Raw genomic sequence first — 144,179 nt, 5'->3', positions numbered from 1 at the left:
AAGCCCGTCGTCATGGAGGTACCGATCGTGAAGGTAAGGCGCTGCTCAAAGGCCCGGCGCAGCAGGCCTAGCACACGGTTCCCATCGGGGCTGTCAGGGAGGTAGGCCGAACGGTCTGTTCCTGGGTATCGCACACCCGGGTTTGGATGCTCTGGCTATAGGCACCAAGAGTTTACAAAATACACCGTCAGTAAGGTCTGGGCTGTGTGATGAACACACACTACTAACTGCAAGCAAGTGATGAAACAACTCTCACACTTGGGCTGGACAATTACGACAAAACCAATAATCTCAATTATTTTATTTGATATTGAAATCACCATTAAAGTTAAAAGCCACAGCTCATTTTTAAAGTACATGCATTGGCTATGAGAACATCGCCAGTAGCGAGCATGAGCTAGCTTCGTTGCAACTCGGCTCGGCAGTTAGAAACCTTTGCTGGCCAAAAAGCGTATCAGACTGGGCGGCGGTTGCTGTCAGGAATTGTATTGTTGACATCCAAGTTTGACTGATGCAGTGATATTAACAATTCAGTTTTATATATATTTTTTTTATTTCTTGAGTTTTCTTTACATATTTACTGTGCAGCAGAACGTCATGAGAATGCATCACATTAGAGTTCTTTGATGTTACGTGGGTGACAGTGTTCAGTGACTACAGTTGAAAACTGGTTAAAAATCTGAATATTACTTGAAACAATCATATATCCCTTCCATCAGTGACGTGCGGTGAGGTTCATGACTGGGAAGGCACTGACCGGGGGGCCGAACCAGGAGCAGATGGATGTAGTGTTTGTGTGAAGTAATAGAAATGACATGTAAAGGTCATTGCATAAAAGGTTTTTACTTTTAGTAGGTAGTAAAGCATGGATATTCAAAAAAAGCTTTTTGAAAACAAATGCATTTATTTACAGCATTAAAAAAATATTTCACCACAAAACTCAGTGATTCTCATTAAATACGACACTGTTATTATGAATAATAGTTTCCATCACTTCAGCGCCTGCATGTCAGATTAATGAAATATGTTTATCTACGTAATGAGGCGGAATCACATCAAACGGCAAACATTCTGACCAAATACATCATCTTGAAGAATCAGTGAAAGAATACATCTAAATAAAGTAATAAAGAAATCAATAGTATTGTTGGTCTCCCTTTTTTGCTAGTGCATCATGGTATGGAGTAAAATTTGTTGTGGTAATTCTTAGGATAGAGTCGAGGTGTCGGAAAATGACTTTATAATAAAAACAATTGAATTTGTTTTTTCCCCTTTTCATGATGGCAGGGGAGGCTTTCAAACCTGAAAGAAAATTCCATTCTGATTTGAGTATTTTGTGTAATACATCATTTTGTTTCATTCTAATTGGAACACAAGGCTCAATGTAAACCTGACTATCCTGATTATCTTTGTTTAATTCGTATTGGACGTTTGCAAACAGCTGCTTTTACTGGGGCAAAATAACTAGCCACATTCCCATCTATTTTCTGACATGTTATGAAACAAACAGCACCTGTTAGGATTGACAAATTATTTTGATCGTATGATTATGTTGGAATTCTGACTAGAATCATTAACTTTGTAAAACCTTCCACCTTTCCTTGACTTGTTGAAACTTTCCACATTCAGTTGTTGAAACCTTCCAAATGATGTGGAAACATTCTTGCTTAGTTAGTTATCTAAACTGCTCCACTAGTATCTGTTTCCATGACCTTGTAAAACAAAGAGCTATAAGACCCTCTGCACTGATTAACCAGGTTGTAGAGGTGACCCCCGAAAACCTGCTCACTCTCACCCCCACCCTGCCTTCTCTCAATAAATATTCTCTTGCAAGAAGCGAAAGTCAGACTGCTTTCAAGCACCTCTGTACCACACAGGGTACTATGGCTTTCTCCACGTGCAAGCGTAAAATGGCCAAACTGTCTCACGTGTGGTTCTTGCATAAACGGTAGAGTGGGCAAAACTCTATCAGCACCTAAATCATAATTTGTGAAAATAAACTTTATAGTTTTTAAACCTAGAAACAAAAACAGATGAATGGATTTAAGAAAATTGGTAATTGTAGATCTGAATTAGAACATTTTATATCAAAGCCACGCGATTGGTATTGTATCGGCCAATCACACTCATGGATGATCGGTATTGGTAGTGTAAAACCCGACACATCCCTAATTAAAACAAAGATCAGCCATCCAGCTTTCATACAAGTCACGTCGTCATTTTATAATCGGTGTTTGAACAAAGAAGTCATCACAGTAAAACCACTATGCATTGATGTCTATGCCAGGGCCGCCTGCCTGCATTGTACGTGTTACTTTTAAGGTAAAAATAATTTACCCTTCTCTCCATGATCCCTCACCATACACTGGCCAACGGCAGATCGCAGGGTAGTCTGACTTAACCATCGATCCGTTCCCTTAACTTATTGTTTTGGTCCCATTTTAAATCCATCCGCTCGTGTTGTATTTGCTAGTTAGCGCAAAGCTAACCTGCCAGCTCGCCCCGACGGTATCCATCAAGTGAATAAATTCCCTTTGATGGCTGACGTACCTGGGTGACAAGCTCCTCCTCACTACATTAGGAGCAGTAGGATTTCTCAGCTGACAGATGAGGAGTGCTGCTAGCAGTTGGCGTGCAAACAAAACAGCAATTCCGGTGACGTCGCACATCTCATCGAGATTGCAAAATTATAGTGATAATTGAACGAGTGACCGTTGTCCGACTCATTCAGGCACAGCACTTGATACGAGAAAGTGATAAAAGATGGTTGGAATCTTTTTTTGTCTTCCGGGTTAGAGCAACGCTGGCGTCTGTACTGTTGACTGCCGCTTCTACTCCGAACCGTGTCATCTATTTGTTTGTCCCCTGTCTGTTTTGTGTTTCCCGTTTTAAGTGTGCCCGTTTTTTTGTTTTATTTTTCTCGCCTTTTCTCCTGCCCACCGCGTATCTCTGGAGCTCTGCTCGCACCTCTCCGATCCCGTTCCCTCTGACTACGAGCTACGCTAGCCAGCTAGCCAACCCACAACCGGACCCTCCTCCTACCTCCCGGCTCTGAGCCTGTAGCTGCTTGCTCTTGGCTCGGCAAACGGCTCCAACCCAACTTGCTGGCCACTTGGCCGGCGTCCTCGGGGGGAGCACCCGCTCGCTGCGAGCTCGCCGGTCGTGGCTCGGCTGTGTGCCGCCATGACACACTGGGGCGTGCCGTTTGCACGGGTACAGTCGGGATTGACCAACACCACCACCCACTCCACCAACATCACGACTCGGTCCACTGCTGCTTCCATGCATTTCACTGCCTACCAACTTCTAGTTAACCAGCTACTAGCCGTTTTTTCTGGATTATTCCCTGCTGCTGTGACGTCGCATCTCCTGCATGAACTATCACTTCTGCTACTCCGGGCTTCCATTCCACTAACTTCTCGTCCATTTGTCTACACTGCTGCTGATCTTCATCCTTTCAACAATAATCACCGTCTCCCTGCTGCTGCTGCCTCAGCTGCCAGCAAGGCTGGGATCCTCCGCCGTCGCCGCTACATCCACCGTAGCTCCGGACTATCTTTTAAACGACATTTCCCTGATGGCTCACCCATCCCCTCTTTCTGGACTAACTCTCGCCCCCCCCGTCACCCCCACCTTCCGTACTGTCAACTTCAACAATCTCCACTCCCCCACCCCCGCTCCTTCATCCATCTCCGTCGCACTACTGAACTGTCGCTCCCTCTCCAACAAATCACTAGTTATTTTCGAACTAATATTGGACAATAATTTGGATCTGCTCCTTCTCTGTGAAACATGGCAACAGCCCCTGGACTATTTTTCTCTCAACCAAGCCACTCCGTCTAATTACAGCTACATCGCCAAACCCCGCCTCTCTGGGCGAGGAGGTGGTATTGCTGTCCTCCATAAGCGGTCCCTATACATCACTGAATTGGACCTCAACCTCCCATCTATTTCATCCTTTGAATATCTCGCTTTTTCCCTCCCCAACTCTACTACTGCTGTTCTTATCTACCGCCCCCCCCAAGTCTCATCCGTCTTTTCTCTCTGAACTCTCTGAACTTCTCACCATCGTATCCTCAGTCTCCTATCGCCTCCTACTAATCGGTGACTTCAACATCCACATCGACCAGCCAACTGCTTCACTGACGTCTGACTTCATCTCCCTTCTGGACTGCTTTCATCTCACCCAGCACATCAACTTCCCCACCCACACCAAAGGCCACACCCTGGATATAGTATGCTCCTCCTTTCCACTCACATCCAACCCCCGTCCTCTCACCTTTCCACTGTCAGATCATCTCTGCATCCTCTTCTCTGCCCCTCTACCCTCGCCTCATAAATCCACAAAACGCACCATCTCCTACCGCAACATCAAGACTGTAAACCCAATCACGCTTTGCCAGCTCTTATCCTCTGCTCTTCCTTCCGACCCCACTTCTTCCTCCCCTGACGACCTTGCCACCACGCTCAACAACATCCTTGCTGACTCCCTTGATTCCCTAGCCCCCTGGAAAACTTCCTCTGTTACATTCACTAACTCTGCCCCTTGGTACACACCGGAACTCCGCACCATGAAACAAACTGGCCGTCAACTCGAACGCCTCTACAAAAGAACCCGCCTCACCGTCCATGCTGAAACCTTTAAACAACACATCTCCTCCTATCGTGATGCTCTTCTTGCTGCCAAATCTGCTTACTTCTCATCTCTCATTAATAACACCAACCGAAACCCCCGCATACTGTTCTCCACTGTCAACAAATTGCTCCAGCCACCGGTCACCAAGCCACCCTCCTCACCCTCTGTAACTCCTTCCTTGTCAACTTTAACAACAAAATCGCCCAAATCAACAGTTCTCTGACCGACACCATCAATAACTCCTCCTCCCCCACCTCCCCTGCCCTCCTGCCCCCCTTCCCTGACCTCCCTCCCTTCCCCTCTCTCACTGCCTTCTCCCTTGTCGACTCCTCCACTATCCTAGACATTACCTCATCCAAGACAACCACCTGCTCTCTCGACCCTCTTCCAACGACCTTAACTAAGGCCTGCCTCCCTGTCCTCCTCCCCCACCTCACCACCCTTTTTAATCAGTCTTTATCCCTTGGCCACTTTCCCACTGTCTATAAACTTGCAGCCATCCTCAAAAAGCCCACCTTGGACCCACTCAACCTCTCCAACTACCGTCCCATCTCCAACCTTTCATTCCTTTCCAAAACCCTAGAACGCATTGTCTCCGCCCAACTCCACACCCATCTCCAGTCCAACAACCTCTATGAACCCTTCCAGTCCGGATTCCGCCCACTTCACAGCACTGAAACAGCTCTAGTCAAAGTCACCAACGATCTCCTCATTTCTGCAGATTCTGGTGCCCTCAACATCCTACTACTACTTGACCTTAGCGCAGCCTTTGACACTGTGAACCATTCCATCCTCCTCCAAAGGCTGCGCCAACTAGGTGTTGAGGGCACTGCACTCGACTGGCTCACCTCCTACCTCACCAACAGAAACCAGTTCATCTCTCTCTCCGGTCACACATCCATCCTCTCCCCAGTTACACAAGGGGTCCCCCAAGGCTCAGTTCTTGGCCCCCTCCTATTCATCTGTTACCTTTTTCCCCTTGGTACTGTCATCCGCAAACTCAATCTGGACTTCCACTGCTACGCTGATGACACCCAGATCTACATACGTACGACACCAACCCGTAACCCTTCCCTCACTCATTTTGAAACCTGCATCTCTACAATAAAAGCATGGCTGACCCACAACTTTCTCAAACTCAACAGTGACAAAACAGAGCTCCTCCTCATAGGCACTAAATCCTCCCTTAACAAAACTGGATCCATCACACTCACCATCGACTCCTCAAACATCACTCCCTCCCCTCTGGCACGCAATCTTGGCGTTATTTTTGACCCCACACTGTCCTTTCAACCTCATGTTAGCTCAGTTGTCAAGACCTCCTACTTCCACCTCCGACGCATCGCTAAAATCCGGCACTGCCTTTCTCTCCCTGCCGCTGAATCTCTCATCCACGCCTTCATCTCATCCCGGCTTGATTACTGCAACTCCCTTCTCACTGGAATCACTGCTCACTCACTCCATCGACTTCAACTAGTCCAAAACTCTGCTGCCCGCCTCCTTACCCACACCCGGTCCCGTGAACACATCACTCCTGTTCTTCACTCTCTTCACTGGCTCCCCATGAAGGAGCTTATCATCTTCAAGATACTCCTCCTCACCTTCAAAGCCCTTCACCACCTGGCTCCCACTTACCTATCCGACCTCCTTGTCCCCTACTGCCCCAACCGTCCCCTCCGATCCTCCAATACTTCGCGTCTGACAGTCCCAAAATCCAAACTCAAATCCTTCGGTGACAGAGCCTTTTCCTGCACATCACCCCGACTCTGGAACTCTCTCCCCCAGTCTGTCTGTGACTCACCCACACTCCCCATATTTAAGTCCCGTCTAAAAACTTACCTCTTCTCCCAAGCGCATGACCTCCCCTACCCATAACTGGTTTTCTCTTCTTAAGTTTACCCGATTGTTTCCTCCCCGTCCCCCTCCCCTCATGTATGTCTTTGCCTTGTTCCCTGTAAGCGTCTTTGGGTGTTTGAAAAGCGCTATACAAATTTAATGAATTATTATTATTATTATCTTAATAAAATCTTAGTTTTAGTCTGTTACAACGTTAAGATCACACTGTTGCCAAGCTTGTTGCCGCTGATAGGGAACTATTAAAACAAGCAGCAACCGGGGCCAAGCCAAGTCATTAGCATTAAGCTAACTTTGGACTTGTCTGGTAGGATCCACATTATGTCACCTGTGCAACTGAAGAAAGTGGTGTGTTGTCAGTCAAACAGATCACAATTAGCACCATTTACCAAGTAGTATTTTTGCCTGTTTTCAACCTCTAATAATACTGGGCGCAATGGGGTTCTTGGAAAATTGTTAGCTTTTAGCTAACTTTGGATTCACCTGCTGAATAAATTATTACATATACTGTATTGTTTATTATTATTGTTTATTGGCGGCTCGGTGGAGCACTGGGTAGCACGTCCGTCTCACAGTTAGGAGGTTGCGGGTTCGATTCCACCTCCGGCCCTCCCTGTGTGGAGTTTGCATGTTCTCCCCGGGCCCGCGTGGGTTTTCTCCGGGCACTCCGGTTTCCTCCCACATCCCAAAAACATGCTTGGTAGGCCGATTGAGCACTCCAAATTGTCCCTAGGTGTGAGTGCGAGTGCAAATAGTTGTTTGTCTCTGTGTGTGTGCCCTGCGACTGGCTGGCAACCGGTTCAGGGTGTCCCCCGCCTACTGCCCGATGATGGCTGGGATAGGCTCCAGCACACCCGCGACCCCCGTGGGGACTAAGCGGTTCAGAAAATGGATGGATGTATTGTTTATTGTGACAGTTTCTGGGTAAATATATGCCCAGGAATTTTTTTTACTGTGACAGGCCTACAAGTAAATACTGTACACCACAGGTGTCAAAGTCAAGGCCCGAGGTCCAGATACAGCCCGCCACATCATTTTATGTGGCCCGCAAAGACAAATTGTGCATCGAATATTTATGTCAATTCCATCCATCCATCCATCCATCCATCCAGCTTCTTCCGTTTATTCGGGGTCGGATCGCTAGGGCAGCAGCTTTAGGAGGGACTCCCAGACTTCCCTCTCCCCAGCCACTTCATCCAGCTCATCCCGGGGGATCCCAAGGCGTTCCCAGGCCAGCTGAGAGACATAGTCTCTCCAGCACGCCCTGGGTCGTCCACGGGGTCTCCTACCGGTGGGACATGCCTGGAACACCTCCCCAGGGAGGCTTCCAGGAGGCACCCTGATGAGATGCCCGAGCCACCTCATCTGGCTCCTCTCAATGTGGAGGAGCAGCGTCTCTACTCCAAGTCTCTCCCGGATGACCAAGCTTCTCACCTTATCTCTAAGGGAGAGCCCAGACACCCTGCGGAGGAAACTCATTTCGGCCGCTTGTATCCGGGATCTTTTTTTTTCGGTCACGACCCATAGCTCGTGACCATAGGTGAGGGTAGGAGCGTAGATCGACCGGTAAATTGAGAGCTTTGCCTTTTGGCTCAACTCTCTCTTCACCACGACGGACCGGTACAGAGTCCGCATTACTGCCGACGCTGCATCGATCTGCCTGTCGATCTCACGCTCCATCCTGCCCTCACTCATGAACAAGACCCCAAGATACTTGAACTCCTCGACTTGGGGCAGGATCTCATCCCAGATCCGGAGAGGGCATTCCACCCTTTTCCGACCGAGGAACATGGACTCAGATTTGGAGGTGCTGACCCTCATCCTGACCGCTTCACACTCGGCTGCGAACCACTCCAGTGAGAGCTGGAGATCACAGTTTGAAGAAGCCAACAGCACCACGTCGTCTGCAAAAAGCAGAGACGCAATACTGAGGTCCCCAAACCGGACACCCTCAACACCTCGGCTGCGCCTAGAAATTCTGTCCATAAAAGTTATGAACAGAATCGGTGACAAAGGGCAGCCTTGGCGGAGTCCAACCCTCACTGGGAACGAATCCGACTTACTGCCGGTAATGCGGACCAGACTCTGGCATCGTTGATACAGGGACCGAACCGGCCTTATCAGTTGGCTCGGCACCCCATACTTCCGAAGCACCCTCCACAGAACTTCCTGAGGGACACGGTCGAACGCCTTCTCCAAGTCCACAAAACACATGTGGAATTTGTTGAGCGAACTCCCATGCCCCCTCGAGGATCCTGCCGAGGGTATAGAGCTGGTCCACTGTTCCAAGGCCAGGACGAAAACCACACTGCTCCGCCTGAATCCAAGGTTCGACCTCCCGACGGACCCTCCTCTCCAGCACCCCTGAATAGACCTTACCAGGGAGGCTGAGGAGTGTGATTTCTCTCTAGTTGGAACACACCCTCCGGTCCCCCTTCTTAAAGGGGGGAACCACCGCCCCAGTCTGCCAATCCAGAGGCACTGTCCCTGATGTCCATGCAATGTTGCAGAGGCGTGTCAGCCAGGACAATCCCACAACATCCAGAGCCTTTAAGAACTCCGGGGGAATGTCATCCACCCCTGGGGCCTTGCCCCCGAGGAGTTTTTTAACTGCCTCAGTGACTTCGACCCCAGAGATTGGAGAATCCACCTCAGAGTCTCCAGGCCCTGCTTCCACAATGGAAGGCGTGTCGGTGGAATTGAGGAGGTCTTCAAAGTATTCTCCCCACCAACTCACGATGTCCCGAGTCGAGGTCAGCAGCACGCCATCTCCACTGTAAACAGTGTTGACGGTGCACTGCTTCCCCCTCCTGAGACGCCGGATGGTGGACCAGAATTTCCTCAAAGCCGTCCGGAAGTCATTCTCTATGGCCTCGCCAAACTCCTCCCACACCCGGCAGAAGCCGCTTTCCGCTTGGCCATCCGGTACCTGTCGGCTGCCTCCGGAGTCCCACAGGCCAAAACGGCCCGATAGGACTCCTTCAGCTTGACGGCATCCCTTACCACCGGTGTCCACCAGCGGGTTCGAGGATTGCCGCCACGACAGGCACCGACCACCTTACGGCTATAGCTACGGTCAGCTGCCTCAACAATGGAGGCACGGAACATGGTCCACTCGGACTCAATGGACCCCGCCTCCTCCGGGACGTGGGAAAAGCTCTGACGGAGGTGGGAGTTGAAGCTCTTCCTGACAGGGGATTCTGCCAGACGTCACAGCAGACCCTCACAGTACGTTTGGGTCTGCCAGGTCGGACCGGCATGTTTGTTGCGGCGACCTGGGAGGTGCGCACCTGTCTGTGGGTGCATGTGACCACAAGGGGTCACTGCAGGTGTACGACGTGAACGCGCAGCACGCAGTGGAGCTCCTCAGAGCGCCTCAACAGCTGAGCGCAATTTATCCTGATTGGGAGCACGCACACACCAGGGTTCATAAGCAGCAAACAACACAATCCTCTTGTCCAGTGAGCAGCAGCGAAAGCAGCAGCAAACAACACAATCCTTTTGATCAGCGAGCAACACAGCAGTAGCAGCGAACCGCACTAAGCTCCACGGAGAAAGGAAAAAACTCATGGGAAGAGGAGAGCAAAGGGACTACCGGTGAGCTCACAGTTCTCATCTGGACTCATTTAGTTAACCATTTAGAGCACTGATTGCATTACAGTTGGTCTGGAGAATGTGTTGTCTTTATGACAAGCATTAAGTTGTAGATTGACTTTTGTTTGAAAGAATACTTTTATGTTCAAGACCTTTTCTTTCTTTCTTTCTTTCTTTCAGTAAAAAGAACTGAACTTTATCTACATTGTTTATTGGTTTGTGTTAAAGTGTTAAAGAACACTAAGTTGCATTGTTTTATCTGGAAGAAAATTGTACCTTTTGTTTAAACTCATCCATTTTTTGGATGTGGTTTAAAGCAGGGCTGTGGACTCGGTTCGGACTCGGGGACTCGGACTCGGTCGGACTCGGTCATTTTTGCCGGACTCGGACTCTGTGCTGATTTTGACCGAGTCCACCGAGTCCGACAATAAAAAAAAGAGGCAAGACACAGCCAGAGAGTGTCAGGTTACAGTCAGCGCGGTAGGAGTTGGAAGAAGCAGTAAAAACTCCACCAAACTCGTCGTAATGACACGTGATATATGTTATATCCTTACTATTTTCCAGGTTCTTAGATAGCAAGAATAGGTCGGACAACGACGTGAATGATAACTGCTTTATTCCTTACTCACAGTGCGTTCACAGGGCGTACCAGAACAACACAGAATGCCCATCCCACTTCCGGGGTTTTTCTACTACGGAATTTGAGTTAGCCCAAAATACACATCTCTTCCCCTCTTACAATGAACGTGCTATATGCATGAACAACATAGTCTTATGCACCTATAACTTGACATCTTCAAGATCTATCAATAACTACCATTAAACAATTATCATATATGGTCCAGACAATTATGACAATAATATTCCCATGAAACCTTAACTTTGGGTGAGGGTGGACTACCTCGAATTATACCGAATTATAGCGAAAAACCGATGTCGTACGGCGTCAACACTATGTTGTTTTCAATAAAAACATGAAGAACTCATGTTTGCGTCAGTCAATTTTAATTTTTATAAAGGATTATTCTCATTTGATGTCTTTAAATTCATCCGCGTTCTGCCATTGAAGCGGGGTGCATTCAAAGACCAGTCGTACAGACGGAAACGTTTTGTGATCAAATCTTTCATAACGAGAATGATGAGTGAATTGATTTGATTGAATAATTGAGAAGAAATTTCAGTTCTGAAGGCTCCTTTTGTCCCAAGCAAAGTGACAGATGGTGGGGAGGGGGGATAAAAATTGTAAAATCAATTCACTCAAATCATTCTCGTTATGAAAGATTTGATCACAAAACGTGTGTGGCTTTTTCTTAAATGAACACGTTTGACATTGCTATCGTGTCAGCTTTTAATTATATTGCGCTGTCATGTTAAAGCAAATTAATAAATGCAACAATATTAATTTGCTTTGAAAATACCTGAGTAATAAAATAAAATGGATGGATGAATGATGATCACAATTAAGTATAAAGTCTCCTTTGTAATATATACTCCTTGTAGCCTGTACCCAAAAAGAGGAGTTTCTTTGCATCGAGGTTTATGCAAAGAGCTCACGTAATTATATTGTTGCGTTTTGGTGAAGTGAATGAGTGTTCCGTCTGTACGACTGGTCTTTGAATGCACCCCGCTTCAATGGCAGAACGCGGATGAATTTAAAGACATCAAATGAGAATAATCCTTTATAAAAATTAAAATTGACTGACGCAAACGTGAGTTCTTCATGTTTTTATTGAAAACAACATAGTGCTGACGCCGTACGACATGGGTTTTTCGCTTTCCAAATAAGGGGTCGTCACTAATTATTTGTGTTTAGATAAATGTCTGAGCTATAATGGTGTAATTAATGATTAAAACTTGAAAGTATCTGTTTATTGTATTCGTTTATATGTTTAATAAAGACAAAGCCATCACAAAACTGTTGTAATTATTTAGATTTTGATCTAAATTAGCCTTGAATAAAGACTAAGCAGTCACATGAATTAACAGAAAAAATGGACAGCCGGACTCGGACTCATGGTCAAGAGGCCGGACTCGGACTCGGTGCAAAAATCCGACCGAGTCCACAGCCCTGGTTTAAAGGTTTTCACCTTGATTGTTTGGCTCAATAAAAACCCGAACAAAGAGTGAAATCCCAGTCTGATCAAGTCCTTCCTTTTCAAGTGTGGAAACCCATGACGTTAAAATACACTTGCCACCCACCATCGGAGCCAACCCACCACCAGGTGGTTATCAGTTGACAGCTCCGCCCCTCTCTTCACCAAAGTGTCCAAAACATGCGGCCACAAATCCAATGACACGACTACAAAGTCGATCATCGAACTGCGGCCTAGGGTGTCCTGGTGCCAAGTGCACACATGAACACCCTTATGTTTAAACATGGTGTTCATTATTGACAATTCGTGTCGAGCACAGAAGTCCAACAATAGAACACCGCTCGGGTTCAGATCGGGGGGTGGGGGGGGGGGGGGTTCCTCCCAATTACACCCTTCCAGGTCTCACTGTCATTGCCCACGTGAACATTGGAGTCACCCAGTAGAACGATAGAGTCCCCAGAAGGAGTGCTCTCCAGCACTTCTTCTAAGGACCTCAAAAAGGGTGGGTACTCTGAGCTGCTGTTCAGTGCATAGGCACAAACAATAGTCAGGGCCCATCCCCCCCCACCCGAAGTCGGAGGGAGGCTACCCTCTCGTTCACCGGGGTGAATCCCAATGTGCAGGTGCCCAGCCGGGGGGCAATAAGTATGCCCACACCTGCTCGACGTCTCGCACCGTGGGCAACTCCAGAGTGGAAGAGAGTCCAGCCCCTCTCGAGAGGGCTAGTACCAGAGCCCAAGCTATGTATGGAGGCAAGTCCGACTATGTCTAGTCGGAACTTTTCTGCCTCACACACCAGCTCGGGCTCTTTCCCAGCTAGAGAGGTGACATTCCATGTCTCAAGAGCCAGCTTCTGCAGCCGAGGATCGGAACCGCCAAGGTCCCCGCCTTTGGCCGCCGCCCAGCTTGCTTTGCACCCGACCCCTTTGGCCCCTCCTACAGGTGGTGAGCCCGTGGGAAGGGGGACCCACGTTTTCTTTTCAGGCTGTGCCCGGCCGGGCCCCATAGGCAAAGGCCCGGCCACCAGACGCAACGCCTTCAAGCCCCTACTCCAGGCCTGGCTCCAGAGCGGGACCCGAGCGACCCACGTCCGGGCGAGGGAAAACTAGGTCCATATATTTTATTCTTCATAAAGGGTCTCCTATATGTCAATTCCAAAATTTCTAATTGTTTTCACTTCTAAAAATAGAGGTGTTAGCAATTTTTATTACCATTCATCTTTTTAAATAATTTTTATTTTTAAATATTTGATTTGATTTCAATATTTCATTGTTAAATATTTGCACAGTTTTTATTAGTCTTTTTTGCCATTTTTATTACATTCATCTTTTTAAATAATTTTTATTTTTAAATGTTTGATTTGATTTCAATATTTCATTGTTAAATATTTGAACAGTTTTTATTAGTCTCTTTTTTGAAAACCAGTTATTCATCAGTTTGTTGTGTGGCCTATACCAGTGGTCCCCAACCACCGGGCCGCGGACCGGTACCGGTCCGTGGGTCACTTGGTACCGGGCCGCCAAGCCGCACAGAAAAAAAAAAGAATTATCGACGATCAATTATTTCAGGTCAAGACACTCGTCCCGGTCACGTGACATGTTTCCCCAGTCGAGCCCGCAAAGCTAATACCGTAATTTTCGGACTATAAGTCGCACCCGAGTATAAGTCGCACCAGCCATAAAATGTCCAAAAAAGTGAAAAAAAAACATATATAAGTCGCTCCGGAGTATAAGTCGCATTTTGGGGGGCAATCTATTCGACAAAATCCAACACCAAGAACAGTCATGAACGAGCAACAACAGGCTAAACGATAGGTATGCTAACGTGACAAACACAAACTAAGAGCTGAGAACGGCCCTGACGTAAAATTCAGAGTTATTCAAAAAACTATTACATAAATAACACGTTAATAAAACCATCTGTCACTCCAATTCATTAAATCCATCAATCGTCCTTTGTCAACAATGCGTGCGCGCCGCTGACGGCTCTTGCACTTCAAAATATTCCACAGGCCCATATAACGATATATAAATTATATATCAAATAACTATTATATAAGCAATAATGTTATCAAACCATCAGTGCACTCTAAATCATTAAATCCATCGATCAAATTCCTCGTCCTTTGTCAACAACGGCGCGCGTGCGTGCGCCCTGACGTCAGCCTCGTTGTTATTCCACAGATCTACTATATAACTATATTGTAGCGTTAACAAAGTTCAAGGAAAGACGTGGGTTTGGTAAACGGCTCTTTATTTAACAAAACAAACTTCCAGGCGTGTGGCGGCGTGGACTTCCAGCCACGGAAATGGAAGAGAGCTCCATAGACGATAGGTATGCTAACGTGACATAAACACAAACTAAGAGCTGAGAACGGCCCTGACGTAAAATTCAGAGTTATTAAAAAAACTATTACATAAATAACACGTTAATAAAACCATCTGTGTCACTCCAATTCATTAAATCCATCAATCGTCCTTTGTCAACAATGCGTGCGCGCCGCTGACGGCTCTTGCACTTCAAAATATTCCACAGGCCCATATAACGATATATAAATTATATATCAAATAACTATTATATAAGCAATAATGTTATCAAACCATCTGTGCACTCTAAATCATTAAATCCATCGATCAAATTCCTCGTCCTTTGTCAACAACGCCGCGCGTGCGTGCGCCCTGACGTCAGCCTCGTCGTTATTCCACAGATCTACTATATAACTATATTGTAGCGTTAACAAAGTTCAAGGAAAGACGTGGGTTTGGTAAACGGCTCTTTATTTAACAAAACAAACTTCCAGGCGTGTGGCGGCGTGGACTTCCAGCCACGGAAATGGAAGAGAGCTCCATAGAATAGGACCGGGCGTGCGTAAAAGCCATGACCGAGCCCCATACACCGTCCCCGGACAGCCACCCGGCCGAGCGCCGGCCCTCGACTTCCATCCACGGAGGTGAAAGACAGCTCGGTAGAGTACGACCGGGCGTGCATAAAAGCATTGTCCGAGCCCCATCCACCGTCCCTGGACAGCCACCCGGCCGAGCGCCGGCCCCCGACTTCAATCCACGGAAGTGAAAGAGAGCTCCGTCGAGTCAATCTTTGTCCTTTATGTAAACAACAACACGTCGCGCTGCTGACGTCGCGCTGCTGACGTCACTTGAAATTCAAATTACAGTAATCCCTTGCTACAGTGCGGTTCGTTTATCGCGGTTTCATTTTTTTTTTTTTTTTTTTTTAAATTTTTGAAAAAAAACATATAAGTCGCTCCTGAGTATAAGTCGCCCCCCCACCCAAACTATGAAAAGAAACGCGACTTATAGTCCGAAAATTACGGTATGTGGCGACAGGCTAACTAACCAGGCAATGAAGCATTCAAAACTGCTTCAACACATGGAGACCAAGCATCCTGCAATAAAAGACAAACCTTAATCACTTCGGGTGTCATTGTCTCAGATTACGTCTAGATGGGACCGGCTCGTTTCTGAGAAACAAACTCAGTGCTCCCACTAATTCAACGTAATGGTGAGTTTTATTTTTGTCATTTGTACTTGTTTTTATGTCAGTCGTATCATTTTATTTCATCGTATTTATATATTTATTATAAATGTATTATTTATTTATTTATTTATATAAATGTATTATTTATTTATATAAATGCCGGTCCGCGAAAATATTTCTGACATGTAACCGGTCCGTGGCGCAAAAAAGGTTGGGGACCACTGGCCTATACTATATATACAAAATGAAACGTTCATACATTTATTTGGGTTGACAATTTTAATTGCCCTTTGAAGCAAACTATGACTACGATCCGGCCCACGACAAAAATAAGTTTGACACACCTGCTGTACACTGACTAAAATGAAATATCTATTATGAACCCGGTCGACCTTTCTACCACAAGGCTTAGCAAGTTTTCTGGAAGAAACCCTGATTGTTATATTTTATTTTGACTCAATCACTTGTTGCTTACATGTTTTAAACTTATGTTGTTTTTTGTTATGGTATCATTCAAAGTTTATACTTGGCTATTTTTTAAATGACAAAGATGCTTGAGAAAACAGTGTTTATACTTTGTATACACGTTACACAAGTACCGTATTGGCCCGAATAGAAGACGACCCTGATTATAAGACGACCCCCTCTTTTTCAAGACTCAAGTTTAAAAAAAGACTTTTTGGATACCAAATTTAATTTTTATACAGAAAATAATTACAGTACATCTGAAACAAATGATTATAACAATATATTCAAGAGAAAAAGCATGGTATTTTGCCTCATTCAAATCATGCAAAAACTGTCTATCACATCTGAATATCTGAACATTTAAATATGTAAACTAAAGTACAATCACATTTGTAAATGAATGGCTTCTGGTTTTTGAATTGTGAATCAACCTACTGTTTCTCCATTTTCTGTTGTCTCTTCTCTTATTTTCTTCCTGCTATTTTTTATTTTTCTTCTTCGTGCTACCGCTATTTTTATTTTTATTCTTCGTGACAGGGGTTCGCTTTGGCCTGGGGAGTTAAGTTCAGCATTCGCTTTAAAGATATCTGGCGCCAGCTAGCGTTGTGAATGGGTATAATGTCTAGACCCCGAATGTAAGACGACCCCCACAGTCTTATTTCAATGCAAAAAACAGCATCTTCTATTACGCTATATGCAGAAAATAAGTCAGTTATTTTGCTCTATTTTGTAATGTCAGCGCTTGGTTTATTTACACTGCGTTCCAAATTATTCTGCAAAACATACATTTTCTCAGATTTTCCCAAATTACTTATATGAATTGCAGTCATTATAATTTCCCAGTCATCAATTATTAGAGTACAATTTAAATGTTTTTGAACACACCACCCAATGATAACGGTATATTTTTACAACATAAAACACTCAAAATGCAATGTTCCAAATTATTATGCACGACAGTTTCCAAACACTTTTTTTATAAAGAACAAAAAACGGTCATTTGTGAAATTATGAGCATTTGCAGATTTGTAGGTTACAAACTGAACGGTAACTGAAATCAAACATGATTCAAATCAAAACTTAATTATAGGTGAAGTTACATTTGAACATAGGACCCCTTGTTCAAAAGGAGCTTCTGAACGTGCATTGAATTTGTCCGTTTTTGGACGGTATCTACCGTAATTTCACAACCAAAGGGCGCACTGTACTAAAAGGCGCAGTCTCAGTTATGTGTGCCATTAAAGTTAAAGTTAAAGTTAAAGTCCCAATGATCGTCACACACACATCTGGGTGTGGTGAAATTTGTCCTCTGCATTTAACCCATCCCCATGTGATTTTGATCCATCCCCTGGGGGAGAGGGGAGCAGTGAGCAGCAGCGGTGCCGCGCTCGGGAATCATTTTGGTGATCTAACCCCCCAATTCCAACCCTTAATGCTGAGTGCCAAGCAGGGAGGCAATGGGTCCCATTTTTATAGTCTTTGGTATGACCCGGCCAGGGTTTGAACCCACAACCTTCCAGTCTCAGGGCGGACACTCTACCACTAGGCCACTGAGCTGGTACTGTATTTACAGGGATGAGAACGGCAAATGAAAAAAAACACTGAAAAGTAGCCGGGGTCTGGGGGCCGCATGCCCCACTGGGGGGCCTGTGCCCCCCCCCACTTGCCGCAGGGGGCCATGGGCTGCAGGCACCCCCAATGGGGGCCGCAGTGGGCCAGGGGGGCCGTAGGGCCCACAGGCCCCTATTGGGGGCCACAGGGCCCACAGGCCCCCATTGGGGGCCGCAGGGGGCCAGGGGCAACACCCCGGAGGGGGCTCAGGGGGAAAAGGTCCCTGGAAATTCCTGGACTTTGTCAGTATAGCAACCCCAAAACCATTAATTTCATCACTCAATTTCAACAGTTTTGTTAAAAAAATATTCCTGCTTGGTGGGCTACCAAGGTGAATATATAATACAGTCAAGCCTCGGTTTTCGACCACAATCCGTTCCAGAAGGCGGTTCGAGAAGCGAATCGGTCGAATTCCGAATCTATTTTTCCCATTACAAATAATGGAAAAGATTTTAATCCGTTCCAAGACTTTTTTAAGCATTTTTTCATTTGCGCATTTTTGTCCGATCGCGCAACTGCAGCGCATCGCCGAACGCGCAACCGTAACGCGTCGCCGACCGCGTAACTGCACCGCGCTGATCGCATTATTGTGAGAGCCGTCGCTGAAATTTAGAAAATATTTTTCAACTCCTGATGTACTTTCCAAAATTCAAGTGGACTTAAGTGCGCAGGGAGCTTAATTTTGTCCGATTGCGCAACTGCAGCGCTCCGCCGAACGCGCAAACGTAGCGCGTCGCCGACCGCGCAACTGCACCGCGCTGATCGCATTATTGTGACAGAGCCGTCGCTGAAATTTAGAAAATATTTTTAAAGTCCTGATGTACTTTCCAAAATTTAAGTGGACCTCAGTGCGCAGGGAGCTTAATTTAGTCTGATCGCGCAACCGCAGCGCACCGGGGGCTCACTGTCGCATTGCTTTAAGAGCGTCTTTGTGTTCCGAGTTGTAAGATGACGCTGCTCTCGAGCCATGCCCATCTGAAGCAGTTCCTGATCCCGTTCGACTTGTGTATTTCCCTTGCACGATCCTCGTCTTTTTTCTCCAACACTTTCGCCATGCTGGCTAAAACTTTTGCTAATTAGGCAAATGAGTAGGCAAATGATGTGACGAAAGTAGCGCCAAAATGCTGCAGAAAATAAGGCGGCTGTTGTCGCAACACTGCTGCCAGCCGCCCCGCCGCCATATAAAATCAATTTTCTCAACGGATCTACACGATTCACGAAAATGATACTCCCGACGGAACAAAACACGGAAATCCGCGGATCCGCGTAAGATTCTCATCCCTGTATTTAACACACACATAGGGCGCACCGCATCATAGGGCGCATGCATGCCATAATTTATGGTAAACAAAAAAAAAAACGTCACGGGAGCAAGAAAGGGAGTTCGGTTGTACTTTATTCTACTGTTTAACCATGTACCGTATTTTCCGCCCTAAAAGGCGCACATAAAAACCAAAAATTTTCTCAAAAGCCGACAGTGCGCCTTATAGGCCAGTGCGCCTTATATATGGATCAACTGATGAATTTGTTGATCCATACTGGTTGTACACAGTGCTCTGCCAAAATGTTTCAGTACGTTTTAGTACGACTAGTAAATTACAAGGTCGCATCGCTTCCCAGCATTACGGCAACTGTAGTCAGGGGGCGTCACCGAATAGCTGTTGTACCCGCGAGGCTATTTCATGTCAAAATAGGCTGCTCTGTTAATGTTTCGAGTAAATCTACGGATCGATATGGAAGGGAAACATAGGTAAGTAGTACCAATGCGTTAGATCGAACTTTAGTCAGTTCCGATCATTTTATAGGAGATCGTTTGAGAAACGCGATTGTTTACACTTTGCTGAGGCTCATGGGAGATTGCGAGCTGAGGCTCGTGAGACTTTGCGGATGGCTAATGCTATTGCGATAGCTGCTATACGTACCAGGCTATTTCATGTCAAAATAGGCTGCTCTGTTAATGTTTCGAGTAAATCTACGGATCGATATGGAAGGGAAACATAGGTAAGTAGTACCAATGCGTTAGATCGAACTTTAGTCAGTTCCGATCATTTTATAGGAGATCGTTTGAGAAACGCGATTGTTTACACTTTGCTGAGGCTCATGGGAGATTGCGAGCTGAGGCTCGTGAGACTTTGCGGATGGCTAATGCTATTGCGATAGCTGCTATACGTACCAGGCTATTTCATGTCAAAATAGGCTGCTCTGTTAATGTTTCGAGTAAATCTACGGATCGATATGGAAGGGAAACATAGGTAAGTAGTACCAATGCGTTAGATCGAACTTTAGTCAGTTCTGATCATTTTATAGGAGATCGTTTGAGAAACGCGATTGTTTACAGAGGGCTCGTTGGTTATTGGCTAGTGGATGCATACCGCAACCCTAGTCAACCTCAGTTTGATGCAGTATAGCTTCTATTTTATGCGCCTTATAATCCGGTGCGCCTTATATATGGACAAAGTTTTAAAATGGGCCGTTCATTGAAGGTGCGCCTTATAACCCGGTGCGCCTTTTAGGGCGGAAAATACGGTACTCTACTGTACTCACATTATTGTTGATCGATATTCATACGAAAATTCATCCAGGGATCCGAAAGGGGCTGACAATCTCTCTCCCGAAGATTCCAACACAAAACATCACTCTACCACCTCCTTGTTGGCACCGTAGCCTTAGTTGCATGGGGTGACTGTCAATCAACCATCCACAACTCCATCCATCTGGACCGTCCAGGGTTACACGGCATTCATCAGTGAACAAAACAGTTTTCATGTATTATTTGGCTTACTGGAGCCGTTTCTGCTTGTGTGCAGATAGGGGAGGTCAAAAGGATGGCTTACGCACAGCTGCAAACCTCTGAAGGACCCTGCATCTTGTTGTTCGGGGCACGTTGGCGGCACCAACTGCTTCAAAAAAGTATCTGCTACTACGACAGGACAAGTAGTTTCCCCCTTTAATTGGACTTACCTGCCAAGCTAATTAGCAGCAGTGTCTGCAATTGGTTTCAGTGATATAAAAAGCCCTGACTGACACACATCACCATCTAGGAGTTTAACTGACAAACAAAATATTTCCTACCTTAGCACTCCTACACGCTTTATGCATAATAATTTGGAACGCAGTGTAAACTTGCTGATCAGCCCCAAAAATCTCTAAGAAAGACTGCGATTCACACACCTTGGTCCACCACAGATTTCTTTTCCATGGAAAAATATAAGTTTACTCACCGCCTGTAAGCCAGGAGGGAAGCTGTAAATGATGCAGATACACCCGTAGCCTTCATGACCTGGGAGCTGCAGGGCGGGATCCCGCTCGACAATCATGGTGCCATTGGCAGGCTGGTTACCGATCAGCTGGCCGTAAACGAGACGACACACAGGACAGGCCCTCTTCACCTTGAAAGCTTGATCCAGGCAACAGCGGCAGAAGGAGTGGCCACACTTCTCCAGGGTAGTCTTGTCTACAATGTCCCCCATGCAGATGGAGCAAGATGTATTGTCATCCGCCTCGCCGTGGGACGATGCTCCACAGTCTTTACGTTGGGCTGCCTCGTGGAGCACGGAGAAGGCCTCTTCTTCTGCAGCCTTGCGGAACTTCTGCTGCTGCTGTCTCTGAGAGCGACGGGACTGGGGCTGGGTTGGCAGTTGAAGCAGGTTCCCCTCCCCGTTTGGCTCCAGGACCCCCACACAGGGCAGCAGGGCCCTCTTCCTCTTGGGGACGCCCTCCTGCTTGCTCATCTCCTTGCGGGCAGAGCGGCACAGATCAATGAAGGCTTTGCGAGTCTCGCTGGAAACGGGAGCGTCCGCCACACCAGCGCGCCTGGCACCGGACACTGGCTGCAGCCTCACCGCACAGCAGCCCCCCCTCTCACCTCGCCGGACGATGCCAGCGGTCATGCCCTGCTTGTGCTGGAAGTCGAGAAGCCAGGGCCTGCCAGCGGCGGCCAGGTAGTCCCACACAGCCTGTGACACCAGCACCTCATCACTTCCCTGGCCGGCACGCACGCTCATCTCTTCAGATGAAACTGCACATAAAGTGGGTCCACAAATACAAATGGTGTCCAGTACACGTTGCATTCTGTCGTCTGGGCTTCACATGTCACATTTGTGCGTGGCGCCACGTAAGAAACAACTGACACGCAACACGAACTGCGATCAGCTGATCACGAACGGCAGCTGTAAACAATACATGACTCACTGGCTTAACAACGCACTCGCGTACACGCAAACATAAACTGCCGTTACCTTGTGAGCCCATAAATCCTCTCAATGGCAACGGAGGCTTCCAGCGGGCGAGAAAAGGCGAGCAAGACGCGACGATTGTACGGAGAAGTCAATGTTATCGCAGTTGCTCGGTGGTCCGCCATTCTTCGACGGAAGACTTAGCGATTTCGCAACATCGGTTCAGCCGTCAGTTTTCCTAGTGATATCCAACAATACTTTTAAGTTATTATCTGCACCTTGTCTTGTACTCGCTAGCTGAGCTCCGCTGTCATTTGTTTGTTTTGATCCTTAAGGTAGGGGCGAGCCTTGCTAGCCAGTGAAGCTAACGCCTGACAGCGAGGAGGAGAAGGCGGGGGCTGGTGGTGCGCTTTAAAAGCGCGTTGTCTTGTATTGCCACGAGTTGGCGTCCAAAATTGAACTCTTGTGCTTCTCAAAAATGGAACCGTCACTTCTGCTGATAAAGTCTTTGGACTTTTTACGATGCGACACAGAGCCCTAGACACGTAATTTTGTACATTTAAAACTTCCTTGGTTAGAACAAAAAAAATACTGCGGCCAAGCCTCGAACGCAAAAAAAAACGTACCCGGAAGTTCGTCAGTGTTGATGTGATTGGCTGGAGGGGCGGCTGGCTTTCCGTGACGATGCTGACCGTCAAATAATGGCACACTTTATAAATTTAAATTTAGGACAAATATGTACCAAATATGACGCTTACTGTTTTTATAAATAACGGACAAATTACCGATGAAACCGCGTTTCTGGGTATTTTGTTGTGTGCATGCACTTGACACGTTCACGCTCCGCTTTTTCTAAAACTGTACTTATCTGCACCAAATATGAAGCTTACTGCTTTTACAAACAACTGACAAATTACCGACGAAAACATGTTGCTGAATATTTAGTTGTGTGCATCCACTTGCAACGTTCACGGTCCACTCTTTCTAAAACTGGACTTACGCACGCACACACATCTGTAAACACGCGCGCATCTGTAAACACGCGCGCGCACACATTCACACATCATCGGTGCGTCAACTCCAAGTCCTCTCTGTACGTGGAAATGCTCCTCGCAGGTAAAGAAAAATATTTTTTTCGCCCAAAAACCTAGTCGCTGTCATGACACATACACAGCTGTTGGTTAGTTGGTGATCGCAAATGGGCCAGGTGAAACACTTTGTTTCTGTAAACCTCTGTAAATTTTTAAATTTTCAAATGATCACTTCACTGGTGAGCTATTTTTATGGTCCTTGAGAGCTTCCTAGTGCCCGTGGGTTCTCCATGGATCGCCACCTTGCCGTGGTGGAGAGCCTTGCGTGTTCCGATGAACCTAAAAGCGATGCCGTCTGGAGTCTCGGCTCCTGGTAGGTTCAACCATGGCGGTAAGGTCGAAGGGGAGGTTCCAGACAAAGTGCGATCCAAAGACCTCAACGGTGAGAGTGGCGGAGGATGACACTGTGAGTCACAACGGCACTGAAGGCGGACGAAGGCTGCAACAGAGGGTGGTCTCCAATCGTCATAGACCCATGCCATTGGATCCCGGCCCCTTTCTGCCAAGGACCGTGTGGTGGCTGCAGGCGCATCAGTCTCCCCACGCTAAAGACGTGACATGCGCAGGCGTCCTCCTGAAGGGAACGTATTCCATTTTACATCCTGGACAACAAAGTCCTGTGGCGATCAGGAAGTGGTAACGGGGGCAGGACAGTGAGGTCTGGCAGCCCCTAGCCACAACCTGGCACACAGGCGGTTGGTGTTAGATTCAGTCGTTAAGTTCTTGGACTGAGGCAGAAGAGCTTCTCGGCAGCTGCACCCATGACTGAGCAGCCCTATTTAGGATCCACTCTGCTCACCCCATTTAGGGGAGGGGGTTAGAAAAGGTACCCTAAACATAGCCTGCCTCACAAAATCCTGTCTGGAATACCGCATCCAGAGGGATCACCATCACGCGGTCAGAAACAAAAACATGTACACATTGGAGCCTGGAACGTGCGGACCCTAACGGACAACCAAGCCAGTGATCGACCTGAAAGGCGAACTGCCATCATCTCCAGAGAGCTAAGGAAGTTCTAGATCGACATCGCAGCACTCTCCGAGACCCGACTAGCAGATGAAGGGCAGCTGAAGGAGGAAAAAGGTGGATATACTTTCTTTTGGAAAGGAAAACCTGCAACTGAGCCAAGAATCCATGGTGTGGGTTTTGCTATCAAGAACCGCCTCATCAACCACCTCCATGAACTCCCTGTGGGCATTAACGAGCGCCTAATGACCATGCGCCTGATGCTTGCCAACAATCAGATGGCCACGGTCATTAGTGCCTATGCACCAACACTTGATGCACAGGACGAAGTTAAGGAGGCCTTCTACGCTGACCTAGACAAAGTCCTATCGGAAGTCCCCAAGGAGGATAAGCTAATCCTGCTTGGAGACTTCAATGCCAGAGTGGGACGAAACCACCACCTATGGAGGGGTACGCTGGGAAGAGAAGGGGTTGGAAACACAAACTCTGGTACAGGAGCCTGCGCTCCCGCACCACCAGACTCACCAACAGCTTCATACTCCAGGCTGTTAGGATCCTGAACTCTCTCCCCCCTTCTGCGTAGCGTCCTGTACTTTTGCGCTGTATTCTGACTGTCTGCTGTATGCACACTTGCTCCGTTTTGCTCCGCTTATTTATTGTGTTATTTGTTTATTTATTATTTATTCATCACTCTTATTATTCATTGTTTGTGCCTTCTTGTTTTCATTTTGTGTTGTTTGCTTGTATGTATGTCGTGTACTATGTTTTGTCACCGTGGGATAGGGGAAACGTAATTTCGATTTCTTTGTGTGTCTTGGCATGTGAAGAGATTGACAATAAAGCAGACTTTGACTTTGACTTCATACAATAATCACACACACAAGAATCACATTTCACACACCCAAAGACTCACCCATGTACACTACACACACCTGCTCTCACATCCTTATGACCAAACGTGTGCCTATACCCTTTTCCCAGTTTGCCTGTATGCCCCTATGAGCCACAGTGCCTGTTACTTTTCTGCCGATAATTCAGTAAAGCAATCAAAACTGAACCACGTCTTCCCTCCTGTGTTCTGACCGACACCCGGGGGCGAAAAGAGCATAACCATCCAAGCCAACCCCCTATACCAGGGGTGTCCAAACTACGGCCCGCGGGCCAACTGCGGCCCGCGGTCCAGTTTTTATTGGCCCGCAGCAAATTCTGAAAACATGATTGAATATGGCCCGCACAAGAAGCTTGAGCTCAACTCTGTTGCACTTCTCAGTTTCAACACTAGATGGAGCCCGCCACACAAATGAAATCAAGCGAAGAAAAACTTTTACCGCGAGTCCCCAGAAATGGCTGCGCCGAAGAAACGCAAAATAGCAAGTGAGTGCAGAATATTTCAAACACGTTGGGAAAATGAGTATTTCTTCAAAGAAATCAACAGAAAGTGTGTCTGTTTGATTTGTACTGAAGATGTTGCTGTGATGAAAGAGTATAATGTCCGCGCATTTACTCCCGGGAGCCGTGTCAGAAAGCTCGGTGCATACTCACAAGTGCGTGTGCGTACTCAGTAGTACGTAGTAATTTCATCTATCAGTGCTGAATTTCGAGTGTCGGCTGTGACGTCAATATTCTCGTAATTCGCGCGCTGAGTTTTCAGATACAGTTTTACGCTAATGCCACCCACAAACCTTCCCCTGGAATCCTTCCATTAAAATGAGTGGCCCGAAGAAAAGAAAGGTGGACACTGTGTGCCGAATGTTAAAAAAGAGTGGACAATTTGGCTCGACCTACGTGTGTGAGAAGACGTTCAGCCACATGAACGTCAACAAAGCCCGTCACAGATCTAGGTTAACGGACCGACACCTCGGCTCTATCCTAAGAATTACCACAACAAATTTTACTCCAGACTATGATGCACTAGCAAAAAAGGGAAACCAACAATACTATTGATTTCTTTATTACTTTATTTAGATGTATTCTTTCACTGATTCTTCAAGATGATGAATTTGGTCAGAATGTTTGCCGTTGGATGTGATTTCGCCTCATTAGATAAACATATTTCATAAATCTAACCTGCAGGCGCTGAAGTGATGGAAAATGCTATTCATCATAACAGTGTCGTATTTAATAAGAATCACTGATAGTAGTTTTTTGGTGAAATATTTTTTTAATGCTGTTAATAAATACATTTGTTTTCAAAAAGCTTTTTTTTAATATCCATGCTTTAGTATCTACTAAAAGTAAAAACCTTTTATGCAATGACCTTTACATGTCATTTATATTACTTCACACAAACACTACATCCATCTGCTCCTGGTTCGGCCCCCCGGTCAAAATTTAGAACCCAATTCGGCCCGCAAGTCAAACAGTTTGCCCACCCCTGCCCTATACAGTCCTCAGCCTCCCCAACAATAGCGATAGCAGTTTGCATTATTTTATTGCAATGATTTTCCTTATTCAAATTTGTTTCAAGACTACAGTTAGTTAGACTTCACTTTGATGGTTAATGCAGTTATTGCAATTTTTTTTTTTATCACAGTAGATTGGTTTATTTACATTTCAAAAACCAGAAACCATTAATTTACAAATGTGATTGCACTTTAGTTTACATATTTAAATGTTCAGATATTCCGATGTGATAGAAAATAACATGCTTTGTCTCTCGAATATATTGTTATAATCATTTGTTTCAGATGTACTGTAATTATTTTCTGTATAAAAATTAAATTTGGTATTCAAAAAGTCTTTTTTCAAACTTGAGTCTTGAAAAATATAATCTTATAATCAAGGTCGTCTTATATTCGGGCCAGTACGGTATTTATCTTTATATTATGCCTGCCCTTCCCACTGATCAGTGTCCAAGAAGTAGCTATCAGTTTCAAAACGGTTGGTGCCCCCTGCACTTGACCATAGTTTTGCTTCCAGAAACAAAACATGTTTAAGTCTCTGGGAGAATGGACCAAATTTGAATATGCAGGGAAAAAAGTGTGCAGAAGCGCACCTTTTCTGACTTAAGCAAACGGGAGAATATGCCTCTTATTGTGTTGGTAAGTGGCATGAAATCCCATTATCATCAATGAAACCGCAAATGGTTGTTTTCATCTTCATAAATGTCTTTAGAATGGCACCAAACTAAATTTCCAGAGTTATCACCTTGTCCAATGCAGATTTGTGATTAATCACTCAATATGACTTTCGTCCACAGTTTACTTTTCTTCAGCCTACTGTTTAGCCTTGTTTTTCAAATCTGTTTAGGTGTTTTTAATGTGTTTATGTGTCGAGTGTGTCATTTGGCTTTTCTGTATGTAAATTACATTTTCTTTCTGTGACTACGGTGTCAACTCATTTATTTTGCTGTGCCTTTCCTAATTTAAAGACATGTTGCTTGAAGTTTTCTATCTCGATGCTTGGAGGCCTTCCTTATTCCAACTTGGATGCTTTCCTTTTACATCATCATCCCCATTTTGTTAGTACTGCACTTGGTCTGGATTTCATACACTTCTGACTGGGAACAACTAACATCTTTTGCTACATTCTGTGATGTTTTACCTTCTTGAATAAGTGTTATAATTCTCTTCTATGTTTCAAATGACATTTCATGTTGGATCCATGATTTATGTTAATCTATTAGGTGCAACTGTCACGACTCGTCCCCAGTCGTTTTATTATGTGTCTAAGTTGTCATAGTTTCATTTTGCGTCTCTGTATACTCGCCCCCTCCTGTGTCTGCCCATCATCGGTGTGATCACCCTGACCTGCCTCTTGTTACCTGTCATGTATTTAAGTCCTGTCTGCCTCTCACTCCCCTGTCGGATTATTTCTCGTCTTTCTGTTTATGTCTCTGTCTTTCTGTTCTGTTTCTGTTAGCCAGCCCTGTCGGTCGGTCAGTCCCGTTGTTGTTTTGTTAGGAAGTCATGTTAGTTTGCCCGTTGTCCCTTCCAACTCCCTTTTCCCTCAATAAACCCTGGTCCAAGCTGCATTTGGTCGCCCTGGCTCCATTTCCATTTCATGACAGAAAATCAGATTAAAGGTACGAGCATGCTTATTTAACTGCTGACTAATAAGATTTCGTTTAGATTTTTTTTTTTATAGAATCAAATATTACAAGCGAATTCCACATCTCCCCCTTGTATTGGATCAAAAACTTTGTGACTTACTCCATTTGTGTGTGTTTCCTTGTATATGTTTCAAAGCCAAAGATGGCATTGTGAATAAAAATTGTTTTGTGTAACATCTGTGATTTCCCTTGTCCCCCAAAACTAACATTGTAATCATCATCCTCCAGGTGTATTGATTACGGAATTCTTGCTAGATGTTGTGTACATAGTTTGATATTGGTGCAGAGGCCGCTTGGTATGGTTCCAATCAAAAGTTCCACTTTGTGTATGTGATTTATTTCTACTTAAGTCCCTCGTGGAGAATTTTAAAAATATCTCCCACACTATAGTTATTTCCTGTGTCAGAATAACACCATTTCCTTTTAAATGACTAGTGCCGCATGCGATTAACTCAAATGAAACTGATTCAAGATAATACTTCACATAACCAAAAGGTACTCGTGATTGAATGTGACTCTCACCTTTTTGTATTCCTCAGGATGCAGACATCAGCAATGTTCTTAGAGCATACAAAAGGACAACACCACACCGATGCAACAGATGTGAGCACTGGCTGAGCAGCGAGAGCACTGAGCGCTGAGCAACATCAGCGGATGGCATCAGAGTATCCTTCGAAAGTGCTATGTTCTTTCAAGAGAACATCTCATAGGAGCTGAGAGAATAAGATTGGCTGCTTTTGTAAGTGCTATGATAGTGCCAGAACTTCATAGCTTTTCTTTTATGACCTCACCCAAAGTCTTAAAACCAAGTCTATGGGCTCAGACTAATGTTTTTAAGAAATTATTAAAGAATTATTTAAAAAATTAAAGAAATTATTAAAATACTTTACACAACTTTTTTTTAATCAAAGATGTTTTTTTTCTCAAAATGGTAATATTGTGATGGTATAATAAATACATATCAATGAACTGGACTATGACATTCTTTCATTCCATTCCTATACTTTTGTTGATCTGCTGGGAGGTACCACATTGCTGAAGGTTCTACTGCCTTATATGTTGTGACCGTTTTGACAAAAGTACAAGGTACCAAGCAAATATGTTAGTCATCCTATAAAAGTATTATACAATGATATATTCATGGATGGTTAGTTAAAAAAAGACAATTTTCACAGAAAGGTATACCGTAATTTTCGGACTATAAGTCGCGGTTTTTTTCATAGTTTGGGTGGGGGGGCGACTTATAATAAGGAGCGACTTATATATGTTTTTTTTTCAAATATTTTCAAAAAAAAAAAAAGTGGAACCGCGATGTAGCAAGGGATTACTGTAATTTGAATTTCAAGTGACGTCAGCAGCGCGACGCGGCGTGGCGCGGCGGTTGTTTACATAAAGGACAAAGATTGATCACGGGATGACGAAGATGACGAAGGGCCCCACGTACTACCGGCATCATTCGCGGCTTTGTTTCTAAGTGACACGGCGGACGAAGAGTTTGAAGGATTTAAGGATTTGGAGTGACACAGAAGGTTTGAAAAACTATAATGGCTTTTACCCACGCCCGGTCCTACTCTCCGGAGCTCTCTTTCACCTCCGTGGATTGAAGTCGGGGGCCGGCGCTCGGCCGGGTGGCTGTCCAGGGACGGTGGGTGGGGCTCGGACATGGCTTTTACGCACGCCCGGTCGTACTCTACCGAGCTCTCATTCACCTCCGTGGATGGAAGTCGAGGGCCGGCGCTCGGCCGGGTGGCTGTCCGGGAACGGTGCATGGGGCTCGGTCATGGCTTTTACGCACACCCGGTCCTATTCTATGGAGCTCTCTTCCACTTCCGTGGCTGGAAGTCCACGCCGCCACACGCCTGGAAGTTTGTTTTGTTAAATAAAGAGCCGTTTACCAAACCCACGTCTTTCCTTGAACTTTGTTAACACTACAATATAGTTATATAGTAGATCTGTGGAATAACGACGAGGCTGACGTCAGGGCGCACGCGCGGCGTTGTTGACGAAGGACGAGGAATTTGATCGATGGATTTAATGATTTAGAGTGCACAGATGGCTTGATAATACTATTGCTTATATAATAGTTATTTGATATCTAATTTATATATCGTTATATGGGCCTGTGGAATATTTTGAAGTGCAAGCGCCGTCAGCTGGGCGCACCCATTGTTGACAAAGGACGATCGATGGATTTAATGATTTGGAGTGACACAGATGGTTTGATAACATTATTGCTTATATAATAGTTATTTGATATATAATTTATATATCGTTATATGGGCCTGTGGAATATTTTGAAGTGCAAGCGCCGTCAGCGGCGCGCACGCATTGTTGACAAAGGACGATCGATGGATTTAATGAATTGGAGTGACACAGATGGTTTTATTAACGTGTTATTTATGTACCGTTTTTTTTCCATGTATAATGCGCAAAATTTAACTAATTTATTGTCCTAAAATCTGGGGTGCGCATTATACGTGGGTACAATTTTATTTTTTTATTTTTTTGACACGTCAGCTATATAAAGAGCGAGAGTTCAGTTCTCTACCTAAATGCGTATTACAGGTAATATTTTATTTCACAACACTTTGCCTTGTTCCTTTCTTCTCTGCTGTTCACTTCAAACACGCTCCATACGAACACAATGCTCTCGTATCAGACGCTTGCTCGATCACCTGCTCGTTTGCTGTCACAATGTACCCTACACAAATCCGAAACATTTGTTGCGGCTCCGAGTCACGACGAGGGGCAAGTTTTGGTTTCCAAGGGTGTTTTTATTCCTCTTCAACTTCTCTCCCATACAGAGCCGCCTTTTTCACATGTCCGCACGTGACTTTCCTCTCTTTTCATTTTCACCTAACTAATCGCGGTGGTGCCTTTATGGGCAGTCGGAGAAATCAACGCCAACAAAAGAAATACATCCAGCCTAGTTAAGAAATCACCAGAAAGATCACCATGACAATTGTGAATAATAAATAAATAATTATTATATATATTATATATATTATTATTATTATAATAATAAATAATTGTGATAAATAACTGGAACATAAGGGGTCGGGTGCAGTGCAAGCTGGGCGGCGGCCAAAGGCAGGGACCTTGGCGGTCTGATCCCCGGCTGCAGAAGCTGGCTCTTGGGACATGGAATGTCACCTCTCTGGCTGGAAAGGAGCCCGAGCTGGTGTGCGAGGCAGAAAAGTTCTGACTAGATATAGTCGGACTTGCCTCCACGCACAGTTTGGGTTCCGGTTCAAGCCCTCTCGAGAGGGGCTGGACTCTCTTCCACTCTGGAGTCGCCCACGGTGAAAGGCGTCGAGCAAGTGTGGGTATACTTATTGCCCCCCGGCTGGACGCCTGCACATTGGGGTTCACCCCGGTGAACGAGAGGGTAGCCTCCCTCCGCCTTCGGGTGGGGGGACGGGTCCTGACTGTTGTTTGTGTCTATGCACCAAACGGCAGCTCAGAGTACCCACCCTTCTTGGAGTCCCTGGAGGAAGTGCTGGAGAGCGCTCCTTCTGGGGACTCCATCGTTCTACTGGGTGACTTCAATGCTCACGTGGGCAATGACAGTGAGACCTGGAAGGGCGTGATTGGGAGGAACGGCCCCCCCGATCTGAACCCGAGCGGTGTTCTATTATTGGACTTCTGTGCTCGACACGGATTTTCTATAATGAACACCATGTTCAAACATAAGGGTGTCCATGTGTGCACTTGGCACCAGGACACCCTAGGCCGCAGTTCGATGATCGACTTTGTAGTCGTGTCATCGGATTTGCGGCCGCATGTTTTGGACACTCGGGCGAAGAGAGGGGCGGAGCTGTCAACTGATCACCACCTGGTGGTGGGTTGGCTCCGATGGTGGGGGAAGATGCCGGTCCGACCTGGCAGACCCAAACGCTCTGTGAGGGTCTGCCGGGAACGTCTGGCGGAATCCCCTGTCAGCAAGAGCTTCAACTCCCACCTCCGGCAGAGCTTTTCCCACGTCCTGGGGGAGGCGGGGGACATTGAGTCCGAGTGGACCTTGTTCCGTGCCTCCATTGTTGAGGCGGCCGACCGGAGCTGTGGCCGTAAGGTCATTGGTGCCTGTCGTGGCGGCAATCTCCGAACCCGCTGGTGGACACCGGCGGTAAGGGATGCCGTCAAGCTGAAGAAAGAGACCTATCGGGCCGTTTTGGCCTGCGGGACTCCGGAGGCAGCTGACAGGTACCAGATGGCCAAGCGGAACGCGGCTTCGGCGGTTGCTGAGGCAAAAACCCGGACGTGGGAGGAGTTTGGCGAGGCCATGGAGAATGACTTCCGGACGGCTTCGAGGAAATTCTGGTCCACCATCCGGCGTCTCAGGAGGGGGAAGCAGTGCAACGTCAACACTGTTTACAGTGTTGACGTTGCACTGGTGTGCTGCTGACCTCGACTCGGGACGTCGTGTGTCGGTGGGGAGAATACTTCGAAGACCTCCTCAATTCCACCGACACGCCTTCCATTGTGGAAGCAGGGCCTGGGGACGCTGAGGCGGACTCTCCAATCTCTGGGGTCGAAGTCACTGAGGTAGTTAAAAAACTCCTCGGTGGCAAGGCCCCGGGGGTGGATGAGATCCGCCCGGATTTCTTAAGGGCTCTGGATGTTGTGGGATTGTCCTGGCTGACACGCCTCTGCAACATTGCGTGGACATCAGGGACAGTGCCTCTGGATTGGCAGACTGGGGCGGTGGTTCCCCCCTTTAAGAAGGGGGACCGGAGGGTGTGTTCCAACTAGAGAGAAATCACACTCCTCAGCCTCCCTGGTAAGGTCTATTCAGGGGTGCTGGAGAGGAGGGTCCGTCGGGAGGTCGAACCTTGGATTCAGGCGGAGCAGTGTGGCTTTCGTCCTGGCCGTGGAACAGTGGACCAGCTCTTCACCCTCAGCAGGATCCTCGAGGGTGCATGGGAGTTCGCCCAACCAGTCCACATGTGTTTTGTGGACTTGGAGAAGGCGTTCGACCGTGTCCCTCGGGAGGTTCTGTGGGGGGTGCTTCGGGAGTATGGGGTACCGAGCCAACTGATAAGGGCGGTTCGGTCCCTGTATCACCGATGCCAGAGTTTGGTCCGCATTTCCGGCAGTAAGTCGGATTCGTTCCCAGTGAGGGTTGGACTCCGCCAAGGCTGCCCTTTGTCACCGATTCTGTTCATAATTTTTATGGACAGAATTTCTAGGCGCAGCCGAGGCGTTGAGGGTGTCCGGTTTGGGGACCTCAGCATCGCGTCTCTGCTTTTTGCAGACGACGTGGTGCTGTTGGCTTCTTCAGGCCGTGATCTCCAGCTCTCACTGGAGCGGTTCGCAGCCGAGTGTGAAGCGGTCGGGATGAAAAAGATTTCACCAAAAAACTACTAGCAGTGATTCTTATTAAATACGACACTGTTATGATGAATAACATTTTCCATCACTTCAGCGCCTGCAGGTCAGATTTATGAAATATGTTTATCTAATGAGGCGAAATCACATCCAACGGCAAACATTCTGACCAAATACAACATCTTGAAGAATCAGTGAAAGAATACATCTAAATAAAGTAATAAAGAAATCAATAGTATTGTTGGTTTCCCTTTTTGGCTAGTGCATCATAGTCTGGAGTAAAATTTGTTGTGGTAATTTTTAGGATAGAGTCGAGGTGTCGGTCCGTTAACCTAGATCTGTGACGGGCTTTGTTGACGTTCATGTGGCTGAACGTCTTCTCACACACGTAGGTCGAGCCAAATTGTCCACTCTTTTTTAACATTCGGCACTCACTGTCCACCTTTCTTTTCTTCGGGCCACTCATTTTAATGGAAGGATTCCAGGGGAAGGTTTGTGGGTGGCATTAGCGTAAAACTGTATCTGAAAACTCAGCGCGCGAATTACGAGAATATTGACGTCACAGCCGACACTCGAAATTCGGCACTGATAGATGAAATTACTACGTACTACTGAGTACGCACACGCACTTGTGAGTGTGCACCGAGCTTTCTGACACGGCTCCCGGGAGTAAATGCGCGGGCGGGCGCTTCCCCATCTACTGGGGAAACATAGTAATTGCAGGGAAAATGACCCCCAAAAAATTAATAATACAATTTATTCAGGTTTGGCGGGCCGGATTAAACGGCCCCGTGGGCCGGATGTGGCCCGCGGGCCGTAGTTTGCCCACCCCTGGTTTAGCCTGTTGTTGCTCGTTCATGACTGTTCTTGGTGTTGGATTTTGGTGAATAAATTGCCCCCCAAAATGCGACTTATACTCCGGAGCGACTTATATATGTTTTTTTTCACTTTTTTGGGCATTTTATGGCTGATGCGACTTGTACTCCGGAGCGACTTATAGTCCGAAAATTACGGTAGTTTTGGTTCAGCTTGAAATAATGACGGACTGACGATGACAGACGGGCGGCCAGCCACTGCCAAATGACAAATGAGCGTTTACAATGCAACCACTTTTCAGAATCGCTTCTTAAAAGTTAAAGTTAAAGTTAAAGTCCCAATGATCGTCACACACACATCTGGATGTGGTGAAATTTGTCCTCTGCATTTAACCCATCCCCGTGTGATCTTAATCCATCCCCTGGGGGAGAGGGGAGCAGTGAGCAGCAGCGGTGCCGCGCTCGGGAATCATTTGGTGATCTAACCCCCCAATTCCAACCCTTCTTGATGTGTTTGTAAATATACTGAAAAAGGCACTTGAGTGGTTTAGTATGGATGTGGTTTTTTTCCACAAACAAGGTATTTCCGATGTCTTTTTTCTCAAACTGAATTTTTTGCTGTAATGCACTTTATTTTGGAGTCAGCCTGTCCTCCATCAAGCATCTAAAGTTGGTCCAAAATGCTGCTGCTCGCCTCCTAAGTGGGGCTCGCAAGAGTGAGCTCATAACTCCTACTCTGGTGTCATTTGACTGGCTCCCTGTACGTATTTTTTAAGTTCTTTTTAAGGCTCTGTTATTTGTTTTCAAATCTTTAAATGGTCTTGTTCCTCTCTGAGCTATATCCATACACAACTGCTCAGTGCCTTAGGTCAGGGGACCAGACTCTATATAAAGGTAAATTTTTGTTTTACTGTTGTGTAAAATATGTTGTTGAATTGCCTGATCTTTGTATTGTATTGTACATTTTGTCAAAAAGACCGAACATCAAGCACGTGACAGATCTTTGCGGTGAAGAAGAATAGACAGTAACAACAGACCCAAAAGATCTTGCTGCCTTATTCATTCAAAACCTCTATCCATCCATCCATCTTCTGTACCACTTGTCCCCACGGGGGTCGCGGGCGTGCTGGAGCCTATCCCAGCAGTCATGGATCAGTAGGCGGAGGACACCCTGAACTGGTTGCCAGCCAATCGCAAGGCACACAGAAACGAACAACCATCCACACTCGCACTCACACCTAGGGGCAATTTGGAGTGCTCAATCAGCCTACCATGCATGTTTTTTGGGCTGTGTGAGGAAACCAGAGTTCCTGGACAAAACCCACGCAGGCACAGGGAGAACATGCAAACTCCACACAGAGAGGTAGAATCGAACCCGAACCCTCCGAACTGTGAGGCTGACGTGCTAATCAGTGCGCCACCGAGCCACCCTCATTCAATACCTCATTCAGAAAACAATTATTTATTATTATGGATTGATGGATGTGTACTAGAACTAGCTTGTTCTGAAATGGTTTTTTTACATTTTGAAATCAGTAAAGCTGAGAATCCCGACAAACTTGCCAAAAGAAGTTTAACAGTCTCAAGCCAAAATATAGGAGGATTGTTGGGCATGAGGCCAGCAACCCATCCCCATAAAAACATGAACCGCTACAGAAACAGCAAGAATAAATCCAAGAAATCAAACTCAGTGCAGGAATGAAGGAAACCACAGATTTATGAAGAGACTGACACAAACCAGAAATGGCCCTCAGTTCCCGATTCCTGCTCCAATTGTCTGAGCTAAAACAACAACAATTCGAACCCGGAATGTAAGAACATTATCAAACTGGAAAATTGGCCCAACTGTAGATAATTCACGATACCAGTTGACAGTCCTGGGGATCAGTGAGTTTAGAATCTAAGCCTTAGATGGACAGGAAGTGGGGAAATAAGTGCAGAAGGACAAGCACTGCTTTTCTCTGGAAATGAGGATCAGCATATACAAGGAGTGGGCATAACGCTAAGCAAAAAAGCCAGCCCAGGATTGATAAGATGGAAATCCTGTCAATGAAAGAATAGCAAGGCTACCATCCAAGCAGATAAAAGTCACAATTGTGCAAATCAATGCACCAACTGACTGAAGATTCAGATGAAGAAGACAAATTCTATGGAAAATTACAAGAAACGGTACATGAATATCAAGCCATGATCTACTCTTCCTCATTGGTGACATGAATACTCTAATTAACAAAGATAGAAGAGGTAGAGTTCACAATTCGCCCATTTGGCTCGGCAGCAAAAACCAATGACAATGGTGAGAGTAATTCAGTTTTGTGGTGCAAATGCACTCACAATTGGAAATACCTTTTTCAAGCACCAAGAAATACACAAAAAGACCTGGCGATCTCCAGATGGAAGAACTCTGTATGAAATCAACTCCATGTGCATTTCCAAGAAATGGCAGTCATCACTGCAACATGTCAAAGCCTGCAGAGGAACAGACATTTACACTGATTACTACCTGGTCTGTGTAAAACTAAAATTGAAACTGAAGAAATTGCCGAAGAAGCAACCGTCAAGACTATCAGCTTGAAAAGCTGAAGAACCCCAAGACTTCCACAGAATTCAAGATCAAATTACAAACAGATTTGAACTGCTTCGACAGAGTGAAGACATTGAAGTAATCTGGCAAACCTTCAGTGAAGCAATAAAAGAGGCTGCTGAAGCTGGCAAAAGAAGAGCAAAATTCAAAGAAAGGTGGAATACTGAAGAAACCTGGGCGATGATCAACCAAAGGAAAGCTGCAAGAGATGAAAGTGACCAAGGCATAAATATAGAACAGAGGGAAAGAACAACTGACAAATACCAAGCACTGGATAAACATGTAAAAAGAAACTGCAAGAAAGACAAGAAGCAGTGGTGTGAGCATAATGGTCATGAAGCACAGTAAGCAGCAAATAAGAATATAAGGACACTTTATAAAATTGTGAAAAGAGCTATCTGGCTCCAAGAACTCCAACACAAACAGTGCCCTGATCAAGAACAAACAGGGAAAGACATTAACATTTGAAGAAAAGCAAAATGCCAGATGGATTGAACACTTCTCAGAAACATTGAATCAGCAAGACCCACACAAGCCTTAAAAAGTGGGTCTCGGTCTGTTTCTTTAATCCGCCCCAGGATTCGTTTGCCTGTATTCACACCTGCACAAAAGGTCCAGACCAGCGTTACAATCGAACTCTGGTCCGTTTAAAGTGGACCACACAATCAGGTCTGAGTACACCCTTAGACTTCAAAATAAAACCCCGCTAAACACACTCTAAACAAGGCTTAATTAAGCAGGAGAAAATGGATTTGGCAACCCCCGCCACAAACAGTCGCACGGCTCAAGCGTCTTTAAAATGCAACGTGTTTATGGAGTCGATGTAAACTTATGTCGCGCGACGAGCATTCCCACTCGCCCCTTCTTGTCAAAGGGCAACGGTAAGGTATCATCCTATGAGAGCATTCAGAAATTTTAGGAGAAGTTGTAGTGCTCTCAATGGCGTTGGAACACGAATTACTCTTAATGAAATTGTTTTTTTAATTTATTGTTTTAGTAATTTATTTGGGCTTTGTACCCTTTGCAATTTTATGTCTCAAATTTAAACGTTTTCTGGTTCTTGGGGCAAACAAGTTAAGAAATAATACATTCACCAAAACCAAAAAGTTAGTTAAAGCAAATATAATGTTACTTTAAATGTTTTGTACATCGTTTGTACATCCTTAGATTCCTGTCTCAGTGTGGCACCTACAGCAGATTGTTTGTGTTTGCACATTCTGGACCATAGTCATGTTTTTGTTTCAATTTATTAAAGAAAACGACAATTCAAGCAATTTTCTCTTGTATTTGAGATTACAGGGTGATAGCATCACCTGGCTACAAGTTCATGTGGAAAATGAACTTTCCCAACACTGCCGTCAAGGAACATCAAAATGGATAGATGGAAGCTGATTTTATTATATCTACTAAACACAGAAATAAAACGCTGTATATTCATGAATGTTTGGCGGTTTGTGCAACAAGCACAACAGTAAAGCGGTATCATTGCTCAATGCCTTCTACAAGATGGCGGATATTCTGACGCATAATCTACCAATTGCGACATATTGCATAGATATCTATGGTGACGACCGCGAAGTAATGGGAGAAAATGGCACAAAAAGCACCTCACGCGAGAATACCAAAACTACGCGATATTTGGAACCCGTTAGCGATTTATGTCTCGCTTATCTTGTTGCTAGGCTTCACAACTAGACATCTATCGCTTTTTGTCGATACCACTGTTCGACGCGGGAGTTATATTGCAAACACAGAGAAAATGTAAGTGTTGTGTTTACTTTATAGGCGGCATTGCTTACGGCAATCAGTCTTTGTGTACATTGCGGGTCAAGTAGATAATAGGGCTAGCACATGATCAGCCGCATTTGTGTATTCATAATAAACACACGTGTCTTTCGGGACAAAAAGAAAAAGCACAAAATAGTCCATGCATAACTCAACAAATTGAACGGCGCATTTGGTATTGGTGTTTCACCGTATTCCCTCCCAAGAAAAATGTCTCAAAGTTTTGTTTCGTCGTCGATTTGTTTTAAATGTAGTGCCTTCACCTTAGCTATCAAGCTAACGTCATTCTATCAAATTTAAAGAATCGTGCTCACGAGCGGAAGTGTTAAGTGTCAGGATTGGCTCGTAACGTTAAACAACAATGTTTGACAGTAGAACGATGGTTTATTTCGCCGTGACCGGTGTTGTGCTTGATTTGGTTCCCCCGTGAGATTTTGTTCCCCCTACCGCGGGAGCGCGCACGCCTTATTTGGAAAGCGAAAAACCGATGTCGTACGGCGTCAGCACTATGTTGTTTTCAATAAAAACATGAAGAACTCACGTTTGCGTCAGTCAATTTTAATTTTTATAAAGGATTATTCTCATTTGATGTCTTTAAATTCATCCGCGTTCTGCCATTGAAGCGGGGTGCATTCAAAGACCAGTCGTACAGACGGAACACTCAGTCACTTCACCAAAAAGCAACAATATAATTACGTGAGCTCTTTGCATAAACCTCGATGCAAAGAAACTCCTCTTTTTGGGTACAGGCTACAAGGAGTATATATTACAAAGGAGACTTTCTACTTAATTGTGATCATCGTTCATCCATCCATCCATCCATTTTATTACTCGGGTATTTTCAAAGCAAATTAATATTGTTGCATTTATTAATTTGCTTTAACATGACAGCGCAATATAATTAAAAGCTGACACTATAGCAATGTCAAACGTGTTCATTTAAGAAAAAGCCACACACGTTTTGTGATCAAATCTTTCATAACGAGAATGATTTGAGTGAATTGATTTGAATGAATAATTGAGAAGAAATTTCAGTTCTGAAGGCTCCTTTTGTCCCAAGCAAAGTGACAGATGGTGGGGAGGGGGGATAAAAATTGTAACAAGAACTCTATAAAAAATGTCAAGCCGTGAGGATATGTTCCCCCCCCCTTATTTTGAGAACGGTGAGTGCTGGACTCCAGCTGTTTTTTTTCTGTCTTCCTGGGGGTCTGTTCAGGTTGTGTGGCAAATTTGAACAGGTTCCCTCATTCCTAGGCCAAATTACAGGGGGGAAACAAATCCTCACAGCTGCCCCGTGAGGATATGTTCCCCCCCCTTATTTTGAAAACGGTGAGTGCTGGACTCCAGCTGTTTTTTTTTATTTTTATTTTTATTTTTTTATAGCATAGACGTCTAATAGATTAGATTTCTATGTTAAAGTTTTTTAGACGTCTATAAGTGAATGTTTTTTAGACGTCTACGGGATAGACGTCTATTAGACATATATATGTGAAAGTTTTTTAGACGTTTATTGCGTAGACGTTCGAATGATAACTAATAGCTATTAGCGCGATTAGCGCTAATCGTGCTAATAGCTAGTGATCATTTGAACATCTAGACGTCTATTCAACATAGAGGTTCTCTTCAATACATTTAACCTGTGATCCTTACCTTTGTGTAGTTCCAGGATGTTGTGAAAATGCATTTGATTAGTGATGGTCCAGGGTGTGAAAATTTTTAAATATAAAATTAGGTTTCAGTAACAGTTATGTTATGTTAGCTGCAGATATAAGTACACCTTTTGATGTTAAAATTAACCAAAACGATAACTGAACCTAAATAAAAACTTTTTTTCAAACATTATCCAACCATCACAAATATAAATGTGCAATGTTTTTAAATCATGTTTAAAAATGTAAAAATATACATACAATTCTTAAAAATGGGGGCTATTTTAATAGAACAAAACTACTGTATTTTCCGGACTATAAGGCGCACCTAAAAACCTCAAATTTTCTCAAAAGCCGACAGTGCGCCTTATAGTCCGGTCCGGTAAGACAAAAACCTGCCTTTTCACGTGCCACTCCTTGAGCTAAATCTGGAGTCACAAATCACAACATGGGTAAAAAGGGAAATATCTTTGCCATGCCAGCAGAAAATCTCAAATATGTGATCTATACTTACTGTTTGATCTTGTTTTTGTTTTATAATAGCCATCGTGATTTTTGAAAGCGAGCTGCTGATGTCTGCAAAAGCAATGCCATTATTTACATTAGTTTTGAATTCACATATGAATTGTAAATGCATACGGCATAACCTCTTGTCAAAAATAACATTTCCATTTTAAATGTAGGCAGTTATATGCCTTATACGTGCAGTTATAAACTTTCAAAAAGATTTTATTCACTTGATATTTTATTTACTTAAGAAAACCACTACATACACTATGCATCGACATGAAACAAACTTTTTGGAATTTGAAGCAAATTCACTTAAGCTACCATCAACGTTTAGCGACCATTAACGTTTGTGTCAGCTCTTCTCTTCACAAAGCAACTAGTCATGTAGCGAAAACGAAGGACTAGCAGGCAAGCTGCAATTTAAGTCCAAGCTTGAAATCGATTGATAATGAAATGGACAAACTTTGCAGGACAAAACAACAGGACTTACTGAAAAACCTCGAAGACTCACCTGCTGGCAGGCTTCCTTTGTATCTTTTTTTGATTTTGCCTGTAGAAGCAACAGGCTCAAACTCATAGGCCACTTTACTTGCGCTGCACACTTCTTCTTCTTCTTGTTTTTTTTACGGTGGCACACAATTTATGCACGTGTCTGCCCCTAGCGTTTCGAACGAAGCAATACAACATTGTTCATAAATATTACAGCTGGTTCAGGGTTCAATATTTCATATTTGATGGATTTAATTTTGGCATCTATGGAATAATCTAATATAGACTTCTATGTCAGGTTACAGAAATAACTACACTTCACTGGGATCATTGGTTGTTAAAGGGTTAAAACAAAGCAAGACAACTTATGTACATTATTTATACAACTTATAGCTGGTTTAGGGTTTAATATTTCATATTTGATGGTGGGGACAAGCGGTATAGAAAATGGATGGATGGATGCATGGATTTAATTTTGGCCTCAGGTTAACCACACTTCACACGGATCAATGGTTTTTTAAAACAAAGCAATACAACTTCTGTAGATTATTTATGCAATTTACAGCAGGTTTAAGGTTTAATATTTCGTATTTGATGGATTTAATTTTTCGTCTGTGTGCCCTGCAATTGGCTGGCAACCTGTTCAGGGTGTCCCCCGCCTACTGCCCGATGACCGCTGGGATAGGCTCCAGCCCGCCCGCGACCCCCGTGGGGACAAGCAGTAGAGAAAATGGATAGATGGATGGATGGATTTAATTTTGCCGTCTATTTTAGGTTATTCCATAGCCCTAATATCAGGTTACAGAAATAACCACACTTCACACGGATAAATGGTTGTTTAAAACAAAGCATCACAACTTCTGTAGATTATTTATACAATTTACAGAATGGTTTTGGGTTTAATATTTTATATTTGATGGATTTAATTTTGTCGTGTATTTTAGGTTATTCCATAGCCCCAATGACACTTTACACGGATCAATGGTTGTTTAAAACATGGTTGTTTTGGGTTTAATATGATCATATTTGATGGATTTAATTTTGTCATCTATTTTAGGTTATTCTATAGACCTAAAATCAGGTCATAGAAATAACCACACTTCACACGGATCAATGGTTGTTTAAAACAAAGCAACACGACTTCTGTACATTACGTATACAACTTACAGAATGGTTTTGGGTTTAACATTTCATATTTGATGATTTATTTTTGTCGTCTATTTTAGGTCTATGTGTAGACCTAAAATAGATGTCTATTTCAGGTTATTCTATAGACCTAAAATTGACGTCTAAATTAGGTCTATGTGTAGACCTAAAATAGACGTCTAAATTAGGTCTACACATAGACCTAATATAGACGTCGATCAGGTTACAGAAATAACCACACTTCATCCGGATCAATGGTCGTTTAAAACAAAGCAATGTAACCTCTATTCATTTTTTATACAACCTCCAGCTGTTCTGTGGTTTAATATTTCATATTTAATGGATTTAAATTTGTCGTGTATTTTAGGTCTTTATATAGACCTAATTTAGACGTCTATTTTAGGTCTATATATAGACCTAATTTAGACGTCTATTTTAGGTCTATAAAATAACCTAAAATAGACGTCTATATCAGGTTACAGAAATAACCAATTCGCATGTACGGATCAATATGCTTGTTAAACACAAATCCAAACAACTTCTGTACATTATTTATACAACTTACAGCTGGTTCAGACTTTAAAATTTTGAAATATGATCATATTTGTTTTTAATTTAGACGTCTATTTTAGGTCTATACCGAGACCAATTTTAGACGTCTAAATTAGGTCTATACATAGACCAGACGTCTAATAGACGTCTATGGCTGACAGGGATATATGTATATACAGGACTGTCTCAGAAAATTTGAATATTGTGATAAAGTTCTTATCTGTAATGCAATTAAAATAACAAAATTGTCATACATTCTGGATTCATTACAAATCAACTGAAATATTGCAAGCCTTTTATTATTTTAATATTGCTGATTATTGCTTACAGCTTAAGAAAACTCAAAAATCCTATCTCAAAAAATTAGAATATTTCCTCAGACCAAGTAAAAAAAATAAATAAAAAGATTTATAACAGCAAAAGAAAATCAAACATTTGAAAATGTCCATTAATGCACTCAGTACTTGGTTGGGAATCCTTTTGCACGGATTATTGCATCAATGCGGCGTGGCATGGAGGCAATCAGCCCGTGGCATTGCTGAGGTGTTATGGATGCCCAGGATGCTTCAATAGCAGCCTTTAGCTCATTTGCATTGTTGGGTCTGGTGTCTTTCAGCTTCTTCTTCACAATACCCCAACAAATTCTCTAATGGGGTTCAGGTCAGGGGAATTAGCAGGCCAATCGAGGACAGTAATGCCATGGTCAGTACACCATTTACTGGTGGTTTTGGCACTGTGGGCAGGTGCCAGATCATGCTGGAAAATGAAATCATCATCTCCATAGAGCTTTTCAGCAGACGGAACACCCAGCATGTAGTGCTCTAAAATCTGCATTTACTCTGGACTTGATGAAACACAGTGGACCAACACCAGCAGCTGACATGGCTCCCCAAACCATCGCTGACTGTGGGAACTTCACACTGGATTTCAAGCAACTCGGATTTTGCTCCTCTCCAGCCTTTCTCCAGACTCTGGCGCCTTGACTTCTAAATGAAATACAAAACTTGCTTTCGTCTGAAAAGAGGACTTTGGACCACTCTGCAACTGTCTAGTGCTTCTTTTTCCATAGCCCAAGTCAGACGCTTCAGAAGTGGCTTGGCCATGGGAATACGGCTATTGTAGCCCATTTCCCGGACACGTCTGTGAACAGTGGCTTTTGATACCTGGACTCCAGCTTCAGTCTTCTGTCTTTGAAGCTCCCCCAAATTCTGGAAGCGACTCTTCTTCACCATGCTGTTAAGGCTGCGGTCATCTCTCTTGGTTGTGCAGTGTTTCCTGCCACATTTCCCCCTTCCAATTGCCTTTTTGTGGATGTGCTTTGAAACTGCACTCTGTGAACAGCTTGCTCTTTGAGAAATTTCTTTTTGTGTCTTACCCTCCTGATGGAGGGTGTCAATGATGGTCCTCTGGACAGCAGTCAAATCAGCAGTCTTCCCCATACTTGTCATTTAGTTTACTGAACCAAGCTGAGTGTTTTTCAAGGCTCAGGAAACCCTTGCAGGTGTTTCGAGTTAATTAGACGATTCAAGTGATTAGTTGAATACCCTACTAGTATACTTTTTCATCATATTCTAATATTTTGAGATAGGATATTTGCGTTTTCTTAAGCTGTATGCCGTAATCAGCAATATTAAAATAATAAAAGGCTTGCAATATTTCAGTTGATTTGTAATGAATCCAGAATGTATGACATTTTTGTTTTTTTAATTGTATTACAGAAAATAAAGAACTTTATCACAATATTCAAATCTTCTGAGACAGTCCTGTGTGTGTGTGTGTGTGTGTGTGTGCGCGCGCGCGTGCGCATATATATATATATATTTATTTATATTATTTAGTTATTTACATTATATATATATATATATATTTATTCATATATATATTTATATATCCATATATATATATATATATATATATATATATATATATATATATATACATACACACACACACACACACAGTTTTTTTTTTCACACAGTGTTCTTGCAACCAGTCGGGAGGTGTAAAGTAAACAAGGTGTTTTGCTTGACGTGTTATTGAACAACTGAACAGTTTAGGAGTTAAACAAGTTCCAGTCTGGCTGCAGCCCCCCCCCTCCTATCTGCATACACAGATATCTGCATACAGTTTTTTCTCCCATCATGATGGCACTTGGTGGGGGGGCACACACATGGTAATGTCCAGACGGACAAATTTGGGACAAAATCATTTAATCACTTTTCTATGCTGATTTACTGATGTAACAGCTCTTTTTAGTGAAACATTTGATGAGCAAACAACCGAGACAAGTTTTTTTTTCCAGCCAACGATGAATTCACTACTCTAAAAACAAACAAAACAAAACCTCTCCCCCATCAAATAGTTGTATTCTATTTTTTTCTGTACAGTATGAATTTGTTAGTGATGTTCATCTGTTGAATAGGTCCACTTGTAGCGCAAAATTCATAACCTACTTTTGTTTTTGCCATATTCACTAATAATATTGCAAGATCAAAAAAAGAGGAAGTGCTTTGGTCATAGTGCTTTAGACACTGGCATTGGTAAATGTATATTATTGTCACAATTGATCATAGCAAGAGAAATACTTGTATGTGATTAAATTAGTTTGGTTAGTTGTGCTTGATACTAAAATGCAATGCACATGCAATGACTTATTAATGTTTGTGTGTGTGGCTGGGGGGGCGGATAATACAGGCAGCCTGCAACAGCCAAATGGTACGACCGACGGGACTCTGTCTTTATAGAGTTCTGCGTGGAAGACAGTAAAGACGTGCATGTGCGTTTTAACAAGACTATACTTGATTTCAGGTGAGTCTTTTCTACTTTTTGCCAAGTGTTGATTTTATTTTATTATAGTAATTTATTGTCATTCTAACGCAGCTGTGCCAGTGGAACAAATAACATCAAACATCAGAATACTGTGGAACTTTTTGGGGAGATTGAGCCAAAAGTGAGCGTGTCACATTTATGTAGTGTGCGGATCTTGGGCCATGTACTAAATGTGTTGCAGAATTCCAAGCTTGTGTCTTTGTCATTATACAGGACTCTAAACACAGACGCACTGACCGGTCTGTGATGTGTTGTTTACGAAAAGCTGAGACGGGCAAGGCCTGGCCTCGACTGACCAAAGATAAGACAAGGGTAATGCTGGGAAACTTTAAGTTGTTCTCTAAGTCAGTTCAACCTCTGGAGTCCGATGCAATTTGCTCTCACTGCTTCCAATCAGAGTCTGATTCTGGTTGAAGGTATTTTGACTATTCTTCTTTACAAAACATCTCCAGTTCAGGGTATTTAAGGTGGCCAGTTGCAAGTTGTTCTCCTCCTTGCATCTTCTCTGAAGAGTGGTAACATGGGAGCCTCAAAACAACTGACAAATGACCTGAAAACAAAGATTGTTCAATGTCATGGTTTAGGGGAAGGATACAAAAAGCTAGCTCAGAGATTTCAGCTATCAGTTTGCACTGTGAGGAACATAGTGAGGAAATGGAAGACCACAGGCACAGTTCTAGTTCAGGCCCAGAGTGGCAGGCCAAGAAAAATCTTAGAAAAGCAGAGGCGAAGGATGGTGAGAACAGTCAAAGTCAACGCACAGAGCAGCTCCAAAGCCCAACAGCACGATCTTAGTGCAGATGGTGACACTGTGCATCGTTTCAGCGCACTTTGCACAAGGAGATGCTGTATGGGAGAGTAATGCGGCAGAGGCCTTTTCTGTGCACATGCCACAAACAGAGTCGCTTGAAGTATGCCGAAGCACATTAGGACAAGCCAGTTTCATTTTGGAATAAGGTGGACTAATGAAACTAAAATAGAGTTGTTTGGACATAACAAGGGGCGTTATGGATGGCGGAAGAAGAACACCGCATTCCAGGACAAACACTTGGTACCCACAGTCAAATTTGGTGGTGGTTCCATCATGCTGTGGGGCTCTGTGGCCAGTGCAGGTACTGGCAATCTTGTTAAAATTGAAGGTCTCATGGATTCCAGTCAGTATCAGCAGATTCTTGCGAACAATGTTCAGGAATCAGTGACAAAGTTGAAGTTGCGCAGGGGCTGGATACTTCAACAAGACAACGACCCCAAACATTGCTCAACTTCTACTGAGGCATTCATGCAAAGGAACAAGTACAACGTTCTGGAAGGGCCATCTCAGTCCCCAGACCTGAATATTATTGAAAATCTGTGGTGTGATTTAAAGGGGGCCAGTGGAATTATTGTCCATGCTCGGAAACTATCAAACTTGACTGAACTGGATATGTTTTGTCAACTAGAATGGTCAAAAATACCTTCAACCAAAATCCTGACTCTCATTGGAAGCTATAGGAAGTGTTTAGAGCAGGGGTCACCAACCTTTTTGAAGTTGGGAGCTACTTCAAGGGCACCGAATAATGCAAAGGGCGACCACTTTGATAATACACTTCTGAAATAACAAAGTTACACAGTGTACCTTTAATTTTATATTTTTATTAATGATATTCTATGTGAAGACACTGAACATTAATGTTAGTGGGAAGCCTGGCATTGCATGCTCTTCACCAGTGTACTGTAAACTATTTTTAGAACTGGCCTATGGCCGACTGATGTGGTCGCTGCGGGCGACTGATGTGGTCACCGCGGGCGACCTGGTGCCCGCGGGCACCGGGTTGGTGACCCCTGGTTTAGAGGCTGTTATTTTTGCAAAAGATGGATCTACTAAATATTAATGTCATTTTTCTGTTGGGGTACCCAAATTTATGCACCTGCCTACTTTTGTTTAAGTAATGATTGCACACTTTCTGCAAATCTTATAAACTTCATTTCACTTCTCAAATATCACTGTGTTTGTCTGCTATATGATATATTTAACTGAAATTGCTGATTCGAACAACCAATGATTTATAGAGAAAAATCTTGAAAATGGTCAGGGGTGCCCAAACCTTTGCATACGACTGTATATCATATACGTGTGTGTGTGTGTATATGTGTGTGTATGTATGTGTGTATGTATGTGTGTATGTATGTGTATGTACAGTGCCTTGCGAAAGTATTCGGCCCCCTTGAACCTTTCAACATTTCGCGACATTTCAGGCTTCAAACATAAAGATATAAAAGTTGAATTTTTTGTCAAGAATCAACAATAAGTGGGACACAATTGTGAAGTGGAACAAAATTTATTGGATAATTTAAACTTTTTTAACAAATAAAAAACTGAAAAGTGGGGCGTGCAATATTATTTGGCCCCCTTGCGCTAATACTTTGTAGCACAACCTTTTGCTGCAATTACAGCTGCAAGTCGCTTGGGGTATGTCTCTATCAGTTTTGCACATCGAGAGACTGGAATTCTTGCCCATTCTTCCTTGCAAAACAGCTCGAGCTCAGTGAGGTTGGATGGAGAGCGTTTGTGAACAGCAGTCTTCAGCTCTTTCCACAGATTCTCGATTGGATTCAGGTCTGGACTTTGACTTGGCCATTCTAACACCTGGATACGTCTATTTGTGAACCATTCCATTGTAGATTTGGCTTTATGTTTTGGATCATTGTCCTGTTGGAAGATAAATCTCCGTCCCAGTCTCAGGTCTTTTGCAGACTCCAACAGGTCTTCTTCCAGAATGGTCCTGTATTTGGCTCCATCCATCTTCCCATCAATTTTAGCCATCTTCCCTGTCCCTGCTGAAGAAAAGCAGCCCCAAACCATGATGCTGCCACCACCATGTTTGACAGTGGGGATGGTGTGTTCAGGGTGATGAGCTGTGTTGCTTTTACGCCAAACATATCGTTTTGCATTGTGGCTAAAAAGTTTGATTTTGGTTTCATCTGACCAGAGCACCTTCTTCCACATGTTTGGTGTGTCTCCCAGGTGGCTTGTGGCAAACTTTAAACGAGACTTTTCATGGATATCTTTGAGAAATGGCTTTCTTCTTGCCACTCTTCCATAAAGGCCAGATTTGTGCAGTGCACGACTGATTGTTGTCCTATGGACAGACTCTCCCACCTCAGCTGTAGTTATCTGCAGTTCATCCAGAGTGATCATGGGCCTCTTGGCTGCATCTCTGATCAGTCTTCTCCTTGTTTGAGATGAAAGTTTGGAGGGACGGCCGGGTCTTGGTAGATTTGCAGTGGTCTGATACTCCTTCCATTTCAATATAATTGCTTGCACAGTGCTCCTTGAGATGTTTAAAGCTTGGGAAATCTTTTTGTATCCAAATCCGGCTTTAAACTTCTCCACAACAGTATCTCGGACCTGCCTGGTGTGTTCCTTTGTCTTCATGGTTCTCTCTGCGCTTTAAACAGAACCCTGAGACTATCAAAGAGCAGGTGCATTTATACGGAGACTTGATTACACACAGGGGCATTCTATTTATCATCATCAGTCATTTAGGACAACATTGGATCAGTCAAAGGTCCTCACTGAACTTCTGGAGTGAGTTTGCTGCACTGAAAGTAAAGGGGCCGAATAATATTGCACGCCCCACTTTTCAGTTTTTTATTTGTTAAAAAAGTTTAAATTATCCAATAAATTTCGTTCCACTTCACGATTGTGTCCCACTTGTTGTTGATTCTTGACAAAAAATGTACATTTTATATCTTTATGTTTGAAGCCTGAAATGTGGTGAAATGTTGAAAGGTTCAAGGGGGCCGAATACTTTCGCAAGGCACTGTGTGTGTGTGTGTGTGCGTGTGCGTGTGCGTGTGCGTGTGCGTGTGCGTGTGCGTGTGCGTGTGCGTGTGTGCGTGTGTGCGTGTGTGCGTGTGTGCGTGTGTGCGTGTGTGCGTGTGTGCGTGTGTGCGTGTGTGCGTGTGTGCGTGTGTGCGTGTGCGCGTGTGCGCGTGTGCGCGCGTGTGCGCGCATATACATACACACACACACATACATAAACACACACACACATACACAGTGGAGCCTCGGTTTTCGAACGTCCCGGTTCTCGAACAAATCTGTATTCGAACAAAATATTCGAGATTTTTTTTGCTTCAGATGTCGGACGAAATTCGGTTGTCGAACCTCGCGAGATGAGCCGAGAGGACCCGCATGTCAACTGACTCCGTTCGTTATTGCATTCTCGTTACTCTGAGGATTGCATCAACTCGAATCATGCCTCCAAAGGAAACAAGTGGAAGCAGTAAAGCCATCCTAAAACACAAAGACGCTCCTAAAGCAATGCGACAGTGAGCGCCCGGCGTGCTGCGGTTGCGCGATCGGACCGAATTAAGCTCCCTGCGCACTGAGGTCCACTTAAATTTTGGAAAGTACATCAGGACTTTAAAAATATTTTCTAAATTTTAGCGATGGCTCTGTCACAATAATGCGACCAGCGCGGTGCAGTTGCGCGGTCGGCAACGCCCTACGGTTGCACGATCGGACAAAAATGCACAAATGAAAAAAATGCTTAAAAAAGGCTTTTTTGTTGTTGCTTGGAACGGATTACATTTTTTTCTATTATTTGTAATGGGAAAACATGATTCGGAATTCGAACGATTCACTTAAACAGCCTTCTGGAACGGATTGTGGTCGAAAACCGAGGCTCCACTGTGTGTGTGTGTGTGTGTGTGTGTGTGTGTGTGTGTGTGTGTGTGTGTGTGTGTGTGTGTGTGTGTGTGTGTGTGTGTGTGTGTGTGTGTATCAGTGACGTGCGGTGAGGGTTGCTGTTGGTGAGGCACTGACAGAGTCAGATTTACAAACGTACTGTATGACGCTAAGGCACTGACTCACAAGTCAGATTTACATGCATACATGGTTGTTATCCCATTCTTGATTAAATGTAATAACATTTTAAACACACCACTGTACATTTAAACACACCACTGCAGTATTCTTACCTTTGCTTGTAAATGAAGTCCATTCTCCTGTCCTTCTGGACGAAGATCTCGATGACAGGGAAAGCAATAAAGTCGATTTTTGGCAGCACAACCACAAAGCCAGTCTTTTTTAGAGTACCAATCCTTTTGAAACGAACGTGTTGTAGTCCGTCCCGGGAGGCCCGTAGTTTGAATTAATCCTCGCAAATCTGGCGTTGGTCTTCCCTTACTTATGGTTTCTTGCTTTGACTGAAAGTCAAGTTTTAAAAAAAGTCGTATTTTCGAGATTATATCCTCCATTGTCAGGGAAAACAAAGCCAAATAGCAACGCGTTAGCACCGAATGTTGTTGGTTGTTTTTCTTTTCTTTTTCTTCTTCTTAATTTACTCTCGCATTTACTCGTGTCGTGAACTATTAGCCGGAGGCTCACTATCGCCCCATCTTCGCGGCAAAGGTACTGGCTGCCTCAAGGCTCGTATTTTCACCCGCTGACTGCAAATAAGCACGCGCTGTTTGCGCGCGCTCAGTACAGTGTGTGAGTGGTGCACACTCTCACACGCACGCCCTGAGCGGCACAACCTGTCACTGCCGCAGCCTCCATGATTCTCGTCTCCCGTTGTTATTTGAACAAGAAATACAGCTATTTTGACTATGAAAATGATCCAAATGTATAGGAAACACACCAAAATTGCATTAAAAGCATAGACCACAGGACAGATATTATATTATGTTTTATTATAGTATTCATTTTTTAACAACTTATGGTGACAGCTGAGGAAACCATGTTGAGCCCTTTACTGCCCCTGGTGGCAAGGTGAGGCACTGCCTCACCTGCCTCCTATGAGTGCACGTCCCTGGTATGTATATATATGTACAGACATATACCGTCTTTTTCCGTGCATAATGCGCCCCCGTGCATAATACGCACCCTAAAAATGGCATGTCGATGCTGGAAAAAAGCCTGTACCCATGTATAATACGCACCCAAATTTTGACTCTTAAGTCCGTAAACGTAAAATTATTTCAGAAAAAAGATCATCTTTGGGAACAACCGGATGTTATTCTGACGGTCAGTATCACTGCGCATGCGGTAGCAAACTCGATAGCGAAGAAATGTTTCGGATTTGTGTAGGGTGCATTGTGACAGCAAACGAGCAGGTGATCGAGCAAGCGTCTGATACGAGAGCATTGTGTTCGTATTCAGCTGCCCTATTGCCTAATTTTTCTGCCACTTCAATGACTTTCTTTTGAAATGCTATACTATAACTTGCTCTCTTAACCATCTTGATGAAACTGCTAATTAAACTGTGAATTGAAACTAATAGGTAGAGAACTGAACTCTCGCTCTTTATATAGCTGACGTGTCTTGCGCATCCGTTCTGCGCATCGGATCCATAGTGCGCATGCGCAGTGATACTGCCTCCATATGATATCCGGTCTGCGATGGAGATTAAAAAACAAACAATATTTGACAATAACACACCATCAAGGATTGCACCATCGCATCAAACGATGTGTCGTCAATTATGAATTTTACTGACTAAGTGTGTTGGGCAGGATGGCTGAATGTGATGCGCGATTGACAACAAACAAGAAGAAAGGTGTGATTTCAAGTTTTATTTCGAGGGAGATTTTCTTCAAAGATTGTTGTACCCATGCATAATGCGCACCCCAGATTTTAGGACAATAAATTAATTAAATTTTGCGCATTATGCACGGAAAAAGACGGTACATATACGTACATACATATATATATCTGTATATGGTCTACATTTGTCTCTGTCAGTGCAATTGCCTCAGCGTGGACTTCAATAACTGGAAAGATTGGGAAGAAGACTCCGAAGAAGACTTCAACAGTTTTGACAAGTTCTCAGAGGTAACAGCCTATAGATGACACACGCGCACATGCACACAGTAATAAAAATGGAATTATCTTATTTCTAGATGATGAACACCATGGGAAGCGATGATCTACCTGACCTAGACTGTGCTGATGATGAGGTGGGTCTCTTTTTTTAGTTTATACAGACGCTTGTATTATTATGATCGCACTAATTCTTCCGTAACGAATTTCCATTCTGTTATTTTGCACCAGAATTCTTCAATACGGGCCTGCACAGAGAGCCAGAGTTTCCTGTAACTGATGCTAAGCTCCTTTATTGACAGCAATGTTTAATGTTTGCAATTTTCCTTCTCTAAAACAATATTTTATACAATTCAATCAGTGTTTAAAGAGAGGCAGGGTAAAGAGAGCCCAACATTGGCACTTATGTTATAGAACTGTATTAAAAAATGTTGTCAGTGCTATAATTCCCCCCTGAAAAAAACTCAGATGAGATTTAACGGTATTTATGAACACAAGGGTAGTACACTTACTGATACCCTTTTTTTGGGTGTAGTCTGCTTGATTTGACACATCAGCCTGACGACGTCACGAAAGGAAGAGATCCCAATTTCTCCATTTCAATCATTGTAAAGACTATCACTTAAAACGTACATAAACAGCTATCAATTGGTACCAAAATGTACATGGACCTCTCTACTTATGACTATTTCAACATATTAAAAGTATTAATGTTTCTGTGGCTGATTTAAGAGAAATGAGCAGCCTGTCAGCAGCTGAAATTCCCTGCCACATCTATTTCCTTTCACCAGTCACCAACATTCGCAAACACGACATGGTCCGAGAGGCTGTATGTAAGCTGAATCGTTCATACGTCGTTTTGTAGTCAATTGAAATTTGTAAGGGTTCATGCAACTTACATTTCCCATGAAGTCCTTGTATGGGGTACCGCATATCCCAAAAGGATGCTCTTTAAACGCCACATTCAGCTGAAGGGTTGGCCTCCTCGCTGGAAGTACAGTGCTGCCAATCTTTCCAACAAGCCGACCTCCGGGCGTTGTGACGCGGTCTATGGCGAGTCTCCTGGCTGAGTCGGGACCTGGCTGACACATTTGTGTTTGCAAATTTCCATTTTTAGTCTCTGGGATTCTTTTTTTTATCCACTTCTTGTTGGCATTCTGCAGTCGACCTGGAGTGCCACTGACACATCAGAAAACTCAATCCATGCACCAAAAAGCAATGACGAGTACGTGAGCGCATTGCAAGGATTACGTGGAAGCAAAAAAAAAAAAGACAATGCAAAATAATTAAATGTCGAAAATAAGGCAATGTGAAAAGTGTTCATTGAAAAAAAAAAAAGTCGCACACTTTTGCATTTGTTGCATCAGCAAAATTTTGTGATGAAATCATTAATAAGTGAGTTTTCGGACTGTGTGAGTGGTCATTGAACGCACCCCGGGTCGACTGCAGAACGCAAACGAGGAGAAGAAAAGTAAAGAAACCTAGTGACTAAAAATGGAAAAGCAGACCGCAGCAAAACATGTGAAGTCTTTAAGGGATATTGTGAGAAGGAAAGCCTTGTCCATTTTGTTGGGCAGGGAGCATATGTAGATTTGTGAGATAAAACGATTGGAGCAAAGTCTGAAGGCCTCAATACGGAAGCTTAACCAGCGCACCACTGCAACCAGCGCACCACTGCTCCTCTGATGAGTATCTATGAAAAACTTGGATTTGTTAAAGTTAGTGTGAAAAAAGGTTTTCAGTTGACTCTCAAATGCTAAAAAGATGATTTAAAAAAACAGGCAAAGCTGATCAAAAACAGGCAATAGTAGAGCGCGTGTAAGCACCATCTTGATATTGTAAACTTATGAGCACAACAAACTCTGCTTCCTCCTAGTCCTTTTCGAGCATTCTTTGTTTTTTTTCCTGTTTTTTGTTTGTTTTGTTTCTGTGACTTAAATATAACACTTTAAAGTGTTATTTTCTTTTATTTTTTCCTCTTTTAATGTTTTAAATATGTTCGAAATAAAGGTCAATCAATCAATTAATCAATCAATCAAAACAACTGCACATATTAATTTTTTATTGTATTTTAGGATTGCTCCACAAAACCCATCAAAAAGCACACAATATCCTCCCTGGAAAGTTTGAGAAAATACATTTTTATCAATCGGCCATGAAAAAGGGCTTGCAAGGCCCCATTCATCATTGCTTGCATCTTGAAGTAATATCAGAATAAGAATGGATACTGCCATTGTGCAGTGTACGGTACAGTGAAATTGGGATCATTGCTCACGTTCTGTTAAATTTGATTGTCTCTTACAGCACGATACTGCAGACAGCGACAACGAACGTATGTATTGTATTTAATTTCTTCATGCATCTGACACAATTTGACTTTTCTCCATCTGAAGTTTTGTTCAAGGCATTTTCTGTACTTATTTATTGTGCAGCCCTGATTGAAACTATTGATGTTTTTGTTTCCCCTCCCCAAGAAATGCCTGACCTTGAATAGTGTAAAAGATGGTTGAAGATGGCAATAGAGAGAGAAGACCAAAGAAGGTCCTAAATCGGACTGAAACCACCACAACACAGGAGGTGTGTTTCACTTCTCTTTTTTTGCTGGACTCTCATTGTTGTGTTACATTCTTCTCCATTCACTTACATGAGTGCACGGGAAAGGATTTCGTACCCCCACCTTTTAACATTTCAGTCAAAATGCTCCTTTTCCAGTGGATGTTTTTTTTTTTAAAGATCACATTTCTCTTTTAATGTTTTGTCGTGCAAATTGCACTTAATATATTATGAGAATGCTCTACCTTATTTGTATGGCAACATATACAAATATTTAACATAATTCATTTCAGCCAATGCAATAAATAAGTTCTTGTGCAAATGGCATTCTGTGTTGTGAGTGGTTTTGGCAAACTTTATTTCACATTGGTGCACTTTGAAATAAATACATAAACAACCAATGCTTCCATTTGACTGAATATTTGGGGTTGTGGAAGTTTAATTGAGATGTGTTCATTTGAAACACTATGACAGTGCATTGGAGCCTTGTATGTGCCTGATTTCTTGTGGTTTGTACTGCTGGATTCACTCAGTTTATCATAAGCTTAACTCACTCATGTCAAACAAAGTCTCGCTGACTAAAACAGTGTTTCCCAACCACTGGTGTGCCGTGAGAGATGTTCAGCTGTGCCGTGGGAAATTGTCCAACATTAATTACGGAGCGCATTGTAAACAGGATAGACAAACCACTGGTCAGTTAGCGCAAGGCCTGGTCAGCCACTTGCTAATTGTGCACGTGTAGCAAATCGGAGAATCTTGAGATTTCATGTTGTGGCATCGGCACATACTCAGTTTATGTGTGTGTTGCTGTGTGCTTTTACTAACAGTGACACTATCAAAGTCAAAGTTAAAGTCAAAGTCAGCTTTATTGTCAATCCCTTCATACGTCAAGACACACAAAGAAACCGAAATTCCGTTTCCTCCATCCCACGGTGACGAGACATACAAGTAGGCGACACAAAACAAAAACAAGAAGGCACAAACCATAAATAATAAATAATAATAATAAATAAAATGAGCGATGAATAAATAATAAACCAATAACCCAATAAATAAGAGGGGCAAAACCGAGCCAGTGTGCAGACAGCAAGAACAGGACGCTACGCTGAAAGGGGGAGCGAGTTCAGGATCCTAACAGCCTGGAGTACGAAGCTGTTGGAGAGTCTGGTGGTGCGGGAGCGCAGGCTCCTGTACCGCCTCCCAGAGGGCAGAAGATCAAACAAAGAGTGAGCGGGGTGACTCACATCACTCACAATCTTGGTCGCCTTGCGGGTGAGATGGGAGGTGTAAATGTCCTTCAAGGAGGGGAGAGAAGCACCAATAGTCTTACTAGCCGTTTTCACTATGCGCTGCAGGGCCTTCAAGTCGTAGTCAGTGCAGCTGCCACCCCAAACATGACGTCTGTGGTGCGTTTTCGGTCCGATGGAAATCAGAGCATGTAGTTCAATGGGAAAACCTGGATTGTTCATTTTTCACCAACATAAAATACACAGTCAAGTCGAGACACCTCGACTGTGATAGCACTCAGCCGCTGTCAGAACAGCAGAGCGTCTTTAAAAGTGACTTTCTTCTTATTGTTGCAATATTTATAGAGCTAGTCTAAAGCAGTAAACAAAGTCGTATTGATTCTTTTGGATTTTGATCACAATCACTTTCAATAGTTTATTCCTTACACTTTCTAAAACCTTTTTTCAAAAACTCACTTTTATTTACAAAAGAAATACAATTTAAAGAATATTTAGTATTTATTTTTGTTCAATTATTCGACTCTCCATACATATATATATAGGAATAGAATTTTGCGTCTTTTGTTGTAATTTAACTGATTTTAATATAGAAGCTGGTGTAACACTTAACAGACTTTTGTTGGTGGTGTGCCTCGAGATTTTTTCCAATGAAAAGGTGTGCCGTGAACGAAAAAAGGTTGGGAAACACTGGACTAAAATACATTCTCATATCATTTGTCCAACCACGACAGGGACAGACATGGGTTTTTCACGGCCAAACCACTTCAGTTCACAGCTTTTTTTATTGAAGTATAGTTTGCCCATAATAGTGTATTGATCTGAAATAGCTGTGGTTTTGATCCAGTTTTGATATTCATATTGTATTCATAATTTATTATTTTACATAATCAAAACTCAAAATGATCTTAGCGATAACGATCAGTGCTGATTTGAACAACTATCCATCCATCCATCCATTATCAGCACCACATATCCTCACGAGGTTCCGAGCCGACTTTCTGCAGCTATTAGACCACAAAGTTCTAGTTTTGATTAGAACTGCTACCTCAGTAGAAACATTTAAGACACGTTTAAAGACACATTTCTATGATATGGCCTTTAATTAACCTGTAGTGGCCGATTCGGCTGGAGTTTGTTTTCTTCGCGCTTCACCTGTTGTGGCTTGACTATTTTGCGGGCTTTTATAAGGCATTCATGGGGAAAATAATTTTGGTTCTTTTATTTACTGTAAAGGTAGAATACATGCACAGAACAGTGTGGGAATGGTTAAGGGAATGGGAAAGGTTTCTGTCACATAAAAGTACACCTAAATCTTCATTTTATGCGCTTTGGGGTCCAGAATTTGTGAATCGCGTTAACCCCGAAAACGTGTTGTATAGAAAGTCTTGTTTTTTTAGAAAGGCATGATTTTAGGCAGCCGAAGGTCTTCTTTTTTTTGTTAATTTAGGTCAGGCAAGCACTTGCACTTCTACATATATTATTGTGATATTGCACAGCACTGCTGTGGCCCTTCAGAATAAGCACGTTTAACTTTTGTGGCGTTAGAACGTCGAGGTACAGCGTACCATAATTCTTCGGACTAAAGGTTGCTCCGGGATATACGTCGCATCAGCCATATAATGCACAATAAAGTGAAAAAATACCCATATATAAGTCGCTCCGGAGTATTAGTCACATTTTGGGGGAATTTATTCGACAAAATCCAACACCAAGAACAGACATGAACGAGCAACAAGCTAAACGATACAGTATGCTAACGTGACATAAACACAAACGAGAAGCTGAGAACGGGCCTGATGTAACAATAACAGTTATTCAAATAACTATAACATAAATAACACCTTTAGCAAACCATCTTGTGTCACTCCAAATCATTAAAGCCATCGATCGAGTTGGTCTTCCTTATGTAAACAAGTCCGACGTCAGCGGCGCGTTGCAGTTAAAATTTTTCTACAGGCCCATATAACAATATATAGGGTGTTTCATAAAGTACGCAGTTTTTTAATTGCGCGGGATTTTTTTGTTTGAAGATTGTCAGCACTGTTCCTATAATTTTCGTTATCTATTATCACTCCGATTAGAAGACCATTTGTCGTTTTTCCATTTTGTAGCCATGGAGCGGTTCAGTATCGAGCAACGCATTCTTATTGTGAAAACTCATTACAAAAACGGGGAGTGCTACGCAGAGACTGTCCGTAAACTTCGCGCGATCTTTGGACGTGACAATGCCCCGACCGCAACAACAGTTTCGAGGTTGGTACAGAAATTCGAAGAATCTGGGTCAGTTGCAACCAGAAAATCGCCCGGTCGAAACCGTAATTCCCTGAGCGTCTGATCTCACTTCGCGGCGGCGACCAAGAATGGCCTCCGAGGTCATGTGACCTCACACCTTGTGACTTCTTTTTATGGGGATATGTGAAGTCACAAGTTTACGTGAACAAACCTCAAACGATTACCGAACTGAAGATGGAAATTCAACGGGTAATCGGCGAAATCGACAGGGACGTCTGCAAAAGAGTTATCGTTAATTTCAACGATCGGATGACTGCCTGCAGAGAAAGTGGAGGTGGACATATGCTCGATATCATTTTTCATGATTAAATTGAAGTATATGTTGAATGAAATTAAATAAAAATTTTGAATTTTGCATCGATTTTGGCTGATTTATTGCATTTTTAAAAACTGCGTACTTTATGAAACACCCTATATAAACTATGTATGAAATAACAATAATAAAAACAACAATTTTATTGAACCATCCGTGTCCAAATCAATAAATCCATCCGAATCTTCGTCTTCCGTGTCACTTGAAAAAAAAAAAAAACCCACAGCTGTTGACGCCGGAAAGACTACGTGCGCCGCGGACGTCAGACTAGATATATCAAATAAATGTAATATAAACAACAATTTTAACGAACCATCCGTGTCACTCCAAATCATTAAATCCACCGGAATATTCATCCTCTGTGTAAAAACAATAACAACAACAACAAAAAACAGCTGTCGATTCCGGACCTACGTGTGCCGCTGACGTCAGCCTCGTTGTCAGCCTCGTTGTCAGTTGGTGGCTCCAATTATTCCACAGATCTACGTATATACCGTTTTTTTCCGTGTATAATGCGCAAAATTTAACTAATTTATTGTCCTAAAATCTGGGGTGCGCATTATACATGGGTACAAATTTTTTTAAATTTTTTTTTTTTAAATTTTTTTTTTTTTTTTTTTTTTTTTTTTAAGAAAATCATGGTACAACAAAACCAACAACAGGACTGACCGACAATAGTGTGTTTGTACTGTGCTCTGGTCATTTCGTCAAAGAAGGGATAATAGTCCTCTTCTCTTCTTGACTGACAATGAATGTGATAGTTTAATACAATCAGCAAATAACAAAATGCGTATTACAGGTAATATTTTATTTCACAACACTTTGCCATGTTCCTTTCGTCTCTGCTGTTCACTTCAAACACGCTCCATACGAACGCAATGCTCTCGTATCAGACGCTTGCTCGATCACCTGCTCGTTTGCTGTCACAATGTACCCTACACAAATCCGAAACATTTGTTGCGGCTCCGAGTCACGACGAGGGGCAAGTTTTGGTTTCCAAGGGTGTTTTTATTCCTCTTCAACGTCTCTCCCATACAGAGCCGCCTTTTTCACATGTCCGCACGTCACTTTCCTCTCTTTTCATCTGATTGCGGTGGTGCCTTTACGGGCAGTCGGAGAAATCAACGCCAACAAAAAAAAATACATCCAGCCTAGTTAAGACCATACCAAAGACTATAAAAATGGGACCCATTGCCTCCCTGCGTGTGTGACGATCATTGGGACTTAAAAAAAAAAAAAAAAAAAAAAAAAAAAAAAAAAAAAAAATTGGGTGCGTATTATACATGGGTACAGGCTTTTTTCCAGCATCCACATGCCATTTTTAGGGTGCGTATTATACATGGGGGCGCATTATACACGGAAAAAAACGGTAACTATATTGTAGTGTTACCAAAGTACCAGGCAAGACGTGGGTTTGGTAACCGGCTCTTTATTTCACAAATCAAGAGCTCAACATGTGAGCCAACACACGCAAGCGCCCTGGATCGCTCTTTCCGCCCCCCCCCCCTGCTGCCTTCACTGCATCCCTAGAAAATCGGAAACACTGAAGTCTAACAACATACACATTGCTACTCTAAATAAACTATATATCAAATAACTATAACATAAATAACAAGTTTATCGAACCATCTGTGTCACTCCAAATCATTAGATGTCCGGAAGTCAGTGAATGGAACTCAGTCAGTGAGGCTCCAATTATTCCACAGCCATAGTGCGCCCTCATGCGGTTTAAAGTGAAAATAACGTGAAGTGATCAACTATACTAGTAAGTAAAGTGTTAATGATCAAGTAAAAATTTGTGAAAAAATTCACATATAAGTCGCTCCTGAGTATAAGTCGCCCCCCACCCAAATTTTGAAAAAAAAAAAACCGCGACTTATAGTCCGAAAAATACGGTACTCAAGCAGCAGGAACGCGCCTTTTTACCTCCACTGTTCTGTATATTTGATTTCTTTTCCCATCCTATTATTATAAAACAGGCATTGAGTCTCTGGGTGTCCAATATTTGTTGTAGACTGAAGGGCACGAAACTGGCTAAAACAACAAATGCAAGTTAAACATGGGGAAACTAGTAGAAAGTGTAGCTGCCAGCAAGCATTTTTGTAAGCAAGACAAAAGTGTCAGTGAGGTCAGCACAATTCTTTCAAACCCGCCAGCATCCACACTTGTCAGCAGCATGCTCAATGCCTGTGCCCGCTGTCACCGTTCCGTCCCTGACTGTGGATTTTCCAGTGCTTTATGCGACCTGAGCTGCACAATGCAAACTTCTGCCTAATCACTTCTGCTGCCACGTGGGCCGTTTACGAGTATCTACATCAATAAATGACCAAATAGAACATCGACACCAAGTCAATACGCTCTTAAATCGTTAATTTTGACATTTATGTATTTATTTTACATCTTGGTATTCGTTGTTTGTTTAATACTACATGTGTCAGCGTGACCCGCTGCATTTTTAAATATATAAAAACATATGTAAAATATTATATGTACAGTACATACACACGCGCATGTGTACACCACACACACACGCACGCACGCACGCACACACACACACACACGCGCGCACACACAAATACATACATGTATATACAGTAATCCCTCATTTATCGCGGATAATTGGTTCCAAAAACCACCCGCGATAAGTGAAATCTGCAAAGTACGGTCACCCTCTTATCTGTACTTTTTTTTTTATCTGTTCATTTTGTGTGTGTCAATAAATGTATATAAAACCATTTAAGTGCATATTTCATTATTAGAACATTAAATAATTATTTCAAACATGTAAATAATACATTAATAGTATAAATAACATACAAAAAAATTGTACAAATATTGTAAATATAAATGTTATACGTGTGTGCGTGTAACATGTTAACAAGAAGTACTGGGCAGGCTAACGAGTTAGCGGAAAGATGCTAATTCGCGATCGTGCTAACACGCGAAAACGGACCTCTAAAGGAATTTAAATGAACATTTGGAGCAATACTACATTGTCCTAAAGGTTAGACACATGTGATCGTTCATTTCTCTTGTTAGGAAACCCACTTACATCGTCAATGACTCCTGTAACACTGTAACCGACATATGTACACGAACGTAAAACAGGAAGTGGTACCGCCTGAAAACAGCCTTCAAAATAAATCACCCTACCTCAAATCAAAGCACGGCTGAATAACATAAATAACATAGAGAATTCTTAACACATACTGTAAATATGTTTTTAGAACAACTTTTATTATTATGATTTTTTTTTATAACAAGGTACAAGTGTACATACTGTAAATGTTTTTAGAACTCATTATTATAAAACAATGTTGATAAAAAGGTACAAGTGTACGCACTGCAATTGTGGGGGCACTACTTACCTTCTGCTGGCGTGTGGGCATGTTTTGTGCCATAATTCCTCAATTTAGAAGTTTTATTTTGACTTTTAAATTTTTTTTTAATTTTGAAAAACAAATCCGTAGTAAAACCGCGACAAACGAACCGCGATGTAGCGAGCCATTACTGTATCTATCTACATATACGGTATTGGCCCGAATATAAGACAGTGTTTTTTGCATTGAAATAAGACTGAAAAAGTGGGGGTCGTCTTACATTCGGGGCCTAGACATTATACCCATTCACAACGCTAGATGGCACCAGATATCTTTAAAGCGAATGCTGAATTTAACTCCCCAGGCCAAATTGAACCCCTGTCACAAAGAATAAAAATAAAAATAGCTGTTAGAAAGGTTGCTATGTTGATGTTTAAATGTTGGAAAGTTACGTCACCGCGCCTTAAGTCTCGCGTGAGTTACCTCAGCTTATCACGATTGTTGGAGCTTGTGCGCAGCGGTAAGTTAAAGGTTGCTGGTATCAACTAAGTATGTTGCTGTGATCGTGTGCGTCTTTGACACAAAGTGAGTATATACGTTTCATTGTTACTACTGTCTACTGTTGTGCCGTTTGTCTGATCGCGCTTTGTTTCGTGTGTGCGCCGTTTGATTGATAGCTTCAGCGCGCTCCTTTAAGTTTGCCTCGCATCGTACGAGTAGCCGTATCGCAGCGGCACGGCAACTAACGGTCGCCAGCAAATGTATTTTGTGGTTTCGATGACTTATGTTTGGTGTGTGACCGAGAGTATTTCATTTATGGTTCATTAGTATAGCGGAACCGTTACACGCAGTTAGTTATGTAATGTGTGTCGTCTACTAGAGTTGTGTGACGTCAGAAGTTGAGCGTTGACAGACATATTTCTGTCTGTTGCAGAACCACACACACACCACACACACCACACACACACACACACACACACACGCACACCTCAAACACGCTTCATACAATAACACACACACAAGAATCACATTCACACACTCAAAGACTCACCCATGTACACTACACACACCTGCTTTCAGATCCTTACGACCAAACGTGTGCCTATACCCTTTTGCCAGTTTGCCTGTATGCCCCTATGAGCCACAGTGCCTGTTACTTTTTTGCCAATAATTCAGTAAAGCAATCAAAACTGAACCACGTCTTCCCTCCTGTGTTCTGACCGACACCTGTGGGCGAAAAGTGCATAACCATCCGCGCCAACTTACTATACAGTCCTCAGGCTCCCCAACAATAGCGGTAGCAGTTTGCATTATCTCATTGCAATGTTTTCCTTATTAAGATTTGTTTCAAGACTACAGTTACAGTTAGACTTCACTTTGATGGTTAATGCTTGTTTGTTACTGTTTGTTGTTTTATCACAGTAGATTGGTTCATTTACATTTCAAAAACCAGAAGCCATTCATTTACAAATGTTATTGCACTTTAGTTTACATATTTAAATGTTCAGATATTAATATGTGATAGACCGTTTTTGCATGATTTGAATTAGGCAAAATAACATGCTTTTTCTCTCGAATATATTGTTATAATCATTTGTTTCAGATGTACTGTAATTATTTTCTGTATAAAAATTAAATTTGGTGTTCAAAAAGTCTTTTTTCAAACTTGAGTCTTGAAAAAGAGGGGGGTCGTCTTAGAATCAGGGTCGTTTTATATTCGGGCCAATACGGTATATCTATATCGATTGATAGATAGTGTACAGAAAAACAGACATACAGACAGACGGACAGACAGAAACCTTGAGGAGGATAATTCTCAACATGAATTGTGATTGTATGCGTGTATGTACGTATGTATATATATATATGTGTATATATACATATCATATATATACATACATATATACATATATATATACATATATCATACATATATATATACACATATATATATACATATACACATTATATAAAATTCAAATATTTGAGAGTAATCAACATCGGCTGGTGCAGGCATGGCAAGGGTTAAGGATGCTGTTTCAAATGACACCAGTGTGTACTGACCACACCCCTGGGTTTAGTGAGGTTCTTATAAAAAGGCCCCTGAGTTACCGCCGACCTGGAAAAAACGTCTGAATGTGTGTAGCATCCTCCTGCTGTATGTGTCTTTGTGTTTTGATAACTACGTTGGCGTTGGCCCCTTGATGCAAGCAGACTCGTACGGCGCTCCATTCAGGAGTTCTCCAAGACCGACATTCCCAAAGTATCCCAAGTTTGGCTTGAGTCAGACTTTCCTGTTGAAAGGGAAATTTGAACTGAGAGCTACTGTGCAGGGAGGGGTACGTCTCTGTTTAGTAGACTGATATTTTGTGGATAGTCCACTTTCAGGTCACCATGTGGGAATTCCGCTCTGTGTCCTTCTGGCGGGCGGTGTTCGCAGAGTTCTATGGCACCATGTTATTTGTCTTCTTTGGCTTGGGGGCTGCTCTCCGCTGGACCACAGGGCCCCACAACGTCCTGCACGTTGCCTTCTGCTTTGGCCTGGCGGCCGCTACATTTATCCAGTCCATTGGCCATATCAGCGGCGGACACATCAACCCTGCGGTGACCTTTGCATTCTTGATTGGCTCCCAAATGTCACTGTTTCGCGCTGTCTTCTACATAGTTGCCCAATGTCTAGGAGCCCTGGCTGGCGCCGCTGTGCTCTATGGGGTCACACCCATCAACATGAGGGGCAACTTGGTCCTGAACACGGTAAGACCACCTGGGACCCACTTTGTTAAGCATTTGGTTCTGTCCTATGGAAAGAATGCATCTCGCTCTGTCTTTTCTTCAACATGAAAACACTGCAAATTGTTTTTTCAATAAAAATAAATAAAATTCAATCCACTTACTTGGTGCAATAATAAGTTGTACATGTGTGAAGCTTGTGCCTTGAGGGTGAGAAACAGATGCGGTGGTAATTTCCCTCCCTTAATTCCCAGCTGCAGCCAGGCATCAGTCTGGGCATGGCCACCACCATGGAGGTCTTCCTTACCTTGCAGCTGGTGGTTTGCATCTTTGCTGTGACGGACGAGCGTCGCAACGGACGCTTGGGATCGGCTGCCCTGGCTATTGGGTTCTCTGTGCTGATGGGACATCTTCTCGGGGTGAGACTAAAGACCCTCATGTGCCCACGTTCAAGAATTTGAATATTCCATGTTTTTCCACTTAGATTTACTACACCGGAGCAGGGATGAACCCAGCAAGGTCCTTCGCTCCAGCTGTCCTGGTCAGGAATTTTGTCAATCATTGGGTAAGAAGCTCACATGATACACTTTACAACATTTACTTCATTACACAATACAGCACAGATGTAGGCATATTATAGCCAGGGTGGTCCACTTTTTCGATTGGCCCAGGGCCTGGCCCGCCCTGAGAAAGCCTGCATGATTTTTATCACTTTTTTTTTTTATTAGTGATATTTTTTTTTACACTCATTAAAAATATGCTTAACATCGACCATCAAACCAAAATATATACAAATGTATTGAAAAAATGTTTTATTCTTAGTCAACGAAACTAACTTTAGCAATGATTTTCTGGCAAACACTGACATGTGCACGCTGTGCCGCTGGTGATTTATTTAATTTTTCCACGCGAGTTACGGACACCCAAATGAACTCATTTGTATATAGCCAATCAGTGCGTGGTATTTTTTTACCCACATTTTTTGGATCTTAACGTGTAACGTTGTTTGCACGCATTCATTAAACGCACTTACTGCCGTTGTTTAACTCTTCAGAACAAAGGTGAAGAGAATTACGTAGAATAGAACAGCAGAATGCGAATAGAGCAGTAGAGTAGAATGGAACAGCAGGACATGAGCCGCGCAGAAGAGAACAGAATAGAATAGAGAGTATTATGACATTATAGCAGAGCATAAGAGAATGGAGCTAAGAAAACGGCAGGTCAAACAGCAGAATTCAATAGAGCAGCGATTATCAACCGGTGGTCCGCGGCCCTCTAGTGGTTTATAGCGGTATTGCAGGTGGTCCGCGAAATTGTAAATGGAAAATAATTTTAACACTTTTAAAAATAAAATTGATTTATTATTTAGACTTGATTTATTTTCCAGCTAATTCTGTGAACCATTTACCCATCCAAATTGTATTAAATGTAGCTGAGATTCCCAAAATAGACATACAGATGCAAATAAATAGCCTGTATAGGTCTATCCTCTTTCGGTGCAAAATAAAATATTCCGCCAAAGCAGTGGTCCCGCAGTTGCTTCTTGGTTATTATGGTGGTCCCTTGGACAAAACCAGTTGAAAACCCCAGCAACAGAGCAATGTAGAATATAGCACAACTAAAGAATCGAATCAAACACAAAGAAGGGAAAAAAACGAAACAGAAAATGAAGACAGCAGAATAAAAAGCGCTGATTCAAACATGACGGCAGCACGCTGCTCTGCCCTGATTTTTTGTTTTTCACAAAGCCAGTTTCCCTTTGCAACATGATATTTAGTAGTCATGTCTGTCATGGGTAGACCCACAAAAGTATCCAAAAGCCATTTTGCAAAATGATGCAGGGTGTCTCAGTGTTTTAGGTTCATTTCCCAGTGTCCAACCTAAGACTTAGATCGATTGCAAGCAAATTTAATTGACCATTTTCATTGACTTTGTTGATGTTATATATATTTTTTTTTACTATTAATTTGTTACAGCTGCAGCTGTTGTGGAAATTGCACGATTAATAAAGTTTCGGGGGACACCCTGAACTGGTTGCCAGGCAATCGCAGGGCACACAGAGACAAACAGAAATTCACACTTGCACTCACCTTTTTTTTTGGAGTGCTCAATCTGCCTCCCAAGCATGTTTTTTTTGGGGATGTGGGAGGAAATTGACATTCCCGGGGAAAACCCACGCAGGCACGGGGAGAACATGCAAACTCCACACAGGGAGGGCCGGCGGTGGAATCGAACCCACACCCTTCAAACTGTGAGGCAGTGTGCCGCCACCTTAAAAACCGATCTATGAAAATATTGTCTGACAATAATCCGGTTTGTGGCGCTGGAAAGGTTGGGGACCGCTGCACAGACCCTACCTCAAAGCTCGCCCCAATTTATTTTACCATCAGAGCAAGTCTATGCAATATTATGTAAACAGTCTCAGTGAAGGTCCAAATAGCCGATGTGCTTTAAAGCATAACATGCCATCATTTTTATGTTCCCGACAGGTTTACTGGGTGGGGCCTATGATCGGCGGCACTATTGGTGCTCTGCTCTATGACTTTATGCTCTTCCCGCGAATGCACAGCCTCTCCGAGAGGCTCGCCACACTGAAGGGCACTCGGCCCCCTGAGGCCGAGGGCCCGCAGGAAACCAGAGGAGAGCCTGTGGAGCTGAAGACGCAGGCCCTATAAAGCTGTAGGAGAACGATGCTCATCAAACACCAGTTTCCATTTCAATCCTTGTTATGACAGCAGAACTGGGTCTCTTTCCTTTTGGACTACAGGACAAGGATGAAGGCTTTTGACTGGCACCTTTTTCCAATTTCTTGTTTTTTGTTGTTGTTGTTAGGAATGAAGCTACAGTAGAGACTTCAGCATGCTCTTCGATTTTCAACTGCCAAATTTTGCCCTTTGCTATGTTTTCCTTAATTTTATGAACCCATTATACTTCACCGGAATTTCATTTTTTTAAAAATGTGTCAGCATGATTTTTGTCAGTCTATGTGTATAGGCTTGTTTTACATTTCTTTCATTTTGTTCAAATGCACATACTTAGTCATTTTAAATCATTCAAACTTATTTTCAGCAAGGTTGATGACATATACAAATAATTACTGCCCAAGGTCAATTAATCAAACTATTTGTAGAGTGCTTTTTATACATATAAAAACACATAAAAGCACGTCATAATTTCTATCTATTTTTTTTTTAAATTCAATATGTGGAAATACATGCTTTTTATTGGACAGATTTAAAGCCAAAAATGAATTAAGAAATTTACCTTGAGCAATATTTGAAGCCTTATCATTTTGTCGTTTTGGAACATAACGTGCATACAGTACGCTGGCATTGTGGATGTCCAATGAAAAGCATGGCTCTCCAAATGTTTCTCTTTCTAGCCAAAAGCAAAATTTGTTTTTGTTGGTTATCACACTCAAAAACTATGATTGGACAGGTACATAAAATGCAGTCAGCACCTTTGTCATAATTGGAGCCTTTTGAAAAAGAACCTCTATTAATGCAGTTTTTTTTCTGTTGAAAATAATTTAAAAGAAATGTGGAGATGCATGCTGTTTAATGGACGTGGACAGTAGTGACTCTTCAGTGAAGCTAGAGATCATTGTGAGGGAAAAGGGAAAACCACATCATGAACTGGGACAAACCCAGAGTCATCCGCACCGAAGAAAACCGACACCACCGCTGGATTATGGAGGCTATAGAAATCAGAAAACATGGACAATCCACAATGAACAGAGATGAGGGAGCATTCATGCTCTCACACACCAGGACCAGCATTTTGGAGCGGCGAGAGGACAGCAAGGGGCGTGACCCACCTGTCAAATCTGACAGGTGGGTCATGCCCTCATAGTAACAACAGCTGAAAAAGACGTGTCACACACCATCATGTGACACTCCCTGACGAAGGCGGAAGTTGCCGCCGAAACTGTCTGAAAAAGGTTTTAAGGTAAGACCTACATAATTTGTCTAAACAAAAGAAAACAAACAAAGGCTAATCACATTATTGTTATCAGCTCATTGACCAGACATGGAACCAGCTTCTGCTGTTTCCTTTCCTGCGTGGCTGGTGGAGCAGATTTCAGTGATGCAATAACAGGCTTTAACTTTTTTTATAATGTACAGTGTAAAGTTGCCTTCTTTTTTTTTTTTTCTTTTTAAATAACAAGGTTTGAGGATTGTTGATGGTAATAATACCGTAATCATGTACACCTGTGATGTAATTGTGTTCTCTTTGGCTGACGGAAGCAATGCAAAGCAGCAGTTGACACAGCAACATGGTCTCATTTATTATCACAGTACAGGCAAGTCTGCCCAATTGGAGAGCACGGATTTCACTTTGCCAAATTTATCCTAAAACTCTTGTCTGCCATTCTTTGTTTATTGACAGTTGAAAAGAGCACAACAATTTGATAGCCTTATCATGACAGAAATATTTTCAATGTTTTTTTCCCAGTTATTTTCATTTCTTTTACTGAGAGCTGTTCCCATCTGTTTTTCTGCTTTATCAAGGTTGTCTGGTTTTCTTTGAGCTTGTATTTCCATTCATGTGCTCTACCTGAACATGAACTGTAGTTCAGTAAATCATTAGCAGTTCTCCAAATAAGAGGTACAATGTTTTTGCTTATCGCTGTTTATTTGTCATGAATGTTCATTTAAAGTACAATTTTCAACTCGGCATCAGTGCCATTATCAATGTCATATAATTAGCAACTACTGACCGACGATTATAAAAAAAAAAAATGCATGTGAATGTCTCAGAATATATTTTTTGGGGAATATTATTGAAATTAAAAGAGTTTTTTTTTTAAAATGAATGAAAAACTACACACCCTTACGTTTGGGACTACTTGTGTGTGCTTATAAATCAAAGTTCAGATTTCTTAATTTATTTAGTCAGTGCATCTTATGTATATGTATTTGTTTGAATATCTATTTTTATGGTACAATTTGCTGCTAAATTAGACAACATGGTGCCATGTTGTTCAGTGCCCAAGATATATTGGCATCATGTTTGTTTAAAGTCCGGTCCTCCGGTCCCCTGTTGAGCCTTTTTTTTTCCCAGGTGTATACCTACTCTAATACACCTAAATCTCGATTTTACTCGCTTCGATTTTCGATTCTGTCTAACACGGTTTGGTCATGGACCCCATTTTTTTTTTTGGTCATAAATACATTTCCAAGTGGTAATCTAAATGGATGATATAACGACCATACGAAGCTAAGAGACTAGCGCGTAAACATTAGCGCTAGTGATTTTATGAATTTCTGCGACCAATTTAAAAGGATTTAATTAGAAGAAATCGTGCGATTTGATCTTTATGACTGCTTTATTACAGTGTTAGGGATAGCTAGGATTGTTTTTGATTCGGAAAGGGGGAAGTTCCCGGAAGCACCTCATCCACACACTCACTCACAATTCAAAAGAGCGTGGCCAGACACAGTAGAATAAGTGGCTGCTTTATTCTCTCTTCCAAACAATTCACATCATCAAAATGATTTAGTCAATCCGCCTGATATTGTCATTTGTGTCTTGCGTCTCATAAAATGTCAACAGACTTCGATGTGTGTGGAGACGGACAACAAACGGACCTTTTTGGCTGTTCACCAACATACCTGATGTAAATTAACGTGAAAAAGGACCCCTTCAGGTTCCTAAAAACATGCCTTTCTAAAAAAAAAAAAAAAAAAAAAAACTTTCTATACAACGCGCTTTGGGGCTTAACGTGATTCCCAAATTCTGGACCCCAAAGTTCGCGTAAAATCGAGATTTAAGTGTACAACCGATTCAAATGATTAGCACATCAGCAAGCGTTTGCAAATGCCTGATAACAAACTTGCTTCCATTAATTTTCGAGCGCAGCCAGAAATTGGCACATTTCCCTATTCGGAGCGTCTAGTCACTAGACCAGGGGTCACCAACTCCGGTCCTCAAGGGCGCCAATCCAGCCTGTTTTAGGTGCAGCCCTACAACAACACACCTGATTCAAATGATCAGCTCATCAGCAAGCTCTATTAAGGCTGATAGCGATCCTGATTATTTGAATCAGGTGTGTTGCAGGGGGGATACATCTAAAACAGGCTGGATTGGCGCCCTTGAGGACCGGAGTTGGTGACCCCTGCACTAGACTGTACTCGGTTTTTGGTGCACTGCCAATAACCAAACAGCAAATTTGAACAACGCAGAACAACAAGTTTCCCAATGTTTGGCGTGAGCCAGTGCTAACTCCGAGTGTATTTCCGAATGCGTTCAAAGATGTCAGCTAACGTACACAGGCGCTGACACGAGGACATTGCTTACATTGGAACTGAAAAATAAGTGCTTGTTGATATTTGAGGGTTTCACACGACTATACGGAGGACCACATACTAAAAATATATCCAAAACATTACGTTTAATGTGATCGGCCAGTCTGCATTCCAAACAGTGTCTGAGCTAAAGTTAACGTGCGTTAATATTTGGCATTGTGTGCGAGTCAAAGTTGACTTACTTAATAAATTCACAAAAGCAATATTGATCATTAATCATTTTAAAAGACTAATATACGCAGTCACCACAGAAGATGGACTAATAATACATCCAAATGTAAATGCTGAAGTTACTATTGTTTTTGCCTTAAACATCTTAAAATACATTTCATTACCATGATATTTCTTTAAGGGAGAAAATTTGTGTACAGTAATACTTGTGTCGCGAAAGTGAAGACGTGAAGTCGTCAAAATCAACAAACCACCAAGGAAATGTTCTGAAGAAGGATGCAGCCTCAGTACTTTTGTTCTTATCACATTCTGAATGTCACTCAAAGGGAAGACGAGGCAGTCGGAAGTCCTTGGAGTAGCTCTTCAGGAAAAGCTCAGAAAACTGTCCAAGATGAGGTCCATGTCTCCTGGGGGCCTGGTAGACAGACAGATGTGTGTCACATCATCATCAGCAGCAGCAGCAGCAGCAGCTTAAAGGATCAAACCTACACGTCACTGAAGTCATCAGAGTTTGAATTAAAGTCTACTGCGGGTGAATCTGAGGTTTCCATTTGCTCTCCATTTTGCTCTCGTGGGATGCCCTCTTGAGGTGCAAACTGCTGGAATGGAGGCCTGGAAAAAAGAAGGAAAACATCACACTTAGAGAAGTATGAATATTCAAGTTCCAATGCCCCAAAAGTTGGGACGGTTTGCGGTTCCACCACAATGTTCATGGAAAATCTGAAAAAGTTCAAACTGGTTTTGGAGTTCGAAATACGTCACCTCAGATAACATCAAATCCCAATATGACGATTTGTTACTGGGTGTGACACCTATTTACACACACACACACACACACACACACACACACACACACACACACACACACACACACACACACACACACACACACACACACACACACACACACACACACACACACACACACACACACACACACACACACGCACACACATTTACATCCACACAGTAATCCCTCGTTTATCGTGGATAATTGGTTTCAAGACCACCCGTGATAGGTGAAAATCCGCGAAGTAGTGTCACCCTCTCATTTTTAACTTACATACATTTTTTGTCTTTCAATAAATGTATATTAAACCATATAGGTGCATACGTTATCATTAGAACATTAAATAATAGTTTCAAACATGTCAATACTATATTAATAGTATAACTGACATACAGAAAATAATGTATGAATAATAAAAATATAATATGATACGTGTGTGTAACATATGTAGATGTAGCTAAAGTATACATACTGTAAATATGTTTTTAGAACTCTTATTATAACAACTTTTTTATAACAAGGTACAAGTGTACATACTGTTAATATGCTTTATGCTCTTTTGTTATTACAACAAAAATGTTTTTATAACAAGGTATAATACTGTAAATATGATTTTAGAACTCTTATTATTATAAAAACTTTTTTTATAATGAGGTACAAGTGTACGTACTGCAATTGTGTCGGCACTCCATGCCTTCTGCTGGCGTGCGGGCAACTTTTGTGCCATAATTCCTCAATTTAGAATTTTTAGTTTGAATTAATGATTTTTTTGGGAAGGGGGGTAAATCCTCGATGTACTGAAGCTGCGCTAAATGAACCGCGATGTAGCGAAGGATTACTGTATATATACTATATGTACACATACACACGCATGCACGTACACACACCAACAAAATGCCAACAAGTGACCAGGACTTACGGAGGGTATCCAACAGAATTGTGGGGGCTTTCAACATGATGCGTCAAATTAGGGACGCATGGTGCAACTGAGCCAGCATCCCTGTACAACACATAAAGCATGACGTCATTACCCCAAAGTTGGGCAAAGACAATGTTACCGTGGAATTGCAGAGTGCACATCAAATGCATTTTACCATTTACAGGTGAACTTAATTTGACCTGTTAAAACTTTTGAATGCACATGGCCAACTTCCTTGTTGCACTTCCTTTTACCCCAATTACTGTTCTCTAACAAGGAGTTTGCTCAGTGGACTAATTCTCAACAGATGTTTTATAAAAAAAAATCAACCACACATTTCTTGATTCCGTTAGAAGGGGTATTTAAGCAGTGATGTCGTTCATATTTTGACATCATTAAGACTTAAAATCTAATCAACAATTCAGCTCCTTGTTCCAGATCGACTTATACTGAAATATTTCACTTGCAATGTTTTAGTGTGTCTTTTTGATTTATTCTGAAATTTCACCACAAATATTCCTCACTTTTTTGTGGGTAGTGCATGTTAATTTTGATACCAGGACTCAGCTTTTTCGGGGGCGCATGTGTAATACATACTGTATGGATTAAACTTGACCTACACTTGATAACTGGTAGCATTGTGGAGGCTTTCAGTGTGATGTGCCACACTGGTTGGATTAGCTGTAACAGAAACAGTCTCCCTACAAAAAAAAAAGAAAGAAAGCAAGAGACAAACAAACACAAAGATAATATCTTAAAATCACATCAACCAATAGTGGCGTGAGCATTTAGGCTAAGCACTTGCTTACATTCCCACTTTAGTCTGGAGTGTTGTAGGGATGTAGCCATCGTTGGTGGAAGTTTGGGGCCCTAAAAGACAAAGTCAAATTAAAATAAAGACACTCTAATGATTTGTCAGTGTTTGCAAGATTAGAAAAAATAGATTACCTGAATAGAACTTTTTAAAAACATCATGTTTTGGAAAGTCAGGGTAGAGGAATGTGATTTCATTGATGTCTCTGATTCGGTCGCCAAGGCTCCGGATGTCCAGATCTTTCTTGGTGAAGGGCTTGATGTTCTTGATGATCTGTTTGTGTTCACCCACTAGGGAAGCAAAATCAAATGATCTCAACAATAATAACTTTGAGTTGCCATTAAAAAAATCTGGACCCTTTCGAATGACCTGGATTTATGCGTAAATTGGTAATAAGATGTGATCTAATCTTCATTCATATCATAGCAAAAAAAATACTTAAGACTCTTAAACCAATGAAACAATTCCACATTGTGGAAACGACATCAGACCTGTCAACCTATAGAACAATAACAATAATATTCCACATATTGCATATAGGCGGAACGGTGTGGCACTGGTTAGCACGACCGCCTCAAGGTTTGGAGGGTGCGGGTTCGATTCCACTTCCGGCCCTCCCTGTGTGGAGTTTGCATGATTACTCAGGTTTTCTCCCACTTCCCAAAAACATGCACGGTCGGCCGATTGAGCACTCCAAATTGCCCATAGGTGTGAGTGCGAGTGGAAATGACGATTCCTCTTTCTGTGCCCTGCGATTGGCAGGCAACCAGTTCAGAGTGTCCCCCGCTTACTGCCCGATGGCAGCTGTGATAGGCTGTAGCACGCCCGCGGGGACAAGCAGTACAGGTGATGGATGGATTTGCATTTATTTTTCATTGCTTCCATGGTCACGGATGGGATGGAGCCAGGGCGACCAAATGCAGCTTGGACCAGGGTTTATTGAAGGAAAAGGGGAGTTGGAGTGGAGGATGAAGGGGAACAGACGGACAAACTAACATAACGACCTAACAAAACAACAACGTGACCGACCGACAGACTGGCTAACAGAAACAGAACTGACAAAGACAAGAAACAAGAACGATCCGACAGGCGAGTACACAGAGACACTAACAGAAACCATGACAACATACACATAATAAAATAACCGGGGACGAGTCGTGACATTGATAAGTAAAAAATATTAAGCTTGTGGCATTTTTGCTCTCTGAGTTTAATTAGTTTGCTAAATAAAAAACATAAAATAGTAGTCACTCAAAGAAGAAGAAGAAAAGAAGAAAATGAAACATGTTTAACGTTAATAATTAAAAATATCTAAACATTGTGAGCTTTCAAACAATATACCTATAAAAGCTGACATATACAGGGTTCGGCAAAATGATCTGACACATTTAAGGGTTTAATAAAATGCAAACAAATTAAAGAAACAAAATACTTTTTTTATTTTCGAAAAGTACATATAATGCCGTTTTGTTTTGTTTCGTTCCATTTCATTTTCGTTTCATTTTTGAATAATGTTATTTTGTTTGGCTTCAGTTGCTAACATGAATTGGACTGGTGAGCATCGCGCTTTCATTGTGGGCAGGGTGGGGGTGAGAGTGGACAGGATGGGGTTGAAACCCCTGGCCTCTGGTCAAATCAAAGCAGGGGGTGTTTTACGATGTGTAAACAGAACAACTTTGATTGCTTCCTCTGCAGCTGGTCCATCAGTTCAAAGGATCTTAGCACTTTGTTCTACTACTTTGTTAAGACATGACAAGTTTGGTTAATTATTACAGGTTACATTCCAACATAATCATAGGATCAAACAAATCTATCAACCCTAACATGCAACACAACGAGCGTTCCGTTTGCGCTTCAGACTTGGTAGACATGATACCTGGTTGAAACACGATCTCACTGCAGTGTAGCAACTGAAGCTATCCAACAAGTTAAACTCTGATGCAATAACCAGGAGTCTGTGTCGTAGTTAACATTTTACTGTCGTCTACTGAAGATTCCTGTTTACATGGCAGAGTGAAAACTGCAACAAAACAAGGTTTGACTGTTTTTAGCACATAGCGTTAGCATAGCATATACCGTTAGCATTTTAGCAAATAGCATGTAAATACATGTAAATAAAATTAATTTATTACTAATTAATTAATAACTATTAATTACCTTCTCTTTCAACATTAAACCCAACTTAATCTAACAACCCCTCCGTAAGTCGTCACCTTATCGTGGTGGAGGGGTTTGCGTGCCCCTATGATCCTAGGAGCCATGTTGTCTGGGGCTTCATGCCCTTGGTAGGGTCACCCATGGCAAACGGGTCCTAGGTGAGGGGCCAGACAAAGCACGGCTCACACAAGCCCCTTATGAAGAAAAACATGAATGGATTTCGTTTTCCCTCGCCCGGACACGGCTCACCGGGGCCCCCCTCTGGAGCCAGGCCTGGAGGCGGGGCTTGAAGGCGAGCGTCTGGTGGCCGGGCCTTCGGGCACAGCTCGAAAAGGAAACGTGGGTCCCCCTTCCCATGGGCTCACCACCTGTGGGAGGGGCCAAAGGGGTTGGGTGCAGTGTAAGCTAGGCGGCGGCGAAAGGCAGGGACCTTGGCGGTCCGATCCCCGGCTGCAGAAGCTGGCTCTTGGGACATGGAATGTCACCTCTCTGGCTGGAAAGGAGCCCGAGCTGGTGTGCGAGGCAGAAAAGTTCCGACTAGACATAGTCGGACTTGCCTCCACACACAGTTTGGGTTCCGGTACAAGCCCTCTCGAGAGGGGCTGGACTCTCTTCCACTCTGGAGTTGCCCACGGTGAGAGGCGTCGAGCAGGTGTGGGTACGTATACTTATTGCCCCCCGGCTGGGCGCCTGCACATTGGGGTTCACCCCGGTGAACGAGAGGGTAGCCTCCCTCCGCCTTCGGGTGGGGGGACGGGTCCTGACTGTTGTTTGTGTCTATGCACCAAACGGCAGCTCAGAGTACCCACCCTTCTTGGAGTCCCTGGAGGAAGTGCTGGAGAGCGCTCCTTCTGGGGAGTCCATCGTTCTCCTGGGTGACTTCAATGCTCACGTGGGCAATGGCAGTGAGACCTGGAAGGGCGTGATTGGGAGGAACGGCCCCCCCGATCTGAACCCGAGCGGTGTTTTATTATTGGACTTCTGTGCTCGACACGGATTTTCTATAATGAACACCATGTTCAAATATAAGGGTGTCCATGTGTGCACTTGGCACCAGGACACCCTAGGCCGCAGTTCGATGATCGACTTTGTAGTCGTGTCATCGGATTTGCGGCCGCATGTTTTGGACACTCGGGCGAAGAGAGGGGCGGAGCTGTCAACTGATCACGATCTGGTGGTGGGTTGGCTCTGATGGTGGAGGAAGATGCCGGTCCGACCTGGCAGACCCAACGCTCTGTGAGGGTCTGCTGGGTACGTCTGGCAGAATCTCCTGTCAGGAAGAGCTTCAACTCCCACCTCCGGCAGAGCTTTTCCCACATCCCGGGGGAGGCAGGGGACATTGAGTCCGAGTGGACCATGTTCCGCGCCTCCATTGTTGAGGTGGCCGACCGGAGCTGTGGCCGTAAGGTCGTTGATGCCTGTCGTGGCGGCAATCCCGAACCCGCTGGTGGACACCGGCGGTAAGGGATGCCGTCAAGCTGAAGAAGGAGTCCTATCGGGCCGTTTTGGCCTGTGGGACTCCGGACGCAGCTGACAGGTACCAGATGGCCAAGCAGAACGCGGCTTTGGCGGTTGCTGAGGGAAAAAACCCGGGCGTGGGAGGAGTTTGGCGAGGCCATGGAGAATGACTTCCGGACGGCTTTGAGGAAATTCTGGTCCACCATCCGGCGTCTCAGGAGGGGGAAGCAGTGCACCGTCAACACTGTTTACAGTGGAGATGGCGTGCTGCTGACCTCGACTCGGGACGTCGTGAGTCGGTGGGGAGAATACTTCGAAGACCTCCTCAATTCCACCTACACGCCTTCCATTGTGGAAGCAGGGCCTGGAGACTGTGAGGCGGACTCTCCAATCTCTGGGGTCGAAGTCACTGAGGCAGTTAAAAAACTCCTCGGGGGCAAGGCCCCAGGGGTGGATGAGATTCACCCGGAGTTCTTAAAGGCTCTGGATGTTGTGGGATTGTCCTGGCTGACACGCCTCTGCAACATTGCGTGGACATCAGGGACAGTGCCTCTGGATTGGCAGACTGGGGTGGTGGTTCCCCCCTTTAAGAAGGGGGACCGGAGGGTGTGTTCCAACTAGAGAGAAATCACACTCCTCAGCCTCCCTGGTAAGGTCTATTCAGGGGTGCTGGAGAGGAGGGTCGTCGGGAGGTCGAACCTCGGATTCAGGAGGAGCAGTGTGGCTTTCGTCCTGGCCGTGGAACAGTGGACCAGCTCTACACCCTCGGCAGAATCCTCGAGGGTGCATGGGAGTTCGCCCAACCAGTCCACATGTGTTTTGTGGACTTGGAGAAGGCGTTTGACCGTGTCCCTTGGGAGGTTCTGTGCAGGGTTGGACTCCGCCAAGGCTGCCCTTTGTCACCGATTCTGTTCATAATTTTTATGGACAGAATTTCTAGGTGCAGCCGAGGCGAGGCGTTGAGGGGGTCCGGTTTGGGGACCTCAGCATCGCGTCTCTGCTTTTTGCAGACGACGTGGTGCTGTTGGCTTCTTCAGGCCGTGATCTCCAGCTCTCACTGGAGCGGTTCGCAGCCGTGTGTGAAGCGGTCGGGATGAGGGTCAGCACCTCCAAATCCGAGTCCATGGTCCTCGGTCGGAAAAGGGTGGAATGCCCTCTCCGGATCGGGGATGAGATCCTGCCCCAAGTGGAGGAGTTCAAGTATCTTGGGGTCTTGTTCACGAGTGAGGGGAGGATGGAGCGCGAGATCGACAGGCAGTACGGTGCAGCGTCGGCAGTAATGCGGACTCTGTACCGGTCCGTCGTGGTGAAGAGAGAGCTGAGCCAAAAGGCAAAGCTCTCAATTTACCAGTCGATTTACGCTCCTACCCTCACCTATGTTCTTTCGGTCACGACCCATAGCTCATGACCGAAAGAACGAGATCCCGGATACAAGCGGCCGAAATGAGTTTCCTCCGGAGGGTGTCCGGGCTCTCCCTTAGAGATAGGGTGAGAAGCCCGGTCATCCGGGAGAGACTCGGAATAGAGTCGCTACTCCTCCACGTTGAGAGGAGCCAGATGAGGTGGCTCGGGCATCTCATCAGGATGCCTCCTGGACGCCTCCCTGGGGAGGTGTTCCGGGCATGTCCCACCGGTAGGAGACCCCGGGGACGACCCAGGACGCGCTGGAGAGACTATGTCTTTCAGCTGGCCTGGGAACGCCTTGGGATCCCCCGGGATGAGTTGGATGAAGTGGCTGGGGAGAGGGGAGTCCCTCCTAAAGCTGCTGCCCCCGCGACCCGACCCCGGATAAGCGGAAGAAGATGGATGGATGGATTATTCTAACAATTATTCAACTTGAGAATAAACTTTAAAGTTAAAGTTAAATTAAAGTCCCAATGATCGTCACACACACATCTGGGTGTGGTGAAATTTGTCCTCTGCATTTAACCCATCCCCGTGTGATTTTGATCCATCCCGGGGGAGAGGGGATCAGTGAGCAGCAGCAGTGCCGTGCTCGGGAATCATTTGGTGATCCAACCCCCAATTCCAACCCTTAATGCTGAGTGCCATACAGGGAAGCAATGGGTCCCATTTTTATAGTCTTTGGTATGACCCGGCCGGGGTTTGAACCCACAACCTTCCAGTCTCAGGGCGGACACTCTACCACTAGGCCACTGAGCCTTACTCACGACTTTGCTTCTAGTATCCCTCACGGTCAGAAATTAGTTTGTTTAAACTTTTTGAACAGATAGAAAACAGGCAGGACGTAACTGACAACAAAGCAGGAAGCGGTAGGTAAGTTACAGGAAATGATACCAAAATTAAAGCATTTACATACTGCCTTTATGATAGGAAAGGATATCAAAAGAAAAGCATCTACATACTGTCTTTATGGCGCACACTCCTGACCACTGTAAGGTCACTACACTGACATGACATTAAACTCAACTGAGAACTACGAGCTCCACCATCGTTCCAGTGGCCAAGAAGCCCGCCATCACAGGTTTGAATGACTATAGACCCGTCGCACTGACATCTGTGGTCATGAAATCTTTCGAGAGGTTAGTGCTGAACCACCTGAAGGAGGTCACGGGCCCCCTGCTTGACCCCCTCCAGTTTGCCTACCGGGCAAACAGGTCAGTGGATGATGCGGTCAACATGGGACTGCACTACATCCTGCACCACCTGGACACCCCAGGAACGTACGCCAGGATCCTGTTCGTGGACTTCAGCTCGGCGTTCAACACCATCGCTCCTGACATCCTCCAACAGAAGCTCATCCAGCTTGCGGTGCCTGCCCCCACCTGTCAGTAGATCACCAGCTTCCTGACCAACAGGAGACAGCGTGTGAGGCTGGGGGGCATCACATCTGACACCCGGACCACCAATACTGGAGCCCCTCAGGGGTGCGTCCTCTCCCCACTGCTCTTCTCTCTCTACACCAATGATTTCTCCTCAGATGACTCTCCTGTGAAGCTCCTGAAGTATGCAGACGACACCACTCTCATCGGACTGATCCAGGACGGTGATGAGACTGCGTACAGACAGGAGGTGGAGCGGCTGGTCCACTGGTGCAACCAAAACCATCTGGAGCTGAACCCGCTCAAGACCGTGGAGATGACAGTGGATTTCAGGCGAGACCCTTCACCACTTTTACCCCTCACTATCCGCAGTAATACTATTCTCTCCACAGACACCTTCAAGTTCCTGGGAACCACAATCTCTCGGGACCTGAAATGGACCGGCCACATAGACTCTGTCCGGAAGAAGGCCCAGCAGAGGCTGTACTTCCTGAGACAGCTCAAGAAGTTCAACCTGCCGCGAGAGCTTCTGAAGACCTTCTGCACTGCCATCATCCAGTCTGTCCTCTGCACCTCCATCACTGTCTGGTTTGGATCAGCCTCCAAACAAGACAAGCACAGACTGCAACGGACAATCAGGACTGCAGAAAAGATCATTGGAATCAACCTCCCATCTATCCAAGACTTGTACCTGTCCAGGACCAGGAAACGTGCAAGGAACATCTCTACAGACCCTTCTCACCCAGGTTGCAGTCTGTTTGAACTACTCCCCTCCGGACGGCGTTATAGAGCTCGGTACGCCAAAACCAGCAGACACCGAGACAGCTTCTTCCCCCAGGCTGTTGCTCTGATGAACTCACACCACTCATAGAGTCTCAGAGGCATTACTGTGCAATAACATCCTGCTCTTCACACCTTTTTGAATTTGTCTACACTGTTTTTGCCATTATTCACATGTCCTGAGTGTTGTTAGTCACCTATATGTTGAACAGAGGGTGTGTTTTACCGAAGTCAAATTCCTTGTTTGGCACGCTCAAACATGGCGAATAAAAACTCTTGAATCTTGATTGAAACATCAGTCCTTACGAAGGAGTAAAACAGTTCCGGTCACTGGAACAATTTCAAATATGAAATTGCAATGTTTCACTTTTAAGATGATTGGCAGAGTCCCAAATATGCTCCCAGAGACAGGGTAAGTCTTTGCTCGTCCTTGGTTTGCTGTCTTTAATTCCACTTTACGGACTCGTCCATCTGTTCCTGGAATAGCCTTTGTGACCACCGCCAAAGGCCAGTTGTTGCGGGCAGCTTGGTTGTCTTTGAGGAGGATGATGTCGCCGTCTTGCAGGTTGTGGTAGGACTCTGTCCATTTCTTGCGGCTTTGTAATGTTGACAGGTACACTTGTCTCCAACGGTTCCAGAACAAGTTGGATAAGGCTTGTACTTGTCTCCACTGCCTTGTGAGAAGGTCTCTGTCTGTGAAGTCTCCTGGAGGTGGTGGGACGCCGACTTTCTGTGTTAACAGCATCGATGGTGTGAGGATGAATGGATTGTCTGGATCACTTGATACTCGAAGTAGTGGTCTTACATTCAGAATTGCTGTCACTTCTGCCATTAGTGTACACACAACTTCATGAGTTAGGCGAGTGCTGTGATCACGGAGCATTGAATCAAGGATTCGTCGGACTACCCCAATGAGTCGCTTCCATGGGCCCCCCATGTGTGAGACATGAGGCGGGTTAAACACCCAGGAGCATCCTTGTTGGTGCAGGTACCGCTGCACCGTGCTGTTTGGTTGATGTGCACTCAGCCCAAGTTCTTTGCAGGCTCCAATGAAATTTGTGCTGCAGTCTTACCTCAGTTGTTTGGCTGGTCCTCTAATGGCAAAGAAACGCCTCAACGCGTTTATGCAACTTGTGGTGTCCAGTGAGGTAATCACCTTGATGTGAACTGCTCTGGAGTGCATGCAGCAGAATAGTATGGCCCAGCACTTGCTCTTAGGTTGCGTCTCTCTGGTGCGTCTGGTGGAGACGTGCCAAGGTCCGAAGACATCCAGGCCCACATACGTGAGGGCACGTATGTGAAGGGAGGGCAGGTTGTAAGGTGCTCTGCAGGCAAATCTGCCATTTGTCCTCTAAGTCTGCGACAGATGACGCACTTGTGGATAGTTGAGTTAACGAGTCGCTTGCCTCCCAGGATCCAGAGCCCAGCAGCTCGTATCGCACCTTCTGTTAGATGACGGCCCTGATGCTTTACTTGGGCATGATGGTATCTGGTGAGAAGCAAGGACACGTGGTGTTGCTTTGGGAGAATGACAGGGTTCTTTTGTTCAATGGCCACATCCGCATTCTTCAGTCTGCCTCCAAGGCAGAGGAGGTCATCCTGTAAGACTGGGTTGAGAGAGCATAGGCAGCTGTATAACGGAACTTGCTTTCCTCTCTCCAGAGCTTCAAATTCCTTCACAAAGGTATTCCTCTGAACAGCTTTGATGATGACTTTTCTTGTTTGGGAAAGCTCATCGACTGCGAGGTAAGTCACGGTGATGCCATCCCTTACACTTACTTGCCTGTCGGAGTCTTGAATGATCTTGCTATATGAATCAGGAGTGCGATGGCTCGTTGGAGCGTGTCGAATGTGGAGAACCTTTCAAAGCGCCCTGTGCTGAGAACTTTCCCTTGTAGATCGGTGATGTAGCTCTTCACAACTGGACGGACCTCTGCATCTGACTCCGGTGGAACTAAGCTGAATAACAGAGCTGGGTCTGGCTGAGTAGAGGGCTTGCGCAGGAAGGTTGTTCTGTTCAACCACAGTCTGTGTGAGTCTTGCTGCTGGAACCGACCGTGACGCCAGGTCAGCCAGATTGTCTTCGGTGTTCACGTAGTGCCATTGTTCAGGGATGGTAGACTGGCGTATATGCTGGACCCGATTATGGACGTACACATAGAACCGTCTGGACTGGTTGTAAATATATCCAAGGACAACTTTGCTATCAGTGTAAAACTTAGTGGCATCCAGTTTAAGATCCAGTTCGTCCTGTATCAGCTCACCCATTTCCACTGCTAAGACTGCTGCACACAGCTCAAGTCTGGGAATGGTCGGGTCTGATTGAGGGGCTAGTTTGACCTTTGCCATGGCAAATCCGAAGTCTACTGTGTCTTCTTAGATGGCTTTCAAGTAGGCTACGGCACCAATGGCCTTCACAGATGCATCGCTAAACACGTGGAGTTCTACTCGTTCAGCCTTGGTTAAGCAGATGTCTGTGTACATCCTAGGTATATGAAAGTGCCTCAATTCTACAAGCGAGTTTCTCCAAGTTTCCCACTTGCCTAACTTATCTTCAGGCAATGGGGTGTCTTACTCCGATGTCTCAGAATTCAATTCTCTGAGAAGGTTCCTGCCTTGGATGGTAATTGGGGCCAAAAACCCTAAAGGGTCAAAGACACTGTTCACTGAATGGTTTGGTGTCGGTTGACACGGAGAAGGTGAAGGTGTCACTTGCTGTTTCCCACAGGAGCCCCAAGCTGCATTTATCTCTGCTGAGGTCTACGTCCTTTATGGCTTGTACGCAGTCCTCACTTGGGAAGGCTTCCAAGACAGTCTGACTGTTTGAGGCAAATTTGTGAAGCCTCAAGTTAGACTCAGCGAGTGAGGCTTGAGTCCTATGGATCAGCCCAATAGCCTCTGCATCAGTTGGGACAGAACAGAGGCCATCGTCAACATAAAAGTGTCGTTCGACGAGGTTGACTGCGTCTGTTCCTTATTTCTCTGCGCCATCTCTGATGGCTCTTCTGAGCCCGTAGATTGCCACTGCAGGAGATGGCCTATTTCCAAACACATGAACTTTCATTCTGTAGTCAATGACCTTGTTTGCTATGTCGGTGTCCTTGAACTATAAGAATCGCAGGTAGTTTCTGTGCTTTTTGTCCACAAAGAAGCAATAGAACATTTGTTGAATATCCGCCATCACAGCGACCTTGTCCTTTCGGAAATGCACGAGCATTCCTAGAAGGGTGTTGTTCAGATCTGGTCCGGTCAAGACCACATTATTCAAGGAGATCCCAGACTGTTGGGCACTTGAATCAAACACTACCCTGATTTGATCGGGTTTCTGTGGGTGATACACTGCAAAGCTTGGTAAATACCAGCACTCTTCTTCTCTTAGCTCTGGTGCCACCTCAGCAGGGTTGTTTTTCAGCAGTTTGCCCATAAATTCCATGTATTGCTGTTGCATTTCTGGCTTTCTTCTGAATTGACGCTGTAGTGATTCAAATCGCTTGAGTGCCTGCTCGCGGTTGTTGGGAAGATGTTGCCTAGGTTGTCTGAACGGCAATGGAGCAACCCAGCTGTGTGAATCGTTTTTGCAAACTTCTTTGTCCATCATTTCAATGAAAGTTTCATCTTCGATTGAAGGTGCTAGCTTATTGTCCCGTTCCGTGCAGTCACACATTTTGACCCAGACTGTCTTCCTTAGCTCTGGATGGTAAGGCACTGTTTCTAGGCAGTCTGTTGTGAAGTTTCTCTTTAATGTGCAAAAGGCTCGTGCATGGCTGGATAAGTGAGGGCCGATGACAGTCGACCATGGTCATCCGGAAGGAACTGACGTTCGGCTTGTGTGTGTTCCCTAGACAGACTTCTCCGACCAGCACCCAGCCTAGGTCAAGGCGTTGTGCGAAGGGTGCATTGGCGGGTCCATTTATTTGTTCCCGTACTCTGTGTGCTCTGATTGCGTCTCTCCCTAGCAGCAGGAGGATTTCAGCTCTGGGATATGTTCTGCTACCTTTGACAGGTGGGGCTGATGAAGGGCAGCATTTGGTGTGGGAATTTCGGACCGATTATCAGGTAAGTCATGACACTCAGTGAGTGGTGGTAAGGGAATTGTAACTTTTCCATTGAGGGATGCCACAATAAAATCTGAGGCCCATCTGCCGAAGGTTTCCCTGATACCAGAACATGTTTTCAGTTGGTAAGGATATGGCTTAGTGTGAATGTCAAACTTATCAAAGAAACAGGACTTGGCCAACGATCGGTTGCTTTGGTCGTCTAGCACGATGTAGGCCTTGATGGCTTCATCTGGGTGGTCTTTCTGGTACACTCTGGCCAGGCATATCTTGGAGCATGACCGTCTGATTTGTCCTGTACCGCATACTGCTGTCCAGTTTAAGTTAATCTCACTGGTGTTGTTTACCTCTTCTCCCTGCCCGCCATGCTGTGGCGAGGTCAGAGGAGTCGTGGGTCGCAGTGCTGGTCCCGGGTGCATAGCTGAGACATGTTGGGTGCTGTCACACTCAAAACACTTCAAAATTGTAGTACAATCCTTTGCCATATGATTGGCACTTAAAGCAAATTCCGTTTTCTTTCAGAAAAATCTTTCTGTCGTCGAGAGTTCCGGCTCTAAAGGCTTTGCACTTCTTCAGTGGGTGGGGTTTTGCATGTATTGGGATCTTACTCGGATCGTTGGAGACATTTGACTCTGCGTGAGTGACATTGATCTTGTGAACTGCAATGGGCTTCTTGATGGTTTTAGGAAGGGCACTCCCAGCTCTGACAGATGATGTTGTGGTGGTATTTAAAAAGGCAAAGCTGGGGTCATTTCTTTTCTTGGCCTCATAACATATACATTTTGTGAAGTAATTGAACGGTGGAAACCGTCCTCCATTTGCTTCTTTATAGTTAGAACTAGCTGAGATCCATTTTTCCTGGAGTCCATAAGGCAGCTTGGTAACTATAGGTTCAATTCCACGCGTCGTGTCCAGGTAGGACAGCCCTGGTAAGTAGTCATCTTCCTTAGCACACTGCACTTCCACAAGCAGGTCAGACAGCTTTCGTAGCTTCAGATGTTCCTTGGCTGAGACTCTAGGAAATGCATCCAGTCGGGTAAAGAGGGCATTTTTAATCACCTCTGGGGCTACATAACACTCTCGAAGACGTTCCCAGGCTTTCACGAGTGCTATTTGTGGTCTTGCTATGTGCACTGCACGGAGACGTTTCATGTGGTTGCTAGATTATTTTCCAAGCTATCGCGTCATCAAGTCCAATTCCTCAGTAGCTGTAAGTTCAAGTCCTTGAGTGGCATTTTTGTATGACGACAGGCAAGCACGATAATTTTCAGGTTTATCATCAAACTCATACAAACTTGTATTCACTAGGTCATGCCGAGCTAAATATTGTGCTGTGTTCAGTTGCAGACATACTTTGAGTAATTGTCGGCTGGGGGTTAAAGGATGGAGCCTCAATATTCAAGTCACTGAGCTGCGACGTTAGAGTCTTCGAAATAACTCGGGGCCTTTCTCTGGTAAATGTATTCTAGCTGACTGACTCTTTTGCTACTGGCGGTGTATAGTCTAAGTCAGGGGTCACCAACACGGTGCCCGCGGGCACCAGGTCGCCCGTGAGGACCGCATGAGTCGCCCGCAGGACTGTTCTAAAATTAGCTCAAATAGCGGCACTTGTCAGTGAGCTGCATCTATTTATTTTACAGTCAAACCTTGGTTTTCGAACGTCCCGGTTCTCGAACAAATCGGAATTCGAACAAAAAATTCGAGATTTTATGGCTTCGGTTGTCGAACAAAATTCGGAGGTTGAACCTCGCGAGAGGAGCCGGAAGGATCCGAGAAAAGGATTGTATTAACCCCAAATCATGCCTCCAAAGAAAGCAAGTGAGAGCAGTAAAGCCATCCTAAAACACAAAGCCGCTCTTAAAGCAATGCGACAGTGAGCGCCCGGCGCGCTGCGGTTGCGCGATCGGACAAAATTAAGCTCCCTGCGCACTTAGGTCCACTTAAATTTTGGAAAGTACATCAGGACTTCAAAGATATTTTCTAAATTTCAGCGACGGCTCTGTCACAATAATGCGACCAGCGCGGTGCAGTTGCGCGGTGGGCGAGGCGCTACGGTTGCGCGTTCGGCGGTGCGCTGCAGTTGCGCGATCGGACAAATATGCGCAAATGAAATATTGCTTGCTGAGGAAGGACGGCCTTCACCCTAACCGTGAAGGCGCCTTCACTCTTTCTAGGAATATAGATTACTGTTTGAGCCACTCATGACAGGTCACTTTAGAGCAGGCCGGGGCACAGGTGATTAGACCACCTGTCAGGATGGGTTTGGAGTCTGTTAAGCTAAAGTTAACTAGCGCTAGGCTAGACTTCCAGCATGCACATAGCTCCTCGTGTAGACTAGAGCGTGACAGTTTGAATAGTGCTACAGTACACATAAACACACTTTCTACTGGGGTAGTAGACAAATCCAATCACTCCACCCCGACTGGTTTTGCTGATGAAACGGTGCCTGTTTCAGATAATTTTACATGTGTAACAAATATTTACTATCAAATTCCCACGGTCGTATCGTCCCACCGCGCTAACAAACATTTGAGAGGTGATGTCAGGCCTAGAGAACACAATCTTACTCGCATCTCGTTTAAAAATCCTTCGATAGATACGCACCCTGATCGACCGATTACACTTAAACTCGGTTTTATGAATATTAGATCGCTTCATACGAAAGCAGTTCTCGTTAATGACCTCATCACGGATCATAATCTAAACGTTTTTGGTCTTTGCGAGACCTGGTTAAAACCTAACGAACTGCTGCCGCTTAACGAGGCCTCGCCTCTAAATTTTGTGAGCTCGCATGTGGCGCGTCCTCGAAAAAAGGGTGGGGGTGTCGCCCTCATCTCAAATTCCGAGCTTAGATTTAGGCCTCGTTCGATCAACGTATTTAAAACATTTGAAGTTCTCACGGTCCGATCCACCGCTTTACCGTCATTTTATCTTGCTGTTATTTACCGTCCACCCGGGGCTTACTCTGGCTTCCTGGAAACGTGCGAACGAACCCCCCACCACGCCGTGGAGCTAGCCGGGTTCAGGCTAACGCGAGCAGATCGCAGCGCGGACCTCTCCGGAAAATCAAAGGGAGGTGGTCTCTGTTTCTACATTAATGAACGTTGGTGTACTGATGTCACGGTGTTGAAAGAGTTTTGCAGCCCTCTCCTAGAAACACTTTTCATAAACTGCCGGCCGTTCTATTCACCACGGGAGTTCTCCTCGATCGTCATGGCGGCTGTTTACATCCCACCACACGCATGTGCGAGTGAAGCCACGCAGATGCTGGCTGACCAGGTAACAGACATGGAGAAACTTCTACCAAACTCACTAATCATTGTTCTGGGTGATCTTAACAGGGCGAACCTCGCACACGAACTCCCCAGATACAGACAGCACGTAACGTGTCCCACCAGAGGGGCACAGACTCTGGACCACTGCTACACCGTGATCAAGGATGCATACCACTCTGCGGCTCGTGCAGCTTTAGGACTCTCGGAACACTGTCTAGTTCATCTGATCCCGGCCTACAGGCAGAAACTAAAAACTTCTAAGCCTGTGGTGAGGACTGTGAGGAAGTGGACAGCCTGCTTTGACTGCACCGATTGGGGAGCTTTCGAAGCTGCAACTTCAGACTTGCATGAACTCACTGACACTGTCACATCATACATCAGTTTTTGTGAGGATCTGTGTGTGCAGACTAAGACCTTCTGCACGTACAACAACGACAAACCTTGGTTTACACCGAACCTCAGGAGGCTGCGCAAAGTCAAGGAGGAGGCCTACAGGAGCGGCGACCGCGACCTGTTCAGGCAGACCAGAAACACACTGAACCGAGAGGTCAGGAAAGCCAGGAGGTGTTACGGGGAGAACCTGAAGAGACACCTCTCTGCCAATCCTGATCCCTCAACAGTGTGGAAAGGTCTGCAGAGCATCACGGGCTACAAGAAACGAACCCCCCGTCCTGTGGAGAGCCCAAGGCTTGCTAACCAGCTAAACAGGTTCTACTGCAGGTTTGATCGGTCCTCCCACACAATGGGACTTCCTGCAGCACAATCTACATACTCACCTCTCCCCACAACTGCTCTGTCCACACCTCTATCATCGTTGTCACCCACTCTCTCTCTTGCAGAGGCCGCGCCCGCACTCCAGGTCCGCGAGGAGGAAGTGCGCCAGATGTTCCGGAGACAAAAGACCAGGAAGGCACCGGGCCCGGACGGCGTGTCACCTTCCTGCTTGAAAGTCTGCGCTGAGCAGCTGGCGCCCACCTTTGCACGGATCTTCAACCGTTCTCTGGAGCTGTGTGAGGTGCCCTCGTGCTTCAAGAGCTCCACCATCGTTCCAGTGGCCAAGATGCCCGCCATCACAGGTTTGAATGACTATAGACCCGTCGCACTGACATCTGTGGTCATGAAATCTTTCGAGAGGTTAGTGCTGAACCACCTGAAGGAGGTCACGGGCCCCCTGCTTGACCCCCTCCAGTTTGCCTACCGGGCAAACAGGTCAGTGGATGATGCGGTCAACATGGGACTGCACTACATCCTGCACCACCTGGACACCCCAGGAACGTACGCCAGGATCCTGTTCGTGGACTTCAGCTCGGCGTCCAACACCATCGCTCCTGACATCCTCCAACAGAAGCTCATCCAGCTTGCGGTGCCTGCCTCCACCTGTCAGTGGATCACCAGCTTCCTGACCAACAGGAGGCAGCGTGTGAGGCTGGGGGGCATCACATCTGACACCCGGACCACCAATACTGGAGCCCCTCAGGGGTGCGTCCTCTCCCCACTGCTCTTCTCTCTCTACACCAATGATTTCTCCTCAGGTGACTCTCCTGTGAAGCTCCTGAAGTATGCAGACGACACCACTCTCATCGGACTGATCCAGGACGGTGATGAGACTGCGTACAGACAGGAGGTGGAGCGGCTGGTCCACTGGTGCAGCCAAAACCATCTGGAGCTGAACCCGCTCAAGACCGTGGAGATGACAGTGGATTTCAGGCGAGACCCTTCACCACTTTTACCCCTCACTATCCGCAGTAATACTATTCTCTCCACAGACACCTTCAAGTTCCTGGGAACCACAATCTCTCGGGACCTGAAATGGACCGGCCACATAGACTCTGTCCGGAAGAAGGCCCAACAGAGGCTGTACTTCCTGAGACAGCTCAAGAAGTTCAACCTGCCGCAAGAGCTTCTGAAGACCTTCTACACTGCCATCATCCAGTCTGTCCTCTGCACCTCCATCACTGTCTGGTTTGGATCAGCCTCCAAACAAGACAAGCACAGACTGCAACGGACAATCAGGACTGCAGAAAAGATCATTGGAATCAACCTCCCATCTATCCAAGACTTGTACCTGTCCAGGACCAGGAAACGTGCAAGGAACATCTCTACAGACCCTTCTCACCCAGGTTGCAGTCTGTTTGAACTACTCCCCTCCGGACGGCGTTATAGAGCTCGGTACGCCAAAACCAGCAGACACGGAGACAGCTTCTTCCCCCAGGCTGTTGCTCTGATGAACTCACACCACTCATAGAGTCTCAGAGTCATTACTGTGCAATAACATCCTGCTCTTCACACCTTTTTTGAATTTGTCTACACTGTTTTTGCCATTATTCACATGTCCTGAGTGTTGTTAGTCACCTAAATGTTGAACAGAGGGTGTGTTTTACCGAAGTCAAATTCCTTGTTTGGCACGCTCAAACATGGCGAATAAAAACTCTTGAATCTTGAATAACTCTCTCAAATTTTAAAAGCGTGTCCCTTGAAAGGCTTACACAATTGGTTAGTGCGGCTAAACAAACAACATGTTTACTCAACCCTCTTCCAGCCAAACTACTTAAAGAATTATTTCAAATTTTAGGACCGTCTGTCTTAAATATAATCAATCTGTCTGTCTCCTCTGGTATAGTGCCAACAGCCTTTAAAACCGCTATCATTAAACCGTTACTTAAGCAACCAAATCTTGACCCGGACTGTCTCAGTAATTATAGGCCAGTTTCAAACCTCCCATTCATAGCAAAACTTCTTGAAAAAGTAGTAGCGCAGCAGCTTATTGATTACATGGTCGCCAATAATCGATATGAATCTTTTCAGTCTGGTTTTAGAGCTAATCATTCCACTGAGACAGCACTTGCTAAAGTGACTAACGATCTCCTCATAGCTATGGATTCAAACACTTCATCTGTATTGTTACTACTCGATCTTAGTGCTGCCTTCGACACTGTAGACTTCGATATTTTATTAGGGCGTCTTAAAAGTTGTGTTGGTATTTCAGGGTCAGCACTAGGCTGGTTCCATTCCTATCTATCAGACAGGACGCACCGAGTGGTCCATGGCAATACGTCCTCTGAGCTCTATAATGTTACGTGTGGTGTCCCACAGGGATCGGTACTCGGACCAATTCTATTCAATATTTATGATTCCGCTTGGGGACATAATACGTAAATATAATATTAGTTTTCAATGCTACGCGGATGACACCCAATTATATATGCCGTTATCGATGACAGATCCGCGGGATTGTTGTAATCTTGAGGCGTGCCTTGCGGAGATCAAGCAATGGATGTCTCTCAACTTCCTTCGTCTTAACCCAGATAAAGTCAAAGTCAAAGTCTGCTTTATTGTCAATCTCTTCACATGCCAAGACACACAAAGAAATCGAAATGACGTTTCCACTATCCCACGGTGACAAGACATAGTACACGACGTACATACAAGCAAACAACACAAAATAAAAACAAGAAGGCACAAACAATGAATAATAAGAGTGATGAATAAATAATAAATAAACAAATAACACAATAAATAAGAGGAGCAAAACGGAGCAAGTGTGCATACAGCAGACAGTCAGAATATAGCGCAAAAGTACAGGACGCTACGCAGAAGGGGGGAGAGAGTTCAGGATCCTAACAGCCTGGAGTATGAAGCTGTTGGTGAGTCTGGTGGTGCGGGAGCGCAGGCTCCTGTACCTCTTCCCAGAGGGCAGAAGATCGAACAAAGAGTGAGCGGGGTGACTCACATCACTCACAATCGTGGTCGCCTTGCGGGTGAGATGGGAGGTGTAAATGTCCTTCAAGGAGGGGAGTGAAGCACCAATAATCTTACCATCTTTTTCAAGATGGCGGCGCGTGCACACGCAGCGACCTCTCTCTGTCCCGCCCGTACGGTGTTTTGTTCGTTTAATGAGTGTTTGTCCGAAAGTTTTGTGTGTTCGTCTCGTCGTACTGAGTCGTGCTACAAGTACAGCAGGCAGGTTCTGCTCGACATCGGCGAAAGCGAGTTTTGTGGCGTTCTGGACTTTGAAGCGGGGACATTAAAGGAGCTAGGACTGCTCCGTCCTGAAATGTCGCCGGACTCGCCTGCTATTCCTCCCCCGGTTAGGGAGCGTCGGAAGCGGTGTGCGAGGAGGCCGAAGAGGGGCAAGCGCGGAGGCGTCCGGGCCAGGCTGGCGGCCAACCCAGCTCGCCCGGCCGTGCCTTCCATTCTTCTGGCGAATGTTCGATCGCTGGACAACAAAATGGATTACGTTCGCCTGCTGAGATCTACGAACCGGACAGTGCGTAACTGCTGTGTGCTCGTGTTCACTGAGACTTGGTTGACTGTCAACATTCCGGACTCTGCTGTACATCTGGAGCGGCTAGCGTGCTATCGGGCGGACCGGGCCATTGTAATAGGGGGAAAATCGCGAGGAGGTGGAATATGCGTCTACATCCGTGACGAATGGTGCCGGGACTCTGTAGTATAATCATCCATCCACTTTCTGAACCAGTTATCCTTACAAGAGTCGTGGGCATGTTGGAGCCTATCCCAGCTGAGTTAAGGAAGTAGGAGGGGGATACCCTGAACTAATCGCCAGTCAATCCCACGGCACACATAGACAATCACTCACAATCACACCTACGGACAATTTGGAGTGGGCAATCGGCCTATCAAGCATGTTTTTGGAATGTGGGAGGAACCCGAAGAAGAACATGCAGACTCCACACAGTATAATCAAATCAACAGAATATTTTCTGCTGAGAAGCTGAAATTCTGACGATTTAGATTATTTTAAATAAAAAAAAGTTATCTAAACAGTTAATTGATTACAGAAATGCAAATAGTTTGATCATCGTTTAGTTGTCAATGCAGGGTTTATATACTTTTTATTGCAATCAGATGACCGTTATAGGTGGATTCTGGCCTTTCTCTACTGACCCAGAGCTGATTTGAGCATTCTAACTTATGCTTAAAACTGAATCTTGAGTAGGCCAAGTCCTGCCAACATATTAGATAAGCCTCGAAGGAGGATGCAGTGCAGTTACACATAACAATAATGAATCATAGTAATAAAGGAATAGCTCTCCAACAGCATCAATCAAACACACACATTATTGTCTTTGCAAAGGTTTTGAAACAGCATCATAGCCTGTACTTACTCTCCGCTGCAGCGACGTAAGCGATGGTGATGCCTCCAATCTCAGAGTCGCTGAAGCGTAGCAAAAAAGTTCCATTGGGCCTTTGTTTGAGAATCAGGTGTAGATGCTGCTTGCCAATGAAACCAAATATGAGCCTTGGAGAGAAAAGCAGAGTTTGTTATTGATTACGAACAGCACGTTGCTAATATTTACTGCAAAAACAAGTAGAGTCTTTGCACCCATCACTCCAGTATGTCCTCAGATGTTTTTTGGTCAGGTCCATCACTCCCTCAAACCACTGCCAGAACGTAAACTGTCGACCTGGGAGCACTTCCTGCAAGATTGTCAGAGTCACTCTGAAAAATATCTGTGGTACCTATCATTGTGTGTGAGCCCAAAGTCAAGAAGCGGAAGGGATAGTACAAAATTTTGCACATGCAAAAACAAGCACAATGTTGATTGCACAAACACAAACAGATACTATAAAAGCTGATGTACTAAACTGGTGTGCCCAGGATTGCATTGCAACAAATTGTCTATTCAACGCAATGCAATTTTGGAGCTTCTGACGAGCTGACTTGTAACCAGTCACAAAATGGAGTCACGCCATATCACCTGACAAATCTTCTTACAACTTTGCATTTCTTTGTATTGGGGTCTTTAGAATTTGATATCCGTATATTCATAGCTCAAATGCAGGGCTGTGTAGGCATATGAAGAGTTTTAGAAGTAGAGGTATGTGATTTACAGCTGACATTAGAACATTAGACATTAAAAACGTGGTTTCAATAAATCCTGTATGCCAACAGTGTTTCAGAGGGAAAAGAATGGCCTGATTTGTCATAATTTTTAATACTGATTTTACAACCCTCCCCAGAAATATCTCAACCCCGTGTAAATGATGACGTCAGCTAGGATAGGCTCCAGCACACCCGCAACCCTCATGAGGATAAAGCAGTTTACATTATGGATGAATGGACTCATTTTGGAAACATTTTGATGCTGACAGCCTGTCACCTGACAGCCTGGTTGCCGTTCCTACTGATACTTTTTTAACAAACCAGGCTTAATAAAATGTGTTTAATGCGGGGTTTGTTTGTTTGTTTGTTTGTTTGTTTGTTTGTTTGTGTTATCATCAGTTGAATGTGTGTCTTAATACATTTGTTTGATTTATGTTTAGTGTTGTTTTGAGTGGCCTGTTTTAGTATCGTCTTTGTTACTATTAATTTTAGTCATGTTTTAGTCGAGTCAAGTTTTAGTCGACTAAAAGCGTGAGCATTTTATTCTTATTTTTATTTTGATCAGAATTGTCCATGAGTTGTCCAGTTTTAGTCAAACATACGTAACTGATGACATTTTAGTCTAGTCTTAGTCAAAAATAAGCGATGACTTCTTAGCAGAGGTGGCAAATTCAGGTCCTAAAAGTAAACGCTGCCACACTTGGGCTTTAACCACAGGTACTTCTAGTCAACCAGCAGTTAAATGACCTCATTCAACTGCTGGTCGAGTTTAAGCATCTGTGGCTAAAGCCAAACTGAGTCAGAGTTTTACTTTCTGAACCTGGATTTGCCACCTCTGCAATTTAGGCTAGTTGAGTTTTAGCCGATGAAAACTGATGGCATTTTAGTCTAGTTTTACAAAAAAAGTAGTTTTAGTATTAGTAAAGTAGTAGTATTTTTTGACTCTTCAGTAATGCAATTCTATTTTAGCCAAATCCATTTGGAATTCTGCACTCAGGAATCATTTGGTGATCTAACCCCCAATTCCAACTTCATGCTGAGAGCCAAGCAGGGAGGCAATGGGTCCCATTTTTATAGTCTTTGGTATGACCCGGCCGGGGTTTGAACCCACAACCTTCCAGTCTCAGGGCGGACACTCTACCACTAAGTCACTGAGTTGGTATACCAACAATGTTGGAAGTACACACGTCCATTTAAATAAGATAGCATCAAAATGGCCCCACCCACCCCATCGCTAGTTTGTGTTTAGCTAGTTTGCTAGTTTTTGGCGTGTGATGGCAGCACCCCCCCGCCCCCCCCCATTGAACTATTATCTTTCACTGTGACACAGCCGTCGTAAGCTACTCCCTACATCACCTGCCCGTTGAGGAATACCAAACAGTGCCTAACCCTAACCCTCCCCCTACCTCTCCCCCGAGCGAATACTTTTTTTTCTGGTCCATGTACTAACGTGATCGGAATTTAAGAAAATCAACTTCAGATATGACCATGACATTTTGTGATATTTGTCATCTCATTTTAGTAGCTGAAACATTTTATATTGTTTTTATTTTGTGAACCACACTTAATTTTGTTTTATTTATCAAAAATTTGGCATTTCAGATTTAGTAAGTGTTGTTGTCATGTGACCAGCATTTTGGTTCCTCTCATGTGATAAAGTCTCACTGACAACGATATTTTGTTTTGTAATTTTTGTTGACGACAGCAACACTATATATGTTGCACTATATCTTTATTTTATTACATGTTTTGTTTCAAACAAACTGACTTTAGGTTGTGTTTAAAATGGAGACATCCAGGCCAATTCCTGGCACAACTTGCATTGCTCACCTATGCAATAAACATTGTGTATAAAATCAAGATTTACTTTGTTTTGAATGACACATCCATAGAATGACTTTGTCATCAAATCAAATTTTGTATATTTAGGGACAGGAGCTTCTGGTATAGAATTCTATGTAAAAAATGATGAGGCGTATGTGTGTGACGTACCTTATTGAACTGAGGCCAGGAAACCATCATGTTGCTGAAGTCATCGGTGAATTCTGGTTTGTCAAATATCTTCTGGGCCAGGAAGTGTTGGTTATAGTGGTCAAGGTTGTGCTGCGTCTGGACCTCTGAGGTGAATTTACTGTTGAGAGTGCTGCACATGAGCTTCCAGGGTACCCGCTCCGGCACCACAAACGGCACTCTGTCCTGACATCAACAGAGGCATCTGTGAATGGCAACTATCTACATTTTCGTGGAGATGAGCAATTAATAAAAGGTAACTTTTCCACAACATTCAAACATGTTTGGTGTTCATCATATATGATGTCATCAGTGCACTTCATTTGACCTCATTTCAGCCAGTAGTCATGAGCACAAGTTTGGTTTTCACCAACAAGTTTGGTACTCACCAACCAAAGTACTGTTAGGAGTTTGATCTATGATTGGTGTGGTGTATTTTATTTAGATTCAGAAAACTTAATTCAGCCCCGCTGGTGAAATAAGGCAGCAGAGAGTGGCACAATGAGAAACAAGTTTATGGCATATCAATAAACAAATTGACAAAAAATGTGGAATATTGAGATCACAGTTGTGAGTTCAAGAGGAGAATCTGAGAGCTTCTGGTTACGTTGTTTGTTTGACAAGAGTGTGCTCTGAGTAAAGATTTTTCATTTGATTTCTGCGTTAGCGTTTTGCAATAGCTGCTTGGCTAGCTGCCATGTGTATCACTTGTGTACAAAAGTTAGTGTGTTTCATATGTGTGATAGGACATTAGTGGTTAACCTTATTCAATAATATTGCATCAGATTTATATAGTGCTTTTATCGACACTCAAAGATGCTTTACAATGCATACATATTTCATGTGCTCAAACATTCACACTCTGGACTAAAAGTCGCTCCGGAATACATGTCGCATCAGCGATAAAATGCACAATATGAAGGAAAAAAACATATATAAGACGCACCAGAGTATAAGTCGCATTTTGGGGGAAATTTATTCGACAAAATCCAACACCAAAAATAGACATGAACCAGCAACAACAGGCTAACGATACGGTATGCTAACGTGACATACGTAAACACAAACGAGAAGCTGATAACGGGCCTGATGTAACATTAACACTTATTCAAATAACTATAACATAAATAACACCTTTATCAAACCATCTGTGTCACTCCAAATCATTAAAGCCATCGATCGAGTTCGTCCTCCTTTATGTAAACAAGTCTGACGTCAGCGGCGTGTTGCAGTTCAAAATTTTCTAGAGGCCCATATAACAATATATAAACTATGTATGAAATAACAATATAAACAACAATTTTATCAAACCACTCCAAATCTTTAAATCCAACGGAATCTTCATCTTGTGTCACTTAAAAAAAAAAAACACACGCGCACACACACACACACGCACGGCTGTTGACGCCGGAAAGACTGTGCGCTGCTAACGTCAAACTGGATATATCAGATAAATGTAATATAAAGAGCAATTTTAACAAACCATCTGTGACACTCTAAATCATTAAATCCATCGGAATATTTATCCTCTGTGTAAAAAAAAAAAGAAAAATACACAGCTGTTGACGTCGGACTACGTGGGCTGCTGATGTCAGACTAGATAAATCAAATAAATGTAATATAAGCAAGAATTTTAACGAACCATCCGTGTCACTCCAAATCATTAAATCCACCGGAATATTCATTCTGTGTCAAAAAAAAAAAAACCTACGTGCGCCGCTGACGTCAGCCTCGTCATCAGCCTCGTCATCAGCCTCGTCATCAGCTGCGGCCCCAATTATTCCACAGATCTAGTCTATAACTATATTGTAGCTTTACCAAAGTACCAGGCAAGACGTGGGTTTGGTAACCGGCTCTTTATTTCACAAATCAAGAGCTCAACATATGAGCCAACACGCGCAAGCGCCCTGGATCGCTCAATCAATCAATCAATCAATCAATCAATCAATCAATCAATCAATCAATCAATCAATCAATCAATGACAAGACATAGTACACGACATACATACAAGCAAACAACACAAAATAAAAACAAGAAGGCACAAACAATGAATAATAAGAGTGATGAATAAATAATAAATAAACAAATAACACAATAAATAAATCAGGACTCGGACTCAGACTCGGGGACTCGGACTCGGGCATTTTTGCCGGACTCGGACTCGGTGCTGATTTTGGCCGAGTCCACCGAGTCCGACAATAAAAAAAATACATTCAATTTTATTTTCATCATGCTGCTGAGAATGCGCGTAGGAATACTGTACACAGCCCTGCTTGCTTGTTATGAAGACAAATTTAGTTGTTGCGTGCGCGCCCGCGCCTGCCTGCGTGCGTGCACGTACAAGACCCAAAATGCCCCGCGCGCAGCCAAGATGGAAGAACCCGGGAGCAGTGAGAGAACAATGTTTTGCCTCTAGATTTGGGGGGGAAACGGAGCGTAAGTTACGATCAATGCGGCCACGTTGAGTTGCACTTAGGCTAATGTTTACATTATGTACCAATGTCAAGGACGATTATGTCACCCAGCTTATATCATTGATGTGTTTCGATAGTTGTGGGGTCGTCACTAATTATTTGTGTTTAGATAAATGTCTGAGCTATAATGGTGTAATTAATGATTAAAACTTGAAAGTATCTGTTTATTGTATTCGTTTATATGTTTAATAAAGACAAAGCCATCACAAAACTGTTGTAATTATTTAGATTTTGATCTAAATTAGCCTTGAATAAAGACTAAGCAGTCACATGAATTAACAGAAAAAATGGACAGCCGGACTTGGACTCGGACTCGTGGTCAAGAGGCCGGACTCGGACTCGGTGCAAAAATCCGACCGAGTCCACAGCCCTGAAATAAATAAATAAGAGGAGCAAAACGGAGCAAGTGTGCATACAGCAGACAGTCAGAATATAGCGCAAAAGTACAGGACGCTACGCAGAAGGGGGGAGAGAGTTCAGGATCCTAACAGCCTGGAGTACGAAGCTGTTGGTGAGTCTGGTGGTGCGGGAGCGCAGGCTCCTGTACCTCTTCCCAGAGGGCAGAAGATCGAACAAAGAGTGAGCGGGGTGACTCACATCACTCACAATCGTGGTCGCCTTGCGGGTGAGATGGGAGGTGTAAATGTCCTTCAAGGAGGGGAGTGAAGCACCAATAATCTTACCAGCCGTGTTCACTATGCGCTGGAGGGCCTTCATGTTGTAGTCAGAGCAGCTACCACCCCAAACAGCAATACAACTGGAGAGGACGCTCTCAATGGTGCCACGGTAAAATGTAGTCATGACGGCCGGAGGAGCACACGCTCGCCTGAGTTTCCGCAGGAAGTACAGGCGGCGCTGGGCCTTCTTCGCCAGTGATGCGGTGTTGGTGGACCAGGAGAGATCCTCACTGATGTGCACCCCCAGGAACCTGGTGCTGCTCACTCTCTCCACCACAGCACCGTCGATGGTCAGCGGCAGGTGTCGGGTGTGACCCTTCCGGAAGTCAACAACAATCTCCTTGGTCTTGTTGACGTTCAGCAGGAGGTTGTTGTCCTTGCACCACGTGGTCAGAAGGTCAACCTCCAACCTGTATTGAGTCTCGTCGCCCTCGGTGATGAGACCCACCAGAGTCGTGTCGTCAGCAAATTTCACCATGCGGTTGGCGCTGTAGGTTGCAGCGCAGTCATGCGTCAGCAGGGTGAAGAGCAGCGGACTGAGCACACAGCCTTGGGGGGCCCCCGTGCTCAGCGTGATGCTGGCGGAGATCTTGTCGCCAACACGTACCACCTGAGGTCTCTGACTGAGGAAGTCTAGTAGCCAGTTGCAGAGGTCGGTACTGAGGCCCAGCTTGGCGAGTTTGCAGATGAGTCGTTGTGGTACAATGGTGTTGAAGGCAGAACTGAAGTCCACAAACAGCAATCTCACATACGAGTCCCTACTCTCCAGGTGGGTGAGGGCCGAGTGGAGGGCCGAGCAGATGGCATCCTCAGAGGACCGTTTGGCTCGGTACGCAAACTGGAAGGGGTCTATGGTGGGGGATAGAATGGATCTGATGTGCTCCATGACAAGCCGCTCAAAGCACTTCATGATGATGGGCGTCAATCAATCAATCAATACGCACACAGCACAGAGCAGGCGATAAAAAGTGCAGTGGGACACCATGGAAAAATATTGAACAGGATTGAAAAGAACGGCAGAGAGAGACGGAGATAAGAGAATTGAGAGTCACACGAAAGCTAAGACAAGGAAATATGACGAAGCGTATGTAGCGCTCGGCTTCAGTGCGACTACGATGGGAGACGAGGAAAGACCGGTGTGTTTACTGTGCCTTACAATGTTGGCAGCGGACAGTACGAAGCCAAATAAATTAAGGTGGCACTTCTAAAGTCATTGCACCCCAATCATGCTGATAAGATGCTTGAGGTTTTTCAGCGAAAACGGGCTGAATATTGCCAACAATCATCCCACTTTGTGAATGCTACTTCAGTCAATCAGCAAGCACTGTAAGCATCATATAAAACAGCGTACCAAATTGCTCAGTGCAAGAAAAAACCACACCATTGCAGAACAGCTGATACTACCTGCAGTCGTGGATATGGGTCTCCGTTATGCTGCCTCATTTTGAGCACAAATTGTCTTATTCATTTTTTGTTTTGGAGGTTAAAATATTTTATATATTGTGCTCCTGAGTTGATGTTGCTGATTACTTTGAATTGAATATCATTTATTGCTGTTATTTAATTTCATATTATGTATGTTTATTATTATTTTATTGTATTTTTTCCAGCATAAAATGGCAGTTGGTCAAGAATGTTTATAGTTTAAATAATTATAATTTATTTTTAATTTCAGGCAAAGTGATGCACATTGAATCTGTTCCGTTACAAACTAAAAAACGACGTTATTAATAGTTATTCTTTATTGTAAGTTGATCTTTTTTTATTTATTTATATTTTGTTTTCTTTAATGTTAATAACATGGGGGGGCGAAATGTTTTCTTCTCCCTAGGGGGGGCATCACAGAAAATTATTGAGAAGCACTGGTATAGAGAAAGATTCGCCGAAAGACTTCGTTTCGTTGATGGTTCGGTTCCTTCAATCCATGGAAACGACAGACACAGTAAAGTGGTAAGCTTGAGATGACACAAAAGTAATAAACTGTATTTCACTTTAATAATATTGCGTGTCTATGCACTCGTTTTCATAGCATTAGCGTTTAGTCCTTCTGCTGATTTTAGAGCTGTGTGCTCTATGTTTTCACTTCTTGTGGGTGTATTTTGAGTAGTTGTATCATATGAATTGCATCGAAGGTGCTGTATTTTGTTTTTTAACTGTATTTTGGTTTTTAATAAACGTGAGTTCGCTGACTGATGCCTCGGTAATCTATGGATGATGATACAACATGTTAGCGTACCAGAACAGGACATTGTGTGTGGCGTTCCATCAGATGCACATGGTAGCCTTTGTATGTTAACCACAGCTAGCTTCGAGACACGACTGACACGACAGATATGATATCAGGCATTGTTCACAACGTGCTTCTTTTTTTTTTAGGCATTATCCACAACGTGCCATAAAAGGGAGGTTTGCATTTAGGTATTTTGGGTGAAATGTGCACAGACTGTCAGACTGCTAACACGGGTTAGCTATGTCACTCAAGTATGAAAAATACTTCTGTTTATATTACGGGCTCTGATTACCAGTCAGTACTGAGCATGTGCGTCACAGACAAGGCATTAGTGGGAGAAGAGCCATTTTCGAGAGAAAAGTACAGCAGCAAGTAAAACATTTATAAATAAACAATTCATTGACTGCTCCAATTAATTGTCGACGATTTTGATCGTTGGCATCGCCGTGATTGGTCAACTAATCTTGGCATCCCCGATTTGAGTTGTACCAATAGAAATTTAAAGGATGATCCCATATTTTATTTCCTTTTGCTTGGTCTAAAATGTAATTGTTACTGACTACCACATTTTAGTATTTCTTAAAGCCAGAAAGTTTTACTACAAATTTAAAAACCTGAAAGAACATCCCTGAGACTGGTGATTCTACAATTTTTGCCAGGGGTGATAATTGTCACATGACCATCTTAAAATGTTCCTGAAAAACTTGCAAGTTTAGGAAATAAATATTTTACAATAATGACAGTTAGAATTTTGGAATGAATATAATTGATGTCAAAGGAAAATGTAAGTTTTAAACTTAAGTTTGGCCATCAGTAAAAAATGGGTTGTGGTCCAACTTTTAAGTACCACTGCACGGAGAAAAGGTTTCACTTACTGGTTCAGAAAAAGCACAATCCCAAATGATGGTAGCCAGCGCATTGTTGTCTTGGCTGCCATGGACAATGACGACGAGTGGTAAAGAGATCATCTGGAATGACATATATTCATCGTGTGATATTTACACTAGTCCTTGGTTGATTGAGGTTTACTTTGGTATACACATTTCACAGTAATAGCCAATTGAGTTGAATCTATTGAGATGATGTAAAGCACATTTAAAAACAAACCTGGATTTTATAGGGAGTGTCACAGCCTGTGATGGTGATCTCTGTTGAAAAGAGGAGGGCAAACTTTTCCTCTGTCACAGACTCAGACCCCTTTCGGTCTGCTCTCTTGATCTTTTTGATGGACTGTCGCATACAAGTTCAAATTTTAACTTGTTACCAGAGTGCAGTCATTTCAAAACTGCAAGATGAAAAGTGATGTGTAACATACCATATTCCTGAAGGTGGCACATGTGCTCTTGGTAGCCGTGTTATGTTCCAGGACCGCTGTGTTATTGATCACTGACTGAACATCCTCACTGCAAATAATAACATGCCATGTCTTAATTGGCCTGAAAAGCCCTTGAATGCATAAACTAACACCTGTGATGTCATTATTATTTTGTTCTTTAATTTGATAAAATGACAATTTTAATTAAGCAGGTACAGCATGAAAGAAAGTGGTTGGCCCCAAAAATCTGGAATTCCTTCTTAAAATCTGGAGCTCTGTCTTAAAGAAATGACAAACGCAATGGAAAAGGCTAGATACAGGAAGTGACTGTGCTCTTAAAGGCAAGGAGCCAAACAATCAATGAACTAATGTTTTGTACCGTAACGAGCATCCCTATCCAACACCCAAAATACAATGTTAATTATTGAAGGGCTCTTCTTTTTTTTTTCATCTACACCAACAAATTCAATTTTTTTACTTGATTGCTCAGGGAATCAAAGGAGTAGTAGCAAAAAAATGGATGAGTGAACTATTTTCATTTATTCAGAGGATTACAGAATGGTTTTATTTAAAGCATATACGTATGCCCACACACAGGCCGAATTCACGAAGCAGAGAGGCAAGCCATTCTCCAAGAGTTTGCTCAATGTGAGTACAACCCAGATGTATTTCATTAGTTGCCAGACTCCAGAAGAAGCATAGACTACGCTGAAAGCCATTCTGACAAAGATACCTTGGCAATTTAACTGTTTCTATAGAAAACATGTTTCCAATGCGTGTTTCTAATGATTGCATTGGGAAATTCTAAGCATTGGAAAATCAAATTCAATACTTGGTGGATACACGGCAGATACCCGGATAAAGACATAATGTTATGTTACATTCTTGGTTTGGTGTCTTCAAATTTATCATGAGTTACTCACCTGGGTGTGATGTTCAGGTTTCTGGCCTGGAGCTCATTAATGATTTGTGCTTTTAGAACCACAGGCTTTCCAGGTGCAATTTTCTCACCCAGCAGGTAGCGCACAGTTGTGGAGAACTTGGACTGCGTCTTGATAACTTGAGGGGGCTGCTTGTCCACAACAAGAGAACTTAGAGAAGAGAACAAGAAAATTAAACAAGAGAATTAAACCAGATAATTAAACACAAAGTGAAGTCAAAACATTTTAGTATGCACAGAAGTGTTCATTATGACAGTTGTTGCAGCTTTGTAGCGCTATAGCGCATCATACTGAGCAAGCTGTAACTCATTTTTGACCTTGTCATCATACTTGCCAACTTTCCCGATTTAGGCGGGAGATTCCCGATTTTTAACGCTGTCTACTGCCTGTCCCCCGAGCTGTCATTTCTCCCACGAATCTCCTGCTTTTACAGTGAAGTAAACAGTTTAAATTGTGGGCAATGTGACACAACACGGCTCCTCCTTGCTGCGTAGCCAACTGAAGTGTTTCCCTCGGTGCGATCTGCTCTACACGAAGGCTCCGCTCCCCGGCTCGCAAGCAGGTGGGCTCCACCCAAACGGCTGATGTTGGTCAACATCAATTACAGTACTCTAAAAATATCATTGCAATGAAAAGCGGCTGGTTGGGGATCCCCTACTTCCGGGTGTCGATAAATACGTCAATGGAAACAAGACTGTATTGAAGCAAACTTAAAAACACACAGGAGAATGAAGAAAAGAACCAGATGATGGTTGTGAGTGTTTAATGTTATATAAAAGTTCTGCTGTCCCATGTTTTCTGCACATCACGAGCTAAAATTAAAAAGCACATCAGCAGAGAGACAGTTGTTTTGCCTCATCTGTTTACAGACAGATGTTATGTTCCATTATTAGCAACAAGATGATAGTTTCTCCTCTCAGCAGAATAATGCAATTGCTGTCAAATGCTGCAATTGACGCCAAACTCGATTTTTATGTCAGCTTGGTGTGTTCAAACTATCTGTGATTTTTTAAAGAATTTTTCTACAGCCTGTTACTAAGTGGTCTACAGACTGATGCCGGGCCTCGGACTGGTTGTTGCAGACCGCTATGGTAGGGTCCGAAACCCTGATGGGAAAAAAAAAAATCTACTTTTCACAATACAAAGTTGGCATGTATATATCACATAAGGCAAGAAACCGGTTGACGCATAACACCCCGCCCCTTTGCCCGTGCGGCCAAAGAAATCGTGGGCTGATACGCCGATCAAAATAAATCTCCCTATTTTTTCATGCCTATGAAAAAGAAATCCTATTTTTCACAACCCAAAGTTGGCAAGTATGTGTAATGTATCTAAATGAGAACCTACCTTTGAACCAGAAGCTGCAGAAGTTGTCTTAGCCTTTCCTGCAACTCTGGGATTGGTTCCACGATCAGCATTAATTCCTGTCTCAGCTTCCCATTCACCCCAAGAAGCTGCTCACACCTGACACATGATCACATGAGGCACATTGATCTTAACAAACTTAATGATATTGCTTCTGTTATAAGAGGATGATAAGTGACTCCCCTTATAACTGTGAAGTGATGGGCCTATTGTTTCACAGAAAAGAGGCCAGAGACTTTCCAAGCGGAAGGAAGATGCTGTAGCACTCCTTGATTTGTTTCATCAGGACTTAGGACATCAAAGAACTCATAACTACAGTGGACCCCGGAAGTCGACCGCGTCGGTCGTTGACATTTTTGTTTTTCGACGCAAAATGTGGGGAAATCTTTCCCTCGGACAAATATTCGGAAACTGACGTTATAGTTGGCATTGTTGTTTAGTTGGATTTCTCCCAAAAGAATTGAGGCAATGCATACTAGCTGACTCCACAGTTCCTCAAATCCTCCATATTGTGGCTGATATGCTGATATCAGCTGAGTTACTGTCCGTTCTTTTTTATGCCATTTTGTTCGTTTGTTTGCGCGCATCATGCCAAATCACTCGTCATAAGTAGGAGGGCACTGTATTCTTATTGGTCAATGCCCAAGAACCACTCGAAGGATGACATAGGTTCTGTCACACTTTGTGGCAAAACGAACAAAAATGCTGACATGCCAGACTTTCGTCGTAGTGGTCGTGATCTGTCCCATTCGCCAGCCATCCAATCGTTGATTATGTACGCAACACAGGCTACAACACGTCAAGGCAATTCAAAATATGCCACGACACACTACGTTTGTCTTTGACAAATCTATCGGCTCATCATTGGGCTACATTCGTGTACTCTGACGTCGGACTAGAGACTACACGTAAGAAGTGATGCCAGTAAGGCATTACAGTGGAGCCTCGGTTTTCGAACGTCCCAGTTCTCGAACAAATCGGTGTTCGAACAAAAAATTCGAGATTTTTTTGCTTCGTATGTCGGACGAAATTTCGGTTGTCGAACCTCGCGAGATGAGCTGAGAGGACCCGCATGCCAACTGACTCCGTTCGTTATTACATTCTCGTTACTCTGAGGATTGCATCAACTCTGATCATGCCTCCAAAGAAAGCAAGTGGGAGCAGTAAATTTGATCATGGCGAAAAGAGGAAAGTAGTGCGCAAAACGGTTGAATTTAAAAAAGAATTAGTCGCAAAATATGAGTCCGGTGTGCGTGTGTCAGAGTTGGTGCAGGAGTTTTGCATGGCAAAATCGACAATAAGCTCGATCCACATGAACTTTGATACAGTACGTATATTGTATGTCATCTTTCATTAGAATTTCTGCAGTTTTTTTTGTTTTTGTTTTTTGAAATTAAGAAAGAAAATGTTTTTGCTGTTTTTGCTGCACACGAACTTTGATGCAGTATGTATACTGTATATTATCTTTCATTAGAATTTTTGCAGTTTTTTTTGTTTTTGTTTTTTGAAATTAAAAAAACGTTTTTGCTGTTTTCTTTCACAAGATCTTTGAAATGTTGTCTTGTTTTGATGTGCTTTCTTTCCCCTCACAATTTAAAAAGATATCTTTTACTATTAGAATGAAACACACAAGCGAGTTGCTACAGATACGGCAATACATTCCCCAGCCTAGCCTACTCTATTAATTCAGTTTATTATTTATATTACCGTTTTTTTCCATGTATAATGCGCCCCCATGTATAATACGCACCCTAAAAATGGCATGTCAATGCTGGAAAAAAGCCTGTACCCATGTATAATACGCACCCAATTTTTTTTTTTTTAAGTCCTAATGATCATCACACACGCATCTGGGTGTGGTGAAATTTGTCCTCTGCATTTGACCCATCCCCGTGTGATTTTGATCCATCCCCTGGGGGAGAGGGGAGCAGTGAGCAGCAGCGGCGCCGCGCTCGGGAATCATTTGGTGATCTAACCCCCCAATTCCAACTCTTAATGCTGAGTGCCAAGCAGGGAGGCAATGGGTCCCATTTTTATAGTCTTTGGTATGGTCTTAACTAGGCTGGATGTATTTTTTTTGTTGGCGTTGATTTCTCCGACTGCCCATAAAGGCACCACCGCGATCAGTTAGGTTAAAATGAAAAGAGAGGAAAGTGACGTGCGGACATGTGAAAAAGGCGGCTCTGTATGGGAGAGAAGTTGAAGAGGAATAAAAACACCCTTGGAAACCAAAACTTGCCCCTCGTCGTGACTCGGAGCCGCAACAAATGTTTCGGATTTGTGTAGGGTACATTGTGACAGCAAACGAGCAGGTGATCGAGCAAGCGTCTGATACGAGAGCATTGCGTTCGTATGGAGCGTGTTTGAAGTGAACAGCAGAGACAAAAGGAACAAGGCAAAGTGTTGTGAAATAAAATATTACCTGTAATACGTATTTTGTTATTTGCTGATTGTATGTATTAAACTATCACATTCATTGTCAGTCAAGAAGAGAAGAGGACTATTCGCATCGGATCCATAGTGCGCATGCGCAGTGATACTGCCTCCGTATGACGTCCAGTCCGCGATGGAGATTAAAAAACAAACAATATTTGACAATAACACAGGTTTCTGTTCCTGTCTTTGGTAATGTCACCCTGTCTTTTTGTTCCACGTCTTTGTCGGTCAGTCCTGTTGTTGGTTTTGTTAGAGAGTTATGTTAGTTTACCAAAGTCTGTGTTTTGAGTTCCTCCAATGAACCCTGGTCCAAGCTGCACTTGGTCGCCCTCTTCCTTTCCACACTCCATCCGTGACAAGATTTTCTTCAAAAATTGTTGTACCATGATTTTCTTCAAAAAAAAAAAAAATAAAAAACAAATAAAAAAAAAAAGAAAATTGTTTTTTTTAAATTGTACCCATGTATAATGCGCACCCCGGATTTTAGGACAATAAATTAGTTAAATTTTGCGCATTATACATGGGAAAAAACGGTATTTATTTATACAAGTGTTTCCCAACCTTTTTTCATTCACGGCACACCTTTTCATTGGAAAAAATCTCGAGGCACACCACCAACAAAAATCTGTGTTACACCAGCTTCTATATTAAAATCAGTTATATTACAACAAAAGACGTAAAGTTCTATTCCTATATATGTATGGAGAGTCGAATAGTTGAATAAAAATAAATACTAAATATTCTTTAAATTGTATTTCTTTTGTAAATAAAAGTGACAGTTTCTGAAAAAAGGTTTTAGATAGTGAAAGGATAAACTATTGAAAGTGATTGTGATTAAAATCCAAAAGAATCAATATGACTTTGTTTACTGTTTTAGACTAGCTCAGGGGTGGGCAAACTACGGCCCGCGGGCCACATCCGGCCCACGGGACCGTTTAATCCGGCCCGCCAACCCTGAATTAATTGTATTATTAAACTTTTTTTTGTTGTCATTTTGCCTGCAATGACTGCGTTTCCCCAGTAGATGGGGAACCGCTCGCCTGCGCATTTACTACCGGAAGCCGTGTCAGAAAGCTCGGTGCACACTCACAAGTGCGTGTACGTACGTACTCAGTAGTACGGACATGGCGCACTCGCGCTCTATTTGTATCAGTCCCGAATTTAGAGCGTGGGCTGTGACGACAGCATTCTTGTAATTCGCTCGCTGAGCTTTCAGATACAGTTTGACGCTAAAGCCACCCACAAACCTTCCCCTGGAATCCTTCCATTAAAATGAGTGGCCCGAAGAAAAGAAGTGAGTGCCGAATGTTAAAAGAGTGGCCAATTTGGCTCGACGTACGCGACGTGACGTTCAGCCACATCAACCCGTCACAGATCGAGGTAAACGGATCTCTCCTAAGAGTTTGATGTGATCTCATAAGATAAACATTTTTCATTAATCTGACCTGCAGGCACTGAAGTGATGGAGACTGTTATTCATAATAATAGTGTCGTATTTTATGAGAATCACTGATAGCAGTTTTTTAGTGATTTTTTTTTTTTAATGCTGTTAATAAATGCATTTGTTTTCAAAAAACCTGTTTGGAATATCCATGCTTTACTACCTACTAAAGGCCAAAATCTTTTATGCAATGACCTTTACAGGTCGCTTATATTACTTCACACAAACACTACGTCCATCTGCTCCTGGTTCGGCCCTCCGGTCCAAATTTAGAACCCAGTTCGGCCCGCGAGTCAAAAAGTTTGCCCACCCCTGGACTAGCTCTATAAATATTGCGACAATAAGAACAAAGTCACTTTTAAAGACGCTCTGCTGTTCTGACAGCGGCTGAGTGGTTATCACAGTCGAGGTGTCTCGACTTAACTGTGTATTTTATGTTGGTGAAAAATGAACAATCCAGGTTCTCCCGTTGAACTACATGCTCTGATTTCCATCGGACCGAAAACGCACCACAGCCGTCATAGTATCACTGTTAGTAAAAGCACACAGCAACACACACATTAACTGAGTATGTGCCGATGCCACAACATGAAATCTCAAGATTCTCCGATTTGCCACGCATGCACGATTAGCAAGTGGCTGACCAGGCCTTTCGCTAACTGACCAGTGGTTTGGCGATCCTGTTTACAATACGCTCCGTAATTAATGTTGGACAATTTCCCACGGCACAGCTGAACATCAGCTGAGCACACTGGTTGGGAAACACTGATTTATACATTACCTACTCACTTATTTGTGCAGTTTATGGTGTAAAATAATGAAAAAATGCTTTAAAAAAGCGTTTTTTTTTTTGGCTTGGAATGGATTACATTTTCTTCCATTATTTGTAATGGGAAAACATGATTCGGAATTCGAACGATTCACTTCTCGAACAGCCTTCTGGAACGGATTGTGGTCGAAAACCGAGGCTCCACTGTACTTTGTGTTTAATCTATGGTTTCACAATGAATTATTTAATCAAAGATGATAATCGCAATAATATATTGTAGGTCTTTACAGTGAGCCTAGTCAGGCAATTAGCCATAAGGTATAGGTAATCATAAGACATATTCATAACATACTCCTTTCATGAGAGACAATGGCAGACGTTTGCCACCAGACTGAAACAATGAGTAAACAAGCTGGCGCATTGGTCAGAACACTGATTTGATTGTTAGATCAATTGATTTGAAAATGTAAACATAACATAAAATACAAAAACAAAATTAAAAATATATCTATACATATCTGTTGAGTGCAGTATATATGTTCAATGGGAGTAGAAAGAAAACGATCGCTATCCCTTGTTTCTCTCTAAATGATTAGAAATCATATAGTATTCCACATTTTGTTTTTATTCTGGGTTTTATTCATGGTATTCACTACTCCACCATGGTGGCAAATGTCTGCCACTGTTTCTCATGTTCTGAAAGAAACATAGTGGGAATTAGGCCTCACGACTCATATATGACTCATAAAAATAATTACCGTATTTTCCGCACTATTAGGCGCACCGGATTATAAGGCGCACCTTCAATGAACGGCCCATTTTAAAACTTTGTCCATATATAAGGCGCACCGGATTATAAGGCGCATAAAATAGAAGCTATACTGCAACAAACTGAGGTTGACTAGGGTTGCGGTATGCATCCACTAGCCAATAACCAACGAGCCCTCTGTAAACAATCGCGTTTCTCAAACGATCTCCTATAAAATGATCGGAACTGACTAAAGTTCGATCTAACGCATTGGTACTACTTACCTATGTTTCCCTTCCATATCGATCCGTAGATTTACTCGAAACATTAACGGAGCAGCCTATTTTGACATGAAATAGCCTGGTGCGTATAGCAGCTATCGTTATAGCATTAGCCATCCGCAAATTCCCATGAGCCTCAGCTCGCAATCTCCCATGAGCCTCAGCAAAGTGTAAACAATCGCGTTTCTCAAACGATCTCCTATAAATGATCGGAACTGACTAAAGTTCGATCTAACGCATTGGTACTACTTACCTATGTTTCCCTTCCATATCGATCCGTAGATTTACTCGAAACATTAACAGAGCAGCCTATTTTGACATGAAATAGCCTGGTGCGTATAGCAGCTATCGTTACAGCATTAGCCATCCGCAAATTCCCATGAGCCTCAGCTCGCAATCTCCCATGAGCCTCAGCAAAGTGTAAACAATCGCGTTTCTCAAACGATCTCCTATAAAATGATCGGAACTGACTAAAGTTCGATCTAACACATTGGTACTGCTTACCTATGTTTCCCTTCCATATCAATCCGTAAATTTACTCGAAACATTAACGGAGCAGCCTATTTTGAAATGAAATAGCCTCGCGGGTACAACAGCTATTCGGTGACGCCCCCTGACTACAGTTGCCGTAATGTTGGGAAGCGATGCGACCTTGTAATTTACTAGTCGTACTAAAACGTACTGAAACATTTTGGCAGAGCACTGTGTACAACCAGTATGGATCAACAAATTCATCAATTGATCCATATACAAGGCGCTCTGCATTATAAGGCGCAGTGTTTTTTTTAGTAAAATGTAAGTTTTTAGGTGCGCCTAATAGTGCGGAAAATACGGTATTACAGTTATTATTTTAGAGTACGTTTTTTTTTACTATTTTTTTGCTAGCTTTAAGACACAAAATAACACAGTAAGTTTTTGAATACTAAATACAGTCGTTATCATTTCAGAAAAAGTAATGCATTAGTGGTTACTCAAAATGGCCACTACTATAGAGTAACACATTACAAAGTAACTCACCAAGTTAGGGTTAGATCCTTACCAAAGGATGGAGCCAGCCTCCCATTTTTTTCTGCTGCAAAATAAAGCGCTACCGGCCTCACTGTCGGTAAAATAATGGTACGCTGTTTCAGCCCGTAAACCAAAATGCAAAACGACATGCTACTAATACTGACCTAGTCATTAATAAGCCAATATGGCTGGTCCAGGTTGTAACGTTTGTATACTGTAAGCCTGTTGCTTCAGATTGATTGCAATAGTACGCAATAATAAACTGATATCTTACCACATCTGCAGTACATTGAGGTTGTCATGAAAAGGATGTCCAATGGTTGCCTTGTATTGCTCCCACCTCCAGGCCTTCAACCTGTTGAGGAGTTGGGCCTGACACTGGTCCAGACAGTCCACACACTCACTGAGCAGCTGAAAACGCTTCTGCAACAATCAAATGTTACAATGACACGTGGTTTGGATATTTACACTTGAATTGAAATCAGGTGATTGAGTTTGTCAGTCTGAGACCTTTCACTTCTCCTCCATGATAAAGTCTGTTGAGCTGGCAGTGTGTTGTGGGTCATTGTCTTGTTGCATGATGATGGTGCACCCAATTAGTTTGGATGCATTTATGCATTTTTTCTGTAAATTGACGGACAAAATAGTATTTTAGACTTCAGAATTCATCCTGCTGCTACCATCGCGAGTTATATCATCAATGTCTGGCAACTTATAGAAAATTGCACCAAAAATGAATTAGGAGATGCTTCATCATGCAGCAAGACAATGGCCCAAAACACACTGCCTACCATTGTTGAGAAAGTTCATTTTCAACATAAACTACCATATTGTCCCGAATATAAGACGACGCTGATTATAAGACGACCCCCTCTTTTTCAAGACTCAAGTTTGAAAAAAGACTTTTTGAACACCACATTTAATTTTTATAATTACAGTTCATCTGAAACAAATGATTATAACAATATATTCGAGAGAAAAAGCATGTTATTTTGCCTCATTCAAATCATGCAAAAACTATCTATCACATCTTAATATCTGAACATTAAATATGTACCGTAATTTTCGGACTATAAGTCGCGTTTTTTTTCATAGTTTGGGTGGGGGGGCGACTTATAATAAGGAGCGACTTGTGTTTTTTTTCAAAAATCTTTGAAAAAAAGAAAAAAAAAAGTGAAACCGCGATAAACGAACCGCGATCTAGCAAGGGATTACTGTTTTTGAATTTCGAGTGACGTCAGCAGCGCGACGCGGAGTGGCGCGGCGGTTGTTTACATAAAGGGCAAAGACTGATCACGGGATGACGAAGATGCCCCACGTACTACCGGCATCATCAGCGGCTTTGTTTCTAAGTGACACGGTGGACGAAGAGTTTGAAGGATTTAAGGATTTGGAGTGACACAGAAGGTTTGAAAAACTATTATGGCTTTTACCCACGCCCGGTCCTACTCTAAGGAGCTCTCTTTCACCTCCGTGGATTGAAGTCGGGGGCCGGCGCTCGGCCGGGTGGCTGTCCAGGGACGGTGGATGGGGCTCGGACATGGCTTTTACGCACGCCCGGTCCTACTCTCCGGAGCTCTCTTTCACCTCCGTGGATAGAAGTCGAGGGCCGGCGCTCGGCCGGGTGGCTGTCCGGGGACGGTGGATGGGGCTCGGTAATGGCTTTTACGCACGCCGGTCCTATTCTATGGATCTCTCTTCCACCTTCGTGGCTGGAAGTCCACGCCGCCACACGCCTGGAAGTTTGTTTTGTTAAATAAAGAGCCGTTTACCAAACCCACGTCTTTCCTTGTACTTTGTTAGGGCTACAATATAGTTATATACTAAATCTGTGGAATAACGACGAGGCTGACGTCAGGGCTCACGCGTGGCGTTGTTGACAAAGGACGAGGAATTTGATCGATGGATTTAATGATTTAGAGTGCACAGATGGTTTGATAATAGTATTGCTTATATAATAGTTTTTTGATTTCTAATTTATATATCGTTATATGGGCCTGTGGAATATTTTGAAGTGCAAGCGCCGTCAGCTGCGCGCACCCATTGTTGACAAAGGACGATCGATGGATTTAATGATTTGGAGTGACACAGATGGTTTGATAACATTATTACTTATATAATAGTTACTTGATATATAATTTATATATCGTTATATGGGCCTGTGGAATATTTTGAAGTGCAAGCGCCGTCAGCGGCGCGCACGCATTGTTGACAAAGGACGATCGGTGGATTTAATGAATTGGAGTGACACAGATGGTTTTATAAACGTGTTATTTATGTAATCGTTTTTTTTTAATAACTGAATGTTACGTCAGGGCCGTTCTCAGCTCTTTGTTTGTGTTTATGTCACGTTAGCATACCTCCCGTTTAGCCTGTTGTTGCTCGTTCATGACTGTTCTTGGTGTTGGATTTTGTCGAATAAATTGCCCCCCAAATGTGACTTATACTCCGGAGCGACTTATATATGTTTTTTTTCACTTTTTTGGGCATTTTATGGCTGATGCGACTTGTACTCCGGAGCGACTTATAGTCCGAAAATTACGGTAAACTAAAGTGCAATCCCGTTTGTAAATGAATGGCTCCTGGTTTTTGAAATGTAAATAAACCAATCCACTGTGATAAAACAACAAAATTGCAATAACTGCATTAACCATCAAAGTGAAGTCTAACTGTAACTGTAGTCTTGAAACAAATCTGAATAAGGAAAAACATTGCAATAAAATAATGCAAACTGCTACTGCTATTGTTGGGGTGCCTGAGGACTGTATAGGGGGTTGGCTCGGATGGTTATGCTCTTTTCGCCCCCGGGTGTCGGTCAGAACACAGGAGGGAAGACGTGGTTTAGTTTTGATTGCTTGACTGAATTATTGGCAAAAAAGTAACAGGGACTATGACTCATAGGGGCATACAGGCAAACTGGCAAAAGGATATAGGCACATGTTTGGTCGTAAGAATGTGAGAGCAGGTGTGTGTAGTGTACATGGGCGATTCTTTGGGTGTGTGAATATGATTCTTGTGTGTGTGATTATTGTATGAATCGTGTGAAGGGTGTGTGGGGTGTGTGTGTGTATGTGTGTGTGCGTGTGTGTGTGCGTGGGTGTATGATGTGTGTTGTGCGATGTGTGTTTGTGTGTGTGAGTGTGGTTCTGCAACAGACAGAAATACAGCACGTAAGTCAACGCTCAACTTCTGACGTCACACAACATTAGTAGACGGCGCACATTACATAACTAACTGCGTGTAATGGTTCTGCTATACTAAATAACCATAAATGAAATACTCTCGGCAACACACCAAACATAAGTCATCGATCGAGACAACAAAATACATTTGCTGGCGACCGTTAGTCGCCGTGCCGCTGCGTAACGGCTACTCGTACGATGCGAGGCAAACTAAAAGGAGCGCGCCGGAGCTGTCAATCAAACGGCGCGCACATGAAGCAAACCGCGATCGGACAAACGGCACAACAGTGGACAATAGTAACAATGAAATGTACATACTCACTTTGTGTCAAAGACGCACACGATCAGAGCAACATACTCAGTCGATACCAGCTACCTTTAACTTACCGCTGCGCACAAGTGAAAATATAATGTCTAGACCCCAAATGTAAGACAACCCCCACTTTTTCATTCTTATTTCAATGCAAAAGTCTTATATTCGGGCCAATACGGTAGTTCAAAGTTCAGTTCACAAATTTTAAAAAGAACTTGTTCATTTCAACGTTCATAATTGAAATTTTATGAACTATCAACCCTAAGGATTTTTTTTTTTAAAGAATACATTGTATGCATAAGCAACAATAAAAACTTGGTTATTCTGCTTAACATTATATTTCTGGAATAAGAGTTAGACATAATAATTCATTGGACATTTACGTCCCGTTGTCGACCGAAAAATGTCACTAATGCCTTTCACGTTCTTTCTGATACATACGGAACGTCATGTGACCAAACCAGGAAACCAATGTTGCGTTCAATACGCTTAGAGAACGCACTGGTTCACCCTGGCCGTTCAGAATTTCAATACTTTGCCTAAATTTTACAATGCTGGTGCGCGATTGACGACACAGCTATGCCAGTGCAGTGCTGACTGCGCTCATAAAGTATACCTTTGACTTTTCTCCATTTTATTTCTGCTTAAAAAGATCAAGTTGTCCAAGATGATCAGTTCACGACAAAGATAAAGCTTTTACTGCGGTGTATTGAGGGAATTCAGTACAAAAAAAATTCTCTAAATTGTTCTCTTTCTGAGAAAAAGTGTAAACAATTAGATTATACTCCAGATTCTAGATTAAAAAAGCCACGTGCATGAAAAAATACAGGAGCAAAAATGAAACGGTATTGATCTCGCACTAGAATCGATCCGATATTGATATTGACGATATCGATAATAGTGCTATTTGGATCGATTCACCTACCACTCCTGAGTTGTGCATGGGTGTCACAGGGAATTTCCAAATGTTAGCGGTCGTTCACAGATTACTGGCTGCGATGCACAGATACGCGCACGCACATTATACGTAGTAGTCTATGCACGCACATTATAGTATATACAGTACAGTACTTACACCTACACACACATTATATATACAGTACATATACCTAAAAAAGTGTGTGTACTTTTGAGCCCCTCCTAGGAGGTTCATGAAGCAGAAATATTTATGCTCACCGTTGCCATTGTGCTGACATTGTACTCCAGCTGCTGGATGTGTTTTTGCAGTCTGCTGACTTCTGACACCATGGGATCCATGGACCCTGTGCCACCAGCAAATAACACGTTCAATCCCCAAATGCACCCAATTATGCACATTACCCTTAAAGGTTGTTGTCAATCATCTTGAAAAAGTAATACAATACAATATACATGTAGTCCTCAATTTAAGAATGTTCAGCTTAGGAACGTTCATAGATATGAACAATGCACTGGCGGCGCTAGAAGGAAGGGGTGCGGGGGCACTGCCCCTCCCTGACTATACTTGGACACACCCAGATGTCAGGGCAGATATTTTATACTTTGGGATTTATTGTCCGATTTTTCTGGGAATTGGGAATTCTCCACATTTCCTCTATCTGCCATTGAAAAAAAAAAATGTTTTGCAGACACCCTCCATGACTGTACTATGTAGGAATGTTTTTATTAATGTATATTAACAGTGTAGGTGTAGTACCGTAATTTTCGGACTATAAGTCGCGGTTGTTTTCATAGTTTGGGTGGGGGGGGGCGACTTATACTCAGGAGCGACTTATATGTGTTTTTTTTTTTTTCAAAAAATTTCAAAAAACAAAAACAAAAAATGAAACCGCGATAAACGAACCGCAATGTAGCAAGGGATTACTGTAATTTGAATTTCAAGTGACGACAGCAGCGCGGAACCATCTGCGTCACTCCAATTCATTAAATCCATCAATCGTCCTTTGTCAACAATGCGTGCGCGCCGCTGACGGCTCTTGCACTTAAAAATATTCCACAGGCCCATATAACGATATATAAATTATATATCAAATAACTATTATATAAGCAATAATGTTATCAAACCATCTGTGCACTCTAAATCATTAAATCCATCGATCAAATTCCTCGTCCTTTGTCAACATCGCCGCGCTTGCGCCCTGACGTCAGCCTCGTCGTTATTCCACAGATCTACTATATAACTATATTGTAGCGTTAACAAAGTTCAAGGAAAGACGTGGGTTTGGTAAACGGCTCTTTATTTAACAAAACAAACTTACAGGCGTGTGGCGGCGTGGACTTCCAGCCACGGAAATGGAAGAGAGCTCCTTAGACGATAGGTATGATAACGTGACATAAACACAAACTAAGAGCTGAGAACAGCCCTGATGTAAAATTCAGAGTCGATCTTTGTCCTTTATGTAAACAACCGTTGCGCTGACTCGTCCAGCTTTCTTTCACTTTCGTGGATTGAAGTCGGGCGCCGGCGCTCGGCCGGGTGGCTGTCCAGGGACGGTGGATGGGGCTCGGACAATGCTTTTACGCACGCCCGGTCCTACTCTACCGAGCTGTCTTTCAGCTCCGTGGATGGAAGTCGAGGGCCGGCGCTCAGCCGGGTGGCTGTCCGAGGACGGTGGATGGGGCTCGGTCATGGCTTTTACGCACGCCCGGTCCTATCGTATGGAGCTCTCTTCCCCTTCCGTGGCTGGAAGTCCACGCCGCCACACGCCTGTAAGTTTGTTTTGTTAAATAAAGAGCCGTTTACCAAACCCACGTCTTTCCTTGAACTTTGTTAACGCTACAATATAGTTATATAGTAGATCTGTGGAATAACGACGAGGCTGACGTCAGGGCGCACGCGCGGCGATGTTGACAAAGGACGAGGAATTTGATCGATGGATTTAATGATTTAGAGTGCACAGATGGTTTGATAACATTATTGCTTATATAATAGTTATTTGATATATAATTTATTAGGGGTGTAAATCGCGGGTTTTGTCACGATACGATATCATATCGATACAAAGAACCACGATACGATATTTGCCGATATCTTAAAGCCTGCTGTGATTCATTCACGATACATCACGATATAGTGCTCCACGATCGATATTTTTATTTTATTTTTTTTAAATAAAAAATATAGAACAATATCCTGATTTATAACAATTCATACGCAAAATCAACAAGGTACTGCAAACTCTTTATTTAGGAAATTACAAGAGTATTGTAGTATACAAAGTGCTTATTTTAACACTGAACTTTATCAAATTCCTATATTTTTTCTCATATAAGTAAAGAAAAATGAATATTCTTTCTTTTTTTGTAATACCATTAACTTTAAAGTGCATTACTGAACTATTTATTTACAATAATTTTAATTGTCCGTTGAGCCATCTTTTCTTTGGAATCCAAAGTGCTTCCAAACGAATGACTTGAAGCCCAAAGGGGAGCGAATTTCCTCGTCTTCTTGGACACTAGCCATAGCACCAGCCCAGGAGCCGCGTAGTTGTCGGCTCCCCTTTCACGTGCCTGCTCTGCTCACAACACACAACACGCCGCGTACTGCTCCCGGAAAGAGGAAGCAAGCAACAATGAACTGGATTTCAAAATAAAGTCGCGTCTAATGTCCGAGGTCAAACACGGCGATATAAATCAATGTTTACGTTTAGCATCGATGCCAATAAATCGTAGGGCATTATATCGATTAATCGATGTGTATCGATGAATCGTTACACCCCTATAATTTATATATCGTTATATGGGCCTGTGGAATATTTTTAAGCGCAAGAGCCGTCAGCGGCGCGCACGCATTGTTGACAAAGGACGATTGATGGATTTAATGAATTGGAGTGACGCAGATGGTTTTATTAACGTGTTATTTATGTAATAGTTTTTTGAATAACTCTGAATTTTACGTCAGGGCCGTTCTCAGCTCTTAGTTTGTGTTTATGTCACGTTAGCATAGCTATCGTTTAGCCTGTTGTTGCTCGTTCATGACTGTTCTTGGTGTTGGATTTTGTTGAATAAATTGCCCCCCAAAATGCGACTTATACTCCGGAGCGACTTATATATGTTTTTTTTCACTTTTTTGGGCATTTTATGGCTGGTGCGACTTATACTCCGGTGCGACTTATAGTCCGAAAATTACGGTATATGCCGTACAGCAGGGGTGGGCAATTCCGGTCCTCGAGGGCCGGTGTCTTGCATGTTTTCTATGTCACCCTGTTACAACACACCTGATTCAAATGGTCAGATAATTAGCAAGGTCTGCAGAAGCTGGATAACAATCTTGATCATTTGAATCAGGTGTGTTGCAGCAGGGAGACCTATAAAACATGCAGGAAATCGGCCCTCGAGGACCGGAATTGCCCACCCCTGCCGCACAGTATATAATTTAGTTTATTTAATATGTTTACTGCCCAAGCAGGTCTCTATTGTATAGTATTGTTCCTGAGATATAAGGATGTAAGGTGGCCATGCCCCTTTTGGCAGACAGCATTCAAATTTGGCAGGACATACCACTTCTTTGATTGACCTAAATTGTGCCATCACTATTAGTGGTTCCCAACCACTGTGCTGGTGTATACCATGGTATGTTGTCCAATATTAATTGCAGAGCGTATTATAAACAGGATCCCCAAACCATTGGTTAGTTAGCGCCAGGACTGGTCAGCCACTTGCGAATCGTGTGTAGCTAATCAAAGAATCTTGACAAATACACAATCTGATCTTTTTGGTGTGATTTGGCATGAAATAACCCCACACTCTCCTTGAGCTTTGACAACAGACGCAGTTTGTTTAGCATGCTTGCCGTTTACCAGCAATTAGTTACCATTTCCAATGTAACACATCTTAATATGATAGCTAGTGTACAAACACCATACGGTAATTTGGATATAGCAATGCTGGGGTAAATACGTTCTAACTAGATTACTGTCTTTCACAAAGATAACCAATTCCACCGCCTGTGTTAAAATAAGTGTGAAGCATCAGGATGAGTCGTCAAAACTACTTCGAAGACTGACATGACGTGCTTCGCTGTAAAAAGTCAATGACTGCAATGTCAACTTTCCACTAAAAAGTATGCCAATACACTCTGAAAATGGTGATGAATGGTTTAGCAAGTGTACAACAGACTGTAAACCAGAATGTGGACTGTAAATGTTTGAGTGGCTGGCGTAACAATGAAGGCCGGAAATGTCTCGGCAAAAAGAAAAAAATGGATGAAGTTGAAGTTGAGTTTTTTTCCCCCCCCAGCCGTATTGTATGGTCTGACTGTGTTATGTGAACATTAGAAACTTGCACACATGCAACCAGATGATGACAACAGATACCGGAAAATCAGGGTACCCGATTATACATGAATACACAGAAAGAAGATACTTTTTAAGGTTGATTTTGTGGGGACGTATTATACACGGGGTAATTGGAATTTTTTAAACCCATATTTGCGACACCGGGAAACAATGTGTGTTTACTGCATGGACATTAGTTGTTGATCTGACAGCACCGAATGTCCGACTTCCATATTTCAACTTCCAAGACTCAAAAATGAAATACCTTGATACAATAGAATAATCAATTCTTTAAAAACAAAAAGTTGGTGACAGCCCTAACATATACACAACTGTAATTTTTGTTTTTTTAATTACCTTGCAATGACTCATAGTTCTGCCTTTCCCAATTGAGCTCTTCCTGCACCTGGTGTATTTTCTGTCTCAAGTCCTGGACATCCCGCACTTTGAGGACCAGGTGGTCCACATCTGTGCTGGGTAATGCTGATTCGCTGGTGACATATGGTTGATGCTGTGGAGTTTTGTTTACCTGTGGCATCTGTACACAAGTGACACCACCAAAATCAGATACAAACCCACCATGAGGTTCCATATGTCAAATCTGAAAACTATCTAAAAACATGATCATCATTATCAATCAAAATGAGCATAATAAGTACTTTAAATTTGAATTTTTTGATCAACTATAATGATTTGAAATATAAAGTCCTTTTAACATAGAGTAGTAGTACCTTGACGTTTAGGAAATATAGCTTTCAAAGTTTTGTTTTTCTAACCCGGTGCTTCTCAATTTTTCCCCTCCCCCCAAGGAAGAAAATATTCCCCCCCAACTCTCCTCAGTGACCATAAATAGTATCATTTGTCTATGAAAGTTTAACAAATACACCTCAGCATAATATTGTATCCTATAAATTATGCTCCCTCAGGTCCCCCCTCGAATCGCACTGCTTTACTATGATGAGGGGCGACGACAACAGTGCATGCAACTGTGCGCACATGACATTTTCCATAACGTAACAACTATGTCGAGTTCTCAATGACTTGCTTCTTCGTCCCGAGCCGTCAATGCAGCTCACTCGACCTCACTTCAGCCCACATGATACACATATGCTAGTATGTAGAAAATGAATAACACAGACTTTGGGCATGAGAAATAAAGTTAAAGAAGAAGCGTAAGAAATAGCCTTACAGCCTCAAGCAGGGCCCTCTCTTTGCGCAGCGTGTCCCTCACCATCACTGCAAACTGCAGCGGCTGATGCTGAAATATATTCTGGAAGACATCACAGGTATTACTTTGTACAGTTCATTCTTGTTTTGCATTCATCTCAAAAGTCTGGTTGGACAATACTGGGTTAACTTTTTGTTTGGTGGTATACAACCCATGTTTACCGTGGAAAATGTTTATTGTATTTTTTTCAACAAGTTAAAAATTTCAAGTCAAATTTCCCTCTGCAATACTTTGACAGGATTATTACCATCTGTGACATGAAAGTTTATTTGTATTTTATCATGAGTATTATATTTCAAATGCATTTGGCCGCGTAAAAAAAAGAATAAAAAAATTGATGGCTCAAAACTATTTTTGCATTGAACGTAATGCAACCATATCAACAATTTACAATTGACTGTGTAGCAGGGGCCACCAACACACCGTCCAATATGCTATTTATTACGCGTTGCTCTAAATAGACAGAGTGATCAAAACATTAAAGATGTATTTACACCAAAATTTATAATCAACTTTTATTGGTTGCTTTGGCCACTTAAATAAATAATTTCAACAGTGGACCCTCAGCAGGGTCCTTGAGGTTACCCAACCAGTCTACATGTGTTTTGTGGACTTGGAGAAGGCCATGTCCCTCTGGGAATTCTGTGGGAGGCACTTTGGGTACTGAACCTGCTCATATGTGCTCTTTGGTCCCTATATCACCAATGTAAGAGTTTGGTTCACATTGCCGGCAGTAAGTCAAACTCGTGAAGGTTTAACTCTGCCAAGTCACCCCTTTGTCACCAATTCTGTTCCTAATTTTTATGGACAGAATTTCTATGTTCTGCCAAGGTGTTGAGGGGGTCCAGTTTGATGATGTTTGATGACTGGGGACAACCCAGTACGTGTTAGAGAGACTATGTCTGCCGGCTGTGTTCGGAATGCCTTGAGATCCTCTGGAATGAACTAGAAGAAGTGGTTGAAAAGAGGGAAGTTCCCTGCTAAAGCTGCTGCGGCTCGCGTCATGTACAGGTGCGTGCGGAATCTGAGGGTGTAACCAAATTTCTGTCATTAATAAATCCAACAGTATTGAAGTTAGTGATTTTGTGCTAGTTGTTATTTCAGATCACCCGTTTTGTGTGTGATGGCTCTGTGATGGTAATACAGCTCTGGGGAAAAAACTGCAAAGGTATTTGTGAACTGTCTTTTTTTCCTAAGCTCTCTCGGTCCCCTCCTTCCCCCATGTGTAACTGCTCGCCATGAAGGAAGGGAGAAAAAAAGCTACTGGTGCTGAATTAACTTCAAAGAGGTGACAGAAGAAATATTGACTTTTTAAAACCCCCGTAAACCGTCAAACCGGAAATTGTATATTCAAATTAAATGTCAAATACAGTGGAGCCTCGGTTTTCGAACACAATCCGTTCCAGAAGGCTGTTCGAGAAGTGCATCGTTCGAATTCAGAATCATATTTTCCCATTACAAATAATGGGAAAAAAAAAAAATCTGTTCCAAGCCCAAAAAAAAAACAACGCCTTTTTTAAGCATTTTTTCATTTGCGCATTTTTGTCCAAGTGCATTGTTCGAATTCCGAATCATATTCCAAATCATATTTTCCCATTACAAATAATGGGAAAAAAAAGAATCTGTTCCAAGCCCAAAAAAAACCCAACGCCTTTTTTAAGCATTTTTTCATTTGCGCATTTTTGTCCAATCGCGCAACTGCAGCGCACCGCCAAACGCGCAACCGTAGTGCGTCGCCAACCGCGCAACTGCACTGCGCTGGTCGCATTATTGTGACAGAGCCGTCGCTGAAATTTAGAAAATATTTTTAAAGTCCTGTTGTACTTTCCAAAATTTAAGTGGACATCAGTGCGCAGGGAGCTTAATTTTGTCCGATCGCGCAACTGCTGCGCGCCGCCCACCGTGCAACTGCACCGCGCTGGTCGCATTATTGTGACAGAGCGGTTGCTAAATTTTAGAAAATATCTTTAAAGTCCTAATGTACTTTCCAAAATTTAAATGGACCTCAGTGCGCAGGGAGCTTAATTTGGTCCGATCGCGCAACCGCAGCGCGCCGGGCGCTCAATGTCGCATTGCTTTAGGAGCGTCTTTGTGTTTTAAGATGGCTTTACTCAGTGACGTGCACTCATAGGAGGCAGGTGAGGCAGTGCCTCACCTTGCCACCAGGGGCAGTAAAGGGCTCAACATGGTTTCCTCAGCTGTCACCATAAGTTGTTAAAAAATGAATAATATAATAAAACATAATATAATATCTGTCCTATGGTCTATGCTTTTAATGCAATTTTGGTGTGTTTCCTATACATTTGGATCATTTTCACAGTCAAAATAGCTGTATTTCTTGTTCAAATAACAACGGGAGACGAGAATCATGGAGGCTGCGGCAGTGACAGGTTGTGCCGCTCAGGGCGTGCGTGTGAGAGTGTGCACCACTCACACACTGTACTGAGCGCGTGCAAACGGCGCGTGCTTGCTTGCAGTCAGCGGGTGAAAATACGAGCCTTGAGGCAGCCAGTACCTTTGCCGCGAAGATGGGGCGATAGTGAGCCTCCGGCTAATAGTTCACGACACGAGTAAATGCGAGAGTAAATTAAGAAGAAAAACAACCAACAACATTCGGTGCTAACGCGTTGCTATTTGGCTTTGTTTTCCCTGACAATGGAGGATATAATCTCGAAAATAAGAAATTTTTCAAAACTTGACTTTCAGTCAAAGCAAGAAACCATAAGTAAGGGAAGACCAACGCCAGATTTGCGAGGATTAATTCAAACTACGGGCATCCCGGGACGGACTACAACATGTTCGTTTCAAAAGGATTGGTACTCTAAAAAAGACTGGCTTTGTGGTTGTGCTGCCAAAAATCGACTTTATTGCTTTCCCTGTCATCGAGATCTTCGTCCAGAAGGACAGGAGAATGGACTTCATTTACAAGTAAAGGTAAGAATACTGCAGTGGTGTGTTTAAATGTACAGTGGTGTGTTTAAAATGTTGTTACATTTAATCAAGAATGGGATAACAACCATGTATGCATGTAAATCTGACTTGTGAGTCAGTGCCTTAGCGTCATACAGTACGTTTGTAAATCTGACTCTGTCAGTGCCTCACCAACCCCAACCCTCACCGCACGTCACTGGCTTTACTGCTCCCACTTGCTTCCTTTGGAGGCATGATTAGAGTTGATGCAATCATCAGAGTAACGAGAACGTAATAATGAACGGAGTCAGTTGGTATGCGGGTCCTCTCGGCTCATCTCGCGAGGTTCGACAACCGAATTTCGTCCGACATCCGAAGCAAAAAAATCTCGAATTTTTTGTTTGAATACCGATTTGTTCGAGATCCGGGACGTTCGAAAACCGAGGCTCCACTGTACTTAAACCAATCAACAAATTCCCCAATATCAGCCGAGTTGTTGAGGATTTTGCTAGACTCCTTACCATGTTCCTGCTAATCTGCATAAGCTTCATTTTATCCACTACATTAGCATTATGCTGAGAAAACGACTGCAGCAGCATGATGATCTCGTCCAATAGAGCGCGGGCGTTATCTTCTTGCTCCACTTTCTCCAGAGCAAATTCCTCCCTGAGAAAACACACATTGACAACTCAAGTATGTAATAAGTAACTTAAGTATGACATGTTTCTATTGTGTACAATAAGCATAGCGTACTGTGTGTGACAGTGTGTGTGTCATGTCTGGGCCTTACCATCTTTGGTTTTCAATCCATTCAGACAAAAAGTGCCGCACTTCAATAGCAAATGTAGCGGAGGGGTAGAAGTCGCAGATGGTCTGGTCAGGCAGGTACTGTATCAGCTGGCTGATGCGACTCCACTGGGCCATGGTCAAGATGTGCTGCATTGTACATTGAGAAAATCAAAAGAACAATCCGAATAGAAAGCGGTTGTTGACTCGCAGGAAAGTTCGACATTACCAGCGGGCTGAAGGCCAGTGGCCGCTGTGCTGCGCTGGCTGGCAATCACTCACCTGCAATGCTCGTGGGAGTCCAAATTTTTGAGCTACTGCTACAGACAATGGCCCTAAAGTGCATTTTTATATTTTTCAGGCTTAAATACTTTACTTTGATATATTTTTATCACAAAAACTAGAGCTGTTTGAGACCACTTTTTCTCAATTCTTCGAGTAATCACCGATACCAATACCAAGTACCGTTACCGCTCATACTTTTGATACATAAAATTTCCCCTTAAAAATAATGACAGATAATAAAAACTATTGTGGAAACTGTACTTGCATTAATAAAAACTATTGTGGAAACTGTACTTGCATTTACATGAAATTTATGTGAATTTTCTATTCTTCTAATTACAAATATGAAACAACCCCGCCGAAACACGACGTGATGATGAAGAAAATGTTTGCAGGGCAGTTCATTTTCGTTTGAGTGCCAGGTTTTCTCTTCTTAGACTTCAAAATAAAACCCCACTAAACACACAGTAAACAAGGCTTAGACGGGGAAAACCGATTTGACAATCCCGGCCACAAACAGTCGCACAGCACGTATATCATCAAAATGCAACGTGTGCTTGGAGGAGCGAAGAATGCGCAATTACGTTTTAGTTGATATTGACTCAGTCGCGCGACGAGCAGCCCCACTCGCCGTTTCTTGTCAACCGGCAACAATAAGGTATCATCCTATGAGAGCATTCAGGAATTGTAGGAGAAGTTGTAGTGCTCTTAATGAACCACAAATTACTCTTCATGAGAATGTTTTTTGTTGATGTTTAAGTAATTTATTTGGGCTTTGCACCTTTACCTACTTTTATGTCCCAAATTCTAAACATTGTCTGATTCTTTGGGAAAACAAGTTAAGAAATAATGAACTATATAATCAATATTTAAAGGAAAGAACTGAAATGTCACTTATGAAATATAAGGCTTACAGAAATAAGGTAAATAACCAACTGAGAGTTGAAAGAAAATATTTCATGACCAACTATTGCGAACAAGCACACAATTCACAAAGAATCTATGGGCTGTTATCAACGTGATAACAGGCCGCGGAAAAAGACATCCTGACTTCCCCACTTACTTCAATTTACAAAACAAGCAGATAGAGAGCAAGCAAATGATAGCTGTAAGCTTCAATGAATTCTTCGTCACAATGGGAGAAAATCTTGCAAAGACATTCCCAAAACAACAGCTACACTGAACCACTTTGAAAAAAACAGACATTTCCAAAAACACATTTGTGCTTGAACCAGTTACAGAAGAAGAAATACTATGCTCAATCCTAACAAAGTGTACGAGCAAAACCTCTATTGACGCCAATGAGTCAGACATGAAACTGATAAAAGCCATAGAAAAGACAACAACCTACAACAATCTAGCTTTTGAAAGTTGGGTATTTCCTGAAAAACTGAAAATAACAAAAATCCTCCCCATTTATAAACAAGGAAATAAGCATGATCTAAATAACTATCACCCTATTTCAATTCTACTCCAGTATTCTAGAATTATAGAGAAACTGTTTATTCAAACGGTGGAGAAAATGATAGAAGACAACAATATATTGTGTGATAACCAATATGGCATTCGCAAAAAGAAATCAACTGCTCATGCACTCACCGACTTCACCAAAAACATAAAAGTGGCCCTGGACAACGGACTAGATAGTATTGGAATATTTTTGGACCTAAGAAAAGCCTTTGACACCATAAATCACAACATCCTATTTGAAAGGCTGAATAGGTATATGGACTACAGGGTAAATCACTAAAATGGATCAAAAGCTATCTAAATAATAGACAACAGTTTGTACAAAAAAGTACCGTATGTTTCGGAGAATAAATCACAGTTTATTTCATAGTTTGCGACTTATATGTGAAATTATTAACACATTATTACTTGATCATTGACACATTACTTACTTACTAGTATATCACTTCACATGTTATTTTCACACTAAACCGCATGAGGGTGCTCTAGGCCTGTGGAATAATTGGAACTGCAACTGACGATGAGCCTAACGTCAGCGCCGCATATACTTTCGGAGTCAGCGGAGTTGTTCATAAGTGACACAGAGGACGAAGATTTCGATGGATTTAATGATTTGGAGTGACACGGATGTTTTGATAAACTTGTTATTTATGTTATAGTTATTTGAATAACTGTTAATATTTACGTCAGGCACGCTCTCAGTTACTCGTTTGTGTTTATGTAACGTTAGCATACCGTATCGTTTAGCCTGTAGTTGCCTATTCATGTCTGTTCTTGGTGGTGTATTTTGTCAAATAAAGTTCCCCCAAAAATGCGGCTTATACTTCGGTGCGACTTATATATGTTTTTTCTTCTTTATTATGCATTTTTGGCTGGTGCGACTTGTACTCCGGAGCGACTTATAGTCCAGAAAATACGGTAATATTAGGTCAACTTGTCTGAGTATCGCTTGTGTTGATTTGGGGGCCTAAAGTGTTTATACTTGTATAAATGACATAATCAATGTATGTGATCAACTTAAATTACTAATGTTTGTGGATTACACCAGTATAAATTGTTCTGGATAAATGATTCACCCATCAAAAATGTTAATGAAAATAATATGCTGGGCATCACAATTGATAACCTCTTGGGATGGAAACCATATTTTAAATACATACCTCCAAAACAAACTAGCAAAAAGCATATCTGTACTATGCAGGTTACAAAACAAAGTGAACCAGTCAACTCTAAGAATAGTATATTCGGCGATGGTAGAACCACACTTGTTCTATGGCGCCAAGGTTTGGGGCCACATCTACCTTATTTCACTAGAACCTCTCAATAAACTTAAAAAATGAGCAATACGGACCATTCACTCCAAATCTTACACTTCCCACACAAATTAATTGTGTCTTACAGATGAAATACTCAAGCTGCGAAATATTATAATATAGACTTCATTAGCTAGCATGTATAAAGTCTCTAGATTTGACATACCTTTTTCAAAAGACAAAAGAAACTATTCAGACTGAGACAAAATAACCTGGGGCTCATAAGACTGTAGATATTTGAGCACCTGCAAATAAACACAACATTAAGAAGCCACACCCTATCAGTGGCATGAGTTAAATATTGGAATAAATTAAACGCAGAAATCAAGATACCTAAAGACCTTAATAAAAAACAAGAGTTTACTGATCCAAAAATACAATGCGTCATATGAGACGTATTCCATATGAAATCTAGTGTGACTTGTGCTTTGAAATCTTACGTGTACAATACAGGCTGTGTTGTTGATGTGTGCAAATATTGATATCAAAACTTATCAACACTGTTGTTTAATTTTGACATTGAAACTCATAAACAATGTTGTGAAATGTTGAATGTTGATCTTGAAACACATGTAGTTGCAAACTTGAGGGCATACCGGGGGCAGGTTTTCAGGCGACAGAAACAGGCACTTCACTCACTGCATCATATGCAATGGATCTCCTAAGCTGAGCCTTCAGCGCAAACCATCGACCTGACCATCGCCGCTCGACGTCCAGAAACTAGGGAAACTGGCCCCCACTGTACCTCTCTTGCAGGATACACAATGGACAGCTGGAGCAAGTGTCACGTCATGTCGCATACGGAAGATGGGGAAGATGTGTACATTTTGATCATCATCGGCTGGCTCTCTCTGACCCTCATGGTGCTGCATTTGTGCCAAAAGCTGAAGGAAATTAAGTCTGGCGCCCTTGGAAATGAGGGACTTCCAGCTTTGGAAAACAGCCTGAGGGCTGAGAGACCAGAGAGATGAAGACAAGGCTCTATCACGAGATGTCTGAACTTAATGGGAAAATGGTCAAGCTGCAGGAGGCCAGCATGGGAGATGACTGCTTGTGATCGATCGGTGCAGGTGCCGCCTGGTGCTGGGGGTGGTGCCCAGGTTGCCGCCAAGATTGTGACTCCAACTCTCTCTAAATTGATTGTTTTATTCAAATCAAATTCTCATAATCTGCTGGGATAGGCTCCAGCACACCCGCGACCCCCTTGTTATCTTGTGTAATTTTTCTGATTCTTTGTTTCTTCCTTTTTTGTTGTTGTTATGGTGGTACTTAGGTAATACTGTGGCGATGTAGACTGTGTCTGGCAGTGTAAACCCTTGGTTGAAATCGAGGCAGGACTAGATAAGCAGAATTTCTTCAACCCGCCTCCCTTTTCAACAAGTCATGTACAACATAATCCATCCATCCATCCAATTTCTGTACCGCTTTGTCCCCACGGGGGTCGCGGGCGTGCTGGAGCCTATCCCAGCGGTCATCGGGCAGTAGGTGGGGGACACCCTGAACCGGTTGCCAGCCAATCGTAGGGCACACAGAGACGAACAACCATCCACACTTGCACTCTCACCCAGGGGCAATTTGGAGTGCTCAATCGGCCTACCAAGCATGTTTTTGGGATGTTGGAGGAAACCGGAGTGCCCGGAGAAAACCCACGCAGGCACGGGGAGAACATGCAAACTCCACACAGGGAAGGTCGGAGGTGGAATCGAACCCGCACCCTCCTAACTGTGAGGTGGACGTGCTAACCAGTGCTCCACCGAGCCGCCTGTACAACATAATGTAAAATGAAATTGTAGTGAATGTTGATTATGTATTTGCCGAAATAAACAAATCAAATCAAATAGCTATGAAACACAGTCGTTAAAACCCTCGCAGCAGACAGCAGTGGAATCATTCATTTCAAAAGATGACATGGGTATTTTTTCCCTCGACGTCACGTCTACTCTTCGCTGATTGGTTCATTCGAACTGCTTGTTTACATTTGCCCCTTCTCAGAAATGCGCATCGATGCGAACTCCCCACCAGACCAATCACTGTAGCATTGGTCTGGTCTGCCAGGCTAGGTGTGATATGCCTCGATTTACATCTGAGTCAACTCATCGCGACTACTGTTGGTGATACATATACAGGGTCCGGCAAAATGATCGGACACATTTGTAGGCTTGATAAAATGCAAATAAATTAAAGAAACAAAAAAGTTTTTTTTATTTTCGAAAAGTACATATAACGCCATTTTATTTTGTTTTGTTTCGTTTCGTTTTCGAATAATGTTATTTTGTTTCGTTTCAGTTGCTAACATGAATTCGGTATATGAGGTCTGTACTTCTTCGAAGAAGACAACGTCACAGTGACTGTGAACTCTGATCGATCCTGGAAGATGCTAGAGACTTTTCTCAGACCCAAATTGAATACGCTCCACGATATAGAAAATGTTTGGTTTCAATAGGATGGGGCAACACCCCACACTTCTCGACGTGCGATGGGGAGTTTGAGGGAGATGCTTCCTGGTCATTTAATCTCATTGCGTGGTGACATTGGTTGGCCCGCTCGATCACCTGATTTAAATCCTTGTGATTTTTTTTCTCTGGGGATACCTCAAGTCAAATGTATACATTAATCGCCCTCGATCTATTGAACAACTTAAAGATGCCATTCATCAAAAAATTCCTGCCATTCCCCATGAAATGATCCGCCGCGTTATGAACAACTTTCATGAACGCCTTCGACAGTGTGTGGACAATAACGGCTCCCATTTGACTGATTTGATTTTTAAAACCAAATGAAACAAAATGGCATTACATGTACTTTTCAAAAAAAAATTTTTTGTATATTTCTTTACTTTATTTGTGTGTTTTTTTTAACCCAAAAATGTGTCAGATCATTTTGCCAGACCATGTGTGAAGTGAAGTAAACAAATGCAAGATCTGTGGTAAGAGTACAAAATTTAACTGTGTTTTTGAAGTGAGAGGAGCCATGGAGAAGTGCTCTATGATGGTTTTCACTACTAAGTAGATGGGAGGAAGCCCATCAGTGAGCTATTAGGCACAGGAAATGACAGAATCCAACTCCCTGCCTCATATGTGAGCTGTGGTTCCAATACTTATTTATTCCTAAGAGCATTGTAAAACAAAATAAAGTAGAACTGATCACCCTTCAAAGACATAATAATGAAGAAATAATGAAGAAAGAGTTTGTCAGCATGCTCCTGTACTCAGTTCCATGTAATAAGCCACTACGCTTTAAGCTACATGAAAACTAAGTAAGCTGTTTGATAAGATTACTGTGTGTATGTGTATGTAGTGATGTCACAAGAAAGCCAAAGTAAAATAACACAGTTGTGGAGCAAATTCTTTAGTTTGAATTGACACTCTGAGGGTCAAGTGACACATTTGCCATACTTGTGCTTTGAAAGTGTCAGAATTATATTACAGTGTAAAGACAGAGCTAATAACCAAGGTCACCAGACAGCATCAGATCAGAATCAGGCCTCTTTCAAATGCAGATCAAAATGTGGTATCAGATATCTTCCAATCCACACGCAGCAAAAACACCCAGAGAGATATTGCATTGCTGCCATAGTCATCTTGACATCATTTAAATATACCAATTGCTGACAAATACAATCCTGCATTTTCCCAGAGAACACAAACATTTTTTTTTTTTTTTACAAACAACTGCAACAGAAAAAGCACAAGTAATTCAATAAGATTTAAATATGATACATTATGAAAAATAATTAAAGACTGCAGCAAGGTTGCTCTAATTTCAATTAATGGTGGGAAGAGCCAGCCCGGGTCAAATGAACATTATATGATGTTTAATATGTATTATGTAATATTGCCCCATCCACACTGTTATTGCTCAGTATCATCCATCCATTAGTCCGTCCGTCCGGCCACTGAGTCTCACAAGCTTCGCTGATGCCTGGAATGCTGATTGTTTGAATTCCAGGTTTTGTTTGACGTTCGGAGTATATTTCTTTCCAAAACCATTTGGATCCAACACTTTAAGAGTCTTTTTCCTCTACACCAGGGGTGTCAAACTTATTTTTGTCACTGGCCGCATCATAGTCATGGTTTCCTTCGAAAGGCCATTGAAATTGCCAACCCAAATAAATGTCTGAATGTCTCAAATTATATATAGTGTACGGTACAAACTAGTGAATGACTAGATGAATAACTAGTTTTCAAAACAGAGACTAAGAAAAACTGTTAACATGTTTTTAAAATATGAATGGTAATAAAAATTGCTAGCAATAGATCTATTTTTTTCAAGTGAAAACAATTAGTAATTTTAATATTGACATATGAATTTGATGCACAATTTGTCTTCGCGGGCCACATAAAATGATGTGGCGGGCCACATAAAATGATGTGGCGGGCCGTATCTGCCCCCCGGGCCTCATGTGCTCTACACAATCAACTACGCGGCATACCTTGACATGCACTAGATTGGTTTTATAGCATTTTTTACAGACAAAGCGAGCTGACAGCAACGCAAAGGGGGTAATGCCCATGTATAGGGATGGGAGGGACGAACTTGAAATATATTATCTTTATCTCTCGTCAAGACTTACATTTTTAGTGAATGTCAAACAATACCACGGCATTGCTGCTCGTGCTCACGTAAAACAGAAACTGAAAGTACGCATGACAAGTATGAGAATATAGTTAAAAGGTAAACACTAATAATTATGTCGTCATATTGACCAAGACCATTCAGGCAACTACTGTCGAGCGACATTTTCGCTTACCGTTCTAAGTTCGTTTGAGAATTTTCAGTTTCTTTCGTCTCCTCGCAGGCTGCTGCGTGAAAAGCTACCCAACATGTCCGCTTTGTTTATTATTCAACTTCTTTGTCTTCATGCACGTTAATAGGAGACGATCGTAGTTTCTTTCGACTTCCCTGTTGAACCAACTCGCTTCCTGCAGTCCCGTAACAGACGGTAGCGTGCTTGTCGGCCAACGTTACTTCAAGTATTGTTGGACTCTGCTCACTTCGTGACGTCGCTCCCCCTCCCTCCCCAAAGAGGAAAGGTTCGAGTTTGTCAGGGTGGACTTGTCTGAGTGGACAATGTATTCCGCCACCGTGGGTGTACTGAGTCAACTTCCAGAGAAATAGAAAAAAGGGCGGTGCATTGATAAGGCGCGTACATTTCCAGGAAAGGCTTTCTTAACATAGATGTATCCATTTATTATTAAAAATTGAAAAACGAATCGTTATTTGATTTTGTTTGAAAACAGAAAAACGGATTTTCTTGTTGGTTATGTGAATGGAGTAATGGAAAGTCTAACAGGTTGATTTACAATTTTTATTTGTAAAACGAAAATGGGATATAACGCGCACTCACGCGAACACAAACACGCTTCTGCGCGTGCGCATAACGGCTGATATTTATTTTGGATTCCCGGAAGTTGCCACTAAGAGCATTTCTCATACTGACCGGAAGATGGCGACAGCGCGGCGTCTTAAGACAACGCAGTGTTCTGTAATGATGATCCATCAGCAATCAACATTCTACGTTCGATTTCTGTAACTCTCAGTAAAACTTGAGCAGCTTTGAGCAGGTATTTTGTCCCAGGATTGAAGGCTGCTTTCTCCAAATGTCATGTTCCAGCTCTTTCAGCAGATGAGAAGATTTAGATCAGGGCTCATCCAAAGCGACTGTAATACCACGGTATCACATTGTCACACTTTCAAGAGCACTATTCTGAATATGGGTCAATATTTCTGTAGCGTTCCATAGCCTATGATGCAACCAACAGCCGCTTTGCTGAGGTTTGGTGATGCTTATTATTATCTTGTATAGAAATGCATGTTTTCATCACTCAGTGCACTGCGTCTTACTCTCCTCGCAGAACAAAAGATTGCAACATCGCAGCTTTATCTTCCGTGCTCAGAGAAAAAAGATGACAACATCTGGAACTAATACAGCTGTGCTGGATCTCAGTGGGACTAGGGGGCTAGGAGGCTGCAAGCTGGGGGTGGTGAAGAGCTTAGGCCCTGGGGGCCCTGTGTCCCTGACTCGAAAATGGACCTGATTGCAAACATCTGGCAGTCCTGACTCACCCTGTGTCTGATGTCAAACTTGTCAGTATCACGGCCCGAACAAGCGAAAAGGCCAGCACTTATGGTCAGGTAGGGGACATAGAGCAGACCACGTTCAGGGTGTATATTTACTTTCACATATCTGTTGGGATAAAATCAGGTTATTTTATCAACAGAGGGCCGCATCTACCCGCAATAAGCAAAATCCGCAAAGTAGAGGTTGACATTTTCCCGGGGGATTTACGCCTCTATTACTATGTTACGGGCCCCCTGCAGCTTCCAAACAGTTCCTTTCCCTCTAAATATTTGTTACGCTTAATAAATTCAACTTTTAAATTGTAAAACGAAGAAGGGAAACGAGCTGCGAGAGCTGTGAGAGGAGCGTGTTCTGTCCCCAGCAGTGTACGAGTATGATGTAATGTAACATTACATTCAAGCTATAGTTTTATGCTAAAATGGTGTACCTTAACTAGAATCCCGCGGTGCATTTCAGCCAAATCCTGGTAGATTCATGCAATTTCAAACACTTGTTGTTGTGCAAAACAAAGGTTGAGCATCTACCCATGAAGGTATCTTGCGCCTACTTCAATTTTTTTTTCAGTGCAGTCGTCTTCTCTCTTCCTCGAGAAACAGAACTCGCAGAATTTTATTTTCACTTTGAACAATAAGCTCAACAAAGGGAACTTTAAACCACTGGAAATGAAGCCGCATTACAGGTAAGCTGTTTTAAGATAAACTTTAAAGAGACACAAAAACCATGATCCATTTTTTTTCATAAACAAGCTCAGTTTGTGTATTTATTGATAGGGAAATGATTAAAGTGATCATTTTCTATTTCATCCATTTAATTTTGGAGGGAAAACGAAACACCCAATGCCCTCAGAAATGGCCACTTTTAATGAGGAATATGGCCACACCACCTCCCCTCCCTACATGTCTTGCTGGGAGTCACTATATTTTCACATACAGTGGAGCCTCGGTTTTCGAACGTCCCGGATCTCGAACAAATCGGTATTCGAACAAAAAATTCGAGATTTTTTTGCTTCGGATATCGGACGAAATTCGGTTGTCGAACCTCGCGAGATGAGCCGAGAGGACCCGCATGCCAACTGACTCCGTTCGTTATTACATTCTCGTTACTCTGAGGATTGCAGCAACTCTAATCACTCCTCCAAAGGAAGCAAGGGGGAGCAGTAAAGCCATCCTAAAAAACAAAGACGCTCTTATACCATGCGACAGTGAGCGCCCGGCGCGCTGCAGTTGCGCGATCGGACCAAATTAAGCTCCTTGCGCACTGAAGTCCACTTAAATTTTGGAAAGTACACCAGGACATTAAAAATATTTTCTAGATTTCAGCGACGGCTTTGTCACAATAATGCGACCAGCGCGGTGTAGTTGCGCGGTCGGCGACGCGCTACGGTTGCGCGTTCGGCGGTGCGCTGCAGTTGCGCGATCGGACAAAATTGCGCAAATGAAAAAATGCTTAAGAAAGGCGTTTTCTTCGTCTTCTTTTTTTGCTTTGAAAGGATTAAAATATTTTCCATATTTCTGGAACGGATTGTGGTCGAAAACCGAGGCTCCACTGTACACGTATATATATTTCGACATTGCAATAGTTAGTAAACTTTAAGTTACAGTCAGATAAATAAACTGATTTACATATAGACCTTCTGGTGCCTAGCTAAGGAGAGAAAACAAAGGGTTGTATCCCCTGGCTTGGAGGTGTTATAAGTTCCTGGCCACTTTGGAGGGCCACCAGGACAGACCCACACCTTAAATCATTATACAGCTGTCGCTAATAATATCAATATATATAATATATAATATCAAATGTTTGTAGGCATCTCAATTTAGGCCATTTTAACTTCTTAAAACTTCAAAACATTTTGCCTTTCCACGGCTGGCCGACTTAAAAGAGCAAAAAATGAGCAGCCTCCCTGCAGCAAAATGCCTTTTTTTGGTCACATCTGTCTGTGTGTGTGTTTTTTTTTTTTTATCTCCATAAGTCACCAATATACGAAAAAGACAATGCGGTCCAGAGAGGCTTTTTGGAAGTTGAATTGTTCATACGTTGTTACATATTCAACTGAAATCTGACTTAGATTTCCTCTGAAGTCCACATATGGATATACCCTCTGAGTCGCTTATCCGAAAAGTAGGCGCCTTAAGTGGCCACCTTCAGCTGAAAGGTCGGACTCCTTGCTAGTAGTTAGGTGATCCGAATCTTTGCAACAAGCCAACCTCCAGGGGTTGACTTGCAGTTATTTATCTGAAATTGACACGCACAGGCCGGCAAACGCGGCCTGCGGTCAGCAGAGAGCCTCATTGCCGGGCGGCAGGCCAGCCGACACGGGCCTCCTCGCTGGAATGAAGGACCTGCGGAACCTCTCCTTCTTACACCGTGGGTGTAACAGTCTGCTGCTGAAGGAGCTTCTCAGGGACCCCATAATGTCATGGAGGGGTAGAGATGTGTTGTCCAGGATGGATGTCAACTTAACTAACATCCTCCTCTCACCCACAACCTCTATGGCAGGGGTCACCAACCTTTCTTAAACCGAGAGCTACTTCCTGGGTACTGATTAAGGCAAAGGGCTACCAGTTTGACACACACTTCTGAAATAGCCAATTTGCTCAATTTAGCTTTCACTATGTGTTATTATTGTCATTTCAAGTTCACATGTAAGTGTGATTTTAACAAGAATAGCAAAAATACAGTCAAACCTCGGTTTTCGACCAGAATCCATTCGAGAAGCGAATCGGTCGAATTCCGAATCTATTTTTCCCATTACAAATAATAGAACAATTTTTAGTCCGTTCCAAGACTAAAAAAACGCCTTTTTTTAAGCATTTTTTTATTTGCGCATTTTTGTCCGATTGCGCAACTGCAGCGCACCACCGAACGCGCAACCGCAGCGCGTCGCCCACTGCGCAACTGCACCGCGCTGGTCGCATTATGTGTTTTTTGAATGTAGGAGGAAACTGGAATACCGAGAGGAAAGCAAAGGAGGCACAGGGAGAACTAGAAAAAATAGGAAGAACATGCAAACTCCACACAGAAAGGCCGGAGACGGAATCAAATCCCGCACCTCTGAACTGTGATGCGACGTGCAAACCAGTGCTCCACCGTGAAATATTTATCTCACTGAATTAATTTTCAAATCATCATTGCGACGTGGAGAACAGGGGGCGCGATCTCTGTTATCACGACTGGATCTGGACTCCGGGCGATATGAACTATGCTAGCCAGGATCGCGTTTTGAGGTTCACCAGACAATATTTTTCACTGAAGGACTGCGTTTCAACAGAAATAGGACATGGTTGATAATTATGAGAAAAGTATGAATATATTGAAAAGCAAAGAATGGACAGACAAATGTGAGGTCCTCGCGCATCGTTAAAACAAGCTCCACCATTGGTAACTGTGAAATTATGAATATGGTCACCTAATGTTCCAATACATGAGTACCATATATCAGTGATCCCCAACCTTTTTTGCGCCACGGACCGGTTACGTGTCAGAAATATTTTCGCGGTCCGGCCTTTATATAAATAAATAATACATTTATATAACTAAAATACATTTATATAAATAAATAATACATTTATAATAAATACATGAATACGATGAAACAAAATGATACGACTGGCATAAAAACAAGTATAAACGACATTAAAATAAAACTCACCATTACATTGAATTAGTGGGAGCACTGAGCTTGTTTCTCAGAAACGAGCCGGTCCCATCTAGGCGTAATCGGAGACAATGACACCCGAAGTGGTTAAGGTTTGTCTTTTAATGCAGGATGCTTGGTCTCCATGTGCCGAAGCAGTTTTGAGGGCTTCATTGCCTCGTTAGCTAGCCTGTCGCCACATATTATGCAGAGTGGGCTTGGCGCGTCATAGTCTTTTAAATGCAGCTTTCCTTTTCTTAGAAGTCGTAGCCTCTTCTTCTTCCGTCTCCTCATTGGGCTTTTTTCCCTTTCCGAAGAAGCTTTCCAAACATCTCTGTTTCTTGCTCATTTATGCTTGCTTCGCGGGCTCAACTGAGGTGACATGTCACGTGACCGAGACGAGCGTCTTGACCTGAACCGACGGATGTAATTGGGAGAGAATCGCCAATTTTTTTATATTTTTCAAAATAAATACCGTATTTTCCGCCCTAAAAGGCACACCGGATTATAAGGCGCACCTTCAATGAACGGCCCATTTTAAAACTTTGTCCATATATAAGGCGCACCGGATTATAAGGCGCATAAAATAGAAGCTATACTGCAACAAACTGAGGTTGACTAGGGTTGCGGTATGCATCCACTAGCCAATAACCAACGAGCCCTCTGTAAACAATCGCGTTTCTCAAACGATCTCCTATAAAATGATCGGAACTGACTAAAGTTCGATCTAACGCATTGGTACTACTTACCTATGTTTCCCTTCCATATCGATCCGTAGATTTACTCGAAACATTAACAGAGCAGCCTATTTTGACATGAAATAGCCTGGTACGTATAGCAGCTATCGTTATAGCATTAGCCATCCGCAAAGTCCCACTAGCCTCAGCTCGCAATCTCCCTCGAGCCTCAGCAAAGTGTAAACAATCGCGTTTCTCAAACGATCTCCTATAAAATGATCGGAACTGACTAAAGTTCGATCTAACGCATTGGTACTACTTACCGTTTTTTCCATGTATAATGCGCAAAATTTAACTAATTTATTGTCCTAAAATCCGGGGTGCGCATTATACATGGGTACAATTTTTTTTTAATTTTTTAATTTTTTTAATTTTAATTTTTTATTTTTTTTGGAAGAAAATCATGGTACAACAATTTTTGAAGAAAATCTTGTCACGGATGGAGTGTGGAAAGGAAGAGGGCGACCAAGTGCAGCTTGAACCAGGGTTCATTGGAGGAACTCAAAACACAGACTTGGTAAACTAACATAACTCTCTAACAAAACCAATAACAGGACTGACCGACAAAGACGTGGAACAAAAAGACAGGGGGACATTACCAAAGACAGGAACAGAAACCTGTGTTATTGTCAAATATTGTTTGTTTTTTAATCTCCATCGCAGACTGGACGTCATACGGAGGCAGTATCACTGCGCATGCGCACTATGGATCCGATGCGAATAGTCCTCTTCTCTTCTTGACTGACAATGAATGTGATAGTTTAATACATACAATCAGCAAATAACAAAATACGTATTACAGGTAATATTTTATTTCACAACACTTTGCCTTGTTCCTTTCGTCTCTGCTGTTCACTTCAAACACGCTCCATACGAACGCAATGCTCTCGTATCAGACGCTTGCTCGATCACCTGCTCGTTTGCTGTCACAATGTACCCTACACAAATCCGAAACATTTGTAGCGGCTCCGAGTCACGATGAGGGACAAGTTTTGGTTTCCAAGGGTGTTTTTATTCCTCTTCAACTTCTCTCCCATACAGAGCCGCCTTTTTCACATGTCCGCACGTCACTTTCCTCTCTTTTCATTTTAAGATAAGATAAGATAAGATAATCCTTTATTATTCCCTCAATGGGGAAACTCCTATGTTAACCTTTAACCTAACTGATCGCGGTGGTGCCTTTATGGGCAGTCGGAGAAATCAACGCCAACAAAAAAAATACATCCAGCCTAGTTAAGACCATACCAAAGACTATAAAAATGGGACCCATTGCCTCCCTGCTTGGCACTCAGCATTAAGGGTTGGAATTGGGGGGTTAGATCACCAAATGATTCCCGAGCGCGGCGCCGCTGCTGCTCACTGCTCCCCTCTCCCCCAGGGGATGGATCAAAATCACACGGGGATGGGTCAAATGTAGAGGACAAATTTCACCACACCCAGATGCGTGTGTGACGATCATTGGGACTTAAAAAAAAAAAAAAAAAAAAAAGTCAAAATTTGGGTGCGTATTATACATGGGTACAGGCTTTTTTCCAGCATTGACATGCCATTTTTAGGGTGCGTATTATACATGGGGGCGCATTATACATGGAAAAAAACGGTACCTATGTTTCCCTTCCATATCGATCCGTAGATTTACTCGAAACATTAACAGAGCAGCCTATTTTGACATGAAATAGCCTGGTACGTATAGCAGCTATCGTTATAGCATTAGCCATCCGCAAAGTCCCACGAGCCTCAGCTCGCAATCTCCCATGAGCCTCAGCAAAGTGTAAACAATCGCGTTTCTCAAACGATCTCCTATAAAATGATCGGAACTGATTAAAGTTCGATCTAACGCATTGGTACTACTTACCTATGTTTCCCTTCCATATCGATCCGTAGATTTACTCGAAACATTAACAGAGCAGCCTATTTTGACATGAAATAGCCTGGTACGTATAGCAGCTATCGTTATAGCATTAGCCATCCGCAAAGTCCCATGAGCCTCAGCTCGCAATCTCCCATGAGCCTCAGCAAAGTGTAAACAATCGCGTTTCTCAAACGATCTCCTATAAAATGATCGGAACTGACTAAAGTTCGATCTAACACATTGGTACTGCTTACCTATGTTTCCATTCCATATCAATCCGTAAATTTACTCGAAACATTAACGGAGCAGCCTATTTTTAAATGAAATAGCCTCGCGGGTACAACAGCTATTCGGTGACGCCCCCTGACTACAGTTGCCGTAATGTTGGGAAGCGATGCGACCTTGTAATTTACTAGTTGTACTAAAACGTACTGAAACATTTTGGCAGAGCACTGTGTACAACCAGTATGGATCAACAAATTCATCAATTGATCCATATATAAGGCGCACTGGACTATAAGGCACACTGTCGGCTTTTGAGAAAATCTTAGGTTTTTAGGTGCGCCTTATAGTCCGGAAAATACGGTACTTGCTCATTTTTGCTAGCTTTGCGGGCTCGACTGGGGAAACATGTCACGTGACCGGGACGAGCGTCTTGACCTGAATTAATTGATTGTCGATTAAAACTTTTTTTTTTTTTTTCTGTGTGGCTTGGCGGCCCGGTACCAAGTGACCCACGGACCGGTACCGGTCCGCGGCCCGGTGGTTGGGGACCACTGCCATATATAACAGTACTGTTGCTAACACGGAAGCGGATTTCTTCTGTGATGATTGCTGATGAGTTGCTTTAGCCTGTCGATCAACACCAAAGAAGGAATGTACAGTAGTTGCTTGGACTAAAGGTAGTATGGTCACGTGACTGATATCATCCTAATTCCCATGTTAACATCCTGAACGTTTATATCTCAATTTCAATACAATAACGATATATTGCCAAGCCCTATACCAGGGGTGGCCAACCAGTCAGAGACTAAGAGCCACATTTTTTTACTGTGTACCGCAAAGAGCCCCCCCCCCCCCCCAATGGGTTTGCCCCTCCTCCTTTGCGGGATTTCACCTCATGCGCATGCGCGTTTGACGAAAATACCATATTGAACTCAAGCGAAGCGAACACGCAGCGTTTGACGAAAATACAATATTGAACTCAAGCGAAGCGAACACGCACAAAAACAAACAAACAAACAAATAAACCCACAAATGTTGATATGAACGTAAAGGAGCCGCATGAAACCCGGCAAGGAGCCGCATGCGGCTCGCGAGCCGAACGTAAAGGAGCCGCATGAAACCCGGCAAAGAGCCGCATGCGGCTCGCGAGCCGCGGGTTGGTCACCCCTGCCCTATACCATAAAATATGTCAATATAGAGGTGGATGTTTCAACTTTTATGCATTTTTCCAAGATAAACTTATTAATATGTAACTACCAATCAAGTCTCACATGTAAAATTAAAGATAGCAGTCAAGACTCCCCTTAACAGTATTTTTCTCTTATTGGATGATCTATGTATTTCATGCATGTGTTCTAAATGCATCCACTCATACTCCAAAGTCACATTCTACACGAATGGGTGGTAAAATTGAATTGGTGACAGCAAAAGACAGAAACTTAATTTTGACTAGCTGCATATAGACCATTACCCTTCATTATAGGATGAAGGGCAGCCCATGCTCATAACACAACGATGCATCATTATTAGAGAATTAATTAATATGTCATCAACAGCCCACAGTGGTACTGATCTGCTGGGACGCCATCACAGGTGTTATGAACACAGCTTGCACCCACAACTCAGAATGTTGTCAGGTATCTAGGACAAAGCTATGATGTCAGCTTTATGGGTGCTCCACTCAAAATTAAGCAACACATGACATTTAAATTCGTAAATATTAATAATTTCCCGGGCCGGCTCTACGCAGGGGCAAGAGGGGCAACGCCCCCTCAAACAGATGTCCTGCCCCCTCGAATCAAACTTTTAGAAGTGAAAAATCCACTGATAGAAACACACGTTAATCAGCCCCCTCTCTTCTCTCATGTCGGTGCAGTGTGTCCTCACACAGCCTGCTGTCAGGACTCCGCGCCCCTCCGTAAACATCCAATCACTGTGAGTATGCAAATGAGGCAAGACGCAGCCAGAGAGTGTCAAGTTACAGTCAGCGCGGTAGGAGTTGGAAGAAGCAGTAAAAACTCCACCAAACTCATCGTAATGACCCGTGATATAACTAATGATTAACGACAACTCAAATAATAGTTAATATAACATTCATATTATATGTTCCCCCCCCTGAGAGATTGCCACCTTATTGTGGTCACGGGGTTTGCGTGCCTCAGTGACCCTAAGAGCAATACCAGCAGAAGCTTTAATCTTCAGGTGGGACACCCAAGCTGGACAGGTCTTAGTGTAGAGGCCTGACAGAGTGCAATCCACTTCTCCAGGTTGAGATCTGGACACACAGCTAACAACTGCCGTGAAGAAAACACTAACAGTGTTAAAAATGTGTAAAAAAAAAAAAAAAAAAAGAACATGCCCCCTTCACATTTCTGACTGCCCCCTCTTATGTGCATTCCTAGAACCGGCCCTGATTTCCTGTATAATAAAGTCATAGTTTTACATACATACAAATTAGTCTGAAACCACAAAGACCTATTTTTAAGAAAATAAATATTTATAAATAAATAAAAATAAGTAGATAGCACTAGTGCTTGGCAGTGTTGTACCTGAACGCGTTCAATGAATTAAACCCGTTCATATTTAAACGAACATGAACTGAACGGAACGCATTTTTGCTTCGTGAAACGTATGTGAACGCGCTCATTCTGGGGCCAATGAACAGTTTTGAAGAGCAGTTCATTTTCATTTAAAGGTGCCAGGTTTTCTTATCTTAGACTTCAAAATAAAACCCCACTAAACACACGGTAAACGAGGTTTAGACGGAGAAAAACGACCCCGGCCACAAAGAGTCGCACGGCGCGCGCATCATCAAAATGTGATGGGTGCTTGGATGAGCGAAGAAAGTTGATGTCGCACGACGAGCAGC

The 144,179-nt window shown here is 43.2% G+C and overlaps 4 protein-coding genes across 8 annotated transcripts in view; 2 read left to right on the top strand and 2 right to left on the bottom strand.

Moving 5' to 3' along the window:
* The window catches only part of dtx3 (deltex E3 ubiquitin ligase 3), a 37,327-nt gene extending 14,770 nt beyond the window's left edge, over positions 1 to 22,557 (bottom strand). For 2 of the 4 annotated variants that reach the window (XM_037245924.1, XM_037245925.1), the window contains exons 1-3: positions 21,990 to 22,557; positions 20,973 to 21,769; positions 1 to 155 (exon numbers count right to left, since the gene is read on the bottom strand). The exon at positions 1 to 155 is cut by the window's left edge and continues 63 nt beyond it. In XM_037245924.1, the coding sequence (XP_037101819.1) occupies positions 1 to 155; positions 20,973 to 21,769; positions 21,990 to 22,002 (965 nt within the window). In that variant the 5' untranslated portion in view covers positions 22,003 to 22,557. The remainder of the gene's footprint in view (positions 156 to 20,972; positions 21,770 to 21,989) is intronic. The other 2 variants (XM_037245926.1, XM_037245927.1) reach the window with 1 other exon arrangement.
* A 15,839-nt stretch (positions 22,558 to 38,396) lies between these two features.
* On the top strand, positions 38,397 to 55,483 carry LOC119119507 (prostaglandin E synthase 3-like). Its single transcript, XM_037245948.1, has 8 exons — positions 38,397 to 38,522; positions 45,587 to 45,700; positions 45,773 to 45,842; positions 45,935 to 46,033; positions 52,452 to 52,541; positions 52,610 to 52,666; positions 54,834 to 54,861; positions 55,004 to 55,483. Coding segments are annotated over exons 1-8 (480 nt in total). The 5' UTR covers positions 38,397 to 38,520; the 3' UTR covers positions 55,024 to 55,483.
* Positions 55,484 to 64,261: 8,778 nt separating this feature from the next.
* LOC119119499 (lens fiber major intrinsic protein-like) lies at positions 64,262 to 68,174 on the top strand. The gene is made up of 4 exons (XM_037245934.1): positions 64,262 to 65,008; positions 65,239 to 65,403; positions 65,469 to 65,549; positions 67,474 to 68,174. The coding sequence occupies exons 1-4, from the start codon at positions 64,649 to 64,651 to the stop codon at positions 67,657 to 67,659; spliced, it is 792 nt and encodes a 263-aa protein (XP_037101829.1). The 5' UTR covers positions 64,262 to 64,648; the 3' UTR covers positions 67,660 to 68,174.
* Positions 68,175 to 71,353: 3,179 nt separating this feature from the next.
* On the bottom strand, positions 71,354 to 133,880 carry stat6 (signal transducer and activator of transcription 6, interleukin-4 induced). 2 transcript variants are annotated; one of them, XM_037245904.1, is made up of 21 exons: positions 133,531 to 133,880; positions 125,717 to 125,862; positions 125,448 to 125,592; positions 121,978 to 122,058; positions 121,146 to 121,326; positions 116,710 to 116,795; positions 112,313 to 112,461; positions 105,338 to 105,454; positions 103,973 to 104,140; positions 103,050 to 103,137; positions 102,842 to 102,964; positions 102,610 to 102,702; positions 96,335 to 96,538; positions 93,842 to 93,936; positions 93,624 to 93,757; positions 74,121 to 74,276; positions 73,982 to 74,042; positions 73,793 to 73,873; positions 73,173 to 73,253; positions 71,953 to 72,075; positions 71,354 to 71,878 (listed from the first exon to the last, which is right to left on the bottom strand). In XM_037245904.1, the coding sequence occupies exons 2-21, from the start codon at positions 125,848 to 125,850 to the stop codon at positions 71,827 to 71,829; spliced, it is 2,352 nt and encodes a 783-aa protein (XP_037101799.1). In that variant the 5' UTR covers positions 125,851 to 125,862; positions 133,531 to 133,880; the 3' UTR covers positions 71,354 to 71,826. The 2 variants fall into 2 exon arrangements, with proteins under 2 accessions (XP_037101799.1, XP_037101800.1); XM_037245905.1 differs by lacking the exon at positions 73,793 to 73,873.
* Positions 133,881 to 144,179: the final 10,299 nt, after the last annotated feature.

Source organism: Syngnathus acus, chromosome 2 (genome assembly GCF_901709675.1).
Source record: "Syngnathus acus chromosome 2, fSynAcu1.2, whole genome shotgun sequence".
NCBI classification, from domain to species: Eukaryota; Metazoa; Chordata; class Actinopteri; order Syngnathiformes; family Syngnathidae; genus Syngnathus; species Syngnathus acus.
Note: the sequence above shows the minus strand (reverse complement) of the source record. Positions and strands in the feature narration are given on the sequence as shown.

Bases quoted from the DNA above. Each gene is read 5' to 3' on its own strand.
- stat6 (XM_037245904.1), bottom strand. From the start codon at position 125,850: ATGGCCCAGTGGAGTCGCATCAGCCAGCTGATACAGTACCTGCCTGAC. The intron at 74,277-93,623 runs GTAAGTACAGGC...TTGCTTCCCTAG, and splicing joins TTACGTCGCTGCAGCGGAGA to TGGGTGAACACAAACAGATC. The intron at 73,254-73,792 runs GTAGGTCAAGTT...TGTGTTGTACAG, and splicing joins AATGCTACCAGTTATCAAGT to GGATGCTGGCTCAGTTGCAC.
- LOC119119507 (XM_037245948.1), top strand. The intron at 45,843-45,934 runs GTGAGCGTGTCA...GTCATTATACAG, and splicing joins TTGGGGAGATTGAGCCAAAA to GACTCTAAACACAGACGCAC. The intron at 52,667-54,833 runs GTGGGTCTCTTT...TGTCTCTTACAG, and splicing joins TAGACTGTGCTGATGATGAG to CACGATACTGCAGACAGCGA.
- LOC119119499 (XM_037245934.1), top strand. From the start codon at position 64,649: ATGTGGGAATTCCGCTCTGTGTCCTTCTGGCGGGCGGTGTTCGCAGAG. The intron at 65,009-65,238 runs GTAAGACCACCT...CTTAATTCCCAG, and splicing joins GCAACTTGGTCCTGAACACG to CTGCAGCCAGGCATCAGTCT. The intron at 65,550-67,473 runs GTAAGAAGCTCA...TGTTCCCGACAG, and splicing joins GGAATTTTGTCAATCATTGG to GTTTACTGGGTGGGGCCTAT.